The 144,179-nt window shown below is 48.7% G+C and overlaps 2 protein-coding genes and 1 long non-coding RNA gene across 5 annotated transcripts; 2 read left to right on the top strand and 1 right to left on the bottom strand.

The window, feature by feature from the left end:
- Positions 1–12,759: 12,759 nt before the first annotated feature.
- synm (synemin, intermediate filament protein) lies at positions 12,760–35,630 on the top strand. The gene is made up of 4 exons (XM_072492760.1): positions 12,760–13,714; positions 19,204–19,328; positions 25,681–25,748; positions 28,388–35,630. Exons 1-4 carry the CDS (start codon positions 12,929–12,931, stop codon positions 31,069–31,071), a joined length of 3,663 nt encoding a protein of 1,220 aa, XP_072348861.1. The 5' UTR covers positions 12,760–12,928; the 3' UTR covers positions 31,072–35,630.
- Positions 35,631–39,238: 3,608 nt separating this feature from the next.
- ttc23 (tetratricopeptide repeat domain 23) lies at positions 39,239–98,244 on the bottom strand. Of its 3 annotated transcripts, XM_072492761.1 has the most exons (11): positions 97,961–98,244; positions 95,880–96,051; positions 91,999–92,122; positions 89,453–89,609; positions 87,640–87,765; positions 72,059–72,236; positions 67,435–67,540; positions 65,301–65,428; positions 61,622–61,771; positions 45,703–45,785; positions 39,239–40,437 (listed from the first exon to the last, which is right to left on the bottom strand). In XM_072492761.1, exons 1-11 carry the CDS (start codon positions 98,047–98,049, stop codon positions 40,311–40,313), a joined length of 1,440 nt encoding a protein of 479 aa, XP_072348862.1. In that variant the 5' UTR covers positions 98,050–98,244; the 3' UTR covers positions 39,239–40,310. The 3 variants fall into 3 exon arrangements, with proteins under 3 accessions (XP_072348862.1, XP_072348863.1, XP_072348864.1); XM_072492762.1 differs by lacking the exon at positions 45,703–45,785; XM_072492763.1 differs by lacking the exon at positions 95,880–96,051 and having other exon boundaries at positions 97,961–98,242.
- A 130-nt stretch (positions 98,245–98,374) lies between these two features.
- On the top strand, positions 98,375–129,283 carry LOC140404274 (uncharacterized). The gene is made up of 3 exons (XR_011938478.1): positions 98,375–98,907; positions 125,608–125,769; positions 129,088–129,283. It is a non-coding gene; the product is annotated as an uncharacterized lncRNA (long non-coding RNA).
- The last annotated feature ends 14,896 nt before the right edge of the window (positions 129,284–144,179 follow it).

The following is a 144,179-nucleotide window of genomic DNA, read 5'->3' as shown; positions in this document are numbered from 1 at the left end:
CTGTTGTGAAGTGCTTTCTCTGCGATGTTAATTCCCCCATTCTTTATCGACCCATGGGCTACGTTGTCATCGTCTCGCCCTTGGAGAATAACGTGGGCTAAGGAATTAAAAGGACTGCAACGATACAGACCCTTTGGTGACCTGGGAATGTTTTACAGTCAATGAAACACTTTATTTTTGAGCGCGGTCGCTGTTGTCGTGTCGGAAATAGACGGGGCCAATTTGTACACAGCAAGATCTCACAAGTAGCAATTCAATAGTGACCACGTCATTCAGTGATGTTGGATCAAGGTTAAATGGCAGCCAGAACATGGCTCCTCTTCATCACGTTGGTGCTGCAGGATCTTTTATACCCACTCACCAGACCAGAGGAATCTCAGTTTAACACCGCATCCAAAAGAGGCCTCTAGCAACGCGGCAGTGTTACTGGGGCATCAGCCTGGGTGATGTACTCAGGCCTCTGTTGGATGGTCAAGACACTGACAGGGGTGCAGTGGAAGGATTCACAGGCGGATTCACAGCCTGGCAGGTCACAACATGAGTCTTCCCTCGATGTTACCATCTTCATATCAACCGATGGAGGACGATAGTAACGGGGTGAATGTGCTACAATCTCTGCCGAATAAGGACAGCTGTGCTTCTTTAGCTTATTATAAAACTGACACATCAAACAGTCATTCTGCATGAGTCAAACACCATCTGTAAAAACATCCAAATATAACCGGCACAAACGATGAACATATTCTCAGGCCAGGAGTCTGGCTTGTGTGATTTTGGCACAGCTCAAGATGCCCGCCTATTTCAATTCACTTTTTCCTTCTAATTCTTCTCCCATCCCCTCCCGGGGGTACTGACTCACGTTGGGATTATGGTGTTCCAGCTGTTTGCATCTCTCTGATATCTCATCTCAGCTTGATATTAAATATTGGGAGATTGCTGGAAGGGCCGGGGGGGGGGGGGGTTGTTTGCGTGGTAGCAGCGAATCACAGCTCTTGTTCTTACTCAATGGCAACCTCTCAGTTTCCAGGTGCTGGGGTCGCTGGTACTTGGTTAGGATCAGGACATTCGGTTGATTAGACTGAGGGGAGAGGGCAATTCTAACGTCCCATTCCACTGCCCTGCAGCAGATGGGCCATCCCGAGCATTTTTGGATCTGGTTTGTGATCAGCCAACACCGGTACAGGTGCCCTCATTGGCTTCAATCTCCCTCGAGTAATAATATGTGTGACATTATCATAAATGTAAGGAACTGTAAGGATTAATGAAATGTCTAAATTAACCACTAGAGGGAGCTAGATGTAGAACTATATAAGACATTGATGCTAAGCCTTGGGGGTGGGAGGCTGAGGAGAAAGCTAGAGGACAGACTGAAGGAAAGATAGTGTGAGTGAGAGCAAATCATAGATAATATAATAGTGTAGAGATTAGTAGTAGATGAGTGTAGATTATGGGCTGGATTCTCCAGTTGCTGATGCCGAAATCACGTTTGGCGAACGGCCGAAGAATCCAAGTTTTCGACCAAATCGGGGGTGCCGCCGCTTTCGCGATGCTCCGCCCCTCCAAAGTGGTGTACTCTAGGAGTACGCATGCCACGTATCGACGGGCCTCCGGCCATTGCCTGAGGCCTGCCCCCCCGGTGCTCCGTCCCCGCCCGGCCAAGTTCCCGACGGCGTGAGTCTCTCATGGTCTCACCCGTTGGGAACTCAGCGTGGCGGCTGTTGACTCAGGCCAGTGCCACCACAGCCGGGGGAGGGCCGATCTGCGGACAGGGGGGGGGGGGGACATTATTCGGGGCTGGGGGCACTGTGGGGGGGGGCAGTCCGGGGCGCGCGCGCCGGCCGAAGGGGGGGACTATTTCGTAGGCCAGGTCCGTGGGCTGCGTCTGCCATGAAGCACGGCACGGCTGCTGCAGGCCGCCGCAGTGCACGACCACGGGCCAGGCAATTCTCCGGGGCGTATGAGCACCTAGAGCCGGGTGCTCTACGCTGCCGCCGTGCTAGCCCCCAGCAAAACGGAGAATCAGTGGCCGTTTTGCACCAGTTTTCCTGGCGTTAAATGCCCCCATTCCCCTGCCGGCGTGGGGACATAGCCCCAGAATCAGAGAATCCAGCCCTATAAGTTTACTATCAACTGTTTGTTATATAGGAGCAAGTGTCGAATCCAATTAAGTAGTGTTCATAAATTTATAGCTTTGTTCAATTTAAAAGCTATTTGTGGTCTTTGTGATCACTACGCCAACCATCATAAAATTAGCAACACAAAGTACACTACAATACGTACAATGCTCTTCAGATCCCAGCCGGGCCTGAGGTTCCAAGTCTGCCCGACTTTTATAACAATGTCTATCACCCTGACGGTGGGCTCTCTGTCCCTCAGAGGGAGAGCTCGGACTCAACAAGGCTGACAGGGAGACTAATTGCTCCAACCCCATCGATCCCGTGCAGGTTATAACATTCCCCCCTCCCCCGAAGCCCGAAGACTCTTCTGGTGGCGGCGGAGTAGGAGGATGTCGAACCATACAACGTATAGCTGGGTTGTGAACGCCGCTGTCACACTGAACGCCGCGGTGGAGGTACAGATAGAGGCTGCTGGGCGCCATGTTCTCTGTCAGAGACGTCTTACGCCTGTCGGAATCTGTATCAACAACTTCTCTCATCTCTGTGTCCTCTCCCCCATCACTCCCGAATCTAGAGGAGTCGGAGTTGGCTGGTCAGTAATTGGCTTTGCCCGAGGTGCTCCGTGCCCCACTGCTTCCCTGTTCCTGATTCGACCAACGTGTTTCTTCAGGACGTTACCCTGTGTCCGAACCTGGTACGATACCGGCCCGGCCTGGCAAAGAACCGTTCCTGAGATCCACTGGGCGCTGTCTGCAAAGTCCCTAATGGCGGCCGTGTCACAGCCTGGTCCGCTTGCAACCCTCTGGGCAACGTCCTTGCTGACCTTGGCTGCGGCGTATCTTGCCTCCAATATCCGGGAACGCGAGACTGAGACGGGTCCGGAGTCGCCGGCCCCTCAGCAATTCTGCCGGTGCTACCCCGCTCGAGCATGTGGTGTGGTTCAGTAACAGAACGGGAACCTGGCCAGCCGAGTGTCCATTGATCCCGAAGTTTACTTTTTCAGCCTCTCTTAACCGCTTGCATGGCCTTTCTGCCAGTCCATTAGGAGCCGGGTGATACGGGGCTGGGCGGATGTGCCGTTCCTCATTTGCCCTCATAAATCCCGTGTATTCCTCGCTGGTAAAGCATTGTCGGTGACCGCCACCTCTGGGATATGGTGCATGCGGAATGAGAGCCATCATTTCTCAATGGTGGCCTTTGAGGTACTCAATGACATCCGGTGGACCTCTAGCCATTTCGAGTGGGCATCTCCTATAATCAAGAACCTAGATCCTAGGAAAGGACCGGCACCCAAGGTCGATTGGAACACACATTTTTCCCCTTTTAGGCGAACGCCCATCTCTGAGAAACAGCAGAGAACCTCGTCCAAATTGCTCAAATGTTCTTGTCCATAGAATCATAGAATTTACAGTGCGGAAGAAGGTCATTCGGCCCATCGAGTCTGCACTGGCCCTTGGAAAGAGCACCCTACTTAAGCCCACGCCTCCACCCCATAACCCAGTAACCCCACCCAACCTTTGTGGACACTAAGGGCAATTTATCGCGGCCAATCCACCTAACCTGCACATCTTTGGACTGCGGGAGGAAACCGGAGCACCCGGAGGAAACCCACGCAGACACGGGGATAACGTGCCGACTCCGCACAGACAGCGACCCAAGCCGGGGATCGAACCTGAGACCCGGGTCCCTGGGGCTGTGAGGCAGCAGTGCTAACCACTGTGCCACCGTGCCTCCCCATAATTGTTTGAAAAAAGGCCGGCACTTAAGACAGAGGTGAGGGGAGGTCCTTTTCCTCTTAGACGCAATGAGTCTCAGGAACTCTCTTCCTCAAAGGGCAGTGGAAACAGAGCATTTCAATATTTTTAAGCCAGAGCGAGATATATTCTATTGGGGGTAGGTGGGAATGTGTGTTTTTTTTAATATGTTAATGGAATATGGGTGTTGCTGGCTGAGTCAGCATTATCGCCCATTCCTCAGGTCATTTAAGAGTCAACCCTATTGCTGTGGACCTCATGTGAGTCACATGGGTTAGGAAGGTAGATTAGCTTCCCTGAAAGGCTACGTAAATCTGATGAGCTTTTCTGACAATCGACAATAGCTTCATGGTCATCATTAAATTCAAATTTCTGCCCTGTCGGGATTCGAACCCGGGTCCCCCAAGACTCTGGATTACTCGCCCTGTGACAATACCACTACGCCAACACCTCCCCCAAGGTTGAGGTTACAATCTGATCAGCCATGATCTTATTGAATGGCAGAGCGAGCTTGAGGGGCCCATTGGTCATTGATATATTCGGGTGATCAGTGGCAGGACTTTATTTCCCATCCCCCCCGGATCTGGGGAGGGTGTGGATAGTAAGACCAAACTCCCCTTTGCGCCTTCGGGTCTGCCCAGAAAGCTAAACACATCTCTCCGAGTCACGTGGTTTCACGTTAGGGGCTTCCCTCAATGACCTGCACATCATCATATTGCTCTCTGTGAGATCTTGCTGTGCACTAAATGGCTCCTGAGTTTCTTACATTACAACAGCGACTACACTTCGAAGGCACTTCCTTGTCCTTAAAGCACGTTGGGACATCCCGAGATTTGTGTAAAATGCGATGGAAAAGCACATTAATTCTCTCTCTCTTGGGTGCATGTTGGGAAATCCAGATCGAAAAGATATGGGCAGTTGTTGCTGTTGGCTGCCAATGTGCCTGGGCAGCTGGTGATTCAGGAGAAACACATTCCCCCCCGAGGATTGTGGTGTTCTTTGTGTTGCGAAATTCAGGATGGTTGGCATAGTGTTCACAAAGATGCAAAATAGCTTGAATTTGAACAAAGCTATAACTTTATTAACACTACTAATTTGGATTTGACACATACTCCTAAATAATACACAGTTGATTAATAACATATAAACTACACTCATCTACAACTAATCTCTATACTGTTATAAACTATGATCTGCTCTCACTCACACTATCTTTACTTCAGTCTGTCTCTAGCTAACTCCTGCACGACTCTTTCCCCCCCCAATGTTTAGCATCAATGCCTTGTATACTTGCAACTGTAGCTCCCTCTAGTGGCTATTCTAGACAATGAATTAACCCTTGCAGTTCTTACATTTAGGATAATATCACAAGGATGATTCATGATGGTTTTGAAGGTTCGGAAGCCTTCTCAGTTAGCATATAATGCTGATACCAAAGGCATTGGGTGGGGTGGGGGAGGGGGTGGATAGCGCTGCAAAGGGAACAGCATTAGCACGGGAAGGTAAGAGTGGGCTCACGGCTTAGGCAAGCAACCAGCGTAACAGGTGACATTAACCTGCTCATGTCGCCCAATGTCACCCAATACGTTAGCTACATTTGGCTTACTGGAAATCTGGATGAGGCCAATTCTGATGAATAAAAATAAATAAATAATCTTTATTATTGTCACAAGTAGGCTTAATTTAACACTGCAATGGAGATACTGGGAAAATCCCCTCGTCGCCACACTCCGGCGCCTGTTCGGGTAAATTCAGAATGTCCAATTCACCAAACAGCACATCTTTGGACTGTGGGAGGAAACCGGAGCACCCGGAGGAAACCCACGCAGACACGGGCAGAACGTGCAGACTCCGCACAGACAGTGACCCAGCGGGGAATCGAACCCAGGACCCTGGCGCTGTGAAGCCACAGTGCTAACCACTGTGCTACCGTGCCACCCCAACAATTAAGCAACAGATACCATGTGATCTCAGTACTCATATTTGCAGTGATTGCATGAGAACTTTTAACTTTCCTGGGTGAGGGTGAAGCGAGACAAAACGCAGAGCGCAAAAGAGTCTTTTTAATCATTGAGTGTTTTATTTCCTTGACTGCTGAATAATGGTAAATATTTGTTCAGTAAATGCATACACACTAAGGAAGTTTACCTGGATTGTGTGTGAGGCGTTTTCTATTAAAATTAGTGCCTTTGTTTAAACATGTATTGTGTAGCCACACCAGGGACCAGCCAGCAACCTTTATGGTACCACAGACATTGTGTTATTGTATTAATGTGTTGAAACTTAGACTGAAAACAACTTTATTTAAACATACTTTGGAGAATTGCGCTAAGGTCTGACACAGAACATGATATTAAAATAAATAGAAGTGATATAATAATGAACATGGAGTGGTGGAAATATTAGACTTTAATAATAATAATAATAATAATAATCTTTATTAGTGTCACAAGTAGGCTTACATTATCACTGCAATGAAGTTACTGTGAAAACCCCCTCGTCGCCACATTCCGGCGCCTGTTCGGGTACACAGAGGGAGAATTCAGAATGTCCAATTCACCTAACAAGCACGTCTTTCGGGACTTGTGGGAGGAAACCGGAGCACCCGGAGGAAACCCCCACAGACACGGGGAGAACGTGCAGACTCCGCACAGACAGTGACCCAAGCCGGGAATCAAACCTGGGACCCTGGCCTGTGAAGCAACTGTGTTTACCCACAATATCAATATTTTAAAAAAACTATATGAATGCTATCAGTCCAAAACACAAGTAATTCACCTGCCGAAACCTTTTCCTCACCCTCTCTTCACATTCCTGTTCTTTACCACAACAGACAATTCAAGAGTTGGACATGAGGGGGCAGTGTAAGACTGATTATGATCTGAGCACATGTGAGTGAGTCTCGGAACATTCGACTCAATTTGCACTGTTACAGTTTATTCACTGGAGGATTAGGAAAGTTAAATGACCAGTCGATATTACATTTGGACACAGCAATGAGTCCTCACAATTGCATTAGAATGCAATATATATATGGATAATAAAATGCAATTAGTTGTTGAAAGACTCCTATTGAAAAATCCATCATGAGATTGCATTTGGGACAATTAAGCAAAGTAATTTTTTAAAAAAAGAATTAAAGTATGCAGCCCTTGCGAAATGGACAGGCGAGAGGAAACCAAGAACATGTGGCGGGATTCTCCACTCCCGCGCCGAAGTGGCCGGGCCGCCGTGAACGGCGTCGAGGTTCACGATGGCACGAAACGGCCCCGGTCCCGACCGATTCAGGCCCTGACAATGGGCCAGGATCGGGGCAGCGTCATCTACACGCGCCAGGCCTTGTCGCCGCGTAAAGGCGGCGCCGCATAGATGACGCGGCCGGCGCCGCATAACGGGCGTCATCCGCGCATGCGTGGTTGCCGTCCTCTCTAAATCCGCCCCGCAAGAAGATGTCTGACGGACCTTGCGGGGCCGCGGAAGGAAGGAGGTCCTCCTTCAGAGAGGACGGCCCGACGATCGGTGGGCACCGATCGCGGGCCACCCCACATTCCAGGTGTGGACGGCGCCGGGGGGAACCCGCCGTTTTGGCCTGGCCGCTCGGCCCATCCGGGCCTCAGCATAGCGGGGGTGCCGGAGAATCGCCATTTCCGGTGTCTCCGGCGATTCTCCGGCCTGCGGCCCGCGGAACACGACCGGGCCGTTCCCGCCACTTGGGAGAATCGCGGGAGGGCGTTGGACCGGCATCCCCGGAAATTTTGGCGGCCCAGGCGATTCTCCCAACCGGCGTGGGAGTGGAGAATCACGCCCATGGGTCTCCAGGTGTAGGGACAGGAAAGTTATGTACTGCCTGCTGGTAAGATTTTAAATTACCCAGATACAAAAATGTCTCAAATTCACCCCCAAGGGTGGGAAGCTCTGGGATGTTGTTGAACTTCTGCATATTCTCCATCAACGCTGCGTTGTGATCGAATTGGCACCAGGGGTAGCAGTGAACCCGGAAATTCCCTTTCCCTGCCCCACACCCCGTCCCAACGTCGTCTCCGATGGGGAATGGAGGCAGACAGATCCAGCACTGAGAAACAAGGCTGTTTGGTAGGAATGCCTCAGGTAGGAATGCCTCAGGTAGGAATGCCTCAGGTAGGAATGCCTCAGGTAGGAATGCCTCAGGTAGGAATGCCTCAGGGCTGGTTCGCTGCTGGCTTTAAAAGTTTGGAAAGCAGCCCACAGTGTGGTTTTCCATTTGATTAATAGCACAATTGTATTATTGAACAAGGGATCTATTACTCCTCAAACGTTAAGCATCTATTTCATCTTGAGGCTCAAGCTTTGCTGCACAGCCGTTATGACCAAGTATCTTCCGGGGTGGGAATGATTAACTTCCCCGTGAACCTTGCGGAACACGAGCTCACCTGTTAAGGGTGTACATTTGGAGTGTATATAAAGCTGGCACAGGCATGGTAGCCCCGGTTAGGATCTACCGTGTCTGGTATATAATAGTGATTGTAAATAAACAAAGTTTCTTTGACCTACTCATTGTGGACTCCTTCATGGCCTTATAAAACTGGCGACGAGGGTCAAACTGGATAGCTGGATAAGCCACCTCTTGGTCCCTGTTGGCTAAGGGTTGGATTTCTCTCTTCATAATACCTCTTTTCGGACGGTTAGATGTCTTTGACACCTGGAAGACCGGAATCGGTATGTGGTGCGAATGCTTTTTCAGGGTCAACAATATCACGGAGAATGGCCGCCAGACGGCTACCTTGTTGACTGTCTGTGGGGCACATACGTTATTGCAAAGACTGATACAAAGCCTTACCTACACGTCGGAGCCGACATGCAAACCTTCGACCAACTAGTAACTCTAGTGGGGCAGCACTTTAACCCAACTCCATCCGTTATTGTACAGCGGTATCGTTTTACTACCGCGGAGTGTACCCCGGGTGAATCCGTCACCGAGTATTTCTCACGGTCGCGACAGATTGCAGAGTTTTGCGAATACGGCACTGCCCTGCAGGAAATGCTGCGAGACCGTTTAGTTAGCGGCGTTAACATTGCGAGGTGTGTGGTCGCTGGCCCAGGCCAGAGCACAGATCACAGACCACACAGAGATCCAGGTGCTCCCGTAGAGGTGGGCATCAGCCTAGAGCCCGTAGCTACCACTTGGAAGAACTTGATGAAGATGTTACGTGGTGGTCCCCATAAGGATTACGGTGAAGGTAAATGGGCATTTGCTGGACATGGAACTAGACATTGGTGTGGGAGTTTCCGTTGTGGGACGGAAGATGTTTGACCACATTAGACGGGGCGTACAGGACTTGGGCCTGACCGATACCAAGACTAGGTTGCCCACCTATACTGGTGAGCCATTGGACATTGCAGGTACCACCATGACTCTGGGGGTCTCTAGGTCACCAGTCAGCACGCCTCCCGCTGAATGTGGTCAGAGGGCAAGGCCCCAGCTTGTTGGGCCGTGATTGGTTGAGCCGTTTACAACTAAATTGGCAACGCATCCTCCAGATGGGGTCTGGGGCCTTATGGGAAGTGATGGGCAAATACTCCTGGCGGTCCAGGAGGGGGAGGAGTCGGTGGTGGAGCACGAGGAGCGGCTGACCTCGCTGGAGGCGGAGATGGGGAGGGTGATGAGTAGCCAGAAAAGGATCTCGAGAACCGCTCCAGGAGGCAAAATCTGCTGATCGTGGGGTTGCCCGAAAATATCGAAGGTGTGAGGCCGGCAAGTTTGTGGCGAGGGTGTTGGAGAAGCTGACGGGAGAGGGGGCATTAGGTCTGTCCCTCGAGGCCGCCCTCTACAAGAAAGGGGTGAATTTACGGGTTTTTATACCCCGCCCGATTGTGGGTGACGCAAGAATTTTATTTTGACTCGCCGGAGGAGGCGTTGGACTTTACGAGAGGCGGTGGACTGAGAGGAGTGCGAGGACACTGAACTTTGGAGAGGAGGGAGCGTCGATGGGTACGTCTTTTGTTTTTCTTTGTTTGTTGGCGGTTGGGAGGGTGGGGGGGGGGGGGGGAGGGGTGGATTGTGACCTTGAGCGGGGGCCACCATGCTAGTTGGGTGGGCTAGTTAACGGGAGTGAAGTGGGGGGTTGCAGGAGGAAGGTGCGGGGGCGAGCGGAATGGGTTGCTTCTTTGTTTGGATGTGTGTGGTTGGGGGGGGGGGGAATGGAGAGATGGCGGCAGACATCTGGGAGCGGGCCTGGAGGGGCGCGTGACGTGGGCTGGGCGGGGGGGCGGGGGGGGGGGGTGAAGCTGGCTTAAAAAGGAGAGGGGGGGGGCGATGAGCCCACCAACCAGGCTGGTTACGTGGAACGTGTGAGGGCTGAATGGGCCGGTTAAACGGTCGCGTGTTTTTGCGCAGTTGAGGAGTTTGAAGGCGGACGTTATGTTCTTGCAGAAGGCGCCCCTGAAGCTGGGGAATCAGAAGAGGCTGAGGAAGGGATGGGTGGAGCAGGTGTTCCACTCGGGGTTAGACATGAAGACGAGGAGGGGAGCGGTGTTGATTAATAAGAAAGTGACGTTTGAGGTGGGCAGCGTGTGGCCGATCCGGGGGGGGGGTAAATATGTGATGATCAGTGGGAAACTGGAGGGGATGCTGGTAGCCATGGTGAATGTTTATCCCCTGAATTGGGACAATATAGACTTTATGAGGCGGGTGTTAGAGAGGATCCTGCACCTGGACATGCAGAGGCTGATAATGGGGGCGGTTTTAATTGTGGTGATATACATCATTGTAAGTACACAAAGGGTTAATGTACATACACTACACCTAGCTGGACACTAGAGGGAGCACCAGAGACATGACACACAGACAGTCAACCAATAGGTCAGTAAGATAGGACACGACCAATGGGCAGTCACGATACACACAGAGGTGACACTACCACAGGAGGGCATTACACCAACCCATATAAAAGGACACAGCACACATGCTCAGTCTCTTTCCAGTGGAGACTCTCAGTGAGTACAGACACAGGGTTGATTGAACATCACACCCACCACGTGGATTGTAGCAGACTGGTTCGTCAGTCTGAGTAGCTATAGCAGGATTCACAATAGCGTCAAATCCAAGAAGGAGATTTGTTAATAGTTTAATAAATGTGTTAAAGCTATCTCCAAGTCTGAACCTTCCTTTGTCAGAGTGCACATCAAGGAAGCAGCTTGTGCTACGTCAAGAGCATAATAAAAGATTAATATGGTCCTAGATCCGAGATTGGACTAGTTGAATCCTAAGTCGTAAAGGGTGTCAGGTCAGCGGAGGCTAGGGAGTTGAGGGGGTTGATGGACCGCATGGGCGGGGGCAGACCCATGGAGGTTCGGCAGGACGAGGGCGAAGGAGTTCTCGTACTTCTCACATGTGCATTGGGTGTACTCCCAGATCGATTTTGTGGTGATGGGTAAGGCGCTTGGTGGTGGGGGTGGCTCAGCGATTGTGGTTTCCGACCACGTGCCAGCCTGGGTGGGATTTGCGGGTGGTGTAGGGGGGAGGCCCAATGGCCGCAGTGCAGGTTGGATGTGGGGCCCTTGGCGGTTGAGCGGGTGTGTGAGGGGGGTGAGGGCCACCGTTCGGGGCTATGTGAAGCTGAATGACCCAGGGGAGGTCACGGCTGCCACGTTGTGGGAGGCACTGAAGGCGGTAGTCAGGGGCGAATTTAATTTGCTTTGGGCCCATAGGGAGACGGTGGAGTGAGAGGAGAGGGCGAGGCTGGTCGATGGGATTCTGAGGATGGGTCAGAGGTACGGGGTGGCGCCAGAGGAGATCGTGTTAAAGGAGAGACAGTGGCTTCAGATGGAGTTTGGGTTAGTGTCCACGAGGAAGGCGACGGGGCAGTTGCGGAGGGCCAGAGGGGTAGTGTATGAATACAGGGAGAAGGCGAGTAGGATGCTAGCCCACCAGACAGCGGCGAGGGAGATTGGGAAGATATGGGGTGAGAGGGGTAAGGTGGTGGCGGACCCAGAGGGGATTAATGAGGTATTTCAGGCCTTCGACAGGAGGCTTTTTGAGTCGGAGCCCCTGCCTGGGGAGGAGGGGATGAGACGGTTCCTGGACGGGTTGAAGTTCCTCAGGGTGGAGGAGGAGAAGGTGCAGGGACTCGGGGCCCCGATTGGGCAGAGGGAGGTGATGGATGGTGTGGGTGCGATGCAGGCGGGGAAAGCCCCGGGGTCGGATGGGTTTCCACTAGAGCTTCATAAGGAGTTTGCTGCAGAGCTGGGGTCGCTGTTAGTGAGGACGTACAATGAGGCGAGGGGTAGGGGGGGGTGCTCCCTCCCTGTGGCCTTACAAAACTGGCCCATGGCAAGAAAATATTGAATGTCAAAGATTTCAATCTGGCAATCTCAGATACATGCTGAGATACATGCAGATACATTAGGGCAGCACGGTAGCACAGTGGTTAGCACAATTGCTTCACAGCTCCAGGGTCCCAGGTTCGATTCCGGCTTGGGTTACTGTCTGTGCGGAGTCTGCACATCCTCCCCGTGTGTGCGTGGGTTTCCTCCGGGTGCTCCGGTTTCCTCCCACAGTCCAAAGATGTGCAGGTTAGGTGGATTGGCCATGATAAATTGCCCTTAGTGTCCAAAATTGCCCTTAGTGTTGGGTGGGGTTACTGGGTTATGAGGATAGGGTGGAGGTGTTGACCTTGGGTAGGGTGCTCTTTCCAAGAGCCGGTGCAGACTCGATGGGCCGAATGGCCTCCTTCTGCACTGTAAATTCTATGATCATCTATGATGCTCTCGTTGAGCTGAATTGTTGCCATAATCATTTCTGGCCACCAGGGGACAGTTGAGACTGATGTTGAAGTTCGGAGTGAGTTGAAAGAGTTCCCAATGACTCAAAAAAGTTTGCACCTCCCCCTGTATAGCCGGTGCCACCTGTCAGTGCTGGAGGAGAGAAGGAGAGACACACACACAGATTCAGTCTCTCTCCTTACTGCAGGAGAACCACAAGATAAAGGAGCTTAAACCCCACACCAACCTCAACAGTGCATTCCGCTTGAGTGAGAGAACCAGCTTGGGGAGCAGGGGCAGGAATATAACCCCTGAATAATGCTGCCGTTCAAATCCACCATCCTGGAGGAGAAATCTCAGCTTCAAGAGCTGAACCATCGCCTGGAATCTTATTTATCCAGGGTCCGGCTACTGGAGCAAGAGAACCAGCGCCTGGCCACCGAGATTCAGCACCTGAGGAGTGAGGGGAGGACAGAAGAAAGGAATGTTTATGTGGATGAGATCAATAGAACGAGATGGGAACTGGAGGAACTGAGGTTCGAGAAATCAAAAGCCGAAATGCAGCGACGCAGCCTGTGGCAAGAGATTCAGGAGCTCCAGACGATTCGCAGCACTGGACAAGCAGCCCTTAAAAACATAGGGCAGCAGCTGGCTGACCATGAGACGGCCCTTCAGGAGACTGAAACCACCAACGCGTCTCTCGAGGGCTACATCTTCGAGCTGTGGGCAGAGTGTCAAACCTTGGGAGAGCAGCACGAAGGAGCAAAGAGGGGATTGAGGGAAAAGCTGAGGCGAGCCCCCCAGCTCCCTGTGGCCCGGGGCTATCACGCAGCAGGGGAGGCTATCGAACACCACGCCCTCGCCGTTTCAGCATTATGGGAGGAAAGCTTCGAGATCTACAAGAGCAAAATTGAGGAGCTTGAAACTGCTGTCGAGAAGGACAGAGAGAGAGGTGAAGAATTGACCGAGGAGCGAGTACTTGTGATCAAGGAGATAGAGGCACTGAAGAAGGAGCTTGAAGATCAATTTAATCTCCAGAACCAACTCGAAGAAGACTTTTTAACATTTCAACAGAAGCATGATATGGATATGGAGGAATACCAGGTGAGTCCATTTGGAAACTGTCCATTACACTGAACTCACATGTCAACGGATTTATTAAAGCTATAATCTCTCTGTTTCCAGGGAAAACTGCTTATTAAGTTTATAATACGGATATTGTAAAGCACTTACAAGCCAATTAAATATTTTTTGGGGGAAGTGCAAATACTCTTGTGATGTTCGAAACGGGTGCCGTCAATTTGCGCGCAGGAAGGTCCCAAGAACAGGAATGTGATAACGACCAGACAATCTGTTCTTAGTGAGATAGCAAAATACTGCGGACGCTGAAATCGGAAGCTGGAAAATCTCAGCAGGTCTGACAGCGCCTGTCGGGAGAGAAAACAGAGGACGGGATTGTCCGGCCACGCCCCCCCCCCCCCCCCCCCCCCCAGCGATCAGAGAATCCCGGTCGAGGTCAATGGCCTTCTCCAGTGTCCGCGCCTCGCCCGTGGCGATCTTGCGCCGGGCGGGGCGGAAAAACCCAGCCCAACGTTACGTGTCCGCGTGACCCCTTCTTCTGTTTTTAGTGATGCTGGTTCAGCATTCTGGCTGGGGCATTGGGGGAGAACCACATACTCTTTATCAGAAAAGTGTTGGTAAGGAAAGATGAGTCTGTGATTAAATACATTCGACTGTCACAAAATCCATTGAAACTTGGTAGATATTTTGGATTCTCAGCGTGCTGTATCCAAGCAATGACATAGTGAGTGCGGGTATTGATAATCCCCAAGGTCTCCCATCGAGATTACATAAAGGAGAGTTGAGGGACCTTCAGATCTTTAAAAACGGCTCCAATAGTAATATCAGAAACTGCTGTGTCTCACTTCTGAAGGGAGGGTTGAATGACCCACGGGTGAATGTTGTTAAAGGGCAATCCGTGGGCTGTGCTAAATTAATTGATCGGGTCCGTGCCAGAGATTGATGCAACTTTGGGCAAGAGAGAGGAGAGTTTCAGTTGGAATTCTCAGTCTCAAGTCCAAGACACTTTTTGACGGGTGGGTCGAGAACAGGGATTGTTGGCAGTCTACCCAACTGGTGGGGGGTGGGGTGGGGGATCTTAGCCTCAGCCCATGTTCGCCAATGCGGAGACGACTGGGTCGCGATCAGAAGTGGTAGCTGACCATTTTCCCCCCTTTCCATAACCCTGTAAAGGGTGCCGTGGACGATTGCGACGCGAGGTGATCTAACTCAGCACAAAATGGGAATAAAACTCCACCCCTCTTTCACCGTAGAACATCAGAGAAAAAAGAATTACACAGCAAAGGGGGGGGGGTAATCAGGCATGCACTGGCTCTTTGAAAGAGAAACCCAATTAGTCCCACACCACCCCCCTCCCCCCAACTACACCCATTGCCCTGAAACATTCCCTTTTCAAGTATTTATACAATTCCTTTTACTATTGAATCTGCTATTAAATCTGCTTCCGCCATCTTTTCAGACGGTAAGGTCCAGGCCATAACAAATAGCTGTGGGAAGATAATTCTCCTCATTGCCTTTCTGGTTCTTATGCCAATTATCTCAAACCTATGTTGACGGGGAGGCGGTGGAGTAATGGCATTGTCACTGGACTAGTAATCCAGAGCAATGCTCTGGGGTCCCGGTTCAAATCCCACCACTGCAGATAGTGAAATTTGAATTCAATAAATATCTGGAATTAAAAGTGGCCATGAAAATATCATCGTTAAAAACTCATCTGGTTCACGAGAAGGAAGTCTGCCGCCCTTGCCCGGTCTGGCCTATATGTGACTCCAGACCCACCGTGATGTAGTTGATTCCTAACTGCTCCCTCAAGGGATGGGTAATAAATGCTGGCCTACATAAATAAAACATTCCTCTGGTTACCAGCCCTCCAGGTGCCGGCACTCTTACCGAAACTCTTCCTGAATCCCTCTATTGTCTCTCTGGGAAGTGAAGGAATTTGTTCTGTAAACACTGAAGCAGATTCCACAGGCGTGAAATATGTTGCTTGTGTGACGTCTCACTGGGTCTCGAAGAGAACTGCTCATAGAGAGCTTCCCGAACTGGAAAACAATTTGGATCTGGACAGTTTTGTGGCCCCTCTCAGTAATCGTGCAGTTATTGTTATCTGGGAAAAACAGAGCAGTCATTCTCAGTGTGACAAAGTTTCGCAAACACCCAGGTTCAGAACGGGCAGGAATCAAACCTGCCTGTGCATATTTTTATTTAACAATTCCACTTTACACTTGGAGGTGATAGAGCAATAACACTTGTCAGCATCTGAATACTCAGGGGATATTTAGAGTAGCCCTGAGTGATGGAAGGGGTGAAATGTTATTTGGTTTAAAACTTTCTTTGTTGTGAATTCCCAGCAGGATCTGAAGTGTTGGCCTCTTGCCCGGCAGACCCAAGTTTAATGCCAGCCTGCCTGATACTGGCAGCTTGGACCTTGCCCCATAGCCAAGTGCGTTTCTATGGGGGCCCATCTAGGGAGTAGAAACTGGATGAGAAATATGTTTTTCATTTTCTCGTCTTCTCCCCAGAAGGGGCTCAATCCCGTTTGGGTACAGCTCCCTGAGCCTGGCAGCTGTCTTCCAGCTTGTTTACGTGGGGCAGTGCTCATAGACAGCGAGTGTTGGCAGGTCGGTGAGTGTGGCGGAGGTGTGGAGAGAGAAAACAAGAGGGGAAGGGATTCACAGCTGTCATAGACCTCACCAGACCCACGGGGACGACCTGATAAATTTCCCCATGGGGCTCGCAGGATACAAGCTCCCCCGCTATTGGGCTGAGGCCCATCAGCTGGGACTCATAGAATCACCTCATAAAAGCCGGCCCATATTGGGACCGTCATGATTGGTGGTCCCGGTTTGGGTCTTTGTGCCCTGTTTGCAGCCTTTTCTTTCGGCTGAAAATAAATTGCCCTTTGGATTTACCTTCTCGAGTCTCCTGAGCTTTTATAACACCCAATCCAATTCTGTCCCCACCTGAGATCCGTGCTTTCTACAGCTGCCTCCCATTCATGGAGATGAGGGCTAGGAACACGGGCACCGAGGACAACTGTAGATGCTGCTCCAGCTGGAATATCTCTGCAGAGACTGGGGATCGGACCTGGAACTGATCTGGTCCACCCCGCTCGGCGTTTCCCAAGGCTGTGTAGTTACTATCTGAGAGCATGTGGGAGACCCTCTGGCTGGGAAAGGGTAAATTGACGCAAAAAGACATCAGCTTCAAGCTCAGAGAAAGACATCCAGACATCCTGCATTTGAATCCAGCCCTGTTTGTTCGAATGACACCTCCCACGCTGACACTGAGATGCTCACTGTGTTTGAACACTATTTTTAAAACCTCTTTAACAATTGGATACAAATTCCAATGGCCCCTTCTGATAGTGAGATCCTTAATCTGCTCGGGAAGAAATAAGTGACATTGTCGGATTGCTCTGTCAGAATCTTTGGTGAACAAAGAACAAAGAACAAAGAACAAAGAAATGTACAGCACAGGAACAGGCCCTTCGGCCCTCCAAGCCCGTGCCGACCATACTGCCCGACTAAACTACAATCTTCTACACTTCCTGGGTCCGTATCCTTCTATTCCCATCCTATTCATATATTTGTCAAGATGCCCCTTAAATGTCCCTATCGTCCCTGCCTCCACTACCTCCTCCGGTAGTGAGTTCCAGGCACCCACTACCCTCTGCGTAAAAAAACTTGCCTCGTACATCTACTCTAAACTTTGCCCCTCTCACCTTAAACCTATGCCCCCTAGTAATTGACCCCTCTACCCTGGGGAAAAGCCTCTGACTATCCACTCTGTCTATGCCCCTCATAATTTTGTATACCTCTATCAGGTCGCCCCTCAACCTCCTTCGTTCCAGTGAGAACAAACCGAGTTTATTCAATCGCTCCTCATAGCTTATGCCCTCCATACCAGGCAACATTCTGGTAAATCTCTTCTGCACCCTCTCTAAAGCCTCCACATCCTTCTGGTAGTGTGGCGACCAGAATTGAACACTATACTCCAAGTGTGGCCTAACTAAGGTTCTATACAGCTGCAACATGACTTGCCAATTCTTATACTCAATGCCCCGGCCAATGAAGGCAAGCATGCCGTATGCCTTCTTGACTACCTTCTCCACCTGTGTTGCCCCTTTCAATGACCTGTGGACCTGTACTCCTAGATCTCTTTGACTTTCAATACTCTTGAGGGTTCTACCATTCACTGTATATTCCCTACCTGCATTAGCCCTTCCAAAATGCATTACCTCACATTTGTCCAGGTTAAACTCCATCTGCCATCTCTCCGCCCAAGTCTCCAGACAATCTAAATCCTGCTGTATCCTCAGACAGTCCTCATCGCTATCCGCAATTCCACCAACCTTTGTGTCGTCTGCAAACTTACTAATCAGACCAGTTACATTTTCCTCCAAATCATTTATATATACTACAAAGAGCAAAGGTCCCAGCACTGATCCCTGTGGAACACCACTGGTCACAGCCCTCCAATTAGAAAAGCATCCCTCCATTGCTACCCTCTGCCTTCTATGGCCTAGCCAGTTCTGTATCCACCTTGCCAGTTCACCCCTGATCCCGTGTGACTTCACCTTTTGTACTAGTCTACCATGAGGGACCTTGTCAAAGGCCTTACTGAAGTCCATATAGACAACATCTACTGCCCTACCTGCATCAATCATCTTAGTGACCTCCTCGAAAAACTCGATCAAGTTAGTGAGACACGACCTCCCCTTCACAAAACCGTGCTGCCTCTCACTAATACGTCCATTTGCTTCCAAATGGGAGTAGATCCTGTCTCGAAGAATTCTCTCCAGTAATTTCCCTACCACTGAAGTAAGGCTCACCGGCCTGTAGTTCCCGGGATTATCCCTGCCACCCTTCTTAAACAGAGGAACAACATTGGCTATTCTCCAGTCCTCCGGGACATCCCCTGAAGAGTTTACTAATGAAATCATTTGATAAATATGGTTGTTGAAAGCCAATTTAGTCTCTTCTTCACAGAACGAGCATGGCAGGTGGCAAGGCCTGTATGGAGTGCTGCCCCCAGGACTGGCACCAGGAGGCCATCTCCGGGCATTAAACTTTTCTTAGCTGCCTATGGAAACCCGGAAAATCCCAGTCACCCTCCTCCGCTTGGAGTATTGCTCCAGATGGGCCAAGAGACCAGGAAGGCTCATGGCCAGTGGCGGGGGAATCGAACCCATGGCATTGGCGTTATGAGCTCCGCGCTCTAACCATCTGAGTTAGAGGGTCGCTACGCCTTAAGCAGCCCTTAATGAGCCTAATTGGCTCGCTGCTGTTTGCGGCAGATAGCTCCACTCTCACCATTCCCCCACCTGCCTCTACCCCCGGGAAAATGTCTTGGCAGGACGACAGAGCTGGGGAAATGGCATGTTAGCCAGCACCTCCCCACCTCCTGCGAGACCCACAATACAAGCCCTTGGTGTTAGGTTAGATAATGAATGAAGAACTGCAGTTGTTACAGGTCCATCAGGCTAATTGTGTATTGGTTGTGGTGTATAGATGGCGATTGATTTACTGGAGGACGAAAAGCAACATCTCGTCTCAGCGATCACACTAAATCTCAGAGAGCAACAACAGCTGATGCAGGTGAAGATGGGGCTCAACCTTGAGCTTTCCACCTACAGGTAATGTTTTGATTCTACACTGTTGGACAGGAGGGTTGGATCCTGGTCAACAGGGGCGAGCATAACGTCAAAGCTGAACCACACAAAAGTCCCAAAAAATTGGAATTTGAGCAACGTGCATGATGGGCAAGGTCAAAAGCCAAGGAGGCAGGAAATTCCGCAGTTTGCTGGGAATAAATTAGAGTAGAAGATAATGAAACATTGAGGGAGGACAATAGTTCACAGATCGGGAACAAGGATGAACATTTCAAGCAGAGGACATAGAACATAGAACAGTACAGCACCGTACAGGCCCTTCGGCCCACAATGTTGTGCCAACCATTTATCCTAATCTAAGATCAACCTAACCTACACCCCTTCAATTTACTGCTGTCCATGTGCCTGTCTAAGAGTCGCTTAAATGTCCCGAATGACTCTGACTCCACCACCTCTGCTGGCAGTGCATTCCACACACCCACCACTCTCTGTGTAAAGAACCGACCTCTGACATTAGTGAACAGTTCGGAGGAATAGTAATTGCAGTATCAATGAAATAAGGACAAGCGAGATCGCAATGGACGCAAAGACGTTAGATACCAGGTAAATATCAGATTGTAAACATTTTCTTTTATTCCTATTCAGTTTAGCGGAAGGGTGGGGGGGGAGGTGCTGGAAGAGTTTCTTAAGAGGAGACAATTGTTTATTTGGGATTTATTGAGAGTTAATTCAGATACTTGTCAGACCAGGCCAGAATCAGGTGTATTCAATGTTCACTGGACCATTACAGAAATAAAGGAAATCGATGGATTTGAAGGGAAACGTTAAAAGCAAACTAAAGACTTAACATCACCTCGTTCCAGTCAGTGACATTCAAAACCAATAAAACACATAGATGTTCAAATATTTGGTCTTGCTACATTTTATATGCACAGAATCCTCAAGTGTAACATTGCCTTATTGGTGGATAGCACAATTGCTTCACAGTGCCAGGGTCCCAGGTTCGATTCCGGCTTGGGCCTCTGTCTGTGCGGAGTCTGCACATCCTCCCCGTGTGTGCGTGGGTTTCCTCCGGGTGCTCCGGTTTCCTCCCACAGTCCAAAGATGTGCAGGTTAGGTGGATTGGCCATGGTAAATTGCCCTTAGTGTCCAAAATTGCCCTTAGTGTTGGGTGGGGTTTACTGGGTTATGGGGATAGGGTGGAGGTGTTGACCTTGGGTAGGGCGCTCTTTCCAAGAGCCGGTGCAGACTCGATGGGCCGAATGGCCTCCTTCTGCACTGTTAATTCTATGGAAAAAAAAATTCTATGGTGGATGAATCTTAACCCAGACACAAAGATCATTCAGTCTCAGCAACCTAATTGGTAGGCAAAGTAATGGAAAGGGTACTGAAGGATAGGATTTCTGAGCATCTGGAAAGACACTGCTTGATTAGGGATAGTCAGCACGGATTTGTGAGGGGTAGGTCTTGCCTTACAAGTCTTATTGAATTCTTTGAGGAGGTGACCAAGCATGTGGATGGAGGTAAAGCAGTGGATGTAGTGTACATGGATTTTAGTAAGGCATTTGATAAAGTTCCCCATGGTAGGCTTCTGCACAAAGTAAGGAGGCATGGGATAGTGGGAAATTTGGCCAGTTGGATAACGAACTGGCTAACCGATAGAAGTCAGAGAGTGGTGGTGGATGGCAAATATTCAGCCTGGATCCCAGTTACCAGTGGTGTACCGCAGGGATCAGTTCTGGGTCCTCTGCTGTTTGTGATTTTCATTAATGACTTGGATGAGGGAGTTGAAGGGTGGGTCAGTAAATTTGCAGACGATACGAAGATTGGTGGAGTTGTGGATAGTAAGGAGGGCTGTTGTCAGCTGCAAAGAGACATAGATAGGATGCAGAGCTGGGCTGAGAAGTGGCAGATGGAGTTTAACCCTGAAAAGTGTGAGGTTGTCCATTTTGGAAGGACAAATATGAATGCGGAATACAGGGTTAACGGTAGAGTTCTTGGCATTGTGGAGGAGCAGAGAGACCTTGGGGTCTATGTTCATACATCTTTGAAAGTTGCCACTCAAGTGGATAGAGCTGTGAAGAAGGCCTATGGTGTGCTCGCGTTCATTAACAGAGGGATTGAATTTAAGAGCCGTGAGGTGATGATGCAGCTGTACAAAACTTTGGTAAGGCCACATTTGGAGTACTGTGTACAGTTCTGGTCGCCTCATTTTAGGAAGGATGTGGAAGCTCTGGAAAAGGTGCAAAGAAGATTTACCAGGATGTTGCCTGGAATGGAGAGTAGGTCTTACGAGGAAAGGTTGAGGGTGCTAGGCCTTTTCTCATTAGAGCGGAGAAGGATGAGGGGCGACTTGATAGAGGTTTATAAGATGATCAGGGGAATAGATAGAGTAGACAGTCAGAGACTTTTTCCCCAGGTGGAACACACCATTACAAGGGGACATAAATTTAAGGTGAAAGGTGGAAGATATAGGAGGGATATCAGAGGTAGGTTCTTTACCCAGAGAGTAGTGGGGGCATGGAATGCACTGCCTGTGGAAGTAGTTGAGTCGGAAACATTAGTGACCTTCAAGCAGCTGTTGGATAGGTACATGGATTACGGGAAAATGATATAGTGTAGATTTATTTGTTCTTAAGGGCAGCACGGTAGCATTGTGGATAGCACAATTGCTTCACAGATCCATGGTCCCAGGTTCGATTTCGGCTTGGGTCATTGTCTGTGCGGAGTCTGCACGTCCTCCCCGTGTCTGCGTGGGTTTCCTCCGGGTGCTCCGGTTTCCTCCCACAGTCCAAAGATGTGCGGGTTAGGTGAATTGGCCAATGATAAATTGCCCTTAATGTCCAAATTGCCCTTGGTGTTGGGTGGAGGTGTTGAGTTTGGGTAGGGTGCTCTTTCCAAGAGCTGGTGCAGACTCAGGGGGCCGAATGGCCTCCTTCTGCACTGTAGATTCAATGATAATCTATGATTAATCTAGGACAAAGGTTCGGCACAACATCGTGGGCCGAAGGGCCTGTTCTGTGCTGTATTTTCTATGTTCTATGAATGGCTACATGGAGTTATTCTGGGGCTCTGACGATCCATGGTGTGCATTCTCGAGGTCCCAGAAAGCCAACCCATGTGGGGACACCCCCCCCCCCCAATCCCCCACCCTGCATCAGAGGAATAGATGAAAAATTAATTTCAAAAAATTGGAGGAAGGGTGGAGACTGAAGTATATAGACATTTTCTTAAATATGAGTAATCCCTCAACGAAAATACCAAATACTAGAATAGCATTGTCGGCAATTGTCACATTAACAGATTGCTTGCTGTGGGAGGCTGACAAATCCGGCCTTTCCCCCTGGGTCTTGGGTTGACGTTCAGACTAGACTGTAGGAGTCGGATTTGAAATGTGCTTGAGAAGTTTCAGCCCTACTGGGCATGTATGAGTCCATAAAACAGACCAATCTCACTTAGAGATGTGATGGAGATTCATGGGCGGAATGGAAATTATCGTAGGCGCAGCAAGAGATTTATTTTATCACGTTGCTGGGGCAAATGGAGAGACAGCAAGCTTTACGCCTGGCCTAACCTGGTCCTGCCCTGGGAGCAATTGAGCTGACATTGGGTATGCAAGATAGAAATGTTTTTGATCTCTGGCGTTGGCGGTACACAGGAAAAAGGAAACAAAACTCTCAACTCCACCAGAATAAATCTTGAACCAACTTTATGTAGGGCAGCACAGTAGCACAGTGGTTAGCAGCACCAGGGACCCGGGTTTGATTCCCGGCTTGGGTCACTGTCTGTGCGGAGTCTGCACGTTCTCCCCGTGTCTGTGTGGGTTTCCTCCGGGTGCTCCGGTTTCCTCCCACATGTCCTGAAAGATGTGCTGTTAGGTGAATTGGACATTCTGAATTCTCCCTCTGTGTACCCGAACAGGCGCCGGAATGTGGCGACTAGGGGCTTTCCACAGTAACTTCATTGCAGTGTCAATGTAAGCCTACTTGTGACAATAATAAAGATTATTATGATTATTATTATTTTTAGCCATGGTACCCTTGACGTTGAGTAATTATTAATTGTCCTGGGCCTCCTGTTAAAGCCCACATCCCCCATGCCCCTTACTACTAATGAAGCCAACAAACAACGGATGAGATTTTCCACGCTCACCACCGTGTGTTTCATACCGGAGGAAATGGCCCTCCATTGGGCGGCAGTGGGTCTTCTGGTCTTCTGCACGCCCCCTTCCTCTCCCCACTGTCACCGGGAAACCCGTGTCGGGGGGGGGGGGGTCACCGTCGGCAGGACTGGATGATCCCGCTGATGAGAATGTCCAGAAAATCCCAGAGCGTCTGAAACACCAGCATCGACCGGATGGGCTGAATGGCCTGTTTCTGAGCTGCGAAATTGGATGTAAAGCTGAAGGGGAAACGGCCACAAAAACTAATCCAATATAAATGACAATGTCGAAATGTTGTTGTTCCCATTGCTACATTATCCTGCAAAATGCTGCATCAAGTGTTTTTCTTGGAGCTAGTTTCTGGTGATTTCATACTCGTCTCCGTCAAATGGATCAACTGGGGCAGTGAGCTGTGCCAGCTCTTAGCAAACTGTTCCACTCTGACTCGCTGCATTAAAAACACTCCAGCATTGTTTTAGAAAATGCAGTTTGTGATCTGCTCTTTCTCTTTGCTTCTCAACCACGTTTGACATTGCGTCTGCCTTCTGAGTATCGACCCGGCCACTTCTCACCAACCGGCTCACTCAAGCTTTCAAACACATACAAGTTTCAGGAATCTTTGGGTAATCTGATATTCATTAACTCAGCCCAAACTATTAGTACCTTGACTGCGGGCACAATGGTTAGCACTGTTGCTTCAGAGCTCCAGGGTCCCAGGTTCGATTCCTGGCTTGGGTCACTGTTTTGCACGTTCTCCCCGTGTCTGCGTGGGTTTCCTCCGGGTGCTCCGGTTTCCTCCCACAGTCCAAAGACGTGCAGATTAGGTGGATTGGCCATGATAAAAAAATTAGCCCCTTAGAGTCCAAAAGTTGTGCAGGTTAGGGGGGATTACGGGATAGGGCAGGGGAGTGGGCCTAGGTGGGGAGCTCTTCCAGAGGGTCGGTGCAGACTCGATGGGCTGAATGGCCTCCTTCTGCACTGTAGGGATTCTACAATTCTAAGACTTGGGTGGTGGTGAAAGATCTTTTTCTTCAAAAGGAATGCTGCAACATCAAAATATAGCATCGAAAATCCAACATTCTTACTGAAAGTTATGAATTTGTCTATTGTAACAGATAGGGTATGAAGTTTGATGATAGTTTAGTGGATCAGTGAACTGTACTGTGCGATACTGAGTCATTTGAAACAGGGGATCCCATGTTGCCTGGCGTTTGCTGAACTAGATGATCTTATTTGGAAAGAGTTGAAACAAAGACAAATATGCCTCCAGGCTCTGTACATTACTCGTTGGAAATATCCCACTTACTCTTCGGATGAGAGCATAATCCCCCTCCATATTCCTTCCTGAACAGGAGTTACTGAGCTTAACTCTTTCATCCCTCCTCCCATTCAGGCTGGGGTCAACTAATTCAGCACAGGCTCAAAATGAAACGGGGGCTGTTGTGTTCCGTTTTGTACGAGGAAGTTGTTAAAACCTCTTGTGCACTTTATCTGAGGTACATGTGTCCTTGACCTATCCCAATAATCACATTACACTCAGATACCTTACTATTCCCCTATCTGGCATAAATGTGCAAACAAATGCCATGGGAATGACCAGGGAATGGCTATTTCCTAAGTCTTTGCTTAGTTGAAAGAGGTGCAACAAGTGGACATATTCTTTCAGTCTGCAAAGGACAGGGTCGGTGTGTCAACATAGGGAGCTTCTACCATGTGTAAATGAGCCATGCCAATGATCTTAAATTGTTTTTCAGTGTAATTATCTTAAATTGTTTTTCAGTGTAATTCTTCGCACAATCAGGATTGTTTAACAAGTGCCCTATCGCGGAGTCACATCTAATCTATAGGGTGGCCCGGTGGCACAGTGGTTAGCACTGCTGCCTCACAGTGCCAGTGACCCGGGTTCAATTCCGACCTCGGGTGACGTTTGCACGTTCTCCCCGTGTTTCCTCCGGGTGCCCCGGTTTCCTCCCGCAGTCCAAAGATGTGCAGGTGAGGTGGATTGGCTGTGGCTAGTGTCCATAAAAGATGTGTGGGTTAGGTTGAGGGGTAATTTGGGATACGGCGGGGGAGTGGGCCGAGGTAGGTGCCCTTTCAGAGGCTCGGTGCAGACTTGATGAGTCGAATGGCCTCCTTCTGCACTCTTGGGATTCTATGATCCTCTGAAATAAGTAATACAGATTGCCTTCACTAAAAGATTCATTGTCTTTACAGGACCTTATTGGAAGGAGAACACACCAAATATCAGGAGATACAGCAGAACCTACGAAAACCCAAACAAGGTAAAATTATTTTCTAAAAAGGATTTATTTAGTTGGATTGTGCAGACTCTCTACTTGTTAGTTAAGCACGTGCAAATGTCTGAAAAGTATTCTTCAAAGTACTCCGATAGCTAGATTTGCGTCTGACCTACAATTCTCCCAAGTCCTATTTTCTGGACTGATTGGCAGGAAGACACTTGGCTGGGTTGGTAAAGTGTAGAATTTAAGTGGGGCCGGTCAACAGATCCCCATTTCGCACCCAGGTCTACGTTGAGTTGGTTGCAGTAGCAGGCGTTTGATTGGCCTCGACCACTCTGGGCTAGTTTGGGGAGCAGTTCTAATGAAGGTCAGTTCTCTCTGCACAGATGCCGACTGATTTGTTGAACTAGTCCTATATTTTCTATTTCTATTGGAGAAAGGTTCACTGTTACTGTCTATTATTGGAGAATGTGCATTGGCTGAGACCTTTGTGATGCTGGCACTCATTGTGTCATCTCACAACAGAAGTATGATCTTCTTTATTCGTTCATGGGATGTGGGCATTGCTGGCTGGGCCAATATTTATTGTCCACCCTTGAGGACATTTAAGAGTCAACCCCATTGCTGTGGGTCTGGAGTCACATGTAGGCCAGACCAGGTAAGGATGACAGATTTCCTTCCCTAAAGGACACGGGTGGCACAGTGGGTAACACTGTTGCTTCAGAGCTCCAGGGTCCCAGATTTGATTCCCGGCTTGGGTCACTGTCTGTGCGGAGTCTGCACGTTCTCCCCGTGTCTGCGTGGGTTTCCTCCGGGTGCTCCGGTTTCCTCCCACAAGTCCCGAAAGACGTGCTTGTTAGGTGAATTGGACATTCTGAATTCTCCCTCTGTGTACCCAAACAGGCACCGGAATGTGGCGACTAGGGGATTTTCACAGTAACTTCATTGCAGTGTTAACGTAAATCTACTTGTGACAATAATGATTATTATTATTCGTGAACCAAACGACAATTGACAATGGTTTCATGGTTATTATTAAACTTCCAGATTTTTACTGAATTCAAATTCCACCATCTGCTCTGGTGGGATTCGATCTCAGATCCCCAAAGCATTTCCCTCGATCTCTGGATTACTACTCCAGCGACAATACCATTGAGGGCAGCAGGGTGGCGCAGTGGTTAGCATTGATGCGTCACGGCGCCAAGATCCCAGGTTCGATTCCGGCTCTGGGTCACTGTCTGTGTGGAGTTTGCACATTCTCCCCGTGTTTGCGTGGGTCTCACCCCCCATAACCCAAAGATGTGCAGGCTGGGTGGATTGGCCACGTTAAATTACCCCTTAATTGGAAAAAATGAATTGGGTACTCTAAATTTATTTTTTAAAATGTGACTACGCCACTGCATCCTCACCAGAGAGCTGACCATACCCCAACATGAGTTAGTGCCTTTCTAAGAAAAGGAGTTTTTAGAAAATGTCCATTTATTTTTATTGAAGCTGATTGATCCTCCCCATTTCCTGAGGATATTTTTACTGATCAAACTGGATTACTAGTCCAGTTACATTATCGTTCCAACAGAATGCAGAGTGGATTTGCCGGAATGCTATTTGGAGTCTGAGGGTTAAGTCACGAAGGCAGATTACACAAACTAGCGCTGGGATTTTCTGGCTCTGCCCAACACCAGGATCTTCCATTCCCGCTGAAGATCAATGGATTTTTGGCTGGCCTTCCACAATGTGGCAGGAAAATTCCGACCAAGGATTAGATTTCCTGGATTTCGGAAGGTTGAGGGGGTGATTTGATCAGTTTTCAAGCTATTAAGGGGAACAGATGGGGCAGGTGGAAAGAAACAATTTCTGCTGTTTGCAGAGTCTGGTGCTAAGGGATGAAAACCAGGGGCGTCATTCTCCGCCGGCGGGAGTCTCCGTTTTGCCGGCGCCGGGGGGGTTTCCCGACGGCGTGGGGCTGCCCCACAATGGGAAACCCCATTGACCGGCATAGTGTTACGGAGACTCCCGCTGGCCGGTCGGGGCAGAAATGTGGCGGGGCGGGTAGGAGAATTTCGCCCCAGATCTTTTAGAAGTGAAATTGGGGACCATTACCACACACAAATGATGGTAGAAGTTTGAAAGGGCGGCACGGTAGCACAGTGGTTAGCAATGTTGCTTTGCAGCTCCAAGGTCGCAAGTTTGATTCCCGGCTTGGGTCACTGTCTGTGTGGAGTCTGCACGTTCTCCCCGTGTCTGCGTGGGTTTCCTCCGGGTGCTCTGGTTTCCTCCCGCAGTCCAAAGACGTGCTTGTTAGGTGGGGTTACTGGGATAGGGTGGAGGTGTGGGCTTAAGTGGGGGTGCTCTTTCTAAGGGCCGGTGCAGACTCGATGGGCCGAATGGCCTCCTTCTGCACTGTAAATTCTATGATTCTATGATTGAAACTCTCCTGCAAATGGCAATTAATGCCAGATCAATTGTTAATTTTAAAACTGAGATTGCTAGATTGCCAGAGGTATTAAGGAATATGGGACAAAGGTGGGTATCTGGGGTTAGGTTACAGATCAGCCATTGAGGAATTAGTTAGAGAGGCTAAATGGCTGTTTTATTTCAGTGTTGAAATCAGTGATGCTTTTTTTTTTACAAGGTTGATCTATAAGCTGGCTCTTGTATTAAATTACTTGTTTTTTCAACAGGCATGGAAACAAGATCACATTCGTATAGAATTGCGGTCCAACCAGCTCTTGACACTCTAGAGGGAAGAAAATGGAAGATAACCAACATAAACGTTCCGTCAAGCTTCAGGAAAGTAATTACCAAAAAGGGAATAACACCAGAACCTGTGCAATCCAGAATACTCGCAAGAAAGACTATGAATGGTTCTTTGTCAGATGAAGATCTGCTTTATACCGAGGACACGGAGTCTTCTTCAGCAAGGTCAATAATGGCCCACCGAGGTAGTGCTCGAGTCATACCAGCACCATCTGCCCTAGACAGCAGAATGAAGGAAACTGCAGTTGAGGACCAAGTGTTCCCAGAAAGGATTGGCAGGAAGAGTAAAACGTTATTAGCCGGAGCAGAGCTTGTTTCGGAGGCGGCCATGCGTAAACCCAAAGTAGTAGTCAGGGAGTCAGACAATGAGGAGAAAAGGGATGTTTCATATCATGAAGAGAACAGCGTTAAGTCTCAGAGTTCAAATGACTCGGCACAGCCTTTTGGTGAGGTGCAAGATTATGATTTTAACAGGAGGTCCACTGGGGCAACCAACGAGGAAGAGTACAAGAGAGAGCCTTCAAAGGGTGTGACAACAGTCAAATATGCGTCAAACGTAGACCTCATTAATACGGGGATGCCCATCAGCCCTGACAGATACGTCCATACTACAGATCCTGAGGAAAGTGCAGAATTAACAAAATGTTTCAATTCAGACAACATCAGAGAAAAGGCCAAAGAGGAACTAGCAATGGGAACTGTGGAAGGGATATGGACAAAAACAAATGCAGGGGAGTCAAACGGTCATCAAGGAACTGTTGTCTCCAAAGAGATCTTGACGAATAATATTAGAATTGAAGGCACCATTGAAACAGTCACGGACACCACTGATTTGGAAAAAATTAAGGTTTTGCCAGAACCCGCAATCACTTATCAAATCGAGGAGAAAGAAATTCTGGATGATGGAACAACCAAAAGAGAAATTGTCATTCAGTCACGAAGAGAAGAGACCGTTGACGTGGCGGATAGGTCCACTCTGGAAGATATGTTGAACATGGATGGCAAAGCTCCAGAGCTTCAACTGAAAGGGGCTTTGGAACATTTAACAGGGTCAGGGTCAGAGGATGTCATAGGCGGACTTCTCAGCCTCGGCATTCAAGGAAGGAAAGCTCCAGGGAAGGTATCAGTAGGCGTTGAGATGGACGAGCAATTTGGTGAAATTGGTGATCTCTCCGCGCCAGAAGACACAGTTCCATTGTCTTTGGGAACGCAGGAGAGTGATTACGAAGGAAAAGATGACAGAGACGAAGAAGTCTTAAACGTCACGATGACTGCTGCGGAGTTTAGAAAAACGATGCTCTCAAATACAGAACCGTTTCTTCAGAAATTCGCAGATAGCTCACTTGGCTTTCCATCTCCAAACGAAAAGGCACATGAAATGGCCAGGGAGGAAGCAGAATTGTTTGGAGCAAATGAAACCAAAATGAGGTTACATCGCTTTCGAGGTGACGGAGACGCAGAAAATGTTCAACAGACCAAAGTCACTCTTTTAGATTCCTTGTCGAAAGAACTCTCCGCCCCGTGCTTAATAGAAGAATCGATTAAAGTCCCTCAAGATGTTCAAGCGTCCATCGTAGAACTACTGAATGAGGAAGCTGAGGATCCTCAACTTAAACTGAAAGGAGCTTTGCAGCAGCTGAAAGGGGTGGTGCCAGAAAGTCTGAGGGATGAGCTTTCAATACTCACTAGAGATGCCCCAGAGGGATCAGACAATGTATCAGTCAACATTAAAAACTTCCAACGGTCTTCTCGGAGTGGCGTTGTCACTATAGAGGCAGAGGTGAATGTGTCACAAAGCCTTGATCCAGAAGACTTTTATTCAATGGAAGAATACATTGGAGGCGAGGAGAACGAAGATGAAATAGGTTCAGGACTAAAATTTCTCAATACTCAGGGGAAAATACAGGAGTTATTGAGTGGAAGAGGTCTTAAAACTGCTGACACTTTGCACGACGGAGGTGGAGTCAATGTAAATGTCAGAGATGTTAATGAGCCACTGATGGCTTTCTCAGAAACCAGTGCAAGGGGTGTGGAAGACATTGGGTATACAGGTTGTTCCGATCTCGCAGGTGGCGTAGCTGTCCACGACATGATTGAGTCAAGCGAAGTGGAAGGTTACCCGTCTGATCAAAGCACTTGGTTCCAAAAGGCAGCAGGTAAGATGGAGGGAGAAGAGTTCTTTCACAGAACCTCGGACCCGGCTGATCCATCAGAAACCTTCCGCATGGATATCAACAGAATTATGACAGTACGCACCACTGGAAGTGACCGTGAGGAAGGTGTGACACTCGTAGCTCAGCATCAGGAAATTCCTGAAGGAACGGCTGGAAGGAGACCCGAGGGCAATAGGTATTGGTATGAAGAATGGGAATCTGGGATCAGAGGTGTCAGTGAGCTGGGGGTTCCTGATGCAGTCGAAGAGGAAAATCTGCAGGCTTCTGATCCAGAATTAATGCAATGCACTGCATCTCCAAATCTCCTGACAAAGACCAGAATCATTGTGCCTGAAGGTACCACACAAGTGGTCCACAGTGAAAAGAAAGTTGTCCTTACATACTTTGACGAGGATCAGTCAAACAACTTGCCTCAATCTGCTGATGGACAGTAAAGAGCTTTTGAAAGAATGGATTACATCTTTGAAGCAGAACCTAGTTAACATAGACACCAGCGGAGATTAACTGGCTCTGAGCATAGATTATGCTGTCACAGTGAAATAAGATGCTTTTCATGCTTTGACAATATGCTGCTTGAGAATTGTTTTATCTGGAGCATAACCACACGTGTGCGTGTGCTTTAAGAGAAACACACGTGTGACACTTCAGGCTACCCAAGGGCCTCATAACGTCACAGAAACCGCTTCCAAGTGAAAACTAATTATTTAAAAATAATCTTGCAGGCGTGATACAAAATAGTTTCTGTTGACTAACTTTTCGGAAGTAACATCTGGGGCAAAACAGCTTTTGCCACTAAAAGTGGTAGTAAAGGGCCACTAGCATTGAAGTGATTTATCTGAGGCGTCTGTGCACAATAGCAATTAAAAGATCTTACAATATTTTGCCGCTGATTTGATGTGTAATAGTCGCGCACAGGCAGCATTTGTGAAGTATATCCTTATCGCCAGTTAGTTAAACTGCTGTGCTGCACAGTTTAACAGCAGGCCTTGTGGCTTAATGGGTAGGTCCCTGCCTCTGAGCCCGCAGCTCCTGGTTTGAGTTCCACCTCAGGACCCGATGGCCAAAGTGTGGCCAAACTGATGTGAGTTATCAACCTGCTAAATAGTTCCGACACCCCGCGCCAGTGGCTGGCGGTAAGAGCGGGATGAGATTCCTGGTCTGCCAGGCTTGCTTAGGTGTGGCAGCCCTCAAGCTCTCAACCTCTGGCGGGACAGGCTAGATGCCTGTTCCAGGAAACAGATGAAACTTTGCCTTGTGCAGCACGAGAGGAAGCTACAACAATTTAACTTATACATAATTGAATTTAGGACTCCTTTAGGTTATCACTAAATAAGCTCTGCATCCCGGCCCCGGGTCACTGTGCGTGTGGAGTTTGCACATTCTCCCCGTGTCTGCGTGGGTTTCGCCCCCACAACCCAAAGATGTGCAGGGTAGGTGGATTGGCCCCGCTAAATTGCCCCTTAAATTGAAAAGAAAGAATTGGGTACTCTAAATTTATTTTTAAAAACATGGGGCGGGATTCTCCACTCCCGCGCCGAAGTGCCCACGCCGTCGTGAACACCGTCGAGGTTCACGACGGCGCGAAACGGCCCCTATCCTGACCGATTCAGGGCCCGATAATGGGCTAGGAGCGGGGCCGCGTCATCTACACACGGCAGGCCTTGTCGCCGCGTAAAGGCGGCGCCGCATAGATGACGCGGCCGGCGCCGCATAACGGGCGTCACCCGCGCATGCGCGGTTGCCGTCCTCTCCGAGTCCACCCCTCAAGAAGATGGCGGACGGATCTTGCGGGGCCGCGGAAGGAAGGAGGTCCTCCTTTAGAGAGGACAGCCCGACGATCGGTGGGCACTGATCGCGGGCCATCCCACATTGCAGGATCCCCCCCCCGCAGGCCGCCCCCCCCCCCCCCAGCGTTCCCGCGCTGTTCCCGATGGCAGCAACCAGGTGTGGATGGCGCCCGGGGGAACCCGCCGTTTTGGCCTGGCCGCTCGGCCCATCTGGGCCTGAGAATAGCGGGGGTGCCGGAGAATCGCCATTTTGGGTGTCTCCGGCGATTCTCCGGCCTGCGGAACTCGACGGGGCCGTCCCCGCCGCTTGGGAGAATCGCGGGAGGGCATCGGACCGGCGGCCCGGGAAATATTGGCAGCCCAGGCGATTCTCCCAACCGGCGCGGGAGTGGAGAATCTCACCCATTAACTTTGGAACGGACTTTTCCAGCCATTCCCAGAAGATCCCACCGACTGTGACCCCCCCCTCCCCCACTGTTGGTAACACCCCTCTCCCCCATCCTCGGCAAAACATGGGGGGGGGGGGATACCACCCTCCATTTCTCTCCACACATGGGGCGAAATTCTCCTACCCGCCCCGCCACATTTCTGCTCCTACCGGCCGGCGGGAGTCTCCGTAACACCGGCCGGTCAATGGGGTTTCCCATTGTGGGGCAGCCCCACGCCGTCGGGAAACCCCCGGGCGCCGGCAAAACGGAGGCTCCCGCCGGCGGAGAATGACGCCCATGCTCTCTAACCTGCGGAGTGCTTCCAGCATTTTGTTGTATTTATTTCAGATTTCCAGCACCTGCAGTATTTTAGCTGTTGTATTTTATCTCAGTATTAGAGTAATAAAATTATCCGGATGAAGCAGGAGATTAAACATGAATAATTTCAGGTAAATTAACTTTAAACATGCGCATTTGGCTAGTTTTACCTTTTTCCTGTCCTGTCTGGGTGGGATTTTCTGGCCCCCCGCCCCACCCCCCCCCGCGCACGTGACATGTTTATTGACAGTGGAGGGAGCTCGCCATTGGGGTCTTCCTGTCCTGTCAATGTCTACAATGCTGTGCATGGCTTGTCCATTCCACTGCTGGGGAACCCACTGCGTTGGGGGAGGTGCTGGAAGAGTGTGCCGTTGGAAGGCCTGGGAAATCCCACCCTGTGTTTTTTTTTCCAGAACTTTATTCCTAACAAACTGTGCTCAAATTCCTTCCCCGCACTTTTCACTCCACGTTCCCAGGTCCTATCATTTCATTTGGAGGTGAGCCTCTGATCAATGCTCAAGTATCAATTCAGCAAGTAGCAATGCTGGACCAGATAGAATGTGTGAGGCTCCAGGGGCCAGTTCACAGCTTGGGAAGTAGTGCAGAAGGAGGCCATTCGGCCCATCGAGTCTGCACCCGCTCTTGGAAAGAGCACCTGACCCAAGGTCAACACCTCCACCCTATCCCCATACCCCAGTAACCCCACCCAACACTAAGGGCAATTTATCATGGCCAATCCACCAAACCCGCACATCTTTGGACTGTGGGAGGAAACCGGAGCACCCGGAGGAAACCCACGCACACACGGGGAGGATGTGCAGACTCCGCACAGACAGTGACCCAAGCCGAGAATCGAACCTGGGACCCTGGAGCTGTGAAGCAATTGTGCTATCCACAATGCTACCGTGCTGCTTTGTACTCCTAAGATTCAAATTTTGATCACCTTGCTCCTGGAGACAAAATTCAGATCTGTTTACTACTAATGAGAAAATAAATTGGTTACAATATCTTTTAGTAACTTAAATATAAAACATTTCTTCCATCTTGGGAGGGTCCTACATGCTGCAAGCCTTATTTCCTGTGTTTGGAAGTTACGGAAGGTAATAATGGTCTTTACATTTTGAGCAATGGTCCCCCCTTAGATAACTCCCAAACAAGCGCAGTTGGAACAATTGAACAACACTGGTAAATTTAATTTGCTTTCAATTCAACTCCCTCAAACATTGGAGACCTGGATCAGCAGCACTTACACACGTCCCACCAAATATAGAGCTATTATTATAAGCAAACTGAATATGGACATCAATAAGAATCTCAACTACCCAATAATGGTCTGGTCTGTAACATGATTTAATCAGTAGCGTGTCACGGGAAGGTCAGAGCAGATGTGTCAAGAGTTTGGATTGAAAGTTTCTGTGATGTAGAATAAGGAATGGACGGCGGATGTATCACAAAATGATGTGAACCACATTTATAGTTGTAAAGAACAAACTTGCATTTATTTAGCACTTTGTATGACTTCAAGAAGTCCCAAAGCGCTGACATGTTTCTGAAGTGTAGCCATTGAAGGAAATGTGGCAGCCAATTTGCCTACAAAAATGTGGTAATGACCAAGCTTCTCTTTATGTGATATTGGTTGAGGGATAAATATTGGCCAGGTGTCTGGTGGGAACTCCCTTTGTTCCTCTTTCAAGGAGCACCATGTAACCATGTTGCCTCGGCACCTTTGACAATGCAGCACACCCTCGGTACTGTACTGGAAATGTCGGCCTAAATGTTGTGCTCAAGACCCTGAAGTGGTTCTTGAACTCACAACCTGCTGACTCAAAAGAAATGTGTGCAGGTCCTGGTGTAGATGCACCGCGTTACTGGGTGGCCTTCCGGTGCTTACCATCAATGTTCACGCCCGCAGAGCCTTGGAAGCAGTATGTAATGGCGACTGGCGCTGTGGAACCACACTCTCCTGCACAAGTCACAATCTTTACTGGGAGGGAGGAACTGAGCAAACAGGCCAAGAAACATCGACACAACTGGTGTCATTGCGAATGACACATTTATCCTTACCGTCTGCTAACTTCAGAATGGAAAATTTGTGATTTTGTTTACTCCAGACTAAAATCAAGCCAGAGTGTTGATTAGTGCTGGATATATTATAATGTGACGTTTGCTCCTGATGTTAAGGTTCATAGACTGCAGATAGGTGTGCATGTGTGTGTGGAGGGAGGTAAGAAATGTCGGCATGCTGATAGTTAAGGGCTAGTGCAGAGTGCAGACTGCTCAGAGTATCGGGGATGAAATACTCAGAGGAGATGGTTAATGTTGGGTTGCTGAGTGGCTAAGCTGGAGATGATCATTTTGATGTGCCACAGTTATTTTCTGCCTAACAACTTTGCAGCTGTTTTCCTGTATTCTTTTGTAAAATGTTTTAACATCGCAGTAAAACACGTTTTCTTTTTCAAATGCCAGGTTCCAGTTATTTTAATTTGAATTGCTGTATCACACTTTTATGCAGCGCGGAACTGCGACAACGTTCAATATTTTCAGTGACCCAGACTCCACACATCCCGGACTGGGGCGGTGAGCTGTTCCTTTCGCTGCGGGTCGATGGAATAGTTCTAGTCGTGTTTCCGCTGAACAAAAAAACTGGCCCTAATCTGTCACAAAATTGGCAATCTAACTCAGTGGCGTGTTGGGTTGACCAGTGTGGGAATTGGAAAGCTAGCAATCGATGCAGTAAAGGGTGCTTTGTGTAATTTAACTTAGAGCAAAAGTGGCTTCACGCCACATCTAACCGTGACTCAAGAGTGGCTGGTGCACTGAATCTCAATGGGGCTCTCCCAGTGTCCGTGTATAACTCTGGGGCGGGCTGCCGTGCTAGTGGACAGCGCGGCAGCACAGTGGCTAGCACTATGGATTCACAGCACCAAGGTCCCGGGTTCAATTCCTGGCTTTGGTCACTGTCTGTGCGGAGTCTGCACGTTCTCCCCGTGTCTGCGTGGGTTTCCTCCGGGGGCTCTGGTTTCCTCCCACAAGTCCTGAAAGACGTGCTGTTAGGTGAATTGGACATTCTGAATTCTCCCTCTGTGTACCCGAACAGGCGCCGGAATGTGGCGACTAGAGGATTTTCACAGTAACTTCATTGCAGTGTTAATGTAAGCCTACTTGTGACAATAAAAGATTATAGAAATGGGAATTCCTGTGCCCGCCTTGATGACAGCAAATGTTTAGTGTGAAACAAATGACCCATTAAAGTTCATTTGTAAAGGTAGAAATTTCCTCTAATCTGTATCACTACTTCACTGAAAGGTCGTTGCTGAATATTATGCTATTGGTAGATTGAAAAATTTAGATAATGGCTTCAAAATATTTCAAGGTACCAGCTGTTCCCTCTACTTCCTTGAAATTCTGCATAACAGCAGCACCACAGAATTTGTACAATGTAAATAGAATCATATAATCCGTACACTGCAGAAGGAGGACGGTTGGCCAAGTGAGTCTATGCTAACCCTCTGAAAGAGCACCTATCTAGGCCCACTCCCCTGTAACCCCACCTAACCGTTGGACACTAAGGGGCAATTTATCATGGCCAATCCACCTAATCTGCACATCTTTGGACTGTGGGAGGAAACCCACGCAGACACTGGGAGAATGTGCAGACTCCAGAGTCACCCAAGGTTGGAATTGAACCCGGGTCACTGACGCTGTAAGACAGCAGTGCTAACCACTGTGGAAAAGTCACATCAATCACTCAAGACTTGGAGTAGTTTCACTTACACAAGGCAAACAGGTGAGAGTTTCACAGAGCATTCAGGAAGCCCAAACTCCATTGCATAATCAGCTGTACATTCCCAGACAGTCATCACAGTCTTGGTGTAGCCATGAACAAAGAGATGAACTCAAGAGGTGAGACGAAAGTGAATGCCCTTGACAACAAGGCAGCATTTGACCGAGTGTGACATCAAGAAACTCCAGAAATATTGAAGTCAATGGGAATGGAGAGAAAAACTCTCCACTGATTGGAAGATGGTTGTGATTGTTGAGGTCAATCATCTCTTCCCTGGAGCAACACTGTAGGAGTTTCTCAGGGTAGTGTCCTCGGCCCAACCATCTTCAGCTGCTTCATCAATAACTTTCCAACATAAGGTCAGAAAAGGGATGTTCGCTGATGACTGCACAATGTTCAGCAACATTTGCAACTCCTGAGATTCAATCGGTGTCCATATGTAGCAAGATCTGGACAACATTCAGGCAGTCATCACAGTCTTGGCGTAGCCAAGCCATTCAGGCTTTGGTTGATAAGTGGCGAGGAAGACTCATGCCACACACGTGCCAGGCAATGACAATCTTCAACGAAAGTTAATCTAATGTTTGCCCACTATTAACGTCCTGGGGAATGCCGTTGACCAGAAACTGAACTGGATCCAACCATATAAATACAGTGTCTACAAGAGCAGGTCAGAGGCTGGGAATTCTGTGGAGAGTAACTCACCTCCTGACCTCCCCAAAGCCTGTCCACCATCTACAAGGCACGAGTCAGGAGTGTAATAGAACACTCTCCATTCACCTGGATGAGTGCAGCTCCAACAACATTCAAGAAGCTCGGCACCGTTCAGGTCAAAGCAGCTTGATTGGCACCTCCATCACCATCCACTCCCTCCACCACCAATGCACAGTGGCAGTGGTGTGTACCATCTACAAGGTGCACTACAGCAACTCATCAAGGGTTCCTTCAAAAGCGCCTTTGAAACATACAACCTTGACAACCTAGTAGGACAATGGCAGCAGAAGCATAGGGAACACCAACCACCACCTGCACATTCCCCTCCAAGTCACTTACCACCCTGACTTGGAAATACATCGCCATTCCTTACTGTTGCTGGGCCAAAGTCCTGAAACTCCATTCCTAACAGCACTGAGGATGTACCTACGCCACATGGACTGCAGCGGTTCAAGAAGGCGGCTCACCACCACCTTCTCAAGGAGCAATTAGGGATGGGCAATAAATGCTGGCCTAGCATTCATGTCCCCTGAATAAATAACAAAGTTGTAAGCTACAATAAGCAAATCCCAATCACGTTTAACATTTTATGAAATTACTTTTCATTAAGTGCACAGAAATTGCAAAAGAACAAAGGCCCCCCAAAATACTTAAATTGGAGAATTTATTTGATTGGCACTCGATCTGGGGCATGGGATGGATAGGGGGTGGTGAGGTGGAATAAGATCCAGATGCCCCTCCCACCCTTCCCCAAGCTCCCCAGTTCCTGCCCTTCTAGAATCCCAATTTACCTCGCTCCACAGACCACGGTGTCCTCAGCCAGGGGCCTACATGCATTCCCGCCCACGTCCGGTTGGCGATCAATTAACCAATCTGATTAGCGGGCACCTCTCGGGGCGGGAACTGCTCCGACCAAGGGACAGAAACTCCCCTCTTTGATCCTGAAGGCCACCCGGGCGTGGGTTATATCTGTGGGGCGACATTGTCTAACGTCAGCTGGTTCTGAGCCGACAGTATTCCCAGGGGCGGCGAGCAGTACCTGCTCCTGTAAAATTCAGCCCGGTGAATAGAAGATAAATCGCTTAGAAGTCCAGCAGGGAATTCAGAAAAAAAAAACCTCTTCACTCAGGAGACTGGTGAGAATTTGCTACCAGGGGGGAGTGGTTGAACCGAATAGAATGAATGCAATTAAGGGAGAGCTGGTTAAGCTTACGAGCGAGAAGGGATGAGGGTTTTGCAGTCGGTGTTAGCCGTGGTGGATTGGAAGGAAACTCGAGTGGGGAATAAACACTGGCACAGATCAGTGGGGTGGTGTATTCTCTGTACATTATTCAGCTACAAGCTGCAAACTGCATAACTTCATTCACTAAATTGTGTACATTATTTGGCACTGGAGTTAAATGACAAGTCGAAGTCCATAGTAAAACTATCTGTAACCAGTGCAGAGTTTGGCTTTCATTCCATCAACTCTCATTGATCATTCATGGCCGGTTACTAGCACTCTGGCCTTGTCTTCAATAACCATCTGAATTCCAACCTGGGACATCCGACACATCGAATCACCACAAAAGCGGCTTCATTCCCTTTAATGTGAATTTTTAGGTTTTATTTTGAGCTCACGCACATAATAAATTTCAGCAAATGTAAAAAAAAAAATATATGGCTGAATTTATTTTTAGCACCGTATCAGAAAATGTCCCACAGAAGAGTCAGCAGAGAAATGTTGATACTGAGCTAACACCAGGAGATAAGAGGCCAAGTGACTGACAGCTTGAAATGAAGTGAAATGAAAATCGCTTATTGTCACAAGTAGGTTTCAAATGAAGTTACTGTGAAAAGCCCCTAGTCGCCACATTCCGGCACCTGTTCGGGGAGGCTGGTACAGGAATTGAACCATGCTGCTGGCTTGCCTTGGTCTGCTTTCAAAGCCAGCGATTTAGCCCTGTGCTAAACCAGCCCCTTTTTGGTCAAAGAGGGATGTTTGAGGAAGTGCCTTAAAGGAGAGAGTGGTAGAGAGGAGGCAGTGACGTAGAAGTCTAATGATGACCACTGTCACTTGGGGCGCAGTGGTTAGCACTGCTGCCTACGGCGCCGAGGACCCGGGTTCGATCCCTGCCCCGGGTCATTGTCCGTGTGGAGGTTGCACATTCTCCCCGTGTCTGTGTGGGTTTCACCTCCACAACTCAAGGATGTGCAGGTTAGATGGATTGGCCACGCTAAATTATCCCTTAAATCGGAAAAAAAAATTGGGTCCTCTAAATTTATAAAAAAAGAAATAAAACCATTATCGATTGCCGGAAAAATCCACCTGGAAGGAAATCTGCCGCCCTTGCCCGGTCTGGCCGACATGTGACACCAGACCCACAGCAATGTGGTTGACTCTGAACTGCCCCCTGAAGGGCAATTAGGGATGGGCAATAAATCCTGGCACAGCCTGCGTAGCCCATGCCCCATGAACGAATTTTTAAAAAGGTGGAGAGCATTAGCGGGGGGGGGGGGGGGGGGGAAATTTCAGAGTTTGGGTCCCAGGTAGCGCAAGGCACCAATGGTCATAGAAATGGCATCCGAGTTCTTTTGAAGGGGGACAAGAGCAGGCAAAGGGTGCTGAGCTCCATCCTCCCATAACATTCTGTGTACACCGGTCAGTCATAGATGTTTGCTTTAGTCCCTCCCGATATGCTGTGGTTCGGTGTCACAGCACAAAATGCAGGTCTCTGTTTTAAATGATCTGCTCCAGTTTTCCCTTCCGTCGCAGCCACCTCAGGGGACCTGTTGAAAAATACAAACAGCAAATTGTTTTAAAAATTCCGTCCCAATGTAAGCCTGAAGGCATTCTTCCCAGTCCAACTTCCTCGTAGTCTATTCTGTGCACCCGCACTTTGAGCAGGAGTAATTGGGAAAGGGAACCCTGGCCGATTTCCTAGCCCGCAAGATCTATACACAACCGTAGAACTCCAAGTAATAATAATAATCGCTTATTGTCACAAGTGGGCTTGAATGAAGTTACTGTGAAAAGCCCCTAGTCGCCACATTCCGGCGCCTGTTCGGGGAGGCTGGTACGGGAATTGAACCCGCGCTGCTGGCATTGTTCTGCATTGCAAGCCAGCTGTTTGGCCCACTGTGCTAAACCAGCCCCAGTATGTGCCCCAGCTGGAAGCAGGTATCTCTGGGTGACAGAGTGGATTATCAATACAATAATACAATAACAATAATCGCTTATTGTCACAAGTAGGTTTCAATGAAGTTACTGTGAAAAGCCCCTAGTCGCCACATTCCGGCGCCTGTTCGGGGAGGCCGGTACGGGAATTGAACCCGCGCTGCTGGCCTTGTTCTGCATTACATGCCAGCTGTTTGGCCCGCTGTGCTAAACCAGCACCGATCAGGCAGTGCCTCTATCAGCAGAGCCACTGGGATGCTTAGTAACGCCTGCAATGTGAGTACTACGAGCAGCTGGTAATATTTTCCTCTCCATCATCTGGGGGGGGGGGGCGGTGCGCGTGGAGGGGAGGGGGGTGGCGTGGTGCCCAGAAAGCGAGGGAGGTGATTTCTGACAGGAAGCAAACTTTTTCCAAGGTCAACAGGAAATAACTCGGGGAACAATACTCGGCTCTGAATGTCTTGGAACCGTCCTGATAAAAAACCGTGGAATAAGAATGCCTTCTGCTGCCACTGCTTGTGGCTACCCCCACCAGGGGGGTCTGATGTCACGCTCTGTCTCCGGCGTCTGACTTTCTCCACCCTCACACATCCACTGCAATCACTCTGTGATGTTCGTCAGCCAATCACCCCTAGGTCCATCCCTCTTTGTGCTCTCCTCCGCTTTACCCTCTAGCAGAGATCACTGCAGCTTGTCTGCTTTGCTCAAATGGCCGAAATACGGGGTAGCACAGTGGGTTAGCACTGCTGCCTCGGGGCAGCACAGTGGCACAGTGGGTTAGCACTGTTGCCTCAAGGAGCCGAGGTCCCAGAGGTCCCGAGATTCCGGCTCTGGGTCACTGCCTGTGTGGAGTTTGCACATTCTCCCCGTGTCTGCGTGGGTTTCACCCCCACAACCCAAAGATGTGCAGGGTGGGTGGATTGGCCACGCTAAATTGCCCCTTAATTGGAAAAATATAATTGGGTACTCTAAATTTAACTAAAAAATGGACGAAATACGGACACTTTCTTTTCTGGATGTCACTTTTTAGAGTTAGAGAAATTTCAAGCCCCTCTTATGGTCTGTATTTCGAATTTAATCGCAGGTCTTAGCATCCACATTTCAAAGGCTTCAATTTTCTTCCACAGTTCTCTATCTGTTGTCCATTGACACATCCGAGGTCACAGTCAGGGCAATGTGGCCAGTCACCTGTGAAGAGTCTGGGAACTCACGCAGAATGGATCCCATGGTTGGTGATGGAAAACCAGAAGAACACCAGAGGTGTGTGAAAGCAGGAGCTTGGGCTGGCTCGCTGTGCGCTCAGGATGTCATAGATCAGCATAGAATTTACAGTGCAGAAGGAGGCCATTCGGCCCACCGAGTCTGCACCGGCTCTTGGAAAGAGCACCCTACCCAAGGTCAACACCTCCACCCTATCCCCATAACCCCACCCAACACTAAGGGCAATTTTGGACACTAAGGGCAATTTATCATGGCCAATCCACCAAACCTGCACATCTTTGGACTGTGGGAGGAAACCGGAGCACCCGGAGGAAACCCACGCACACACGGGGAGGATGTGCAGACTCCGCACAGACAGTGACCCACGCCGGAATCGAACCTGGGACCCTGGAGCTGTGAAGCAATTGTGCTATCCACAATGCTACCGTGCTGCCGTGATGTCCTATCCTGGTTCTGTGCTGAATCAAGGGGTCTCAGCCCAGCTAACATGGTGATAGGCTCGCATCTTAGTGGGCAGTGGGACAGAACAATCAGCCAGAGCTCTTGCTCCCAAGACGAGAGCACAGAAAATCCAGGCTGACCCTCCCATTGCAGTACTGGAGGGTGCTTTCCTTCAGTTCAGCTGTTAAATCAAGGCCCTGTCTGCTCTCTCAGACATTTTATTTCTTATTCATTCATGGGATGTGGGCTTCGCTGGCTGGGCCAGCATTTATTGCCCTTCCCCAATTGCCCGTCAGCCATTTCGGAGGGTATTTTAAGAGTCAACTTCTGTAGTCACCTAGAGGCCAGACCAGGTAAGGATGGTAGACTTCCTTCTCTGAAGGACATTAGTGAACCAGGTGAGTCTTTATGACCATTGACAATCATGGTGATCATTAGACTTTTCATATAATCATGGAATTTACAGTGCAGAAGGAGGCCATTCGGCCCGTCGAGTCTGCACCGGCCCTTGGAAAAAGCACCCGACTTAAGCCAACACCTCCACTCTATCCCCGTAACCCCACCTAAACGTTTTGGACACTAAGGGGCAATTTAGCATGGACAACCCACCTAACCTGCACACCTTTGGGCTGTGGGAGGAAACCGGAGCACCCGGAGGAAGCCCACGCAGACACGGGGAGAAAGTGCAAACTCCACACGGGGCCGGAATTGAACCCGGGTCCCTGGAGCTGTGAGGCAGCAGTGCTAACCACAGTTAGTTCTATATTTTTTGTTGAATTCCCAAATTTCGTCAACTGCCATGGTGGGATTCGAACCCGGGTCCCAGAGCCTTACCCTGAGTGTCTGGATTCTAGCGACAATCCCACTATTACAGGGAGGCAGTGGCAGAGATCCCACGGTGCTAATCTAAAGAAGAATGGGAATGATCTCCCTGGTGTCCAGAATCAACACTTATCCCACAGCCATCATGATTAAATTATCTAGTCATTGTCGCATTGTTGATTGTGGAATTTTGCTTTGTGCAAACTGGCCGGTGCGTTTCCTACATTCTGACAGTGACCACGCTTGGAGAGTACTGCATTAGCGGTAGGGCAGCTTGGGATATCTTGAGGTTGGGAAAAGGACGGTGTATTTCTTCTTTAAATGCCCTGGGAACTACTCGAAGTGCTTCACATCCAATTAATTATTTTTTACAAAGGTATTTGTTATTAATGTACGGGGGAATAGAGCTGCCAATGCACGCACACTGCAAGGTCTCAGAAACAGCACACAAGATAAAAATAATCGATGAATCAGGGTTTGATTCCTGTGACGTTGTCTGAGTGGAGGGGGGGGGGGGCAGGAAGCTTGGGAGAACTCCCCTGATCCTCCTCGAGCGTTGCCATGGGACATCTCACAGAGCAACGCTGGAACATCAGCTGAGGTCCTGGAGTGCAGCTTGAAAGGGTTGGCAATGTGACGAGCTACAATACTCTTCGATAATCGACCATCGACTGTTTACCTGGCATTCTCCAGGGAAAAATGATCTTAGACTTTTTTTTTTTAAACATATCTTTCCCCCTCCAGTTTCCTGCATTACTCTCATGAAGGGGCGATCCTTTAAAACAGAGATGAGGAGGAATTTCTTCAGCCAGAGGGTGGTGAATCTGTGGAACTCTTTGCCGCAGAAGGCTGTGGAGGCCAAATCACTGAGTGTCTTTAAGACAGAGATAGATAGGGTCTTGATCAATGAGGGGATCAGGGATTATGGGGAGAAGGCAGGAGAATGGGGATGAGAAAAATATCAGCCATGATTGAATGGCGGAGCAGACTCGATGGGCCGAGTGACCTCATTCTGCTCCTATGTCTTATGGACACTGACAAGTGTTGATTTTATGAAGTCACGGAGAATTCACACCGAGTTGTACCAAAGAAACTTAGATTTATTTACTTTAAAATTTTTTTTAGAGTACCCAATTCTTTTTTTCCAATTAAGAGGCAATTTAGCGTGGCCAACCCACCCAGCCTGCACATCTTTGGGTTGTGGGGGTGAGACCCACGCAGACACGGGGAGAATGTGCAAACTCCACACGGACAGTGACCTGGGACCGGGATCGAACCCGGGTCCTCAGCGCCGTGAGGCAGCAGTGCTAACCATTGCGCCACCGTGCCGCCCCATGTTAGGTTTATTTACACAGCTCCCGGAATTTCACAACCTGGTCTTAACAGGTGGGCCCTTATATACAATGTGGATTGAGCGACCCCTTCCCCTTAACAGGGAAGCTCGTACTCCGCAAGGGACACGGGGTAGACCATCATTCCCACCCCGTGCGGTTACTCTTCTGGGCGGCACGGTGGTTAGCACTGTTGCTTCACAGCGCCAGGGTCCCAGGTTCGATTCCCGGCTTGGGTCACTGTCTGTGAGGAGTCTGCATGTTCTCCCGTGTCTGCGTGGGTTTCCTCCGGGTGCTCCGGTTTCCTCCCACAAGTCGGGAAAGACGCGCTTGTTAGGTGAATTGGACATTCTGAATTCTCCCTCCGTGTACCCGAACAGGCGCCGGAGTGTGGCGACTAGGGGCTTTTCACAGTAACTTCATTGCAATGTTAATGTAAGCCTACTTGTGACACTGATAAAGATTATTATTATTATGACAGCTGAGATATGAGCTACACAGGCAGCAGGCTCTGCTCTGAGCACCTGGGCATCACAATTGGGTCCAATCCTGCTGACTTTATTGATCCCAAAATATATGGCGATCCCCACAGGAGGCAGTGGAAGGATCAGGAGCTGGAACTCTGCCTGATTCCTCTATTCCTGCACCCAGAGTTATCAGAGCCTGTCACTACAATGCCCCGTCAGCTGATCTCAGTTGCTGCAGGACAATCCTCCGCTCTTCAGGGTTCAGTTATAGACCAGCAGCAACCAAGCGACCAGTGAGCCATTATTAATAACAATAATCGCTGACTGTCACAAGTTGATTTCAATGAAGTTACTGTGAAAAGCCCCTCGTCGCCACATTCCGGCGCCTGTTCGGGGAGGTCGGTACGGGAATTGAACACTGCGCTGCTGGCCTTGTTCTGTATTACAAGCCAGCTGGTTAGCCCACTGTGCTAAATTAAAATTACTATTTCAACCAGTATTGGCCCTGTGGCCCTGCAGCAGTTCGCCAGAAAGTTCCCAATAGCTTTAGCCAGCTCCGGGTCATTGACCCGATGGTCAGTGAGGCGTCACTTACTTGGATAAGAGTTTGACTGTTTGCTGAGTGGCTCTTGTCTTTTTGTGCTGTGACCCATACAGAAAGGTCTGAATTCCTAGGCACTGCCAAACACAGAGATTAAAGTATTTAATTAGAATTCTGCATTCAGCAACTACCAGCCGGACTGGATCAGCACATTTCCCACTTGCAACTGGACAGCAAATGCAAATCTGAACAAAATTAGGTGGTGGACATGTTTGCTTTCCAGTTTTTTTACCACCTCCCCTGGAGGTGCTGCTGGGGAGGTCTTTCCAACAGCAGTCGCATTGATCTGGAACACAACAAAGCAGCTGGGCGTCCCTCCATGGCCTCACACCCACCCCCCCTCTCTCTCTCTCTCTCTGTAACCTCCTCTGATCTCTTGAGATCTCTGCTCTCCTCCAATTCCGGCCTCTTGCGCCTCCTCAACTTCCTTCAATCCACCACTGCCGGACGTGACTTCAGCCAAATTTGTGGGCCAGATTTTTAGGGTGGGGGTCCACAGAGATCAGGGCGCCATCTTTAACGGGCGCCCCCATGAGCACAGAATGTAAACAGCCCGCCCCCGGCCGAGGGCACCCTCCCCAATCTCCCCCCCAAACACTGCAGTCCCGGGGGCAATCTCCCCCCTCACAGTCATCATCCCTTCCCCACGCACAGACATAACCCCTGCCGTGGGGCTGCCCAGAACGCCCCCCCCCCCTCCGCCGGCACTGCCTGGGCATGTCCCTCTCCCCCTGGGGGGCTATACTTACCTTTGTGTCCTCAGGTGCTCCCCTCGACTGATTCACATTTTAAAATAGCTGATGTATCTCACATCGGCGAGGTATGAATATTCAGTGACAGGGGAACAGGTGATGGGCGCGCACTAATTATATGTAAATGTATTAACATTTATTATAATGAGGTCCTCGTCCTTTGTGGGCGGGAACCTTGTTAAGCCATCGGTGAGGGCGTGGAAAATCGGGAAACGCGATCTCACCGGCGAGAATCGCGTTTCCCGACACTCGTGGTATTTTGAGACCACGTCGCCATTCTTGCTGGTGGCTAATGTGGACCCAAAATCGCCGCATGTTCTTATTGTGCTTGAGAGAGAGGAGAGCAGAGTGCGGCCGCTAGAGGTCTCTCACGAGCTTCCTAGCAGCTTTCACGCCTCATGGGATCTCCCCAAAAGGGCCGAGACCAAATGGCACGAGCCTAAGTAGGGATTAAACCTAATTATGCGCACTTACCCAATATCTACCGGCCTCCTGGGATCTATCAACCTCCCCAGGGAGGCTGTAGCTGGGTGCTGTTCAGTACGGTCCACACAAACATAGACCAGGAGGAATGTCACTCGGGGGGGAGGGGGGGGGGGTCCCGGACCATCGGAGGCCCCTGGGCAGTCGGGGTCAGTGCTGGGTGGTTCCCTGACCTTCCCCCTGGATCACTGGCACCTTGGCACTGCCAAGCTGGCAGGAGCACTGCCCGGGTGCCAGCGCAAGGGTTCCCAGGTGGCAGTGCAAGAGTGCCCAGGTACAGGGGTGGCACTGCCAAGGATCAGAGCCTGAGGGGGGCCATGCCCATGAAAGGAGGGTGGATGGGGTTTGATGGGGGTGTGCAGGACAGGTAAACAGGGGCCTCTGGGAGGTTGGGGCGATGACGGGTGGGGGCCCTGGAAGGGAGGGGGTGCAGTCAGGGGGCTTGGCTGGGGCCTGAAGAGGGCCCCCATAGCGGGGTGTCCTCACTTGGGGGCGTGTGGGGTAGTGCCCATGTGTGTGGGGGGTGACATTGCCCATGGGTGGGGGGGGGTGAGCTCACTTTGACAACGGTGGGACTGGTGGGCCGCCTCCTGGCTGAAAAACAGCTGCGGGCTGGTCGGTAAGTCCCGCTCCAAGTGTCGTTTGATAGCGATGGGGAGTTCCCTGAAAATCCCGCCACAAGTGAACTTGGAATATTTTCCGTTAAATTCCGCCTCATCCCTTCACTCACGTCACTGTGAGGAATGATGTAGACATCGCTGGCTGCACATCGCTATTCCCAGGAGCTCGTGTGTGAAATTGCCTGCTGCCTTCCTGCGTTACAGCAGGCTACACCTCAAAGGCATTTCACTGGCCATGAAGGGTGCTATAGAAATGCAGATTGTTTTTTTCCATCAGACCATTTTAGAAATATGGTATTATTGTTGCAGAACGCAACTGTAATTAAACATTGCATCTCCCATCTTTAGACGGTACTCAGGTTACGGAGAGGTAACTATTACCCAGTCCACAGCTGCTGTCGAGGTGGATCACAGAACTTCAAATAGCTGAACAGCACATCAGATACCACAGTGTGTCTGCGCCCAGCTCATCTTCCATGGGACATACTTAGCAATCAGGGGGGTAAGCCTGGGACTTATTTCCTGACATGTGTAGAATCCTCCACCGATACACACAGCGCCAGCAACAACAGGCAACCTTTGCCACTTGTCAGCCGACCTTTGTTGCGACATTTCTTCACCAAAATGCAGCCGAAACGTGGGCCGGTGAACGTGGCTAGGCCAGGAAAAGAGGCCCCTGAGGGAGGTATCTCCTCCACCAAGCCCTGAGGCGCGAGCACGATGACCTGATCTCCTCCCATCAGTCTCAGAATTGATTCTGGGCGCCAAGAGGGCCTCGAGTGCCCCAACAATTGGCCCCTTTAGGGCCTCATTTGGGGATGAGGGCGGGCAGGTCCCGCTGGGCCCATGTAAAATTGCACTCAAGTCGGGGGGAGGGGGGCGATTCAGCAACCCCCCCACCCGCAAACCCACCAGCGTCACATTTTGCCCACGCAAAGAAAGCCCTCTGTAAAAAGGTAATGTTACAAAAGATTACGATGATGGTTCAAAAGTAATTTGAATGTTTTTTTTTTGAAAATGTACTTATTAGTTTTTTAACAAAACAAAACAATTTTTCCCCCTTACAAACAATGAATCCCCCCCCCCCTCCCCCCGTAACAAAATAACGCAAAATCGCTCTGAGCAAGATATATGCATGGTAAGATTAAATATTTACAGAGCTTTATACACTGGCTCTCGCCCGTTCGTGCCAGCTTCCCCCACCCTCCATGTTATCCCCCGCTCGTCCGTCCCCTCAAACAATCTCTCGTTCCCCCCTCCCCCCCCCCAGGGTTGCTGCTGCTGCTGACCGACCTTCCTCTAACGCTCCGCGAGATAGTCTAGGAACGGTTGCCACCGCCTGTAGAACCCCTGCACAGACCCTCTCAGGGCAAACTTAATCCTTTCCAACTTTATGAACCCAGCCATATAATTTGTCCAGGCCTCCACGCTAGGGGGCTTCGCCTCCTTCCACATTAGCAAGATCCTTCGCCAGGCTACCAGGGACGCAAAGGCCAGAATGCCGGCCTCTTTCGCCTCCTGCACTCCCGGCTCGTCCACTACTCCAAATATTGCTAGCCCCCAGCTTGGCTTGACCCGGACTTTCACCACCTGAGATATTACTCCCGCCACTCCTCTCCAGAACCCCTCCAGTGCCGGGCATGACCAAAACATATGGACATGGTTCGCCGGACTCCCTGAACACCTTCCACATCTGTCCTCTACCCCAAAGAACCTACTCAACCTCGCCCCCGTCAAGTGCGCTCTGTGAACCACCTTAAATTGTATCAGGCTGAGCCTGGCACACGAGGAGGAGGTATTAACCCTACCCAGGGCATCAGCCCACAGACCTTCCTCGATCTCCTCCCCCAGCTCCTCCTCCCATTTACCCTTCAACTCTTCTGCTAGCGCTTCCCCCTCTTCTTTCATCTCTTGGTGTATTGCCGTCGAGGTGTATTGTAGAGGAGCTTAACCCAGCTAATAAACCCTCCCCCAAACCTTGCCCTCCCCGACCCATACACCCGAGATCACCCTGTCTTGAATTTCCTGTGTCGGGAGCAGCGGGAATTCCCTGACCTGTCGCCTCACAAAAGCCCTCACCTGCATATATCTGAATGCATTTCCTGGGGGTAGCTCAAACTTCTCCTCCAGTGCCCCTAGGCTCGCAAATGTCCCGTCGATGAACAGGTCCCCCATTCTTCTAATCCCCGCCCGGTGCCAGCCCTGGAACCCCCCGTCCATCTTCTCCGGGACAAACTGGTGGTTATCCCTGATCGGGGACCACACCGAGGCTCCCACTGCACCCCTATGCCGTCTCCACTGGCCCCAGATCCTTAACGTTGCCGCCACCACCGTGGTGTACTTTGATGGCGAGAGCGGCAACGGGGCCGTCACCAGCACCCCCAAGCTCGTTCCTTTGCAGGATGCCATCTCCAACCTCTTCCATGCCGCCCCCTCCCCCTCCATACCCCACTTACGGATCATCGCCACGTTTGCTGCCCAGTAGTAGCTCCCTAGGTTTGGCAGCGCCAGCCCTCCTCGGTCCCTACTGCGCTCCTAGTACCCTCTCCTTACCCTCGGGGTTTTGTTCGCCCACACAAACCCCATAATACTCCTACCTACTCTCTTGAAAAAGCCTTTGGTGATCACGATGGGGAGGCACTGGAACACAAACAAAAACCTCAGAAGGACCACCAATTTAACCGACTGCACTCTACCCGCCAACGAGAGCGGCAACACGTCCCATCTTTTGAAGTCCACCTCCATTTGGTCCACCAACCTCGTCAGATTCAGTTTGTGTAGGGCCCCCCAGCTCCTGGCTATCTGGATCCCCAGGTACCGAAAGCTCCCCTCCGCCCTCCTCAGCGGTAGGTCCCCTATCCCTCTTGCTTGGTCCCCTGCCTGTAGTACAAAAAGCTCGCTCTTCCCTACATTGAGCTTATAGCCTGAGAACTCCCCAAACTCCCTCAAAGTCTGCATGACCTCCATTGGGTCCGCCACGTACAGCAGCAGGTCGTCCGCGTATAGCGACACCCGATGCTCTTCCCCCCGCGGACCAGCCCCCTCCATTTATTAGACTCCCTCAGTTATATGGCCAAGGGTTCGATCGCCAATGCAAACAGGGGGGACAAAGGGCACCCCTGCCTCGTTCCTCGGTACAGCCGAAAGTACTCCGACCTCCGCCGGTTCGTCACCACACTCGCCACTGGGGCGCTGTAGAGGAGCTTAACCCAGCTAATAAACCCTCCCCCAAACCCAAACCTACGCAACACCTCCCAGAGGTACTCCCACTCAACTCGGTCAAAGGCCTTTTCCGCGTCCATGGCTGCCACTATCTCCGCCTCTCCCTCCTCCGATGTCATCATTATCACGTTTAAGAGCCGCTGCACATTCGTATTTAATTGTCTGCCCTTTACAAATCCCGTCTGGTCCTCATGAATCACCCCCGGGACACAGTCCTCAATCCTCGTGGCCAGCACTTTTGCCAATAGCTTAGTGTCCACATTTAGGAGCGAAATCGGCCTGTATGATCCACATTGCAGTGGGTCCTTGTCTCGCTTCAGGATCAAGGAAATTGTCGCCTCCGACATTGTCGGGGGCAGGGTCCTCTCCTCTCTTGCCTCGTTAAAGGTCCTCACTAGTAACGGGGCCAACAGGTCCGCATACTTTCTATAAAGCTCCACCGGGAACCTGTCCGGCCCCGGGGCCTTCCCCACCTGCATGCTCCCCAAACCCTTCCTCAGCTCCTCCAACCCGATTGGTGCCCCCAAACCAGCCACCTCTTGGTCCTCCACCCTCGGGAACCGCAGTTGGTCCAGGGATCTTCCCATCCCCTCTTCTCCCCCTGGGGGCAGGGATCTGTACAGCTCTTCATAGAAGGCCTTAAATACCTTATTTATTTCCGTTGCACTCTGGACCATAGCTCCCCCACCATCTTTGACTCCCCCCTATTTCCCACTCTGCCGCCCTCTTACGGAGCTGGTGTGCCAGCATCCGACTGGCCTTTTCCCCGTACTCGTAGGTCGCCCCCTGCGCCTTCCTCCACTGTGTCTCTGCCTTCCCCGTGGTCAACAGGTCAAACTCCGTCTAGAGCCGTCGCCTTTCCCCAAGTAATCTTTCCTCCGGGGCCTCTGCATATCTCCTGTCCACTCGCAAAATCTCCCCCACTAACCTCTCCCTTTCCATGCCCTCTGTCTTCTCCCTATGAGCCCTGATGGAGATTAGCCCCCCCTGATCACCGCCTCCCATACCACCCCCACTCGTACCTCCCCGTTGTCGTTGGCCGCCAAGTATCTTTCAATACACCCCCTTGCCTTACCACACACCACCTCATCTGCCAACAGTCCCACATCCATTCGCCACAGCGGGCGTTGGTCCCTCTCCTCTCCAAGCCCCACTTCCACACAGTGCGGGGCATGGTCCGAAATGGCTATGGCCGAATACTCCGTCCCCTCCACCCTCGGGATGAGCGCCCTGCCCAGCACAAAGAAGTCTCTCCGGGAGTATGCCTTGTGCACATGGGAGAAGAAAGAAAATTCCCTGGCCCGCAGTCTTGCGAACCTCCATGGGTCCACTCCCCCCATCTGGTCCATAAACCCCCTGAGCACCCTGGCCGCCACCGGCCTCTTTCCCGTCCTTGATCTGGAGCGGTCTAGTGCTGGGTCCACCACTGTGTTGAAGTCCCCTCCCATTATCAGTCCTCCTACCTCCCTCACCTCCGTCCCGGCCACCTCTTCTGTGTCCCATTCCCTTTCGGCCAGTGCAGCAGCAACCCTGTTTTCCCCCCTCCCCCCCTTCCCTCCCCCCTGCTAGACCCCTGTCTAGCTTTTTTGCTCCCCCCATATCACTCCCGCAAGTCAGCTGACGCCTGCCGACCCCGGCTTCCCCCGCCATCCCTTTGACCCTCCCGTGTGGGAATCTCCCCATCAGTAGATGTTCCTACGCTCCCCCTTCCACCTTTCTTCCCGCGCGCGGGAGAAAAACCCCGCGCTTTCCAGAGCCTGCCCCCCCCCCGACGCAGCTTCTGTTGCAGCCTTGTCTCTCGTCCCCAGCCCATATAACCTTCCCTGCGCATGCTTACCTCCCTATATACAACCGCCATCATACTTCAACCCTCAAATACCCCCCACCCTCACAAACCCTCAATTAGAGTCCAACTTTTCAGTTAATATAAAGGTCCACGCCTCTTCGGGCGTTTCGAAGTCGTGGTGTTGGCCGTTATATGTGACCCACAGTCGCGCTGGCTGCAACATTCCAAATTTCACTCCTTTCCGATGCAGCACCGCTTTGGCCCGGTTGAAACCCGCTCTCCGCTTAGCGACCTCCGTGCTCCAGTCCGGATATATTCTAATCTCAGCATTGTCCCACTTGCTGCTCCGCTCCTGCTTGGCCCATTTCAGGACCCTCTCTCTATCTGTGAACCGGTGAAATCTCACCACCATCGCCCTTGGCGGCTCGTTTGCTTTGGGCTTCCTCGCCAGCACTCGGTGCGCCCCTTCCAGCTCCAGCAATCCCGGGGGGGCCTCCGCACCCATCAGCGCCCCGATCGTCATGCCCGCGTATGCCGCGGCATCGGCCCCCTCCACTCCTTCTGGGAGACCCAGGATCCTCAAATTCTTTCTCCTAGACCTGTTCTCCAGGTCTTCGAGTCTTCCCGCCCACATCTTGTGTAGCGCCTCATGCCGCTCCACTCTCACCGCCAGGCCAAAGAGCTCGTCCTCATTCTCACTCACTTTGTCCTGGATCTCCTGGGTCTTCACCACGTGGGCTTTCTGGGTTGCACCAAGTCCTTCAATTAATGTCAGCATTAATCTCCTTGCGCAGCTCCTCGAAGCAGCGCTTAATGAATTCTTGCATCTCTTCTTTGTCCCCGGCCGCCGCCATTTTGTTTATTTTACCCTTCTTCTCCCGCTGCTCCAGTGCTGTTTCGCTGCAGGTCCGGTCCATACAGGTTAGTGGGGGACCTCTCTCCTCTCTTCCCCATGGGTTGGCTGTGTAAAAAATCCCGTTGGGGCTCTTCTATCGAGCCCGAAAGTCCGTCTTCGCGGGAGCTGCTGATTCGTGCGGCTTAGCTCCGCATAGCCGCAACCGGAAGTCGTAATCTGAATGTTAATGCGTGCACATTAAGTGCAAACTGTTGAGGGACCAGGGAAAGCCCGTGATTGTCTGGACATCGGGCGAAGGAAGGACTGAATTTGGGCTATCACAGCTCACGCGGTTGAATGCGAGAGAATAGTCACTTGCATAAGTGACTTGCTACGACTGTGAAACAGGTTCACAACACAAGTCAGGACAGGAGGCAATTAAGGGGGAAATCTGGAGAGAATCTGTACCCCACCCCACTCTAAAAAGTGAGTGCATTTACTTACTATGGCCGGGGTGTTCTAGTCCCGTCAAAGACAGCCCCCATGGTGGGTTCCACAGGGGCGTGTCCAGCGAGCAATGCAAATGGCCACTGATTTCCGCAGGATTGGAAGACCCCTCGCTGCCCCCCAGCGGCGAGCTGGCTCCTCCGCGGAGGCGGGAAATCCCAGCCTCTCTCTTCGGAAAGGTCTGCATCCAATAAGTGACCACAAACTTGGCAAACGATTAAGACAGGACGGGGTCAAAGGGGAAGTGGTGCAAGTTCGTCTTTAATCAGAGGCTCTAATCAGAGCTCAAGGCGAAGCATAGCTGCTCTTCAATTACCGCTCTAATAATTAGAGACAAAATGTTTCTTGCTGGGAACTGACTTTGCAAGTCCGTCTCGTCAAACAAACCTGTTGGTGATTTACAAACTGACCACTTGAACAGTGCATTTATTTGACGTCTTATCCTCAGCATAGCTCAAAGACACTGAAGGACTCACTTTGAAAGTGTAATCATAGAACATAGAACGATACAGCGCAGTACAGGCCCTTCGGCCCACGATGTTGCACCGAAACAAAAGCCATCTAACCTACACTATGCCATTATCATCCATATGTTTATCCAATAAACTTTTAAATGCCCTCAATGTTGGCGAGTTCACTACTGTTGCAGGTAGTGCATTCCACGGCCTCACTACTCTTTGCGTAAAGAACCTACCTCTGACCTCTGTCCTATATCTATTACCCCTCAGTTTAAAGCTATGTCCCCTCGTGCCAGCCATTTCCATCCGCGGGAGAAGGCTCTCACTGTCCACCCTATCTAACCCCCTGATCATTTTGTATGCCTCTATTAAGTCTCCTCTTAACCTTCTTCTCTCCAACGAAAACAACCTCAAGTCCATCAGCCTTTCCTCACAAGATTTTCCCTCCATACCAGGCAACATCCTGGTAAATCTCCTCTGCACCCACTCCAAAGCCTCCACGTCCTTCCGATAATGCGGTGACCAGAACTGTACGCAATACTCCAAATGCGGCCGCACCAGAGTTTTGTACAGCTGCAACATGACCTCCCGACTCTGGAACTCAATCCCTCTACCAATAAAGGCCAACACTCCATAGGCCTTCTTCGCAACCCTATCAACCTGGGTGGCAACTTTCAGGGATATATGTACATGGACACCTAGATCCCTCTGCTCATCCACACTTCCAAGAACTTTACCATTAGCCAAATATTCCGCATTCCTGTTATTCCTTCCAAAGCGAATCACCTCACACTTCTCTACATTAAACTCCATTTGCCACCTCTCAGCCCAGCTCTTCAGCTTATCTATATCCCTCTGTAACCTGCTACATCCTTCCACACTGTCGACAACACCACCGACTTTCGTGTCGTCTGCAAATTTACTCACCCACCCCTCTGCGCCTTCCTCTAGGTCATTGATAAAAATGACAAACAGCAACGGCCCCAGAACAGATCCTTGTGGTACGCCACTTGTAACTGAACTCCATTCTGAACATTTCCCATCAACCACCACCTTCTGTCTTCTTTCAGCTAGCCAATTTCTGATCCACATCTCTAAATCTCCCTCAATCCCCAGCCTCCGTATTTTCTGCAATAGCCTACCGTGGGGAACCTTATCAAACGCTTTACTGAAATCCATATACACCACATCAACTGCTCTACCCTCGTCTACCTGTTCAGTCACCTTCTCAAAGAACTCGATAAGGTTTGTGAGGCATGACCTACCCTTCACAAAGCCATGCTGACTATCCCTGATCATATTATTCCTATCTAGATGATTATAAATCTTGTCTCTTATAATCCTCTCCAAGACTTTACCCACTACAGACGTGAGACTCACCGGTCTATAGTTGCCGGGGTTGTCTCTGCTCCCCTTTTTGAACAAAGGGACCACATTTGCTATCCTCCAGTCCTCTCGCACTATTCCTGTAGCCAATGATGACATAAAAATCAAAGCCAAAGGTCCAGCAATCTCTTCCCTGGCCTCCCAGAGAATCCTAGGATAAATCCCATCAGGCCCCGGGGACTTATCTATTTTCAGCCTGTCCAGAATTGCCAACACCTCTTCCCTACGTACCTCAATGCCATCTATTCGAATAGCCTGGGTCTCAGCATTCTCCTCCACAACATTATCTTTTTCCTGAGTGAATACTGACGAAAAATATTCATTTAGTATCACTCCTATCTCTTCAGACTCCACACACAACTTCCCATCCCTGTCCTTGACTGGTCCTACTCTTTCCCTAGTCATTCGCTTATTCCTGACATACCTATAGAAAGCTTTTGGGTTTTCCTTGATCCTACCTGCCAAATACTTCTCATGTCCCCTCCTTGCTCGTCTTAGCTCTCTCTTTAGATCCTTCCTCGCTACCTTGTAACTATCCATCGCCCCAACTGAAACTTCACACCTCATCTTCACATAGGCCTCCTTCTTCCTCTTAACAAGAGATTCCACTTCTTTGGTAAACCACGGTTCCCTCGCTCTACGCCTTCCTCCCTGCCTGACCGGTACATATATATCAAGAACACGCAGTAGCTGATCCTTGAACAAGCTCCACTTATCCAGTGTGCCCAACACTTGCAGCCTACTTCTCCACCTTATCCCCCCCAAGTCACGTCTAATGGCATCATAATTGCCCTTCCCCCAGCTATAACTCTTGCCCTGCGGTGTATACTTATCCCTTTCCATCATTAACGTAAACGTCACCGAATTGTGGTCACTGTCCCCAAAGTGCTCTCCTACCTCCAAATCCAACACCTGGCCTGGTTCATTACCCAAAACCAAATCCAACGTGTCCTCGCCTCTTGTTGGCCTGTCAACATATTGTGTCAGGAAACCCTCCTGCACACACTGTACAAAAAACGACCCATCTAATGTACTCGAACTATATCTTTTCCAGTCAATATTTGGAAAGTTAAAGTCTCCCATAACAACTACCCTGTTACTTTCGCTCTTATCCAGGATCATCCTCGCCATCCTTTCCTCTACATCCCTAGAACTATTTGGAGGCCTATAGAAAACTCCCAACAGGGTGACCTCTCCTTTCCTGTTTCTAACCTCAGCCCATACTACCTCGGAAGATGAGTCCCCATCTAGCATCCTCTCCGCCACCGTAATACTGCTCTTGACTAGCAGCGCCACACCTCCCCCTCTTTTGCCTCCTTCCCTGAGCTTACTAAAACACATAAACCCCAGAACCTGCAACATCCATTCCTGTCCCTGCTCTATCCATGTCTCCGAAATGGCCACAACATCGAAGTCCCAGGTACCAACCCATGCTGCCAGTTCCCCTACCTTATTTCGTATACTCCTGGCATTGAAGTAGACACACTTCAAACCTACCTGAACACTGGCCCCCTCCTGCGACGTCAAATCTGTGCTCCTGACCTTTATACTCTCATTCTCCCTTACCCTAAAACTACAATCCAGGTTCCCATGCCCCTGCTGCATTAGTTTAAACCCCCTCAAAGAGCACTAACAAATCTCCCCCCCAGGATATTTGTGCCCCTCAGGTTCAGATGTAGACCATCCTGTCTGTAGAGGTCCCACCTTCCCCAGAAAGAGCCCCAGTTATCCAGAAATCTGAATCCCTCCCGCCTGCACCATCCCTGTAGCCACGTGTTTAATTGCTCTCTCTCCCTATTCCTCATCTCACTATCACGTGGCACGGGCAACAACCCAGAGATAACAACTCTGTTTGTTCTAGTTCTGAGCTTCCATCCTAGCTCCCTGAAAGCCTGCCTGACATCCTTGTCCCCTTTCCTACCTATGTCGTTAGTGCCAATGTGGACCACGACTTGGGGCTGCTCCCCCTCCCCCTTAAGGACCCGGAAAACACGATCCGAGACATCACGTGCCCTTGCACCTGGGAGGCAACATACCAAACGTATGTTTGGTACCAAACAACCAAATCACTGTTCTTATGTAGGTGTGTGCCTACACAAGTTGCTCACAGCAAAGGTTCCACAGACAGAAACTGAGCTGAGGGAGGAATGTTAGCCAGGGCACACCCTTGGGTGAAGATATTCAACTTTTCACATCTCGGGACTGGCTCTGAGTCGAACATTCAAGGTGGCCATCTTCAGAGATAAAGCATTTTCTCAACACTGGGAATTTTAGCCCACATAAGTCTGACTCGGGGTGAAAGCGTTAACCAGCCTCACGGCCTTAGGGGCTGTTTAGCACAGGGCTAAATCGCTGGCTATGAATGCAGACCAAGGCAGGCCAGCAGCACGGTTCAATTCCCGCAACAGCCTCCCTGAACAGGTGCCGGAATGTGGCAACTAGGGGCTTTTCACAGTAACTTCATTGAAGCCTACTTGTGACAATAAGCCATTTTCATTTTTTCATTCCATTCATTTCATTTCACTATACGAGGGGCGCCTCCGCCATTTATGTCGTGGGGGTTAGCTATGCAGACACTTGAAAGACAAAGACCAGATTGTTGGTCATTTAGCATCGTTTGCATCCATTTTAAACTTCCCTGTGAAAAATGTTTTGTCTTTCAAAGAGAATTACGAGCATCTTCTAACGAGCTTCACTTTCAGCGAAGGAGCCAAAATGTGCAGCATACTCAAGCTGATGTGACATTAAACAAAGTCACTGACTGTGCAAGTACAAAGGCCCTTTTGTGTGCCGAAATATCAAGTTAAATGTTGGACAGATCATAACAAACAAATAATTATAATCAATTGTACAGGGACATTTATTGATTCCAATTTGTGTATTTATCGGTCAGATGCATTTGTGTGTCCTGGAAGTACAACAAAGCAAGATTAATTGCCACATTGTCTTCACAACAGGTCAATAAACAACCAATGTTCTAACTGGTTGGCTTGAATAATTAGAAGTACTGTATGATTACAGGGAGCTGTGTTTCAGCAGAGCCCATCACAAGATATACGGGAATCTCAGTCTTCCATTTGGTTCCAAATTGTTGTTTCTTTTTATTTGCTCTTGGAGTGTGAGCTTTGATGGCTCGACTAGCATTCATTGTGCAGGTGGCATCTCTCTCTGCTCCTTCGTCTTAGCCCGCCCCTCAGAGTTCAGGATGACATGCTTTAGCGCTAAAAATGAGTTCTCAGGTGACCTAGGGGCCCAGTGCGCCAGTCTACGTGACAGGTGGGGCAGACAGTGGTTGGAGGAGCAGGTGGGTGGGGTGCCCGAGTGGGTGTGGTCCCCGGGTGGGTGGGGTGCCCGGGTGGCCACGCTCTCCTTCTGCTATCGAATCTTGGCATCAGATTGCTCCCGGCGATGCAACTCCAGGTGTTCAGCTCCTTCCCAGATACTTTTCCTCCACTGTCTCTGCAGCCTGCAGGGGGCTGTTTAGCACAGGGCTAAATCGCTGGCTTTGAAAGCAGACCAAGGCAGGCCAGCAGCACGGTTCGTTTCCCGTAACAGCCTCCCCGAACAGGCGCCGGAATGTGGCGACTAGGGGCCTTTCACAGTAACTTCATTTGAAGCCTACTTGTGACAATAAGCGATTTTCATTTCATTTCAGTTCGGGCGGACTTGGGCCAGGGATTGCCAGGTGTCGGTGGGGATGTTGCACTTTTCCGAGGAGACTTTGAGGGTATTCTTGAAGGGCTTCCTCTGTTCTCCTGGGGTTTGCTTGCCGTGTCGAAGCTCCCAGTAAGAGAGCTTGTTTTGGAAGTCTCACGTCAGGCACGCAGACAATGTGACCCACCCATCGGAGCGGTCTGAGCCTGGTCAATGCTTCAATGCTGGGGATGTCGGCCTGAGCAAGAACTCGGATGTTGGTGCATCTATCCTGCTAATGGATTGACAGGATCTTGCGGAGGAAGGGCTGGTGGTACCTCTCCAGAGTTTGGAGGTGTCTGCTGTACACAGTTCACACCTCTCGAGCTGGAGCTGCCCTGTGTGCGACCACTCACTCCATGGCCGCCACCGGAAGTCCCATCGTTTACATCTCTGAGCCATAAATAGGAGGGCGGGTATCATTACTGCTCTGTAGTCCATGAGCTTAGTGCCGGATCTGAGGTCCTGGTCTTCAAACAGCCTCCTCAGACGACCAAAGGCTACACTGGTTCACTGCAGGCAATGTTGAACCTCTGTTATCGATGTCTGCCCTTGTTGACAGCAGGCTGCAGTCCGTGTGATGTGGGAACAATTACAGTGCTTTTTCCCGACAGTGCACAAGGCCATTCAGCCCATCGCGTCTGCATCGGCCTTCCGAAAGAGCACCCCACCCGGGCCCACGCCCCCTCCCCTAACAACGTAATCCCACCTAGCCTGGACGTCTTTGGACCGCGGGAGGAAACCGGAGCACCCGGAGGAAACCCACGCAGACACGGGGAGAAGGTGCAGACCCCGCACAGACAGTTGCCCAAGGCCGGAATCGAACCCTGGACCTGTGAGTCAGCAGTGCTAGCCACTGGGACACCGTGCCACCCAGCGGTCACACGTAGTCCAGAACAGATAAGGAAATTTACTCTCCTGAAGGACATTAAAAAAACCACACGGTCACTCCAGAAGTTTCACGATCATTATTAATAAAACTTGCATTTCATTCCACAGTTATTAATTAATTAAATTTTAAATTCATCCAGCACCTGTGATGCGATTTGAAAGTCGTGGGCTGGATTTTATGGGATGCCGTGTTCCCTTCCCCACCATCTAAAGAGCAGGTCAAGAGCCCACCCATGAGGAAGTTGGCTGCCCAGCAGCCATTTTATACTGGGATGGGTGTTCATTGGCTCAGGGAGGGACTCGGTGCATCATCTGGGAAGCTGTCAGCAAATCTGATTGGCCAACAGCTCCTCACATCCCAGTGCCAACTTAGCGTCTCTCTACCCACCCACATTGCTTCTATTCCCCAACGCCAACTTAGTGCCATCTCCTGCCAAAACATTCCCTTTGCCCTTATCCCCTCCATTCCATGCCAACTCACCTAGTATTCTTCGACAGTTCCTTGACAGCTTTTGCTCATCCCGGACAGCTTTGACAGCTGGACAGTTCCTTGACAGCCTGACCGTTCCAATGTGCTCGTGTGTAAAATGTGCAATAATCGTGTTCACTTTTAACAATCCTAAAGAGTGCCTTACCTCTCCCAAAGGTGTCCCGGGACCCCACTTAAAGAGTTACCTTCCCTTTCCAAGGAGGTGTGCTGCCTATCCAAATGCACCCTCCAAGTTTAGACCTCCTCTTACTTGTTTAAATCTGCACATTCCGGATTTCACATTCCTGTTCTTCCAAAATCCCACTTCAGGGGAGGTAGCTGGTGATTTAAATGGCCAACTGCCTCTGTGAATCGTGCGTGCGTGAGCCCTGGCCCGACTCCAGTCCCGTACAGACAAGGATGGGAAATGCCGGGTTGGGAGACAGGATTTAGAATTTTTCGCCACTTCTGCGATTTTTGCAATGACGGGGAGCCTCTCTGTTGTGGTGAAAACCCTGACCCCCCCCCCCCCCCCCCCCCCCCACTGCAGTGAATGCAGGTGCAATGACAGTGTTGCCCTGAGGCTGTGATGCTATAGTCAGGAAATCCAAAGGCATTTCACAACCGGTGAAATACTGCTTTTTAGAAGTGTGGTCAATGAGTTAGTGTCGGAAACGTGACAGCCAAGCTGTGCACAGCAAGATCCCAGCCGTACCAACCTGATGAATGGCAGTTTAATCCGGCTTTTAATTGACAGTTGAGAGCTTATTTTGACCAATCTACGATTTTGCACCTCACGGCCAGCGCTCACCTTCTTGAACATTTTGTAGGCTGCTTTCTGGTGCCCCTGTGCCAGCTCGATTCCCCCAAACAGGTGATACGTCTCCTCCACCTCCACGCCGAAATCTCCAAAGGTGGAAAGCTTGGCCGGCAGGGATTCTTGTAGGAGTTTTGAAGCAACCTGAGGCAAAGACGCAATGGCCAACGTTAACGTGGGCAGACACCAAAATAACCCAGCCCCACTGACATTTTAAGATTCTCACTTTGGTTTTCGAACCCCTCCTTGGCCTCACCCTCACTCTCCCTGTAACCTCCTCCAGCCCCGCAACTTTCGGGGATCTCGGCACTCCTCCAATCCTGGCTTCTTGTGCACCCCTGATGTCCTGCGCCCTTGTCGGCAGCCTTCAGGAAGGGGAGGCAGTGGTATTGTCACTGGACTAGTAATCCAGAGACCCGGGGTAATGCTCTGGGGACCCCACCACTCGAATCCCACCACTGCAGATGGTGGAATTTGAATTCAATAAAAATCTGGAATCACAACTCTAATGATGGCCATGAAACTATTGTCGATTGTTGTAAAAACCCATCTGGTTCACTAATGTCCTTTAGGGAAGGAAATCTGATGTCGTTACCCGGTCTGGCCTACATGTGACTCCAGACCCACAGCAATGTGATTGACTCATAAATGCCCTCAGGGATGGGCAACAAATGCTGGCACAGCGATGGCCACCTCCCATGGACAAATAAAAAGCTACCTGGGCCCTAAGCTCTGCAATTCCCTGCTTCAATCTATCTTCCTCACACTCTCTCTCCTCCCTTAAGGTACTCTTTGAAACCCGAGTTGGTCACTTGACTTAATTCTGGGGTTTTTTTTAGGTATATTTATTGAAGTTTTACGGTTTAGCAAACAGCGCAACAGAACCACAGGAATCATACAACGCCACAATAAAACAAAAAGGCTCAACATACACGGGTAGAGAGGGGAATGGGAGAACAGTATAACTAGCTCAATACAATCGTTAGACATAACTTGAGGCCTCTATAAGCTGCACCAGAGAACAAGGGAGGGACAGGATAAGGCCATGAGAATATGGGGTGTGATTCTCTGGTTCTATCTTCCTGTTGCTTGACAATGGGATTTCCCATTGTAACCACCCCACGCCACTGCGAAACCGACTAGCGGAGCTCTGCTGCCGGCGGGAAGATTGAATCTCAATGACCGGAGAACTCTGGCCATGGTAAAATGGTGCTCACCTTCCCACGTGACCACTGCTGGCAACTACCATGAGTGTTGAGGTTACATTTTTTGCACCATTTAGATTTGTCACGTGCACCGAGGTACAGTGAAAAGTATTGTTCTGCGTACAGTCCAGACAGATCATTCCGTGCATGAATAAATACAGGACATACGATAGACATACAATGTAAATCCATAGACATCGGGTGAAGTATACAAAGTGTAGCACTACTCAGTAGAGGAGATGTGTGAAGAGATTAGTTCAGTCCACAAGAGGGTCATTCAGGCGTCTGGGAACAGCGGGGACGAAGCTGTTTTTGAATCTGTGTCCTCAGACTTTTGTATCTCCTGTCCGGTGTTGGAAGAGAGAATAACCAGTGTGGGAGGGGTCTGTGATTATGCTGCCCGCTTTCCCCAGGCAGCGGGAGGTGTAGACAGAGTCAATGGATGGGAGGCGGAGGCGGGTTCGTGTGATGGACTGGGGCTACGTTCACGATGCTCTGTAGAATCCCGTCAAGAAAAATCGTCAAGACACCACCCAATAAGGAAAATCCAGGCGAAAGACGGGACGACTGGCTGAAGCGGAGGTGAACGCGGGACAACAACGGCAGCGAAACCCGTCCGGGAGAAGCAAGTGACAACATCAACACCAGATCCATTCGAGTATTGCCCCCTGTAATTGTTTCCCCGGCACCCAAATGTACATCTACCCCCATCCCCCACCCCAGTCCCCCCCCCCCCCCCACACACACACACACAAACAGATGCCTACTAATGTGTTGTAAATAATTTTGCCAATTGTACAGAGCTGCTGCTGTTCAGCTGGTGCATAATACCCAACCAGTTACTTTATTTTATATTTCTTTTTTTAAATTATTTTTTTGGGGTATGTTTCTGTGTGCCCTTCTCTTCTATATATGGATATATATATCTTATTCTGTGTACATAACAGTAAATATACTTTGTTCAAAAATCCAATAGAAAACATTTATTAAAAAAAAGACACCACCCAATAATTGGGGGTCCTGGGCGGGGGGGGGGGGGGGGGGGGGGCATTAAGGCCAACCTCATCTCATCCGAAAATCCAGGACCAGCCTCGTGAACCTTCTCCGGACAGCCTCCAATGACAGTCTCCCTTAACACAAGACCAGCTCTTCGGTTAAAAACCAAAACCAGTTCCCCGAATGCTGGCCGGTGTAATATACAGTACTACAGGCAGCTAACGGAAGGGAAGTTGCGTGGCGCCGTTAAGTTATGTTGTTGTGGCATGGAAGTGCCTCAGACATCCTTGCATGGGTGATTACGCAGAAGAAATAGATGGGTCAGCCGTCGAGAATTACTGGTCACTTGGCCCAACTGTGGTGGTGTTTATATCCCATCTGTCATGTGAGACTACCTTTAAGAAATGGGTGTTTATTACTGCAGTTATGTCAGAGAGTGGGTGGAGCTGGGCTGTCTGGCAGCTTTTTACTTTCGTTTTAGGCTTTTTGCTGCAGGTGGGTTTGGTTTCATTTTAGTTTTGGAGAAGCTGTAATCACAGCAGGATGTGTGTGAATCTCTGCAAGATTATGAATGTCCATTTGCTGATTTCAACGTGGTAACTGTCCTCAGTAGTGAAGTTAAACCTGATGTCTTTCTGTTAAAAGGTGTTTTTTCAGTCTTATGGATGTTAAAAGGAAAGTAAGAATTACTTAGTGTTGTATTCTTTGGGGGTTGTATTTGAATTGATGGTTGCTAAGATGTTCACTGTATGTTGTAAAAAGGTTAACTTGAGTTCATAGAATAAACATTGTTTTGCTTTAAAAAATACTTTTCCATTTCTGCTGTACCACACCTGTAGAGTGGGCCGCGGGCTCGCCATACCACAATCTATTAAAAGTTGTGGATCAGGTGAACTTCATGATACACATTGGGGTTCTCTAAACCCTGACCCATAACACATAAGAGCCTTCTCTTACTCTACCTTGAAGTAGATTGGTCTTGCCCTGCGGTACAAGCAGGTTTAACACACTGACCAACCTTTCCCTCTCCCCTGCTTTCCAGCAATCAAATATAGGAACTTAGGAGCAGGAGGCCATTCGGTCCCTCGAGCCTGCCCTGCCACCCAATAAGACCATGGCTGCTCCACTATAATTTAACAGTTAAGGGCGGCACGGTGGCGCAGTGGTTAGCACTGTTGCCTCACGGCGCTGAGGACCCGGGTTTGATCCCGGCTCTGGGTCACTGTCCGTGTGGAGTTTGCACATTCTCCCCGTGTCTGCGTGGGTTTCGCCCCCACAACCCAAAGATGTGCAGGTTTGGTGGACTGGCCACGCTAAATTGCCCCTTAATTGGGAAATGTTTTTAAAAAAATAATAATAATTTAATGGTTTAAATTCTTAAATAAAACGGCAACTAAGGTCTGTGTAGGGCTGTGGCAAAAGAGCAGGAAAATTGGGCCTAATTCAATCACTCTTTCAAAGAGCCATCTCACCGGATAATTCCTTGTCGTAATTAGAAATCGACAGTAATCGTCCAGGACCGAGAGAGTTGAAGCGTGTTCTTTTCCCATTTCTGTCTGGTAACATTGCAGACTCTGTTTGTAGTATTTATCTGCTGTGTCTAAAGAAACATGTGAACAACTTTCATAATCAGGAGAGATACCAAAGCTTATAATAAATGTCAAAGTATTGCCAAATATAAAGGCACTAAAAGTATTATTTCACTGCGGCGAACACGGTGGACTCAAATAAAAAGTTGCAATTACACAGAAGATTCAATGGGAACAGAGGAGTAGGAGTAGGCCATTCGGCCCATCGGCCTTATCCGCCATTCAAACAGATGGTGACTGACCATTTACCGCAATGCCACTTCCCCCACTATCCCTCGATGTCATTAGTATCTAGAAATCTGTTGATTTCTGTCTTGAACATGCTCAGCCCTCTGGGGTGGAGAATCCATACAATGGCACCCCACATGATAGTCGGAAGCTCTGGCACTGAGTGAGCAAGGAAAGGGAGGGCACAATTAAGATCTGAACCCCGAGAGTGGATTCCCTGAAGCGTCACTTTACAATTTCCCCTTCATTATCCAAGAGGTGAATGGTGAATGGTGCTCACTGTATTGTACACCGATGCACATTGCTCTTAAGGGAAACGTACAAGAGTCCTCCCTGTAGCAGCCTGGTAATGCTAGACAGCTCGTAGGATAGAGTGACACCTGTGCCGGTCGGAGCTTGGGATCAAAGGCTAAAAGTCAGAGACATCAATTTACATTCATATAGCATCTTTAACATAGCATTAATGTCCCAAAGCGCTTCACAGCTGCATAAGGTACCTGGAGTGAGCGGGTTGTCTTATGGACAAAGGTTGGGTGGACTGGGCTGGTTTCCACTGGAGTTTAGCAGAGTTAGGGGGTGACTTTATTGAAAGTGTATAAGATCCTCAATGGTACTGAGAAGGTGGATGTGGAAAGGATGTTTCCTCTTGTGGGCGAGTTCAGAATTAGGGAGCAGTGTTTTAAAATTAGGGGATCACTCTTTTAGGACAGAGGTGAGGAGGGTTTTTGTTTTTTTTGAGGGTTGTGTGACTTTGGAATGCTCTGCCTCAGAAGGCAGTGGAGGCGGGGTCACTGGATACTTTTAAGGCAGAGGTAGAGGCACTGTTGCTTCACAGTCCCAGGTTCGATTCCCGGCTTGGGTCACTGTCTGTGCGGAGTCTGCACATCCTCCCCGTGTGTGCGTGGGTTTCCTCCGGGTGCTCCGGTTTCCTCCCACAGTCCAAAGATGTGTAGGTTAGGTGGGGTTACTGGGTTACGGAGATGGGGTGGAGGTGTGGGCTTAAGCAAGGTGCTCTTTCCAAGGGCCGGTGTAGTCTCGATGGGCCGAATGGCCTCCTTCTGCACTGTAAATTCTATGATTCTTGTTAGGGAAGGGGATCAGAGGTTATCGGGAGGGGGTGAAGGTGGAACTCGTTACCGCAGAAGGCTGTGGAGGCCAAATCACTGAGTGTCTTTAAGACAGAGATAGATAGGTTCTTGATTAATAAGGGGATCAGGGATTATGGAGAGAAGGCAGGAGAATGGGGATGAGAAAATATCCACCATGATTGAATGGCGGAGCAGACTCGATGGGCCAAGTGGCCTAATTTTGCTCCTGTGCCTTTTGGTCTTATGGGAGGTAGATGGGAATGTGGAATTTGAAACATAAATAGATCAGGCATGATCTTATTGAATGACAAAGCAGGCTTGAGAAGCCGAATGGCCTACTCCACTCCCATTTCAAATGTTTGTCTAAAGAAAACTGACGCCAAGCCAGTTGGGACAGGTGACTTGAAGCTTGGACAAGGTGCTCGCTTTTAAAGAGTGTTTTTAAGGGGCAAAAAGGTGGAGAGGAGGAAAGGTTTAGGGAGGTATTTCCAGAACTTACAGCTCAGACAGTTAACGGGCACAGACAACAGTGGTGGGGGTGAAGGAACTGGGGGATTCATAAGACGTCAGGACTGTAGGAATGTTTTAAGAAGGGGAGTGAGTGGCCATACAGGGGGGTAATTAAAAATGCAAGCGGAGTGCAGTGTTTGGGGACTGCAATCTCTTCCAGGCTGGTGTAGAAATGTTTCTAAAAGACTCACAATGATGCTCATCTCTGCCAGTCGAAGTGTAGGCCTCAGCTAGAGCCAGAGTTATTTGCCCCTCCTCCTCTCCAGAGGCTGTACTTGTCAGCACGATGGAATGAGCCTGTAAAACGCCAAGAGATCCAAGTTTATATCACCAGGCTAGAGCTGCCAGTTTCTTTTTTTAAATATTTAGAGTACCCAATTCATTTTTTCCAATTAAGGGGCAATTTAGCGTGGCCAATCCACCTACCCTGCACATCTTTGGGTTGTGGGGGCGAAAACAACGCAAATATGGGGAGAATGTGCAAACTCCACACAGTGACCCAGATCCGGGATCGAACCCGGGACCTCGGCGCCGTGAGGCAGCAGTGCTATCCACTGTGCCACCCTGCTGCCAGTTTCTTAATGCAGCACTGCAGAGCCAGGAAATCGAAACAGACCACAATAGAACACGGGGGAAAATCCTACACCGTTATGTCCACACAAGCCTCTCAATGTTACACGCAAGTAACAGCAGAGACACTTCAGATAGCATTTGGTAAATGAAAATAAATGGTAGTCGATGAAATGAAATGAAAATCGCTTATTGTCACAAGCAGGCTTCAAATTATTGTGAAAAGTCCCTAGTCGCCACATTCCGGCGCCTGTTCGGGGTAGCTGGTCCGGGAATTGAACTCACGCTGCTGGCCTTGGTCTGCTTTAGAATGCAGCTGTTTAGCCCACTGTCCTAAACCAGCCCCATCATTGAGAAGCTTTGCCCTTGTTTCTTACAATGGAAAGGGGAGAAACCATGCAATAAATCAAGCTGGGCTGCCCACATAAGCACATTGGTTAGCTTTCACAAGGGTTCACAACAGGCGAGTCGGTTGAGCATTGATATACTGCAATTCCTGCCCACCTGACCAATTTTTCAACCCTCTCTCAAAGGTGCTAACTCGCTCACGAATACAGATTTACTGTAAATACTGGCAGCCGGTGCTCCGGAGCCTTGCCCTTTGCCCACATGCCAGTCCGGAGTGGGTTTCAGCAGGCTATTACACCACATGGAGCATCACAGCTGTGTCCAATCCCGCCTTTGCTCATCCCGAGAAGTATAAAAGTGAATTCTGCTCCGTGTGTCCGATGTGGATATGCCGACTGGAATTGGCAACTGAATCGGAATCTGGTGATAGGAGTCGGCGGCCGCTGGTGGCTTTATAATAAATCCTGTGAGATGTCACCTGGAGGCAGGAGGTAACCAAATAAGGAAGCCACAACACAGGTAGCACATTTATTATTACTATCAATGCAAAATCTGGACATTTGATGCAATTTTCCATTCCCCGCCCTTTTCTGAAGGCACTGTGTCTCGCTAGATACAATGTCATGGATCCTCCAAAAGGTTTTTCTTCCCTTGTGAGGGCATCACAGCTGTTGTGGGGAGGCAAATGATTAGAGTTTACCAACAGCCTATCAGGGCAATTAAGAATTATTCTTCTGGATTTTGAATTTATGTAGTGCAGTACGATATACTAAAGCAATAAATAAAGGACAAGTTTACTAAGATAAAAGTTGATGTGGCCTGTTCTTAAGATGCAATCTACAAATAGTCAGGATAAAAGGGTAGCCACATATCTTCCTAACTCGGCCTAAAGACCAGACACATCTATTGGGTCTGGCACCAAAGTAGGGAGGTGTGGGAGGAATCCACAGCAAGATGAAGGCTAGATAAAGGTAGATAACACTCATTCTGCCTGGGTACACATATGCAATTTGTTTAATGTAAAGTTTGTACCAGATAATGCACAAATGTAAATAATATTCTTGCCTACGTAAGCCGGGCACTGTATAAATGATAAACTTGATTTCATGTGTAGGGCAGTCAACTCCGGAGGCCTTTCGCTGCTGCTGGCCTTTTCCCAACGCATTGGTCAATAAACAGTTGTTCTGTGCCTGAGACTCCTCCGATTATTTTGTGGAAAAGAAAATCACAACACAGCCAAGCTAACGTGCGCGCATTCCAACCGCATATCGATGGAATAAAGACCCATGACGTATTTTTCTCGCCCTAGTCCATGGGAGACGGACCCTCCACAGCCTCTCGAGATTATCATAGATCATTATCATAGAATTTACTTGGAAAGTGCACCCTACCCAAGGTCAACACCGCCACCCTATCCCCAGAACCCAGTAACCCCACGGGCAATTTTGGACACTAAGGGCAATTTATCATGGCCAATCCACCTAACCCGCACATCTTTGGACTGTGGGAGGAAACCGGAGCACCCGGAGGAAACCCACGCACACACTGGGAGGATGTGCAGACTCCGCACAGACAGTGACCCAAGCCAGAATCGAACCTGGGACCCTGGAGCTGTGAAGCAATTGTGCTATCCACAAGGCTACCGTGCTGCCCCCAAACTGATCAACTGACCCTGCACAGGTCCAGGGGCGGGTCAGAGACTTTCGTAGTTCCAATGGCTCAGTTCCATTTAGCTGAATCACCAGCAGATGGAGATCGTTAATTACCACCCCGCCCCTCCTAAGTTCTGAAGTGGCAGGTCAAAGCCTGGATGATGCATTCCACCATGACGATTAAAGACAAGTGCATCCCCTCTTAGTGCTGCTGAAATTACTTAGGGCACCAATCTGACATCAAAGTTTCCAATCTCTTCATGCTTTTAGTCCAGAGCTCCCTATAATTGGATTCAAACAGATCTAGGAATGCATTCAGATGAAAGATGTTCCAAATATTCGGCTTTCAAATGGAAGTGAGTGGGTGGGGTTAATTGAATAGCTTGGAAATATTTATTGTAATCTACTGCAAATCAAGCATTCTGAAGTGAAATGGAAATAGATGACCAATCAATGTGCGTGGGCAAACTCCAGTCAACAGTCTGTAAGACAGATGGAACATTAACATTTCCACCACATTCCCTCGAGCAATTTGCTAATTCCAGAGATGATGTGCCAAATGTTAATTTCCTTGAGTTGGTTTTTATTTTGACCATATAAACCCAATACTAAGAGCCTGCAGTGCGTTGCCAATTTCTTTATTGAAGTGAGTGGCAAGTGGTCTTGGCTTGTCCATTTAAGGATGAGGACTGGGAATTAGTGACGACAATACTTTTTTAAAAAAAATCAGAAACTGATGCTGGCCTCTTCGTTTGTTTTTTACAAAAATCAGAAAGATCCCAACTGTGGGTTTCCTGTAGCATTGGTCACCACAGATTGATGTACAAATCAGAAGGTTGTGGTTAAAGGCGAAACGGTGGTTAGCACTGCTGCCTCACAGCGCCAGGGACCCGGGTTCGATTCCGGCTTGGGTCACTGTCTGTGCGGAGTTTGCACATCCTCCCCGTGTCTGCGTGGGTTTCCTCCGGGTGCTCCGGTTTCCTCCCACAGTCCAAAGATGTGCAGGTTAGGTGGATTGGCCACGGTAAATTGCCCCTTAGTGTCCATGTATGTGCAGGTGAGGTGGGGTTATGGGGATTGAGCGTGGGAGTGGGTCGAGCTGGTGTGCTCTTTCAGAGGGTCAGTGCAGACTCGATGGGCTGAATGGCCTGCTTCTACGCTGCAGAGATTCTACGATGATGAAGGCCCACTCCACGGACATGAGCACAAAAATATAGGCTGACACTTCACTGCAGTACTGAGAGAGTGCTGCAGTGTCAGAGGTGCCGTCATTCGATGAGACATTAAACTGAGGCCCCGGTTTACCTCTCAGGTGGATGTGAAAGATCCCAATCCACTATTCCGGAGGAGAGCAGGGGAGTTTTCCCAAGTGTCCTGGCCAACACTATTGCTTCGAACAACATCACAAAAGCAGATTAGCCACTTATGATAACTTTGCTGTTTGAAAGAGCTTTCTGTGTGCAAATTGGCTGCCGTTCTTTCTACACTACAACAGTGGCTACACTTCAAAAGTACTTGTTGGTTGCAAATCCCCCTCCAGTCATGTGAAGGAGATTTTGCCTTCATGTCTGTAAAGTGGGACATGAACCCATAGCCTTCTGCCTGTGGGATGAAAGTACAACCCTAACTCAGGGCAGCACGGTAGCATAGTGGTTAGCACTGGTGCCTCACAGCGCCAGGGTCCCGGGTTCGATTCCCGGCTTGGGTCACTGTCCGTGTGGAGTCTGCACGTTCTCCCCGTGACTGTGTGGGTTTCCTCCGGGTGCTCCGGTTTCCTCCCACAGTCCAAAGACGAGCAGGTTAGGTGGATTGGCCATGATAAATTGCCCTTAGTGTCCAAAAAGGTTGGTGGGGTTATTGGGTTACGGGGATAGGGTGGAGGCGTGGGCTTAAGTAGGGTGCAGGCCAGCAGCACGGTTCAATTCCCGTACCAGCCTCCCCGAACAGGCGCCGGAATGTGGCAACTAGGGGCTTTTTACAGTAACTTCATTTGAAGCCTACTTGTGACAATAAGCGGTTTTCATTTCATTTCATTTCATTCATCGGCCTCCTTCTGCACTGTAAATTCTATGATTCCCACTGAGACATAACTCATCTCAACATGATTGATTTTCACCCCGAGGCCACATGAGCTGGTAGGAGCCACAGGATAGCAATGAGCTGTGGCGATTTTCATTGACCTTTTTACCACTCTTGCCCAAGGATGCGGAGTCCAAATGCCCCATATTGTCACCTCAACTCTTACCTGCAAGAGGTGCTGTATGCTCACATCATGGGCACCTCTAGCTTGCTCTGCTGCTGCCAATTCCCGATAGACAGGGACAGACTCCATACTGTTTTCACCCTTATCGAGCTCGACCATACGGAGCGCTTTTTCGTAACATTTCACAGCCTCTTCTGTTCTGTTCTCCTTCATATACAACCTGGAGAATTACAGTAAAATCCATTAAGTTGCAAAGTCATTTCGGACCAATTCCAACTTGGTGCGGTTTTGAGTAATTTTGACTCTGTACGATCCAAATACAAATCGGTAGAGATGACTGCCAATTCGTTATTATCCATTGTTCACTATCGCACAAGCTTAAAATTATCCGTGTGACATCTTGGGCGAAATTCTCCGGTATCGGCGCGATGTCCGATGACCGGCGCCAAATACGGCGCAAATCAGTCGGGCATCGCGCCGCCCCAAAGGTGCGGAATCCTCCGCATCTTGGGGGGCCGAGCCCTAACCTTGAGGGGCTAGGCCCCCGCCGGACTGATTTCCGCCCCGCCAGATGGCGGAAGTGCCCCGCCAGCTGGCGCGGAAATGACATTGCCGGGCGGCGCATGCGCGGGAGCGTTAGCGGCCACTCACGGCATCCCCGCGCATGCGCTGTGGAGGGAGTCTCTTCCGTGTCCGCCATGGTAGAGACCGTGGCGAAGGCGGAAGGAAAAGAGTGCCCCCACAGCACAGGCCCGCCCGCGGATCGGTGAGCCCCGATCGTGGGCCAGGCCACCGTGGGGGCACCCCCCGGGGCCAGATCGCCCCGCGCCCCCCCCCCCCCCCCAGGACCCCGGAGCCCGCCCGCGCCGCCTTGTCCTGCCGGTAAGAGAGGTGGTTTAATCCACGCCGGCGGGACAGGCATTCTAGCAGCGGGACTTTGCCCATTCGGGCCGGAGAATCGCGCGGGGGGGGGGAGGCCGCCAACCGGCGCGATTCCCGTCCCCGCCGAATCTCCGGAGAATTCGGCAACCGGCGGGAGCGGGATTCACGCCAGCCCCCGGCGATTCTCCGACCCGGCGGGGGGTCGGAGAATCTCGCCCCTTGTTTTAAATTTAAATCTCCAATGATTTCACAGGAGACCGAATGGGGACATGGGGCATTAGCCAGTCCATCACATTGTAGCATACACAGCGTGAGTCCAAATGTATAGAAGTCCAACTCAGATGGAAAAATATTCTAGCTAAGCACATGCGATCTTACATTCTATGGCCTCACCACTCCATATTTCAGTAAATTTCTCCAGACACAAAGTCCCCTGAGATCTCTGCAACATAGATCAGGTAAACCGAATTCAATTGAACCAAGTTTATTCATATCAGCCAGAGAGACTGCAGGGTTGTTAAAGTTCCCCCGAGCTTTCCTGGGAGACGGAGCTGGAAAGGTTGGTGGGGGGGTGGGGCGGGGGGGAAATTCCAGCACCTGATTGCGGCCTAAACACAGAAACCGCAGGTGCGTCAACTTCAGGTTTGGAACAGCTCTGGGGGAGTACTCGATGCCTTCCACAGCTGAATTGCCTGGTTAGGCTCGCATGTGAGGAATGCCCACCTTGGCCGAAGGGGCTGCCAGCACCTACAGTACAAGAAACCCGACGAGAATCAGGGCCTTCACTGGCGGAAGGGGTGAAAAGGGAGTTACATTGTACAAACGATACACATCGTCTGCCTCCCTGTATCAACCCCAAACACACTCATGCAACCGGGGGGAATACTGATTAATAATACCCAGGGCAGAGGGCTTGACACTGGATTGGAAATGGTTTGACTGTTTCATTAGCACCAAGGGGATAGATAATCTTCACCCTCAGTCTGAGGAATAGCATACTAACAACAGGATGAAGATCTATTGGAATTTCTGCCTACACATCTCTAATCTGGGTCAGAATAGGAGGACAAACGAATCCCGACTTGATTTGCTAACAACTCTATCTCCTTTAAATCAGAAGCATTTGGAATCAAGTCTTTCTGTCCACTCCGCCGAGGCCCCCCAATAATTCTGTACACCTCAGTTAGGTCATCACCCAGCCTCCTCGGTTCGAGGGAATACAACCTCAGCCTCACTAATCTTTCCATATAGCTGCAATTTTCAAGCCTTGGCAAAATTCTTGTACATCTCCTCTGCACTGCCTCCAGAGCCATTGGGCGGGATTCTCCACTCCCGCGCCGAAGTGCCCACGCCGTCGTGAACGCCGTCGAGGTTCACGATGGCGCGAAACGGCCCCGATCCCGACCGATTCAGGCCCCGACAATGGGCTAGGATCGGGGCCGCGTCATCTACACGCGCCAGGCCTTGTCGCCGCGTAAAGGCGGCGCCGCATAGATGACGCGGCCGGCGCCGCATAACGGGCGTCACCCGCGCATGCGCGGGTTGCCGTCCTCTCTGAGTCCGCGCCGCAAGAAGAAGGCGGACGGATCTTGCGAGGCCACGGAAGGAAGGAGGTCCTCCTTCAGAGAGGACGGCCCGACGATCGGTGGGCACCGATCGCGGGCCATGCCATCCACAGGATCCCCCCTCCCCCCCCCAGCAGGCCGCCCCCCCAGCGTTCCCGCGCTGTTCCCGACGGCAGCGACCAGGTGTGGACGGCGCCGGGGGGAACCCGCCGTTTTGGGCTGGCCGCTCGGCCCATCCGGGCCTGAGAATAGCGGGGGTGCCGGGGAATCGCCATTTTGGGTGTCTCCGGCGATTCTCCGGCCCGCGGAACTCGACGGGGCCGTCCCCGCCGCTTGGGGGAATCGCGGGAGGGCATCGGACCGGCGTCCCGGGAAATTTTGGCGGCCCAGGCGATTCTCCCAACCGGCGCGGGAGTGGAGAATCTCGCCCATTATGTCCTTCCAGTAATGTGGTGACCAGGGGGCCAATTACTAGTGGGGGGGGGGGGGGCACAGATTTTAGGTTATTTGTGGAAGAATTAGAGGGGATATTAGGAAAAATGTTTTCATCCAGAAGGTGTTGGGTGCCTGGAACCCGCTGCCCGATTTGATGCTTGAGGCAGGAACCCTCAACTCATTTGAAGGGGACCTAGATCTGCAGCTGAAGTGCTGTGACCAGAAAGGTTACGGCCTGGGTGCTGGAGAGCGGGATTAGTATGGGTGGATCGTTTTCTTCCCATCGGCACAACATGATGGGCTGAATGGCCTATTTCTGTGCCGTAACCTTTCTGTAGTTCGATGACTAGATGCCTTCCCATTCAGTGGGTGAAATTTTATCCATTGACCAGTTCTGCTGCTGTGGAATTCACAAGGGTTAAAATGCATCAGGACTTGTCCCACCAAAAAGGTAATTAACGGTGTCCCAAACTCATGCAATCCCACTGCAGCAGCTCTCTCCCAGATCCAACAGCTGAGATTGTTTCATTCAATTGATCGAGAATATCCATACTATTCTGGAATAAACTCTCCGGGACATCTCTTCACTGCAGGTCACTGTGCCCTCTCATTACTGGGGAGAAATTATATGCAAAATTGTGATTCACTCATTGTTGATCTCCCGTGGTAATAGTCTGCTTTGGCGCGGTAAACTCTATGTAAAGCAGGATGAGAGGATGAGGGGTGTGAGATCAAGGCAGGCAGGAACAAAACATGCGATTGAAGAGTAAAGACACTACTATTCTGCAAAGGAGTTACAGAACAAATAGACTGCAAGACAGCTCAATCCCCTACTTAATAAAACTCATATTATGCGAATGATTGAAAGTTTAATGAACTCAACTTGGCAACATATCATCGATGGACTTTAATACAAAACGCAGAGTGCAGTAGACTTTTCATTCCTATTCTGCAAATTTGTAAACTGAAATGCTCATAATTGTGAATCCTTCTATTATTTTATACTTTATTTTTAGTGATTATCTATAACAATGTAATTGTCATCACAATTTGGTGCATGCGGTCGCAATGATTTTTCGAGAAACCAATTATTTCCCTCTCTCCATCTACCTACCTCTAATTCTATCTATTCTTCATTTTAAACCACCCACTCTCGCTCTTACCGTCTGAGGCAGCACAGTGGTTAGCACCGCGGCTTCACAGCGCCAGGGTCCCAGGTTCGATTCCAGGCCTGGGCCACTGTCTGTGGGGAGTCTGCACGTTCCCCCCCGTGTCTGCGTGGGTTTCCTCCGGGTGCTCCGGTTTCCTCCCAGTCCAAAGATGTGCAGGTTAGGTGGATTGGTCACACTACATTGCCCCCCAAATGTCCAAAAGTTAGGTGGGGTTGCTGGGTTACAGTGGAGGTGTGGGCTTAGGTAGGGTGGTCTTTCAGGGGCCATTGTACACTCGATGGCTGAATGGCCTCCTTCTGTACTGTAAATTCTATGAGGCAAAACTTTTGGAAAAAAACACCAAAATTCCACTCGCCGTGTTTATTTTTAATATTTGCACGTTAAATCCCTACACTGTCCTGTCAAACTTTTTCCCCCATTCTAAAGCAAATAAAGGAATGTCTGCTTCACCTGCCCTATCAGCTTCCCTCGATCCTGTTTGTTTCTAAATGCCTTCAGCCCAGGCAGAACGATGACACGTGTGAATCTCTCTGTTCTCTCCAGAGTTGCTGACAAACTGGCTGAACGCTTTCCGCATTTTCTGGCCGGTTTTAATTTCAGATTTACAACTCCCACACCTGTTCTTGCAACCGCGAATTTAGCCTCCCAGAAATACAGAGAAAACCTACTGCAGGCGGTGCAAGGGGAAAACAGGGAGAGAAGGAAAGACCAAACTGCTCACCCTGTTCTGGCAGCGAGGTCACGCTAGAAATAGAATTTGTTGTTTCTATTAGAAGTTGAATGAGGAAGGTTAGAGTCTCAGCTTGTAGCCCCCTTGCACAGAAATATTAAAATGGAATCTGGGATCATACACAGCCCAGACTATTGGGAAGTGTTATCTGTCAGTTGGCAATACAGGAGTCCAGTGCAACCTGAATTCAAGGCTGCTTCAAACTTAGTTCCAACGGACATAGCTTGAGTCTCCCTAACTTGGCATTAAGTTGGTGATCCATTCAGAGAGGCATACGTTTCTTCCTGTGCATAGTGTGAAAATGTTTCGCAGTGACTACACTTCATTGACTGGACTTTGGCTTATCCAGAGGTCGTGGAAGGCGCTATACAAATGGAAGTTCATTCATTCTACGATCTGCCCCTTGGCACCATCATCCGAAAACACGTCAGTTTCCACATACGTGCCCGGGACAAGAGCGGAAACTTTCCCCAATTATACCTTGGAAAGGTTGAACCCATTGTCTTCAGTTCTTGTCACAAACTCCGTTGCCCAGCCTCCGAATCCATCCCTCTCTCTCGGAGGCTGAGCCAGATTGTTCGTAACCTTGGTGTCATATCTGACCCGGAGGTAAGCTTCCAATCACATAACGGCACCATCACCAAAATCACACATTTCCCCCTTTGTGACATGACCTGACTCTGCCACTACTTCAGCTCATCGGCTGCTGAAACCCTCACCCATGCCTGGGCGGCACGGTGGCACAGTGGTTAGCACTGTTGCTTCACAGCGCCAGGGTCCTAGTTTGAAATCCCGGCTTGGGTCACTGTCTGTGCGGAGTCTGCACGTTCTCCCCGTGTCTGCGTGGGTTTCCTCCGGGTGCTCCGGTTTCCTCCCACAAGCCCCGAAGGACGTGCCGAGAGGTAATTTGGACATTCTGAATTCTCCCTCTGTGCACCGAACAGGCACCGGAGTGTGGCGACTAGGGCAATTTCACAGTAACGCAGTGTTAATGTAAGCCGACTTGTGACACTAATAAAGATTATTATTATTATTACCTCTCGACTTGGCAGTTCCAACACAATCCTGTCAGGCCCTCACATTCTACCCTCTGTAACCCTGAGGTCATCCAAAATTCTGCTGCCTTGGTCCAAGGTTGCACCAAGTCCTGTTCACCCATCACCCCTGTTCTCGTGACCTACACTGACCCCCGAGTAAGCAACGCATTGATTCTAAAATGCTTATCCTTGTGCTCAAAACATTCCACGGCCTTGCTCTTCCTTAGCTCTGTAATTTTCACCAGCCCTACAACACTCTGGGATCTTTTTTCTCCTCTAGTCACGTGAAATCCGACTCCAAATTACTTCCCGATTACCTGGGGTGAGTTGGAGAGTTGGGCGTGTTACCAGCTCTCGAGAAGTGGGTCGTTAATTTTTTGGGAAAAAATTAATTGTCTTTTCCAATCATGGGGCAATTTAGCATGGCCAATCCACCTGCCCTGCACACCTTTGAGTTGTGGGGGTGAAACCCACACAGACAGAGGGAGAATGTGCAAACTCCACATGGACAGTGACCCAGGGCCGGGATTGAACCCGGGACCTCGGCGCCGTGAGGCAGCAGTGCTAACCACTGCGCCACCCCTTAGGCAAACCTGTCGTGACTACCAGAATCCCCACCCCTCTTGTGACATAATGTTGACGGCCCCTGCTCCGTAATGGAATGCCAACCAACCCCTCCGCAATGTCCACCCCCACCCCCCCCACAAGTCCACACACGATCATGTCTCCCTCCCCCCTCTCCAGCTGTGGATTTCCACCACTGGCTTTCATTTCCTAACAGCTGGCCAACCTCACAATCAAGCCGGGTAAAAATATCAGGTTCCCTTCCCTAAAAATGGTCATTAAATGAGTCAGTTGGTCCTTTCCCAAGAAGCTGACAGCTTCATGTTCACTCAAAAGCTGCAATATAGAGACTAGGCCGCAGTACTGGGAGTACAAGAAACCACTTGTTCGGCAAGCGAGATATTTACAGTTTCTTTCCCTCCTCCGACCCTCGCCAACTTTCCCTTTCAAAAAAAGGGAATCGCCAGAGGGTGGAACAAGATGTTGGTTCAGGAGTGGCAGTTCCGTCCCGTGGGGAAGTGCAGTGCATTCGGCGCAAAAGAGCAGCGGAAAAACCTCTCGTTTTAAAGATCAGCACAAGTCGCTGGTTAACAAGGAGTTGGACACCGAATTGCCCCATCCTTTCTCAAAATATTTCTGATTTGCAATCCACTTTGAATCCACAGACCAGGGCCAAGTCAAATTAACCCTTTGCAGATCAGTTGGCTTGACACCACATGATTCATCACATTTGCAAACAAGACCTCAGCATTGGGGGGGGGGGGGGGTGACACAATTTGTACTCAGTGCCCCCGGGATGGAGGACAAGGAGGTAAATTAGCCAACAATCCTATTCCCACATTGCTACTGATGGGAGCTTACTGCGTGCTAATGGCTGCCACATTACAGCAGTGGCTACACCAAAAGGATTTATAGTGACAAATTAGATTGATTTAAAATACGGTATATACACTGCCTGGTAGATCGCTGCCAGGTTCCTCTCTGGTCGGTGCGTTACTAGTTGATTCTTTAAGTTTCCCCGTCCCGAGCGGGGGAGCTTGTGCTCCGTGAGGACCACGAGGATGGTAATCATCCCCACCCCGTGAGTCCTGTGCGGGTTATCAGAGGTTCCTTCTCTCTATTTAAAATGCAGAAAGTGATATGAAGAAGGTGATAATCAAAGTGCAACCAGTACCTGGAACTTAGCGGGGCTTCTATTGCAGGTGATTTATTTCAAGTGGCTTTCGTTTTGCTAACCTGGGGGGGGGGTGGGGGTGGGTATGTGTTAATTACTCCCCATGTCGTCACCAAGACCTCCCCCCCCCCCCCCCCCCCCACCCCCCCCCCCCCCCCCCCCCCCCCCCCCCGCCACCAACATCGTCACATCTTCGGACTCTCTTGCCTCTATCCCAGCTTGGGTCACTGTCTCTGCGGAGTCTGCACGTTCTCCCCGTGTCTGCGTGGGTTTCCTCCGGGTGCTCCGGTTTCCTCCCACGTGTCCTGAAAGACGTGCTTGTTAGACGAAATGGACATTCTGAATTCTCTCTGTGTACCCGAACAGGGGCCGGAATGTGGCGACTGGGGATTTTCACAGTAACTTCATTGCAGTGTTACTGTAATAAATAAATAATGTTTATTGTGACAAGTAGGCATACATTAACACTGCAATAAGCCTACTTGTGACACTAATAAAGATTATTATTATTACCCACAGTGCTACCCTGCCGCCCTCTCTTCAAACATCCTGTGCATCTTTACTGCTATTGTACTGCATGACCAACCCTGCCCTCCCTCATCGAAGATCTCATGCCTCAGCACCCCCTGTGAGTAGACCTGCATCCATTCATTGCCTTCTATAGGACTCTCTATCTACACAACCCTTTTCTCACTGTTCCTATCCCTCTGCTCTCTCCCACAATACTGTTATGGGCCAGGGTTTAGAGAACCCCAAAGTGTATCATGGAGTTCACCAGACCCACAACTTTTACTAGATTGTGGTATGGGGAGCACACGGCCCACTCTACAGGTGTGGCACAGCAGAAATGGAAAAGTATTTTTTAAAGCAAAACAATGTTTATTCTATGAACTCAAGTTAACCTTTTTAAAACATAGTGAACATCTTAGCAACCATCAATTCAAATACAACCCCCAAAGAATACAACACTAAGTAATCCTTTAAGCTTTTCTTTTAACATCCAGACGACTTAAAACACCTTTTACCAGAAGCACATCAGGTTAAATTCACTACTGTTATTAGTTTTAAATCACCAGGAACGATTTACAGTCTTTAGATTAGAGAGAGAGATTCATACGCCTTCTGGCTGTGACTGCAGCTATTCAGCTCTGAAAATGAAACTAAAACACACCCTGTAGCAAACAGCCTAAAACGAAAGTAAAAAGCTGAGACAGCCCAGCTCCACCCACTCTCTGACATCACTGCAGTAATAGACACTCATTTCTTAAAGGTACTCTCACTACAGATATTTATATACACACCCATTTATAAACATCCATTTCTTAAAGGTGCTCTCACATGACAATACTCCCACTCTTGATTCTCCCACATCCAACCACCGCCACTCCAGTGTCCTCCCACCACAAGATCACCCACCCGCCATACCCCAGAATTTTCCAACCGTCACTTCCATACTCCCCATGCAGCTCTCCAAGAAGCCCCCTAGCAGCAATACGCCCCAAGATCTCGCCACTTCCCTCATTTACCGTCACTCTCCCCGCTGGGTTTCCCTCCAACCACAGCACAAAACCACGATGCTTCCCCTCCTGCCCGGTGAGTCCATTCTGGTGGGGAGAGAAGGACAAAAACATTGACTGGGATTTTCAGGACCCTCCGCGCGCAGGGGGGTGGAAAGAGAGCAGCCAACAGTCAGTTGAATCCCAGGCGCCAGATGGTCCCATCCCATTGGATCCGGTCGCCCTGTTTTAACCGGAGGACAGCAAGGTCCCACCTGAGGAAACGTGGGCAATGGCACACAGGAGCAGCTGAAAGATCCAAGTGACACACTAATGCACACTCTCCTTCAAAAGGTCACGCAGCATGGAACAGGTTAAGAAACAAAATGACTTCAGCTTTCACAGCGTGACAACCTTATTAAACAGACCTCCAAACAACTTCGCTATCACTTATGTTCAGTCTTATCTATTTTTCTTTGTTTCTTTGGCAGGCCCCATTTCCACTAACACATCCGAAAGGAATTTGCCACACGTCACTTCTTCAAGAAGAGGCGGAACTTGCTAAACAAACGCTAACATTCTCACATCACTGTGCACAACTGGCACTCGACCTAACACACACAGCAGGCTGACTCTCGAAAGATAGACGGCTGCAATTCATTTTCATTTTGGGTAAAAACGGAGAGCATCGGTTAGACTGGATCAATGCAATCTCCGCCCTTTGGTCAGCTGGCAGACCTGAGAGGGAAGCAGTAGCAATGGGCAGTCAGAGAGAGGGAAGGAATGTTAGTAAGTCAATGGAAATGTGTAAAAACAGAGGGTGCGAAGCAAGCTGTCGATTCATGAGCACCCAAAGTCAAAATATCTCCCCAATGTGAAAGAAAGGAAGACTTGCATTTATGTAGCACAAAAGTTCATAATAGGAGCAGAATTAGGCCATTCGGCCCATCGAGTCTGCTCCGCCATTCGATCATGGCTGATCTCATCCCGGCCTTAACTCCACCGTCCTGCCCGTTCTCCATAACCCTTCAACCCATTACCAATTAAAAGTCTGTCTAACTCCTCCTTGAATTTACTCGCTGTCCCAGCATCCACCGCACTATGGGGTAGCGAATTCCACAGATTCACAACCCTTAAGGCTGGCACGGTGGCGCAGTGGGTTAGCACTGCTGCCTCACGGCGCCGAGGACCCGGGTTCGATCGCGTCCCCGGGTCACTGTCCGTGTGGAGTTTGCACATTCTCCCTGTGTCTGCGTGGGCCTCACCCCCAGAACCCAAAAGGATGTGCAGGGTGGGTGAATTGGCCACGCCTCTTAATTGGAAAAACAGAATTGGGTACTCTAAATTTCTATTTTAAAAAAATTAAAACATTTACAACCCTTCGGGAGGAGTAGTTTCTCCTCATCTCCGTTTTAAATTTGCTACGTCTTATCCTAAGGCTACGATCTCTCGTTCTAGAATGCCCCAGTAGAGGACGCATCCGCTCCACGTCTACTTTATCCAGACCGTTTATCATCTTGTAAACCTCAATTTGATCTCCCCTCAAATTTGATCTCCCCTCATTCTTCTAAACTCTACAAAGAGGCCTAAACTGTTCAATCTCCCCTCATATTACAAACCCCTCATCTCTGGAATCAACCATCCACATATTCCACAACCTCAGAACATCCCAAAAAGATTTTGTAGCCAGTTGTGTGTAATTTGCGAAGGACTCCGAGATGGCTCAATGGAGAGGAGCCAAACAAATGGCAGTATTCGTTAAGGCGAACATCCTCATCGGTATTGCATTGGTGCAGAACTCGGTGAGCTAACTGGTGAAATTCTTCATTCCCTGACTCCTGAACAGAAACACTGTGCAGTGACGTTACATCTGTGGGTGCAAGTATCTATTTAAGTCGGGCTCCAAAATAAAGAAAATTAACGACGCACTAAGTATGTGTCACTTGATCTCACACAACAGTTAATTCCTGAGCTCTCTCTATGCCTCACACTTGGTGTATGGGGTTGGAGCATAAGGCGAAACTTCAGCCACCATTCGAGATCGAAAGCATTCGAACTATTGTTGATGAAACATTAGGGGGGGGGGGGGGGGGGATACTCACCGCCTTCTACCACCAGTGCTCCAACATGACACTTTCTAGTAAATGTGATTTCCACATGTATCAATGTTTGCGGTCCTTGTTGCTAGGAAACCAAACATGACATTCGTTGCCTTGTCTTACATAGTTAGAGGGCCAGCAAGCAGGAGTTAGACACAGCTCCCTCTGGCTGCTTGCGGAGAGAAAAGAAACATTTCTGCATGGTTTGAAATCTGTAGGTTTAAACAATATAGAAAACTGGAGCACTATTTGGAGACTGACCTCAACAACAGAACAAAGGGCCATAGATACATTCAAACTGACAAAAGGCACATTCATTTATATCAGGACAATTTTATTGACGTAAAGAATGGTCACCAACTGGAATAACTTCTGGTGGATCAGTGAAGACGTTTTTGGGGGATAAATTTAGATTACGCAATTCTTTTCCAATGAAGGGGCAATTTAGCGTGGCCAATCCACCTGCCCTACACATTTTTTTGGGTTGTGGGGGTGAGACCCACTCAGACACGGGGAGAATGTGCAAACTCCACACGGACAGTGACCCGGGGCCGGGATCGAACCCGGGTCCTCGGCGCCGTGAGGCAGCAGCGCTAACCGCTGTGCCACCCCTGGTCAGTGAAGACTTTGAGCAGTCAGTCAGAGGATATGCTGAATGGGAATGCTGTGGCATTTAGTGGACAATGCACTATTTTCAAACCTGTTCCATTCTAATGATTGAATGAGAGAAGCTGTGTCCTTGGGCGCGATGTAATGGAAAGGTTTCTCAGCGACATTTGTGGCGGGGTTTTCTGGGAGTTTCTCTCCGTCTCTGTCAGCAAGTTCTCCACCGCTATCTAACCACATTTAGTCACTTTTTTAGGCCCTGGGGAGTTCCTCTCCGGGATAGCCCACACTTAGGATTATTTTCACCACTAGGGAGCTGAACCCACTGCCCAGACCGGCTCCTCATGGATTGGGTCACCATTTCGAAAGGGTGCCCTGATCTCTAAGTGGGCTTGAGGGGCCCCCCACATCCCCACCCACGGGCAACGTCAACCCCCCCACATACACAGGCATTACCCCACACCCCAAAGTGATGGCATCCGCTATGGGGTTGCTGGGGCCCTCCCCATTTTCAGGCTTACCCACGCCCCCTTTCGCCTTCCGGAGGCCCCTTCATATCCACCTTGCACCCCCCCCCCCCCCGGCCTTCATACCCTCCCTCTCTACCCTCTTTTCATGGGACTGGCTCCCCTCAGGCCCTGACCCTTGGCTGTGCCAACCTGCCAGTGCCTTGGTAGTGCCAGGGTGGCACTGCCAATGCGGTCACCTGGCAATGCCAAGGTGCCCACAAATTCAGGGTGCCATCCTGTGCTGTCCCTGACCACCCAGGGGTCTCCGATGACTTGGAAGACCCCCCCCCCCGGTGCCATTTGTGTGAAGCAGTACTGAACGGCACCGGAATGGGGTCTCCCTGGAAGGCTGGTAGATGCCAGGAGCCGGATAGATCCGGGGTCAGCACACCTCAGCGGGTTTAAATCTAATTAGGCGTGCGTGGCTTGGCCCTGCCCGGTGGACGGGATCCTGATTGTGACGGCTCGCGAGACCCGGGTAGATCTCACGAGGTGTGCTGGCTGTCAGGAAGCCTCTCCCACCTCCTACTGGCCACGTTCTAGTTCGGGCACAATGTGGATAGTAGACCATGCCCTTGTGCTTTTGGAACATGTGACAGCATTTTGGAGGTTGAGTTCCAGAAGTTTTCTCTTTTTCTGTGAGAACTACAAGTCAACGGTCTTGATTATATCACTCGTGCTTTTACCTACAAGTTATTACACATGATTTGTTGATACTTTTGCTTCATGTCCTGTTGAGCTAATTTATTGACGGTTTTATGTATACCCATGTGGGACCATGCCTGAAAGGCCAATCTTCACAGGCAGGCATCGACAACAAGTATTGGCAGAGACATTCAACTACAGGAGTCATCAAGGATGTACTGAATCCTGTGCCAGCCATGCACTCCCCAACAAGTCATTGAATAATTACTGTGGGGTAGGAAGTATCAGGTCAGGAACCTGCTGGCTTTCTTGGCTCAGTTACACAGTAACCGTGACCAAGAGGGCAGTTGGAAAAGGCTTCCGTTAACCTTAATTTCTTTTATTGGTAGCAGCAGAGGGGAAAATCCGCAATCATAGAGCACAGAATGAGGCGATTCGGCCCATCCTGCTTGTGGTGGAATAGAACAGTCCAATTAGCCCCATTCCCCTCACCCAATCGTCACTGCTCTGCAAATGTTCCCGTTACAAGCTATAAAAATTCATTTACGAGATGTGGGCATCATTGGCTCGGCCACCATTTATTGTCCATCCCGAATTGCTCCTGGAGAAGGTGGTGGTGAGCCATCTTCCTGAACCGCTGCAGTCCATGTGATGTAGGTACACCCATAGTGCTGTTAGGGAGGGTTCCAGGATTTCAACCAAGCGACAGTGAAGGAACGGCCGATATAATTCCAAGTCAGGATGGTGAGTGGCTCGGAGGGGAACTTCCAGGTGGTGGGGTTCCCATGTATCTGCTGCCCTTGTCGTTGATAAGGTACGGTAAAGTCGCCACAGGCCCAGATGACCATTGACAGCTCTCCCCTTTGAGGGGTGGGGGGGGGCTGAAGAGCTGACTGGTGGTGATTTAACCTGAGGATCACCGCACCTCAGGCGAGGGGCAAGATTGAGAAGTCGGGGCCTGCATGAATAACCCAGCCGGTACGGGATGGTAGCTGTCGTGGGTTTGGAAGGTGCTGTTGAAGGAGCCTCGGTGAGTTCCTGCGGCGAATCTTGTCGATGGTACACACAGCTGCCACCATGCGTCAGCGGTGGAGGGTGCGAATGCTTGCGAATGGCATGCCAATCAAACGGGGCTGCTTTGTCCTGGATGGTGTCGAGCTTCTTGAGTGTTGTTGGAGCTGCACTCATCCAGGCAAGTGGAGAGTTTTCCATTACACTCCTGACTTGTGCCTTGTAGATGGTGGACAGGCTTTGGGGGAGTCAGGAGGTGAATTACTCACTGTAGGATTCCCAGCCTCTGACCTGCTCTGGTCGCCACAGTATTTCTATGGCTGGGTCCAGTTCAGTTTCTGGTCAATGGTAACCCCCAGGATGTTGATAAATATCCAATTCTCTTGTGAAAATTACCATTTGATTTGCTCCTACTGCCTTTTCAGACAGTACATTCCAGATCACTCCGTAAATAGAAATCTCCTCATCTGCCCTCTGATTCTTTAACCAGTTATTTTAAACCTGGTTCTTCTGGTTACGCTCCTGGTAGTGGAAAGTCTTTCCCACTCAATTCCATCCAAACCCTTCATCAGTTTGAACATTTTTATTAATCTCACCTTGATCTGCTCCAGAAAAAATGTTTTAAAATGAGGTTATATCAAAATATACAACATCGAACCTCTTGGTGAGCAACTTTAAAAATAACTTTTATTTTTGTAACATTTACGAAGAGCCTCCCATGTGTAGAAGGCAGGACTAAAATTAAAGCAAAGTTGTTGGCATGAAGATAGCTTCAGAGTAATCAATTTGGGCCCCATGTGTATACCAATGTCTATGTCTTATATCTATGGTGATATCTGTTACCATATCCAATGTCCTAACGCCTACTCCGAAGGTCACTTACTGTTTGGTTCTTCTCGAATCCAACAAAGCAAAGTTGCTGAATCAGGAACTAGTTTGTTAATTTTGTGCAGGCTGCAGGGCAAGATTTTAAAAAAGTATTTTAAAAATAAGTCATTCTCCCCCAAAATTTCGCTCTGCCACTTGTGTGAGCGCTGACTTCAGCTGGTTCGCTGTCCCAAGAGTGGCAACAGCCCAAGCACCTGGGAGGGGACCATGGCCGGAAACAGGCTATTTGACTTTGGAGGGAATCGCAGCCGAGACTTGACCCGCGTGTAATCAGCCAATCTAGGCTGGGGCTGAGGCTCTTTTGTAAACCCTATCACAGACTTGGGGTTCCTCCTCCAATCTAAACAGCTGCAAGCTTTTCAGCAGGTTTGGCAGCGGGTTAAGTTAAGTGGTGAGTTCAAAGCCCATCGTGGGCAGTTTGATAAATGCATTTTTAGAAAAGGATGTCCTGTGGTCATTAAAGGCACTGTATAAATTCAAGTCTTTCTTCTATATCCTAAAGGTTATTTGGCAATCTCCTCAAGTATTATTTGAAATGCTATTGCATACAAGGCTACAGACCAGGAGCTGGGAAATGGGATTAGAATAGATAGGTGCTTGATGGCCAGCACTGGCAGGATGGGCCGGAGGGCCCCTGTCTCTGCTGTGAAACTCTTCAACTCACACATGTCTTTACTCCGACTTGCGCATCCCAATCCTGTCGGAATGTGGCTGGCTTATGAAATGGCGATTCGAATGCACTTGACTTTACAAAAATATCCTCGTTAAGACACATTAGGAAAAAGGGAGCTTCCAAATCTCAGCGTTTACCTTCCCAATGACAAACTAATTTCATTGCCGGCTCGTCGGATCACCTCCTGCGGGGCGGCCTCGGCCTGCCGAAGTTCAGCTGCAACTTTCTCCGACTTGAGCAGGTTTTGCTCTGCCTCTTTCAGGGTGAGCAAAGTTAAGGGAAAGCAGTCTGTGTGTGGAGGCACATCTATGCCTGAGAACATAGGAAACGGGAGCAAGAGTAGGCCACCCAGGCCCACTGAACCTGCACCGCCACTCAGCAAGACTGTGGCTGGTCATCCCAAACAACACCATTTTCTCGCCCTACTTCTCAAGATCCTGAAGTGTCCAAAACCTTGGACAAATCCATGCGTCCAAAATACAGTTGGCTTGAGCCTCGCACAAGGACATGAGTGCATCATCTAGTCAATAGCGTTGTCAGGGGTGAAGTTACTCCGATGAAGCTTTAAGGGTTGTGCTCCCATCTGCCAATGGCTAATATTACTGTTGTGCCCAGGGCTAGGATTTGAAGATGGGCCCCTTCAGTTGAAGGTCCAAACATCTGGCTGGTGAGGGACTCGCCATTCGAATGCACTCATTGCAGGAGCAAGAAGGAGCCACCCTTCTTGCCGGCATCAGACCCATCCCCCCCCACAATCGCCTGGGCCAGCTCCCCCCTCCACTGAGATACACCCCGCTAAGGGGTTTCCAAATGACCCCGCTTCATGCTCCACCCCTTGGCAGTGTCAACCTGCAAATGCCAGGGGGCGTTGTCATGCCCCCAAACACCTGGGAGTGCTAATGTCCTCAGAGCCCCCTCCCCCACCCCCTCAAAGGCGTGGTCAGCACATCTGGCCTGCAGTGGCGGAGACCAGCAGCGATTCTGGCTTCCCGCTGCGCCACCGTGGGAGTCGGAACAATCTGGACTCAAAACAGTCCCAGAATATCGAAATGCCGATGCGTCAGCTGGAGCCGGCCAGAAGCATCACCCACCATTAGGCTCCCGGCCCCATTCAGGGGCTCTCCCGCTATGCTCCCACCATAGCGGCATTTGCGCCAGGTGAATCACCCCGTTGAGCCCAATCTCTGGACTCATATCACTGGGGCATGGAGACCAATTCTATTTGTTTTGATGTAACTGACCAACAGTCAACACTGGCCAAAACGAAAGGCATCAATTTCAAATCTAGAACCCTCATTATCCATAAAGCGGAATTGGCTAAGCTTTTGCAGACTGAAGCTTATCATAGAGGTTTACAGCATAGAAACAGGCCCTTCGGCCCAACTTTGTCCATGCCGCCCAGTTTATACCACTAAGCTAGCCCCAGTTGCCCACATTTGGCCCAAATCCCTCTCTACCCATCTTACCCATATAGCGGTCTAAATGCTTTTTAAAAAGACAAAATTGGACCCGCCTCTACTACTTGCCTCTGGCAACTCATTCTAGACACTCGCCATCCTGTGTGATTAACCCTCTGGATCCTTTTGTATCTCTCCCTCACCTTAAACCTATGCCCTCTAGTTTTAGACTCCCCTGGGAGATGATGTTGACTATTTACATTATCTATATCCCTCATTATTTTATAGACCTCTAGAAGGTCACCCTAAGCCTCCTATGCTCCAGGGAAAAAAAGTCCCAGTCAATCCAACCTCTCTTTATAACTCAAACCTTCAAGTCCCAGTAGCATCCTAGTAAACCTATTCTTTCTAGTTTAATAATATGCTTTCCATAATAGGCTGACCAGGACTGTACGTAGTATTCCAAGTTTGCCCTTACTAATGTCTTGAGCTTCTTTTATCAAATGCTGGTCGTATATCTCTGCAAATTACAATCAGTACTGAAAAAGGATATTTCAGAAGTCCCATCAGTGCTTTTCCCAGTGTGAGGAACATGGTTATCAAACATCCAAGGATATTCTTCCTCTCCTCCTCGGAAACTGGATGCTGAGTATTGGCGTACATGATCTCTTTGGCCTTTTCGCAGTGTTGCTTCGCTTGCAGGGTCCGTCCTGTGGGAGCAGTGAGAGAATTATTGTGCAACCTTTGCTCACTATTGCAGTTTATTACCAGGCACGATACTCTTACTGCTTTCTGGTTGATCCATGAGAATTAAAGAAGCCAATTTTCCATTCACCCACCTTCCCCTTCCCAATTTCCATAGAATTATAGAATTCCTGGGGTGCAGAAGGAGGCCATTCGGCCCATCGAGTCTGCACCGACCCTCTGCCAGAGCACTCCAGCCGTGCCCACTTTCCCATCCTATCTCAACAACCCCTTAACCCAACCTGCACACCCCTGGACATTAAGGGGCAATTTATCACGGCCAATCCACCTAACCTGCACACCTGTGGACTGTGGGAGGCAACCAGAGCACCCGGAGGAAACCCACGCACACACGGGGAGAAAGTCACCCGAGGCCGGAATTGAACCCAAGTCCCTGGAGCTGTGAGGCAGCAGTGCTAACCACTGTGCAGCCCCATCTTCCTTCCTCCTCCCTCACTGGGACATGTCAGCAGCAAGTCAGGTGGCTTTTGCAAGTTTTCATTCTTGCTGCGTATGTGCAGTGAGACAGTGAGTGCCCCGCAGGCCATTCGACCGTGGCGAGCATCGCAACAGGCCGCACACACATTTTCTGGGGAAGGCGCGAGGTCGCTTCAGCCGCTTCCTTCAGCGGACTTACCCCGCGCCAATGCTGTCGCCCAGCCAGGTCAGCTGGCAACGCACGGGCCTGGGACTGAGCTGGAAACCTCGTACACTGTTCAGTTACACACTCGGCTAACAAACCCAGGTAAGACGGATTCCTCAAACTGCCAGCGTGACGGCATAAAGGAGGATCAGCGATGCGCAATGTGGACTTGTGCACACAAAAGGGGCTGAAGACCCCAGCGTTTATTTTTCAATCCTATTTAAAGGACCTTTGCACCCCCCCCCCCCCCCCCCCCAACAAAGAACCGTTTTCCATGTGTAAGTTGCCAACGTGGAATGCTTCGATAGATAACAGCTGCCAGGCTGGGCTGGAGAAGGTCCAGTGAGATGCCACCAACAGTTTGTCTTGCAATTCTTCGCCCCCTGCTGTCCATCAGAAAACCTGCAGGAGGCCACATCAGAGGTCTCCGAAATATTATGGGCACCACGCTTTATAGTTAGACGTCGGGCTGCTTGTCGTTAGGATAAGGAAGCAACGATTTATTTCTGCAAAATAATACAGGGACAAGGGAAGAAGCTAGGCGGGATTTTCCGCTGACCCCACCCCCGTGGCGGGCTTTTGCGGCTGGGGAGGACGCCCCCCCCCCCCCCCAGAGGCCGGCAGCGGGACTGGAAGATCCCCCCAGCGGGAATGACTGGAAAATCCTGGCCACCACGTTTATTAGAAGTGGTTTCTGGGCGGCACGGGCAACGCAGTGGTCCCGGGTTCGATCCCAGCCCCGGGTCACTGTCCGTGTGGAGTTTGCACATTCGCCCCTTGTCTGCGTGGGTCTCACCCCCACAACTCAAAGATGTGCTGGTTAGGTGGATTGGCCACGCTAAATTGCCCCTTATTGGAAAAAAAAATAATTGGGTACTCTAAATTAAAAAAAAAAAGAAGTGGTTTAATTTCCCCACACAGAACATTTAACATTGAGTTGTGTTGGGGTTTCATTACCCAGTCGCTCACCTACACCTGTGAATCCTATGTGACCTTTCAATGTTTTAGTGGACATTTCAACCTTGGGAACACTACTCAGCCTTCTCTTATTCTCATAGACAACATAAACACACACACAAAAGTAGGGATAACTTTGATTGCCAGTCACTCACCTTTACATGCAATGATGAATCTTAGTGAGTGAGCTGGTAATAGAACATAGAACATACAGTGCAGAAGGAGGCCATTAGGCCTATCGAGTCTGCATCGACCTCATAAGCCCTCTCTTCCACCCTATCCCCGTAACCCAATAAACCCTCCTAACGTTTTTGGACACTAAGGGCAATTTATCGCGGCCAATCCACCTAACCTGCACATCTTTGGACGTGGGAGGAAAACAAGGCCGGGATTGACCTCGGCTCCCTGGCTCGGTGAGGCAGTAATGCTAACCACTGTGTCACCATACCGGCCACCTTGCTCCACTCTGAAGTATAATCTGTGCACTCCGGTGGTAAATTGCCAATAAACACTAACGTGACTTTCACGGGTCAGAAGAATTGAAGGCAGCATTACGGGCTGGGGGGGGGAAGCAATGGGTCACTGAAAGAAAGATTTGCATTTATACAATGTCTTTTACAACACTTCAAAAGTACTACTCTTGGGCGTGCTGCGGTTGTGAAAGCACAATGCAAGGCAAGATCTTCTTCTGTTTCTAGATATACAGCTACCGAGTTGAAGAGGATTTTCCGAGAAGTCCCTAGTCCTTCACCTACCTTTGATTTCCAGGTAGCCTTCCGCCAGGTTGACATGTGCCTGTGCCATCTTCCAGTGCAGGTCCCCAAAGCTGATCCTCGCCAGCGCCACACAGCGCATCAGTTCCTGCAGTGCTGGAGCACCCTACAGCAAAGGAAATATCACAAACTCAGTCCATGAGCAGATGGAAAATGCCCCCAAAAATGACACAAGTCCGCTAAACGTTTCATAGAATTTACAGTGCAGAAGGCCACCCCGCCCATCGAGTCTGCACCGGCTCTTGGAAAGAGCACCCTACCCAAGGTCAACACCTCCACCCTATTCCCAAACCAGCAACCCCACCCAACACTAAGGGCAATTTTGGACACTAAGGGCAATTTATCATGGCCAATCCAACTAACCTGCACATCTTTGGACTGTGGGAGGAAACCGGAGCACCCGGAGGAAACCCACGCACACACGGGGAGGACGTGCAGACTCCGCACAGACAGTGACCCAAGCCGGGAATCGAACCTGGGACCCTGGAGCTGTGAAGCAATTGTGCTATCCACAATGCTACCCTGCTGCCCCGTTTCAGACGAGAGGACGTGACTGCAGAGGACGTGACTGCAGCATTGCGAGTGCAGGCGGACAGATAAAAACAACTGGTTTATTGGGAAAACCATCATGGCGACAGATGGTAAAAAGTGATGAAGATATAAATAAAACAAGTCATCACAATTCATGATGTGGAGATGCCGGTGTTGGACTGGGGTGGGCACAGTAAGAAGTCTTACAACACTAGTGAGTCACCCGAGGAAGGAGCAGTGCTCCGAAAGCTAGTGATTCCAAACAAACCTGTTGGACTTTAACCTGGTGTTGGAAGACATCTTACTGTTATCATAATTCATAACATAGTTATAGACAATCATTAAAATAAAACTGAAGTATAAAAAGACTGCACAATTATCAACACTCAAGTGCACAAATAATTACAAGTGGCGGTCTTTTTAATGTTTTAGAGTACCCAATTCATTTTTTCCAATAAAAAGGGGCAATTTAGCGTGGCCAGTCTACCTACCCTGCACATCTTTTTGGGTTGTGGGGGCGAAACCCACGCAAGCACGGGGAGAATGTGCAAAGTCCACATGGACAGTGATCCAGAGCCAGGATCGAACCTGGGACCTCGGCACCGTGAGACAGCAGTACTAACCACTGTGCCACCGTGCTGCCCAAAGTGTAGTCACTGTTGCAGGTGATCTTGTGGTGCAGTGCGTCATGTCCGTTCAACAAAGAACAATGCAGCACAGGAACAGGCCCTTCGGCCCTCCAACCCTGTACCGGCCATGATACCACCCTTGGCCAAAACCCTCAGCACTTCCTAGTGCCGTACGACCATGGGTTCAAGCCTGGGCTCAAATCCCTTTTCAGGACTTGATAGCCATGAAGGTGTGTTTATAACATTGCCAGACAGGTCGATTATCAGCCTGTAAATCCTCCCAATACGCCCGACGGCAGGCAATAAGAGTGGGGGTTTCACGCTAGCCATAGTGCAAAAGGCAACAGCAAACCACGGTGGTACTTTGTTCAGTACAACCGTGGACCAATCCAGTGGAAGTTCATAGTCACCAATTCCCCTCCGAGGGCCTGGTGCCTGGAGGAGGAGTCATGTTGCAATGTAGGGAACGTATTATAATAATAACACACAATAACGTGGGTTCAGCAGGGCCGCACGGTGGTGCAGTTAGCACTGCTGCCTCACGGTGTCGAGGACCCGGGTTCGATCCCGGCCTGGGTCACTGCCCGTGTGGAGTTTGCACATTCTCCCCGTGTCTGTGTGGGTCTCGCCCCCACAACCCAAAGATGTGCAGGGCAGGTGGATTGGCCACGCTAAATTGCCCCTTAATTGGGAAAATAAAATTGGGTACTGTAAACTTTAGAAAAACGTGAGCTCAGAAACCGCTCACAGGCAACAGTGATGATGGCCAGATAGAGTGAGGTTTGAGGGATACATATCGGCAGGACACTGAGGGAGAACTCCCCAGCGCTCCCCACAACCCATTCTGTGCAACAGTGGGATCTTTTACATCCCCCTCAGAGAGCAGAGGAGGCTTCAGTTTGAAACCTTGTCTGAAAGACTTGCAGATAGCGCAGCACCAGAGTGCAGTGTGAGCTTGGATACTGTGCTTAAGTCTCCAGACTGGCGGACTCAAACCCCACAATCTCTCACTGATGAGATTGCTACCCATTGAGCACACAGCTGTAACTCAGGGTGGTGGGAATGATCATTGTTTGTTGGTCTCTTAATTTTACACACATTATTTTCCCTTTGGCGAATAGTGGGGACGTTTTGGCAAGATAAACCCATTGATTATCAACCCACTCGACTGTGTCACCACAGTCCTTCCCGTGGTCTGGGGTGGGGCTTGAACCTAGAGCACCTCACATATTCATCAGTGTGCAGTAAGTTGATTGAACTCCTTGCCTCCGAAAGGCAGGCATGGATTAACCACAACTGTTACAACGCAGGCCATTGGATCCATTGTGGTCTCCCCGAATGAGCAATCCACCGTCTCCCCGAATGAACAATTCACCGAGAGCAATCGACAAACCTTCCTCCTGCAACCCTGCAGATTCTTCCTCTTTGGGCGACAATTTAATTCCCTTTTGAATGCCTCGCTTGGCTGTGCCTCCACTGTCCTATCAGGCAGCGCCTTCCAGCTCCCAATCACTGACTGTGCGATAAACGTTTGCTCGAGTCAACATTCCTTCTTGTGCCAGTCATCCTAAATCTGTGCCCTCTCGTTCGTGATCCTTTCCTCAGTGGGCACAGGCCTTCCCGACCCATTCTGTCGAGGTACCTCAGCATTTCAACACCTAAATTACCCTCCCAACTGTTACGGCACTCCCTCAGCACATCCTTTGATTCATTGTTCCCTCATGTGTCCATCCAGTTTCACCTTAAATCCATCAGTAATATTTTCCTCAACTACTCCCCGTGGTAGCGACTGCCACATTCCCGCCACTCTCGGAGTATGGACGTTTCTCCTGAAATCCTTATTGGATTTATTAGGGACTTACTTATACTTATGGACTCCAGTGTTGATCTGCCTAACCCCCCCCCCCCCCCCGCCGCCAGACACAAAACACAACAATCCCACCAAGTGGAAACATCTTCTCTATGGCTATCCTATCAAACACCTTCATAATTTTTTATTTTTAAAAAATTGTTCAATGGATGTGGGTATCGGAGGCTGTGCCAGCTCATTGCCCATTCCTTGAAGGAACACTTAAGAGTCAACCACACATTAGTCCGGGTTCGATCCCGGCCCCGGGTCACTATCCATGTGGAGTTTCCACATTCTCCCCGTGTCTGCGTGGGTTTCACGTGGATTGGCCACGTGGAATTTCCCCTTAATTGGAGAAAAAAAACCCATAATTTGGTACTCGAAATTTATATTTTTTTAAAACACACATTGGTGTGGGTCTGGAGTCACATGTAGGCCAGGCCAGGTAAGGAGGGCAGATTTTGTTCCCTAAAAGGACATGAGTGAACCAAATGGGTTTATACAACAATCGACAATGCTTTCATGGACTTTTTAAATTGCAGATTTTTATTTAATTCAAATTTCACCACCTGCCCTGGTGGGATTTGAACCCGGGTCCCCTAATCATTACTCTGAGTCTCTGGTTTACTAGTCCAGTGATAATACCACTATGCCACCCCCTCCCTGTCATTACCTCCATTCTTAGATTGCCCCTCAACCTTCTCTTTTCTAGAGAAAAAGAGTCCCTGCCTTTCCTGATAGCTTTTACCCAGTTTGGGTATCAGCGTTGTAAATCCCCTTTTTGCACCTTCTCCACTGCCTTTTTGCAACATGGCGATGGTACCCGGTGATATTTCAGCTCATCTTAACTCTACCTCTCGGCTGGCAGTGTGTGCCCTTGCCCGCTGTTCCGCTTGTGCCAGCTTCTCCTCTGGCAGAGCCATGATTGCTGCTTCCTTCGTGTCATTTCTGTGTTTCTGCCTGTTCCGCGCACTTCCCGTCAGCGACCCAGCTCCCCCTGAACTCCTGCCAGTGGTGTCACCAAATCTGGATGGGAGGAATGAAAATCCTAATCACGATGCGGCAAATTTACACCTGCAGGGCCCTGATGCTCAGGTGGAATCACGGCTGAAATCACTGCCCAGGTCAGCATTGCTTTTACTTTCTCAGGAGGAAGGAAAAGGCTGGCATTTATATACGGTGTCTTTCACATCCTCAGGAGCACTTCACAGCTGAGGAGGTGCTCTGAAATGGGGTCACTGCTGTAATGCGGGGAACACAGATATCAGCTGGCACAAAGCAGTGCGACGAATATTGAACAGGACACCGGGGAGAACCCTCCTGCTCTTCTTCAAATAATACCACGGGATTGTTTTCACCCACCCAAGTGGGCTGACAGGAGGCCTCAATTTAACATCTCTATCTGCAAGACAGCCCCTCCGCCAGTGCTGCACTCCCTCAGCACTGCCACTGGAGAGTCGGCCAAGGGTATGGAAGATAAAGCAAACTACGACAAGATGCTTATTTTTTGAGAAATCTAGGAGGGCCCCCTCCTCATTCCATCGTGCCATGGGATCTCGAACACTGGCAGAACACCGCAGTCGAAGTCCTCCTCTGACAATGTCATTTTCCCTCAACACTGCTCTGAGGCCTGAATCTGGATAATCCACTGAGACAGCCTATTGTGGAAGCTGGTCACACAGCCTTCCATCACAGGAGTCATTGTACAGTTGCTGATTCTCCAATAATTTAGAAAACTAGCACCAACCCTAGCTCACTAAGATATTGCATTTACAAATTATTTTTAAAGTATCACTTTTGCATGTGTAATCAAAAATGTAATTGACAGGGGCGGCACGGTGATGCAGTGGTCAGCACTGCTGCGTCACGGCGCCGAGGACCTGGGTCCGATCCCGGCCCCGTGTCGCTGTCCGTGTGGAGTTTACACATTCTCTCCCTGTCTGCGTGGGTCTCAACCTCACAACCCAAAGATGTGCAGGTTAGGTGGATTGGCCACGCTAAATTGCCCCTTAATTGAAAAAAGATTTAACTGACAGATTGGAGTGACAGTGGCTTGGTGGTAGCACACTTGTTTCTGAATCAAATGGCTGCAATTATTTGAGCGGGCGACGATCCAGACGTTACGCCGCTTCACTCGGCTTACACTTGCAGTGTGGTACGAAGGCAGCGCTGCACTGCCTTGAGGTGCCATTTTGCAGAAATGACATTAGAATAGAACAGAATAATAGAATAATTTTTATTAGTGTCACACGTAGGCTTACATTAACTCTGCAATGAAGCTACTGCGAAAATCCCCTAGTTGCCACATTCCGGCGCCTGTTCGGGTACACAGAGGGAGAATTCAGAATGTCCAATTCACCTAACAAGCACGTCTTTCGGGTCTTGTGGGAGGAAACCGGAGCACCCGGAGGAAACTCACGCAGACACGGGGAGAACGTGCAGACTCCGCACAGGCAGTGACCCAAGCCAGGAATCAAACCTGGGACCCTAGCGCTGTGAGGCAACAGTGCTAACCACTGTGTTACCGTGACGCCCAGGTAAACAGTGGCCCCATCTGCCCTCTCAAGTGGACGTAAAATATCCCAAGTCACTACTTCAAGAGGATTCTAGGGAATTGTCCTGGCCAGTTTTTAATCACTCAATCAATGTCAGTGAAACAGACAATCTGGTCATTACCACATTATAAACTTAGGTAAATGCAAAGTGCCGACATTCTATTTAATGCCAAAATGTTAAAGTGGAAACACTGGGAACAAGCGGCTGTGAGAGAAAAACTCAGCATCTGTGCTGAAGCTTTTTTGCTTAACAAATATTCTGCAAACTACCAAAGAAGCAAAACATCAAATAAAAGTAATGTTAAGAAGGAAATGAACTTTGGCTTTAAATAGGCAAACAGTCACAAACAAGATTTTTTTTTAAATTGGCACAAACTCACTGTGTCTCCTCTCCTGCTGAGAATATTCTGGAAGATGCTTCACTGTCTAAATCCTCCTCCAGGTTCTGGCTCAACACTGCCCTGTGCATGATTTAAACAGAAACCACCAATCACTCACTCCTTAAATTACTATAAAAGTGTTGTCTATGCAGAATGTACATTACTGGCTTCATAGCAAACGTTTGGCTGAGCTGAGGGCAAATTATGTTTGCAGAAAAGAACATTAACACCCCAACAGCAGCAACTCCCTGGCAGGCTCCACTTTGCACATAGCAACGCACTAGGCCCTGATTGCCAGGCAACCTGTTGTCAATCAGCCCAGCGCCGACCAATCACAACACAAGGAGGGCGGGGGGGGGAGCCCACATGACGGGCCAATCGCTGCAGGGAGAGGGCGGAGTTTACCTGGCCCAGGTAAGCTCAGGTGGCTATCAAGGCCTTGAGGGGAACCCATCGTTTTTTTTAATACTTGCTAAATATTGGAAAGAGGGGCATTGCACTTCAAAACACGTATGCGAATGAGGCATCACAGAATACCGACAGTGTGGAAGGAGGCCGTTCGGCCCATCGAGTCTGTACCGGCCCTCTGGAAGAGCAACCCACCCAAGCCCACTTCCCATAACCCCTTCACCTGACGCGCACATCCTCGGGCATAACTAAAGGGCAGTTTTAGCGCGGCCAATCCCCCTAACCTGCAAATCTTCGGCCTGTGGGAGGAAACCGGAGCACCCGGAGGAAACCCACGCAGACGTGGGGAGGATGTGCAGACTCCGGACGGATACAGAGGGCTAGATTCTCCGTCGGTGGGATCCTCCGTTTTGCCGGCAGCAAAATTTCCCAACGGCGTGGGGGTACCCACAATGGGAAATCCCACTGGCCGGCTGCCGGGAAGGAGAATCCCACTGGCCGCACCCAGAGGATCCCGCCCATAGACTTTCGCTGGCCTGGTAAGAACCACAGTTTTGTTTAAAAACTTCCCATTTCCCCCGAAGACATCGGGTTTTGTTATTTTTTGTGGGCGTGTCGGGCAAGGCCAGCATTTGTTGCCCATCCCTAACTACCCTTTCAGCTGACTCAACCACATTACTGTGAGTTTAGAGTCACATGTAGGCCAGACCGGGTGAGGGTGGCAGATTTCCTCAGTGAACCAGATGGGTTCTTACAGCAATCAATGCTAGTTTCATGGTCACCATTACTGAGGCTAGCTTTCGGTTCCAGAATTGACATCAACTGCCATGGTGGGATTTGATGCCATGGCCTCCCACGGGGATTAGCCTGGGCCTCTGGATTACTAGTCCAGTGATATTACTTCTACGCCACCATCTCCTCATGATTGGGGAGTTTTGTCAACATATCTCCTGAGCTAATTTATTAATTGATGGTCTTTTATGTCGGAGTCGTGGCAGTGAACTTTGGCAGGCTGTTCAACTGTGGAAGCCATCACATCCGAACCTGTTCTCATTTAGACTCACAGTCCAATAAATTTTAAAATTCATTAATAGTACATAAACGACTGAGAATTTAAACTAAGTCAACCCGATAATACATGGTCAATGGACTTTAATACAAAATGCAGAGAGCAATAGACTTTCATTTCAAATGTGTAAATTGAGGAGAACTGTATTTTTCAACATATTATAATTATTTGTACCCCGAAATGACTGTCTGTTTACTATTTTATGCTTTATTTTATTTTAATCATTGCTTATAACCGTGCTATGAATTATGATCACTTATTTCACTTGTATCGTCAGCACATTTAGCATCTGCTGCCATGATGATATTTCAATAAAATCAATTCGAAACACTATAAGGGCGGAAGTCAGGGGATGGAACTGTTGCTGATTTTCTGTTGCCCGGAGAATTTTTAACATTCACTGCTCTGCCTCAGACTCGATCAGTGTTTTTCAAACTTTGTTTTCTGGGACCCACTTCTGCCCACCAGTCGATCTTCGGGACCCAGGCCGGCCCGACCTTTGGGACCCACGGTGACCGGCCTTTGCGACATACGCCATGTTCACCTACCTTTAATGCGAAAGCGGAGCTTGCTTGGTCCTCACGATCTCACCCCAATCAGGTTCAAAGGGGGAGATGGCGATGCGTATATCAGGTGCAGACTTCAGCCAGTTCTTTTGTGTTGTCTTCAACTTGATGAAAATGGAAAATCCAACCTCGCATGTGTAGGTCGTCATGAAGGGCAATAGCAACAAAATGCTTGTTTTACTCAGCACTGGATAATCCTAGAGATGCTGCACCAGAATGCTTAGAGTCGCATAGGCTTTTGGCACCTTTTTAATGTGTATCACAGGTCAGCTACAGAAACAGAGTATTTTAATTTGGAGTCAGCTCTCAGTTAACAACTGACTCTGGGGTCACAACCTCGAAAGGAATTTTTCTCCCACCACTTCTCTTTCAAAATCTGAAACTTCTCCTCTGATTTGCCGTTACTTCCCTGCATATAACACTCATGGGCTTTGCATCCTTATTTGGATTGGCACAATTGACAAAACCATACCTCAAGAAATCACCTTTGTACTGCTTTGTTCCTGAGTTAAATGTTTTTCTTTGTAGGTTGTTAACCAGAGGCCCTGGAGCTCTGTACAGAGCTAACACTAGCACTGCTCTGTGCTGCTCTGGACTCTCCTGATCAGCTCTCACCAGCAGATCCTGTTGTGGTTAAACTGCCTAGTCGAGTCTCTGTTGGTCTCTTACTTTTAAGAAAACTATTTATCTTCACCGTTCACTCTCCTTGCTTGCCAGCAGCTGGAAAATGGAACCAAGACTGCTCCATAATTTGGTGCCAAAAGCACATACCTGGAGGTGCTTGACATCAAGTGTGCGTGCAGGGTGCCTGACCTGCTCTCTGCTGCCGCTTCTGGCCGGAGGACTCCACACAGCCTAATTTATTTCCATTTAAAAGGCGGCAGCGGCCACCATTCTCAATGTAAAAGCTGGCTGTAGCTGTTGTGCACTTCTCCACCGCGGGAACGGCGCACCCTATCGCTCCACGACCCTCCCGACACCTGAGTCGCGACCCACGCTTTGAAAAACCCTGGACTAGATAACTCACCACAGGATCAAGGATCAAACCTGTAACACGTCTATTCTGTAACTCTGTACTTCTACATTGGGCAGTTCACTAACCACCTGAACTTTCGAAGGAGATCTCTCGGTAAGTTTAAAAGCTAACATAATTAGAGGATAAGTAGAAATTCGAGGTTTCACTAACCCTCGGGACTACACGGGCGGCGCAGTAGCGCAGTGGTTAGCACTGATGCTTCACAGCGCCAGGGTCCCAGGTTCGATTCCGGGCTTGGGTCACTGTCTGTGCGGACTCTGCACATTCTCCTCGTGGGTTTCGTCCGGGTGCTCCGGTTTCCTCCCACAAGTCCCGAAAGACGTGCTTGTTGGGTTAATTGGGCATTCTGAATTCTCCCTCGCCTGACAGAGCAGTTTTAAGTTTTGAACCTGTTGTTTTTTTGAATGTATTTGGGAATAAATAGAGAAGGAAGAGAATCCTGACTCCCTCTGCCTGTCTAGCCTTACAATCCATGTGTGGTTATCAACCTGCAGCCAGAATGGCCTCACCTGAGTGTAACATGTCTGCATTTGGCATCCTACAAAACTGAGACAAGAAGAATTGATTCAGCTCCATTTTCTCCGTATTTTGCTGCTTAATCAAATCGGCCATGATCTTATTGAATGGCGGGGCAGGCTCGAGGGGCTGAGTGGCCCACTCCTGCTCCTAATTCGTATGTCCGTATGTTCATATATCCATGCCAAAGCTCAGTTGGTGAGAACCTCCAGACATTTACTGGGACCAATGGCCCATCTTCATATGAGGGAGCTACAGGTCGATGTGTTGAAACCCTGCAAAATGTCAAGCCTATCCTCCAAAACCCTATCTGTTTGTCATGTGTGTGCGCTGCGTGCTGGGGTATTTTAAAAACGAATAGATGGTTACGCTTCCAGAGTATGATTGTGTGTTAACCAGTTCTTGCAACATAGGGCAGCACGGTGGCACAGTGGTTAGCACTGCTGTCTCACGACACCGAGGACCCGGGTTTGATCCCAGCCCCGGGTCACTGTCCGTGTGGAGTTTGCACGTTCTCCCCGTGTCTGCGTGGGTTTCACCCCCACAACCCAGAAGGATGTGCAGGGTAGGGGGATTGGCCATGCTAAATTGCCCCTTGATTCAAAAAATAAAACAGTTCTAGCAACCTTTCGTAAAAAATGCGTTTTGTTTAATTTTATTTTTTAAATTTTATTTTTAAAAATAAATTTAGAGTACCCAATTATTTTTTTTCCAATTAAGGGGCAATTTAGCGCGGCCAATCCACCTACCCTGTACATCTTTGGTTTTGGGGGCGAGACCTACGCAAACACAGGGAGAATGTGCAAACTCCACACGGACAGTGACCCGGGGCTGAAATTGAAACTCGGGTCCTCAGTGCTGTAGGCAGCAGTGCTAACCACTGTGAAACCGTGCTGCCCTCCATTTTGTGTTATAATAGATCAATCGTTCTGTGTTTCTCAAAAGAAGCCTTGTTCAAGTCTCTTTTATTCTGCATCTAACAGCAGCGCAGGTAAATAATTCACAGTTTTGTTGAGTCAACTTTTAAGCTAATGGTGCGACCTATGGGGTAGTGGTGGAGGGGGGCGGGGGGGGGAGAAAAACTGCCTACCTCTCCCATCCCAGTCATAACAGTAGTCACTGTTGCAATGTAGGAAACTCGACAACCAATTTGCACACAGATAATGACCAGACTGTTTGTTATCTTGACGTAGAATTTACAGTGCAGAAGGAGGCCATTCGGCCCATCGAGTCTGCACAGGCTCTTGGAAAGAGGTCAACACCGCCACCCTATCCCCGCAACCCAGCAACCCCACCCAACACTAAGGGCAATTTTGGACACTAAGGGCAATTTATCATGGCCAATCCACCTAACCTGCACATCTTTGGACTGTGGGAGGAAACCGGAGCACCCGGAGGAAACCCACGCACACACGGGGAGGATGTGCAGACTCCGCACAGACAGTGACCCAAGCCGGAATCGAACCTGGGACCCTGGAGCAGTGAAGCAATTGTGCTATCCACAAGGCTACCGTGCTGCCCTAAATTGATGGAAATATATTGGTCAGTTCAAGAGGAGAGCTAACCCGTTCTTTGTTCTTTTATTCTTAGGGCAGCATGGTAGCACAAGTGGAGTCTGCACGTTCTCCCCGTGTCTGCGTGGGTTTCCTCCGGGTGCTCCGGTTTCCTTCCACAGTCCAAAGAGGTGCAGGTTCGCAAGGCGGCATGGTCGCACAAGTGGCTAGCACTGTGGCTTCACAGCGCCAGGGTCCCAGGTTCGATTCCCCGCTGGGTCACTGTCTGTGTGGAGTCTGCACGTTCTCCCCGTGTCTGCGTGGGTTTCCTCCGGGTGCTCCGGTTTCCTCCCAAAGTCCAAAGACGAGCAGGTTAGGTGGATTGGCCTTGATTAATTGCCCTTAGTGACGAAAAAGGTTAGGAGGAGTTATTGGGTTACGGGGATAGGGTGGAAGTGTGGGCTTAAGTGGGTCGGTGCACACTCGATGGGCCGAATGGCCTCCTTCTGCACTGTATGTGCAGGGGCTGGTTTAGCACAGGGCTAAATAGCTGGCTTTTAAAGCAGACCCAGGCAGGCCAGCAGCGTGGGTTCAATTCCCGTACCAGCCTGCCCGAACAAGCGCCGGAATGTGGCGACTAGCGGCTTTTCACAGTAAGTTCGTTTGAAGCCTACTTGTGACATAAGCGATTTTCATTTCAAGTTCTATGTTCTATGTTCTTTCATGGACTGTGGGCACGCTGGCAAGGTCAGCATTCGTTGCCCATCCCTAATTGCCCTGGAACTGAGTGGCTGACAAGTTAAGAAACGATAGAGGCTGGTTAAGAGACACCCGATTGTTGTGGATCCGGAGTCACATGTAGGCCAGACAGGGTAAGGACGGCAGATTTCCTTCCCTAAAGAGACATTAGTGAACCAGGTGGATTTTTATGACAATCGATGGTAGTTTCATGATCATCATTGCTGAGACTAGATTTAAATTCCAGATTTATTTAATTGAATTTAAATTCCAGCAGCTGCTATGGTGGGATTTGAACCCGTTTCCACAGAGCGTTTGCCTGGCCTCTGGGTTATTAGCCCAGTGACATTACTACTATGCTCCCATCCCTGAAATAGTTTCACATCAGCCGGAGAGGGTAAAACTGGGGCCTCAACTTCACATCTCATCCCAAAGCACGGAATTATTTTTCCCTCCAGGCATATTTTAAAGTCCGACACTTGTGTGCGGATTTCTAATATATTAGATAAATTTACAAACAGAATACAGTGTGGCTTGGGAGGGTTTAAAAATCGATTGTTCCCAAATCACTCCACCCCTGTGGGTCCCTCGCCTCATTTCTGGGTCCGTTGTTGGCTGAATGGATGGAGATTAATCACTGGGATTAGCCAATAATTTATCGTTATCATTTCTAATTGCATCACGTCACTATCAGGATGTGAGAAGATGAACGAGATGGACCCTGTTTTGTTTATTGTCTGGCAATTGTCATATTCTTGTGAGAAGCCAATAGGAAAGAGTGTGGCGTGTTGCATTTCATGTGCAGTGTGCAGCTTTGATCACTTGGGGGTAGCATTGTTACACAAATGAAAGAGTGAGTGAGGCACCCTTTCTGAGATTTCTAAATACTGCGCATATAATAGAAACTTTATTTGAAGATTAATCTCCACGCAAATGTGAACGTTGCAAATGCTGTAACAATGGGCGCGTGCTCCCGTTGCAATTAAGAGAAAGTGATACTAATTGGGTTTTGTCACATCGGAGACTCAGCGAATTAGCAACAAACATGTACTTTCCCGCTGCTGGTTAATGGGATTTCCCATTGAAGCTCCCCCCCCCACACGCCGTCGGGAATCCCAGGGGCCGGGGTTCACTGCAGGCGGGAAAAGAGAATCCCAACGGCCTGAGAATTCCGGCCCTGGTCTTTCTTGGCCGGTCGTTGGTATCCTCCCATTGATGAGAGACGATGTGGGCCGCAATCTGCCCAGGTGGCGGGGCTGGGCGTCTTCATTTGGCGCACCTTTGCTGACGGCTGCGGAGGCCAATCTTTGAGAGGCAGGGGGCTGGATCCTCCGAGCCTCCCCGGCGAAATCGCGTTCGGCGCAGGGGCGGAGAATGGCCGTTTCCCCGGAAATCGGGACTGGCGCTGCTGAAGCGGTTCTCCAGTCGAGTTCCCAACGGTGTGGTTCTAACCACGTATCGGAACCTCGGGTGGCTGCTGCGGACTCAGTCCACGGCCGCCCTGGTGGGGGGGGGGGGGGGGGAATCGATCACCGGGGGGGGGCTCATGGATGGCCAGGGGAGCGATCGGGTGGCAGGGATCCGCGGGCGCGTGTGATCTCGGGGCGGCCACTGCAGGCCGCCACTGTGCGCATGCGCGGACTCCCGACCGGAAGTGCAGGGACCCGTATCCGCAGCCAGAGCTACTGGAGCACTCCGGGGTCCTGCTAGCCCCCTGCAGGTGGGAGAATCACTCAGGACTTTCTTAAGGAAAGTCCAGAGTGAAACACCCGCGTTTTAACGCTGGCGTAGGGACATAGCCCCATTTTTGGAAAATCCAGCCCAGGGTCCGTCATTTGTGTCACTGTGACGACCACCGTGAATTTACTTCCCCGCCGCAACATCGCACGCATCGAAAGGAATCCACAGCTGGGTGGATGGGAGTAAAATGCAAACTTAATGTACTTGATCGCTCGAAACGTTGAAGTACAAATTAAAGAGGGACTTGCGTTGATATGGCGCCTCTTACAACCACCAGATGCCGCAAAATGCTCTACAGCCAATGAAGTACTTCTTTGTGCGGTAGTCAGCGTCGCAATGTTGCAAACGCAGCTGCTAAGTTACGCTCAGCAAAAACCCACAAACAGCAACCTGAGAACGACCCAGATAATCTGTTTTTCTCACACTTTTGAAAATATTCCTTCATTGGCCATGAACATCTCTGGCTAGGCCAGCATTATTCACCTATCTGTGACTTCCCTTGAGGAGGTGGTGGTGAGCAGTCCACGCTGTGTAGGTAATGTGACATTATAGAAATGTTCAGTATACAAAGAGTTAATGTCATGTTACAATTGACCACTAGATGGAGCTCGATGCAGTACTACATAAAGCACTGACTCTCGGGCTTCTGGGAGAGAGAGAGTAGACTGGAGTAGAGTGCATAGGAAAGATCCAGAGAGGTTAGAGTAGAGTTAGAGTGTAGAGACTAGTGTTAGTAGAGTGTAGATTACTGTAATTATTGTTTACTATAGGAGTGAGTGGTCGAGCTTAATTTAAGTAGGGCAAATAAAAGTTAGCTTTGTTAATGAACTTAGCTTCTGTGGTCTTTCAGAACACTACGACATTCATCCTGAGAACAGAATCACAAAGAACACCACAGGTAACACCCACAGTGCCGATAGGATGTTGTTTGAGGTTTAAATATTGACCAGGACACCGGGGAGAGCTCCACTGCTGTGCTTCAACATAGTGCCAGGGGGTCTTTTACATTCACCCCAGAGGACAGACAGGGCCTCCGTTTAATGGACCATCCAAAAGACAGCACCTCCGACAGTGCAGCACTCTCTCAGTACCTGCACTTCTCTTTGCAGGGGCAGGCCAGTCGATTTCGGCGGCGTGAGAGCAGCTGGTTAGTCAGTTTCAGCGGGAGCATTGCGGAAGGAGGGTGCTGGGAGGTAAGTCAACCTTTAAAAGCACTTCTCTTTGCAGGGGCAGGCCAGTCGATTTCGGCGGCGTGAGAGCAGCTGATGAGTGGTGAGTCAGTTTCAGCAGGAGCTGAGACTTTTTCTCTTTTCTTTAAATTAGTTTTTTAGGCGGGATCAGGAAGTCGACCCGCGGACGTCTGGGAAGACCCTCACCAATAAATTCAGGTGGAGAGGAAGCCCGAGACACTACACGTGTAGTGTCTCCCACCCGCCCTCCTCCTCTAACCTAATAATAAAACCCATTGGTCTGAGGTAAGTACCATATTTTATTATAATATTATTATTTTTTAGCCAGATCTTGGTAGAAAGTTAGAGGAATGGCAGGGAAGGGAGTGCAATGTTCCTCCTGCAGGATGTTTGAGGTGAGGGATGCAGTTAGTGTCCCTGCTGATTTTACCTGCAGGAAGTGCTGCCATCTCCAGCTCCTCCAAGACCGAGTTAGGGAACTGGAGCTGGAGTTGGAAGAACTTCGGATCATTCGGGAGGCAGAAGGGGTCATAGATAGCAGCTTCAGGGAATTAGTTACACCAAAGATTGGAGATAGGTGGGTAACTGTAAGAGGGACTGGGAAAAAACAGTCAGTGCAGGGATCCCCTGCGGTCGTTCCCCTGAGAAACAAGTATACCGCTTTGGATACTTGTGGGGGGGACGACTTACCAGGGGTAAGCCATGGGGTACGGGCCTCTGGCACGGAGTCTGTCCCTGTTGCTCAGAAGGGAAGGGGGGAGAGGAGCAGAGCATTAGTAATTGGGGACTCTATAGTCAGGGGCACAGATAGGAGATTTTGTGGGAGCGTGAGAGACTCACGTTTGGTATGTTGCCTCCCAGGTGCAAGGGTACGTGATGTCTCGGATCGTGTTTTCCGGGTCCTTAGGGGGAGGGGGAGCAGCCCCAAGTCGTGGTCCACATTGGCACCAACGACATAGGTAGGAAAGGGGACAAGGATGTCAGGCAGGCTTTCAGGGAGCTAGGATGGAAGCTCAGAACTAGAACAAACAGAGTTGTTATCTCTGGGTTGTTGCCCGTGCCACGTGATAGTGAGATGAGGAATAGGGAGAGAGAGCATTTAAACACGTGGCTACAGGGATGGTGCAGGCGGGAGGGTTTCAGATTTTTGGATAACTGGGGCTCTTTCTGGGGAAGGTGGGACCTCTACAGACAGGATGGTCTACATCTGAACCTGAGGGGCACAAATATCCTGGGGGGGAGATTTGTTAGTGCTCTTTGGGGGGGTTTAAACTAATGCAGCAGGGGCATGGGAACCTGGATTGTAGTTTTAGGGTAAGGGAGAATGAGAGTATAGAGGTCAGGAGCACAGATTTGACGTCGCAGGAGGGGGCCAGCGTTCAGGTAGGTGGTTTGAAGTGTGTCTACTTCAATGCCAGGAGTATACGAAACAAGGTAGGGGAACTGGCAGCGTGGGTTGGTACCTGGGACTTCGATGTTGTGGCCATTTCGGAGACATGGATAGAGCAGGGACAGGAATGGATGTTGCAGGTTCCGGGGTTTAGGTGTTTTAGTAAGCTCAGAGAAGGAGGCAAAAGAGGGGGAGGTGTGGCGCTGCTAGTCAAGAGCAGTATTACGGTGGCGGAGAGGATGCTAGATGGGGACTCTTCTTCCGAGGTAGTATTGGCTGAAGTTAGAAACAGGAAAGGAGAGGTCACCCTGTTGGGAGTTTTTTATAGGCCTCCTAATAGTTCTAGGGATGTAGAGGAAAGGATGGCGAAGATGATTCTGGATATGAGCGAAAGTAACAGGGTAGTTATTATGGGAGACTTTAACTTTCCAAATATTGACTGGAAAAGATATAGTTCGAGTACAATAGATGGGTCGTTTTTTGTACAGTGTGTGCAGGAGGGTTTCCTGAAACAATATGTTGACAGGCCAACAAGAGGCGAGGCCACGTTGGATTTGGTTTTGGGTAATGAACCAGGCCAGGTGTTGGATTTGGAGGTGGGAGAGCACTTTGGGGACAGTGACCACAATTCGGTGACGTTTACGTTAATGATGGAAAGGGATAAGTATACACCGCAGGGCAAGAGTTATAGCTGGGGGAAGGGCAATTATGATGCCATTAGACGTGACTTGGGGGGGATAAGGTGGAGAAGTAGGCTGCAAGTGTTGGGCACACTGGATAAGTGGGGCTTGTTCAAGGATCAGCTACTGCGTGTTCTTGATAAGTATGTACCGGTCAGACAGGGAGGAAGGCGTCGAGCGAGGGAACCGTGGTTTACCAGGGAAGTGGAATCTCTTGTTAAGAGGAAGAAGGAGGCCTATGTGAAGATGAAGTGTGAAGTTTCGGTTGGGGCGATGGATAGTTACAAGGTAGCGAGGAAGGATCTAAAGAGAGAGCTAAGACGAGCAAGGAGGGGACATGAGAAGTATTTGGCAGGAAGGATCAAGGAAAACCCAAAAGCTTTCTATAGGTATGTCAGGAATAAGCGAATGACTAGGGAAAGAGTAGGACCAGTCAAGGACAGGGATGGGAAATTGTGTGTGGAGTCTGAAGAGATAGGCGAGATACTAAATGAATATTTTTCGTCAGTATTCACTCAGGAAAAAGATAATGTTGTGGAGGAGAATGCTGAGCCCCAGGCTAATAGAATAGATGGCATTGAGGTACGTAGGGAAGAGGTGTTGGCAATTCTGGACAGGCTGAAAATAGATAAGTCCCCGGGACCTGATGGGATTTATCCTAGGATTCTATGGGAGGCCAGGGAAGAGATTGCTGGACCTTTGGCTTTGATTTTTATGTCATCATTGGCTACAGGAATAGTGCCAGAGGACTGGAGGACAGCAAATGTGGTCCCTTTGTTCAAAAAGGGGAGCAGAGACAACCCCGGCAACTATAGACCGGTGAGCCTCACGTCTGTAGTGGGTAAAGTCTTGGAGGGGATTATAAGGGACAAGATTTATAATCATCTAGATAGGAATGATATGATCAGGGATAGTCAGCATGGCTTTGTGAAGGGTAGGTCATGCCTCACAAACCTTATTGAGTTCTTTGAGAAGGTGACTGAACAGGTAGACGAGGGTAGAGCAGTTGATGTGGTGTATATGGATTTCAGCAAAGCGTTTGATAAGGTTCCCCACGGTAGGCTATTGCAAAAAATACGGAGGCTGGGGATTGAGGGTGATTTAGAGATGTGGATCAGAAATTGGCTAGCTGAAAGAAGACAGAGGGTGGTGGTTGATGGGAAATGTTCAGAATGGAGTACAGTCACAAGTGGAGTACCACAAGGATCTGTTCTGGGGCCGTTGCTGTTTGTCATTTTTATCAATGACCTAGAGGAAGGCACAGAAGGGTGGGTGAGTAAATTTGCAGATGATACTAAAGTCGGTGGTGTTGTCGATAGTGTGGAAGGATGTAGCAGGTTACAGAGGGATATAGATAAGCTGCAGAGCTGGGCTGAGAGGTGGCAAATGGAGTTTAATGTAGAGAAGTGTGAGGTGATTCACTTTGGAAGGAATAACAGGAATGCGGAATATTTGGCTAATGGTAAAGTTCTTGAAAGTGTGGCTGAGCAGAGGGATCTAGGTGTCCATGTACATAGATCCCTGAAAGTTGCCACCCAGGTTGATAGGGTTGTGAAGAAGGCCTATGGAGTGTTGGCCTTTATTGGTAGAGGGATTGAGTTCCGGAGTCAGGAGGTCATGTTGCAGCTGTACAGAACTCTGGTCCGGCCGCATTTGGAGTATTGCGTACAGTTCTGGTCACCGCATTATAGGAAGGACGTGGAGGCTTTGGAGCGGATGCAGAGGAGATTTACCAGGATGTTGCCTGGTATGGAGGGAAAATCTTATGAGGAAAGGCTGACGGACTTGAGGTTGTTTTCGTTGGAGAGAAGAAGGTTAAGAGGAGACTTAATAGAGGCATACAAAATGATCAGGGGGTTGGATAGGGTGGACAGTGAGAGCCTTCTCCCGCGGATGGATATGGCTGGCACGAGGGGACATAACTTTAAACTGAGGGGTAATAGATATAGGACAGAGGTCAGAGGTAGGTTCTTTACGCAAAGAGTAGTGAGGCCGTGGAATGCCCTACCTGCTACAGTAGTGAACTCGCCAACATTGAGGGCATTTAAAAGTTTATTGGATAAACATATGGATGATAATGGCATAGTGTAGGTTAGATGGCTTTTGTTTCGGTGCAACATTGTGGGCCGAAGGGCCTGTACTGCGCTGTATTGTTCTATGTTCTATGTTCTATGCACTGCCATGTCCATTCTGATTTTGTGCGCTGAGCTTTTGGTATCTGGGCTGAAATCTATCCCAGATAGCGTGCATGGAGAGCTCCTTTGTCTGACTCTTTTACCACATACGGAGTGAGTTCCGTTAGTCTCAGCCTGGTTTTTAGTGGGTTAGCTGTGGGGACAGACGTATCGGACTGACCAATGCAGCGGACGGGATTGGAAACATGGAATCCGACCTCCAGGGGAACATTCAACCAAAGTTGGACACCCTAGTGGGAACTGCAGGGAAGACCCTCCGTGCTGATGTATAAGACATGGCTTTAGCTCCAGCTTTGGGTCGGACTTTCATCCCCGGGGATGGGGAATGGGTGTCGGGAAATTTCCCAGCTCAGCCAGCCCACCTCGGGAGAAAACGGCAGCAAACGCTGGACCTTTGTTCTGGGGGGGATGCCGGTGTTAGCTTGAATCGAGCCCATCGCCCCTGGAACAGTTTGGGTTGCCAAGTGCCCAAGCTGGCTGATTATGAGGCCCACCTCAGTGCTCTGGGATTTCGTCCCAAGTACAAACCAACATTACAGTATACAGCCCTCACCCCTCCCACACCCACACAAGCCCATACCCCATGCATGCCAGTTCATGCCACCCACCCAAACCCCATGTCCCCTCATACCTTCCAGGCTTAGCTATACCTCTCGATCCACCGCAATGGAATCTCATGCTCTCCATGCCAACCTGTGGCAATCCCTTGCTCATTTGCCCAGTATATATCTGTGCAGAACCACTGAATCGTCTAGTAACAACAGCATGTGTGAAAAAAGCTTAAAAACACAGTAATTCATTCATACCGGGCAGCACGGTAGCATGGTGGTTAGCATAATTGCTTCACAGCTCCAGGGTCCCAGGTTCGATTCCCGGCTTGGGTCACTGTCTGTGCGGAGTCTGCACATTCTCCCCGTGTGTGCGTGGGTTTCCTCCGGGTGCTCCGGTTTCCTCCCACAGTCCAAAGATGTGCAAAGGTGGATTGGCCATGATAAATTGCCCTTAGTGTCTAAAATTGCCCTTAGTGTTGTGTGCGGTTACTGGGTTATGGGGATAGGGTGGAGGTGTTGGCTTGGGTAGGGTGCTCTTTCAAAGAGCCGGTGCAGACCCGATGGGCCGAATGGCCTCCTTTTGCCCTGCAAATTCTATGATAATGATAAAAAAAATGCTTTTGCAAAATCCCTAAACAGGTGCCTCTCATCCAGTCCATTTAAAGTAACAATAGCAGAAACTGCAAACACTTGAATCCTCTTTATCTTGTATAAGTAAATGTTTTGCAATTGGCAGCTTGGGTGGCTTGCGTGCAGCCCAGAATAATGCCAACAGAGCATTTGATTCCCGTCCTGTCTGAGGTGAAATGAAAATGAAATGAAAATCGCTCATTGTCACGAGTAGGCTTCAATGAAGTTACTGTGAAAAGCCCCTAAACGCCACATTCCGGCGCCTGTTCGGGGAGGCTGGTACGGGAATCGGAACGCGCTGCTGGCCTGCCTTGGTCTGCTTTAAAAGCCAGCGATTTAGCCCAGTGTGCTAAACCAGCCCCATGACCAACCCCAGTGGCCTTGGGGCCTGCCTCCTCACCCTGAAGCTGATTGTGGAAGGCATTGGCAAACCATCATTGACAAAAGCTGCCAAGAACAAAAACATCTCAGGATGAAGCGGCGGCAGAGATTCAGCCAAGGACCTGCCTTCAGGCTCAACACGAATGGAGCATTGTTATTATCTTCTACACCTCCTGTTGCGTTGGGAAAGTGGGCAGCATACTCTAAAGACCCCTCTCACCCAGCTTCTTCCATCGGGCAGGAGATACAGAAGTCTGAGAACACGCACGAACAGACTCAAAAACAGCTTCTTCCCCACTGTCACCAGACTCCTAAACGACCCTCTTATGGACTGACCTGATTAATACTACAGTCCTGGATGCTTCACCTGATGCCGGTGTCTATGTATTTACATTGTGGACCTTGTGTTGCCCGATTACGTATTTTTATTTTATATTATTTTCTTTTTAAAAAATATATTTTATTAAAGTTTTCAAACAGAATTTTTCCATTTTACAAATCAACATAAAAACAGTACAGTAACTGATAAATAACATTATTTAAATAATATGGTGAACTAACAAAGTAACAAAAAATAGTGCTCCCCACCCCCCCCCCCCCCCCCCCCCCCCCACCTCCCCTCCCCTGGGCTGCTGCTGCTGTCGATCTATTTTCCCTTAACGTTCCGCGAGATAGTCGAGGAACGGTTGCCACCGCCTGGAGAACCCCTGAACCGATCCTCTCAGCGCAAACTTCATCCGTTCAAGTTTTATGAACCCTGCCATATCGTTTATCCAGGCCTCCACGCCGGGGGGTTTCGCTTCCTTCCACATGAGTAAGATCCTTCGCCGGGCTACCAGGGACGCAAAGGCCAGAATATCGTCCTCTTTCGCCTCCTGCACTCCCGGCTCTTCCGCTACCCCAAATATAGCTAACCCCAGCCTGGCTTGACCCGGACCTTCACCACCTTTGAAATCACTCTTGCCACTCCCCTCCAGTACTCATCCAGTGCCGGACACGACCAGAACATATGTGTGTGGTTCGCCGGGCTTCCCAAGCACCTCCTGCACTTGTCCTCCGTTCCGAAGAACCTGCTCAGCCTCGCTCCCGTCATGTGTGCTCTGTGTAGAACCTTAAATTGTATCAGGCTAAGCCTGGCACACGAGGACGAGGAATTTACTTAGGGCATCAGCCCACAGCCCCTCCTCAATCTCCTCCCCCAGCTCTTCTTCCCATTTTCCCTTCAGCTCCTCTACCAGCGCCTCACCCTCTCATCTCCTGATATATTTTGGACACTTTGCCCTCCCTGACCCATATCCCCGAAATCACTCTATCCTGGATCCCCTGTGTCGGGAGCAGCGGAAATTCCCTCACCTGTTGCCTCGTAAACGCCCTCACTTGCATATATCTAAAGATATTCCCCGGGGGCAACTCATACTTTTCCTCCAGCGCTCCCAGGCTCGCAAACGTCCCGTCTATAAACAAATCTCTCAGTTTCCTAATTCCTGCTCGTTGCCAAGTCTGGAACCCTCCGTCCATCCTTCCTGGGACAAACCTATGGTTATTCCTGATCGGGGACCACACCGAGGCACCCGTCACCCCCCTGCGTCGCCTCCACTGCCCCCAGATCCTTAAGGTTGCCACCACCACTGGGTTTGTGGTATACCTTTTCGGGGAGAGCGGCAGCGGCGCCGTCACCAGCGCCTTTAGGCTCGTTCCTTTACAGGACGCCATCTCCAGCCTCTTCCACGTCGCCCCCTCTCCCTCCCTCATCCACTTACAAACCATCGCCACATTGGCGGCCCAGTAATAATCGTCCAGATTCGGCAACGCCAGTCCCCCTCTGTCCCTGCTGCGCTGCAGGAACCCCCTCCTTACCCTCGGGGTCTTCCCTGCTCACACAAAGCTCATAATGCTCCTGTCTATTTTCTTGAAAAAGGCCTTTGTGATCAGAATGGGGAGACATTGAAACACAAAAAGAAACCTTGGGAGGACCATCACCTCGACCGCCTGCACTCTGCCCGCCAATGAGAGCGGCAGCATATCCCACCTCTTGAAATCCTCCTCCATCTGCTCCACCAGCCGCGTCAGATTAAGTCTGTGTAGAGTTCCCCAGCTCCTGGCTACCTGGATCCCCAAATATCGGAAGCTCCTTTCCACTCCCCTTAACGGCAGGGCTTCTATCCCTCTTCCCTGGTCCCCAGGGTGTATTACAAAAAGCTCGCTCTTCCCCATATTTAGCTTGTATCCCGAAAAATCGCCAAACTCCCTCAATATCTGCATAACTTCTGTCATCCCCTCTACAGGGTCCGCAACATATAGCAGTAAGTCATCTGCGTAGAGTGACACTCGGTGTTCCTCTCCCCCTCTAACCACCCCCTCCATTTCTTAGAGTCTCTCAACGCTATGGCCAGTGGTTCAATTGCCAACGCGAACAGTAATGGGGACAGGGGGCACCCCTGCCTTGTTCCCCTGTGTAGCCGAAAATACTCCGATCTTTGCCGGTTTGTGACTACACTTGCCACTGGGGCCCCATATAGGAGTCTGACCCATCTGACAAACCCCTCCCTGAACCCAAACCTCCTCAACACCTCCCATAAATACTCCCACTCTACCCTATCGAATGCCTTCTCCGCATCCATCGCTACCACTATCTCTGCCTCCCCCTCCGTTGGGGGCATCATTATCACCCCCAGCAGCCGTCGAACGTTGACATTCAGTTGTCTCCCCTTTACAAACCCTGTCTGGTCTTCATGCACCACCCCCGGGACACAATCCTCGATGCCAGCACTTTTGCCAGCAGCTTGGCGTCTACATTTAGGAGTGAGATAGGCCTGTATGACCCGCATTGAAGCGGATCTTTATCCTGCTTCAGGATTAGTGATATCGTCGCCTCCGACATTGTCGGGGGTAGAGTCCCCCCTTCTCTGGCCTCGTTAAAGGTTCTCGCCAGCAGCGGGGCCAACAGGTCCACATATTTCCTGTAGAATTCCACCGGGAACCCGTCTGGTCCCGGGGCCTTCCATGCTTGCATGTTCTCCAGTCCTTTAGTCACCTCGTCCACCTCAATTGGCCCCCCCAGGCCTGCCACCTCCTGCTCCTCCACCCTCGGGAACCTTAGTTGGTCCAGAAAATGTTGCATTCCTTCTTTTCCCTCCGGAGGTTGGGACTTATATAGCCTCTCATAGAAGGTCTTAAACACCTCATTTACCTTCCCTGCTCTCTGCTCCGTAGTTCCCGTTTCATCCCTAACTCCTCCAATCTCTCTCGCCGCTGTCCTCTTGCGAAGTTGGTGGGCCAGCAGCCAGCTCGCCTTTTCCCCATACTCATATCTCATCCCCTGTGCCTTCCTCCACTGTGCCTCTGCCTTTCCTGTGGTCAGCAGGTCAAACTCCGTCTGAAGTCTTCGCCTCTCTCTATATAGTCCTTCGTCCGGGGCCTCCGCATATCTTTTATCCACCCTCAAAATCTCCCCCACTAATCTCTCCCTTTCTTTGCCCTCTTGTTTCTCTTTGTGAGCTCTAATGGAGATCAACTCTCCCTAACAACCGCCTTCAGCACTTCCCATACTACCCCCACCTGGACCTCGCCATCGTCATTGACCTCCAGATATCTCTCAATACATCCCCGCACCCTTCCACAGACCCCCTCATCCTCCAATAGTCCCACATCCAGTCGCCAGAGTGGGCGCTGCTCCCTCTCCTCTCCTAATTCCAGATCCACCCAGTGCGGGGCATGGTCTGAAACGGCTATGGCCGAGTACTCCGTTCCTGCCACCTTCGAGATCAGTGCCCTACTCAGAACAAAGAAATCTATTCGGGAGTATACCTTGTGGACATGGGAGAAAAAGGAGAACTCTTTGGCCAACGGCCTAGCAAATCTCCACGGATCCACTCCCCCCATTTGTTCCATAAACCCCCTAAGCACCTTGGCCGCTGCCGGCCTTCTTCCGGTCCTGGATCTAGACCGGTCTAGCCCTGGATCCAGCACAGTATTGAAGTCCCCCCCCATTACCAGGCTTCCCACCTCCAGGTCTGGGATACGTCCCAGCATCCGTTTCATAAATCCCGCGTCATCCCAGTTCGGGGCATATACATTTACCAGCACGACCTCCTTTCCCTGCAATCTACCACTCACCATCACATATCTACCCCCGTTGTCCACCACTATATTCTTAGCCTCGAACGACACCCGTTTCCCCACCAGTATCGCCACCCCCCTATTTTCTGCATCCAACCCTGAGTGGAACACCTGTCCCACCCATCCTTTCCTTAACCAACCTGATCCGCCACCTTCAGATGCGTCTCCTGAAGCATGACTACATCCGCCTTCAGTCTTTTGAAGTGCGCGAACACCCGGGCCCTCTTAATCGGCCCATTCAGGCCTCTCACATTCCACGTGATCAGCCGCCCCCCTATCCCCGCCGACTAGCCATCCCCTATTCTGGGCCAGCTCCCTGTCCGGGTCCCGTGCACCCACCCATCCCCCAGGCGGCGCCTTCCCGTCCCGACCACCTCTTCTCTTGCCAGCTCTCCCTTGCACTCAGCAGCAGCAACCCAGTTGATCCCCCCCCTCCCCCCGCTAGATCCCCATCTAGCATGGTTACTCCCCCCATGATGCTTCCGAAAGTCAACTAACTCTAACTGACCCCGGCTTCCCCCGTTCTCTCTTTGACTCCCCTGTGGGGCTCTCTTCCTTCCTGTGCCTATCTTCCCGCCATCATCTCTATAGCGCGGAAAAAACTCCTTTCCTATCGGCCCCGCCCCCATGCGCAGCTCCCTCATTCCCCATCCCCCCTCTCAGTCCCTTTTTCCACCGGCGCCCACATTTCTCCGTGTCCCCCCATCTAGAGGAGAGAGATTCCCCATCTATCGTTTCAATATTATAAACCTCCCATTCCCCAATTTACACTTCTGTACCACAACCTCGTTGTTTCCCCCCCAACATCAGTCTCTCAGTTCTAGTCCAGTTTCTCTTCTTGGATGAAGGTCCATGCCTCATCCGCCGTTTCGAAGTAATAGTGCTTGCCCTGGTGCGTGACCCACAATCGCGCCGGCTGCAGCATCCCAAATTTTATTTTCTTCCTGTGGAGCACCGTCTTGGCCCGATTGAAGCTCGCCCTCCTTCTCGCCACCTCCGCACTCCAGTCCTGATACACTCGTATCACCGCATTCTCCCACCTACTACTCCGCCAGCTCAAAACAGCCTTTCTGTCCGTGAAGCGGTGAAATCTCACCATGATCGCCCTTGGTCTTCTCACAAGGACCCGGTGAGCTCCTTCCACCTCCAGGGGGCCCGTTGGGGCCTCAGCTCCCATTAGTGTGTGGAGCATCGCGCTCACATAAGCCCCAACGTCAGCTCCCTCTGTTCCTTCGGGGAGACCTAGAATCCGTAGGTTCTTCCTCCTCGAGCTGTTCTCCAGGGCTTCCAGCCTTTTGATACACCTCTTATGTAGCGCCTCATGCGTCTCCATTTTTACCACCAGGCCCTGTATCTCATCCTCATTTTCGGCTGCCTTTGCCTTCACTCCACGGAGCTCTATCGCCTGGACCTTTTGTGTTTCCTTCAGTCCATCGATTGCCAATAACATCGGCGCCAGCACCTCCTTCTTTAGTTCCTCCACACACCGTCGGAGGAATTCCTGCTGGTCCGGCCCCTGTCCGTCCGCCGTCATCTTGCTTCTTCCTTCTGGGTTTGGTCTGAAAAAATTTCCGTTGGGGCTCCCGAAAAGAGCCCAAAAGTCCGTTAGAACGGGAGGTGCCGAAACGTGCGGCTTAGCAGCGCATCGCCGCAACCGGAACATTTTATATTATTTTCAAGTACTAAATGATCAGTGTCAGCTGCCCACAGAAGAATACTTTTCACTGTACCTCGGTACATGTGACAATAAACAAACAAAATTATCAGTTTCCCCTTTGGGATTTTGAGAGGAGTTAAGATACACCAGCATCTGCTGACCAGTCTCACTGGGAATCACTCAATGGCAGTGTCCTTTACAATGTTCTACATCTGAAATATGTCCTTGAGTAATAGCAACCGAGAAACATACAATATTTGATCAGGTTGTGACCATCCAAGTTCAGAACCAACACAATTGAAGCAGGTTACAGACAACGGCATTGTAAATGTGGATTGTGATTCTGATGTATAAATATCCTTTTCAAATGTGTTTATAATCGCATTGAAGTATCAAGCAGAGGAGGTTTGCAAGAGCTTTTAATATGCTGCTACAATGCTGCCATGGCAACAGTTTCAGCACTGGGTTCATAACCGTGACAGTTTGATAAAAAGCAAGTCTTGCTCCATAAATTCTGCCACTTCCAACGATGTTTTGGTTCCTCGTTTTTATTTTGTTGTGTTCACCATTATGAGGAATGAAGGTGTTGCATACCAGAAGACATAAGAGCAGAATTAGGCCATTCAGCCCATCGGGTCTGCTCTGCCATTCGATCATGGCTGATATGTTTCTCATCCCCCATTCTCCTGCCTTCTCCCCATAACCCTTGATCCCCTTATTAATCAAGAACCTATCTATCTCTGTTAAAGACCCTCAGTGATTTGGCCTCCACAGCCTTCTGCGGCAAAGAGTTCCACAGGTTCACCACCCTCTGGCTGAAGAAATTCCTCCTCGTCTCAGTTTTAAAGATCGTCCCTTAGTCTGAGATGGTGACCTCTGCTTCTAGTCTCTCCTACTAGTGGAAACATCCTCTCCACGTCCACTCTATCCAGGCCTCGCAGTATCTTGTACATTTCAATAAAATCCCCCCTCATCCTTTGTTAGAAATCTTTAATTTGAAGGGATCTTAACTTGCCAAACTACGCCAAGTTGGGGGAAGCAAAGTCCTGGCGCAATACAATAAGTTGAATGATTTATAATATTTTGGGACTACGCCAAGTTTTGGATTCCTAGTATTATTCGACTGTGTAAAGTTGAAGGAATTTATATTATTTCTACTTTTTGGTTACCAGTAGCACTTTGCGAATACTGGGACTCAGCAGAAATTTACGTTAAAACTTCTCAGGTGCCAGTAAGAATTGTTTTATTTGTAGTTGCTTGATTACACTTTGTAAGTCATTTAAAAGGCAATTCGTAGACAATTCGAAGCTTTCAGAGAATTACAGACATTATCTTTCTTTGCTTAGGCAGACAGCTCGAAAGTAACTTTTAAAAGGTCAAAGTCTGGCAATGAAACATGAAGAGAGAGAGAGAGAGCTAAACTTCAGCTAAACTCAAAGTCAAAAGTACACTACATCACTGACACAGACTAACAAACTAACAGAAAGACAACACAAAGACAAAACTGACTAAACTAACAGAAACACTACAAAACAACACTAACAGAATACAACACACACAACACAAAGACACTAAAATGGCGGGCGGAAACTTTTCAGTTATACACTTTCATGTCTGTCTTAAGTCATCTAATCACACGCCGATATAATCCTAATTGGTTTGGGTTAGACTCAAACACATTTGATTTGATGGCAAGCCGTCCATCTTCAATGTGCAACATTAGCTTTTAATTGTTTCATGTCTGCATGTTATGGAATGTGATATTCTGACCAACAAAAACTGGTCTTCTGCTGACTTAGCTGTTATCTGCATTGTGAACAATGGTGCCTTCATGTTGCTGTGGTATTCAGTCCTTGTCCTTGACAATTAGCACAAGCAGTGTCAAATTGTCTTGCAACTGTGCTGTTTTAATGTCACACTGACTTTGAAAATATGCATTTGCCAGAACAACGGACCTCAGTAAAAGTGAATTATGCTGTATAAATGGGTATTTAAAACTGGGGCTTAATATTTATGCTTAAACAGCTACCTTTTACCTATGCTAGTTGTATTCGAAATACCTGGCTTCTACAGTTGGCCCTTTGATAAATCGAAAAATTAATTGAGATATATCACCATAAGATAAAAGACATCATTAATGCGATAGGATAGGTAAAAGCGCAAAGAATAACTCATTCATATTGTCACTACAGTTTTAAACAATAGAATGGACACTTAACATTGCAACAGGCATTTCAAAATAATTATTGTAATTAATAAATTAATCAAATTTGATCACATTGGTATGTTATGTAAATGATGAATACAGCTACACAGGAGAATAGGATTATTCTTATTCTGGACATTCCAGTGTGTCCAAACCACCCGCAAATTTTATCCCAGAGAGAGGGAAATTGGGGTGGATCAAGTTTTTTGATTTCTTTTTGGATATGTAATGCCAAATCTTTAACTTCTTTAGAGTTATCGGGAATGAAAGTGCAACACTCTGCACCAATCAGGGCGCAGGTGCCACCTTTTTCAGCTAGCACATAGTCAAGTGTCATTCAATTTTGTAATACTACGGTTAACATTTTACAGATCTTAACATTGATATACTGATTGAAAATTGATATCATTTTAAAAAATATATATATTTCATTCAAGATTTTTGGCCAAACATAACAGTACGTAGTGTTTCTTTTACACAACAATAAAGCAATATAAATAACAGTGGCCAGTTTTAATATCATGGTTACATAATTCAGCAATAAACAATTAATAATAACTTCATGTATACAAATAAAATGATTATACAATAAAAGTTGAACATATGATCTAGTGATAAATGGTAAAATGATTATCAAAATTAACATCCTCTGGATTATACACAAAAGCTTGTTGAAGGTGTTAATTTTCTTACAGAGACAAAAAGAGGCGTATAGCTTGGAATGATGCCATCCGCATCTTTAAACTTTTTTTTTGTCACTCAAATGGACTGGGAGTAAAAGTTGGATTGCTGCCAAATTCCCGTTATCAATGTCTTTGAACGATCTGTTCTTTTGGCTTTTAATCAAAGTTGTTGGTTTTTTTATTTAAAAAACCAACTTCCACATTGTTTGAAGTTTTAATTTCCAGACTAATTTTAAACATTTATTTTAAAATATCAAATACAATAACTTATTAAATATTTAACTGAACCAATCTTGTGCTGTATCTTGATTTTCTGTAGATGAATTTGTTGATTCTGTTAAAGGAAACACAGCTAACAAGATATGTTAATTTCTTTAAATTAATAAAGCAACGTTCAGAATAATGACATTTTTCTTAAGTTGACAGTTCTTGGCAACTTTTTAGCGATACATTGAGGTTTCTTTAGTTGCTTTGATGGCAGCCATTCTGTTCTGAGTAAGTTCCCTTTTTCCTTTGGAAATTTCCTGTCCCAAGTAAACATCTTCTTTCTGGCCAATTTGTGCTTTGTGAAAGCTAGCTTTGTGACTGTTAGTACTGAGGTGGTTCAAGACCACCTGTAAGTCTTTGTCATGATCATCTTTATTGATGGAGGTTATCAGAACATCATCTTCATATTGGATAATGGTGGAAGGCCGAACAGGCAGTTGCCTGAGATGATTCTGTAAAGCCATGTGGTAAACAGTTGGGCTATTATGATACTGTTGTTGATTAACTGTAAAAGCAAACCATGTTGCTTTTGTAGTTGCTTAGCCAGTGGTGCTGACCAGAAGCCATACTGGGTGTGTCTTGTTGGTACGTGTTACATGGTTGACCACGAGGTGGAAATGTATTGTAGTGAACATTGTCTACTTCATTATCATCTCTCGAATCCATCCGTTGCTTTTGATAGCATTTTGCCATCCAGTGTCCTACTCTACCACAGAAAAGACATTGTGGTATTTTCTTACATGATTTTAATGGAGCAAGGGTACATGTTTGCTCTGGCACTGGTGGTGAAATTGTAGTTACTGCTGATATTCCTGCAGGTGCTGCAACAGCCGCCGCTGGAGCAGCAGGTAACATGGGCTGGATTTGAGCAATAGGCTGCATTTGAGCAGCTGCAGTGTTAAAAGTTGCCTGATTGTGCAAACCACGATCTATCTGAATGCATCGGTCAACTATGTCTCGGTATGTGCCAGCTGTGGCCCAAGCTGGTAAAACCAAATTCAAGGCAGTAGAAACTTCAGGTTTAACACCGGCTATAAAAGCCGTTTTTAATGGACTTAAAGTGCTTGCATCCCATGTGTCATTTTCCTGGTCGAGTGTCATCCCTGAATATTCCATCCAAGTATGTAAAAATCTTTCCTCAAAATCCTGAACATCTTCATTATTTTTTTGAATGCAAGATGTGATCTTAGACCAATTTGTCCACGGGGGGCGAAATTTTAATAGCCAATTCTTGACTGCTAGCCAACCAGCTTCTAAATTTTGCAAATCATCTCCAAGGGCAACTTCTACTTCATTTCTAAGGGTTGAAATTACACGAGTACCTAGCATGATAGTCAGAATTTGTACTCCATCAAATGGGTGTAGACTGTAAATGGATTGTAATCTGCGAATTCCATCCCATGTGGTCATACCACCCTTTTTAGGGTGTGGAAGATCTTTGGACCATTCATCAATTTTTGAAGGATCAATTTGTTCATGAACATAAATGGTCAAATATGTTTCTAGTGATAGTTTCACCATCTTCTTCTATTTTTTTGCTTCCAACTCTAACCCGTTTGCGTTTTAAAGGGGCTAGTCGAATTACTTTAGTATTTTGTATTGTAGGAAAACTATCTTCGTCTGATTCATCTGACAAAGGAACTAATTTATTTTTAACAATTGATCTCGGCTGTGCAATTGCCGATTGTGCCACTAGGTGGGGTGCTTGGGCTGCTTTCTGAGTTTGTTCAATTTTCTGCACAGAAAGCCTGTTTGTCAAAGAATTGCAGTGTTCAGTTACGTTGTTTATATCCCTTTCTAAAACACATCTTTCTTTCATTAACTTGCAATTTTCAAGTTCAATTTGCTCAGTTTTTAATTGCAATTGTCGGTATTTTGACTCCACTTCAAAAACTTGATTTTGGAATTCTGTTATTTGAAAAGATAACTGCTGGGGTTCAGAGGTTTTGTTTTGCAAATCTGTCTCAAGTTTGGATTTTGCATCTCGCAATTCTGTTTTAATTTCATCATAATGCTCAAGTTTGGATTTTGCAACTTGCAAATCTGTTTTAATTTCATCATAATGCTCAAGTTTGGATTTTGCACCTTGCAAATTTTCAAGAACTGCACTTAGTTGGTCTTTAGTGGACTGAAGCGGATGATCACTTTTATTTTTAATAATGATCTCTTGCTGACTGTGTATCTGTCCCGTAATTACCAGGGATCATTTTACACGTTCTGCACCATGTAATCGTGTGCATTTTCCCCATGCTCTCTTGATATTATTGAAGGACCACTGTCCTCTGGGGATATCATACTTTGATTCAAATTTTTTTGAGGTTTCACATAGGTCAAATTGTCTACGAGTGAAAGATCTACAATCCCCCAACATACCTTCAACAGAAACATCTGGTATTCCAGCACCCCCCCTTGGATGTAGTGGGGAGTAATTTTCTGTCTGCTAAAGGCTCTGAATCTACACTTTGATTTGGATCAGCCATAAATTTTCTTGATCGCTGACTGCTGTGACTATTTTTTCAGTCCCGTTTTATTTTAGTTACTGCAGTGACTAATCTTCCAGTCACGTCTACGTTAGTCTGACCGACTGGCACTTGATTTATTTAACACAGTCTATAAAAAATGTTCTTTTCAAGGGTCGAAGTACTGATTGATGTGGCTTTAAGACTTTAAATGGGTGAAAAAGATATTTCTTACCCTAGTCTAGACGTGGGTTCCGGCTGTCTTCTGGGCCTCCTCCGATTATCTCCGAAGTTTCCCGAAGGTTCCGGACCTCCTCCGATTATCTTCGAAGCTTTCCGTCGTCACCTGGGCCTCCGAAGGTCGTCCTCAGTACTTCCCCCAGCTGACTGGCTCGCCAATTGTTAGAATCTTTAATTTGAAGGGATCTTAACTTGCCGAACTACGCCAAGTTGGGGGAAGCAAAGTCCTGGCGCAATACGATAAGTTGAATGATTTATAATATTTTGGGACTACGCCAAGTTTTGGATTCCTAGTATTATTCGACGGTGTAAAGTTGAAGGAATTTATATTATTTCTACTTTTCGGTTAGCAGTAGCACTTTGCGAATACTGGGACTCAGCAGAAATTTACGTTAAAACTTCTCAGGTGCCAGTAAGAATTGTTTTATTTGTAGTTCCTTGATTACACTTTGTAAGTCATTTAAGAGGCAATTCATAGACAATTCAAAGCTTTCAGAGAATTACAGATATTATCTTTTTACTTAGGCAGACAGCTCGAAAGTAACTTTTAAAAGGTCAAAGTCAGGCAATGAAACATGAAGAGAGAGAGAGAGAGAGACCTAATCTTCAGCTAAACTCAAACTCAAAGTCAAAAGTACACTAACAGACTGACACAGACTAACAAACTAACAGAAAGACAACACAAAGACAAAACTGACTAAACTAACAGAAACACTACAAAACAACACTAACAGAACACAACACACACAACACAACACAAAGACACTAAAATGGCGGGCGGAAACTTTTCAGTTATACACTTTCATGTCTGTCTTAAGTCATCTAATCACACCCCGATATAATCCTAATTGGTTTGGGTTAGACTCAAACACATTTGATTTGATGGCAAGCCGTCCATCTTCAATGTGCAACATTAGCTTTTAATTGTTTCATGTCTGCATGTTATGGAATGTGATATTCTGACCAACAAAAACTGGTCTTCTGCTGACTTAGCTGTTATCTGCATTGTGAACAATGGTGCCTTCATGTTGCTGTGGTATTCAGTCCTTGTCCTTGACAATTAGCACAAGCAGTGTCAAATTGTCTTGCAACTGTGCTGTTTTAATGTCACACTGACTTTGAAAATATGCAATTGCCAGAACAACGGACCTCAGTAAAAGTGAATTATGCTGTATAAATGGGTATTTAAAACTGGGGCTTAATATTTATGCTTAAACAGCTATCTTTTACCTATACTAGTTGCATTCGAAATACCTGGCTTCTACATCCTTCTAAACGGCAACTAGTATCCGTTCTCCCCACCTTTTCCCCAAAGCTTTGCAATTTGTTCCTCTTCAGGTTACAATCCAATTCTCTTGCATCTACTGAATGAATTCATTCTGCTTGTGTACTCTTTCCCCATTTTCCTGCGAATGTTTTTTCTCTTTCTACAGCGCTGAGGTCCCAGGTTCGATCCCGGCTCTGGGTCACTGTCCGTGTGGAGTTTGGACATTCTCCCCGTGTCTGCATGGATCTCACCCCCACAACCCAAAGATGTGCAGGTTGGGTGGACTGGCCACGCTAAATTGCCTCTTAATTGGAAAGAAATGAATCGGGTACTCTAAATTTATTTTAAACATTTTTATTCTCTTTTTAGCTTGTATCCTGTTCCTGTATGAAGGCTATGTTTGAATCTGTTTCCATCAGGCAATACTTTTCGAATCCGAATCAATATTTTGCTGATCATCTCCAGGGTTGTGTCCCCTGGTTTTCTCCAGGAAAATGCAGAGTGATTCGCGCCCGCTTTCTCGCAGGCGTGGAAACATAGCCCCATTTTCACAGAGTTCCGCCCGCTCTTCCCAGCAGACAGATGAATAATGAGACATATGAATTTTGATGGCCGTACGCCCCATCAGCTGGTGGATTGGATTAACAGTCCCTCCGGCTGTTCGTAACACGTAAAGCACCGACTTTTCAACCAGCCTTTGATTGCGGAACTCAGAACATTTTTCAAAAACCTTTCCCAATTAAGGGGCAATTGAGCGTGGTCAACCCACCCACCCTGCACATCTTTGGGTTGTGGGGGTGAAACCCACGCAGACACGGGGAGAATGTGCAAACTCCACACGGACAGTGACCCGGGGCCGGGATCGAACCCGTGAGGCAGCCGTGCTAACCACTGCGCCACCGTGCCGTCCAGAACTCAGGACATAGTGTCCAACATTAGATGTGGCTCCGTGGTTGGACAACACTTATTAACCAATCTTGACTGTGCTAAGAATTAGACTGAAAACCGATTTAAGATGGTCAGGCGAGCTTGCAGTCTGTGGCTCACTTACACATGCTCAAAGCTACAATATATTCACACATAGGGCCCTGCCCTTTGAAGACAGGAAAAACATGTTCATTCAAGTGGCCACTTGGTCTCTGGCCCATCCTCAGGCGGTTGAGGGTTATCCAGATTTTTTGCGGAAGGTTGGAACTTGGGGCCTTCACCACTCGTGTCAGTTTCCAGGTTGATGATTGCAATTAACCAGGAGGAGAGCCACCGAGAGGTGGGGCGATCATCAGTTTGCCGGGTGTGGAGTCTGCTCCTGTGGAGACAGTGGGATTTCAGATGAATGGGTGGGATTTTGTTTTGAGGTCTTATGTCAATGGGAGTGCTTTGCCAGCCGTCAACCGGTGGCATTCTTTGAGGAGCATCAGGACCCTCAATGGGCGTTAGCGCAAGAAGCCAATGGAGCTATGTTGTTGTCCACATCCCAGAAATTATTCTGGAAATCTACCATGTTTGGGCGGCAACCCCTGAGCCAGGTTGAGCATAAAATTACAAATTGCTTTTGTGGAGGCCTAAACTCATAAAGCCATAAGGCATAGGAGCAGAAGTAGGCCATTCGGCCCATCGGGTCTGCTCCGCTATTCATAGTATAGAATCAGAGAATCTACAGTGCAGAAGGAGGCCATTCAGCCCATTGGGTCTGCTCTGCCATTTAATGAGTTCACGACTGTTCTGATGTGATAATCCTCAACTCCACTTTTCCCAACTTTCCCTTAAAAATCTGTCTATCTCTAATATATGGAGAAACACCCCTGGAGAATTTCTCAGTGAACCTTTTTAATTATAAATGTTTTTTTATTGGATTTTTGAACAAGTATATTTACCGTTATGTACACAGGATAAAATATATGTGTATATATATATAGAGAAGAGCACACATAAAAAAATAAAATAAAATAACTGGTATTACGCACTAGCTCAACAACAGCAACTCTGTACAATTGACAATATTATTTTTAACACTTAAATAGGCATCTGTTTGTGTGCGGGTGGGGGGAGGGGGTAGATGTACATTTGGGTGCCGGGGAAACAATTACAGGGGGCAATACGCGAATGGATCTGGTGTTGATGTTGTCACTTGCTTCTCCCGGATGGATTTCGCTGTCGTTTTTGTACCGCGTTCACCTCCGCTCCAGCCGGTCGTCCCGTCTTTCCCCCATATTTTCCTTGCACTCTGTTCCTGTAGATGCCAAGTTTGTTGACATTTCCCGTGCCCTCCTTCCGGCTATCATTCCCTTGCCTCCTCCATCTTTTTGTTCCCCTCTATTGTTCCCTGTCTCCTCCCTCTTTCCCCCCCCCCCCCTTCTGTCCCCTTCCCCCTCTCCTGTGGTTAACTCAACATAAATCTGAGATGATTGGATTGGATTGGATTTGTTTATTGTCACGTGTACTGAGGTACAGTGAAAAGTATTTTTCTGCGAGCAGCTCAACAGATCATTAAGTACATGAAAAGAAAAGGAAATAAAAGAAAATACATAATAGGGCAACGCAAGGTACACATTGTAACTAGATAAACACCGGCATTGGGTGAAGCATACAGGAGTGTAGTATTAATCAGGTCAGTCCATAAGAGGGTTGTTTAGGAGTCTGGTAACAGTGGGGAAGAAGCTGTTTTTGAATCAGTTTGTGCGTGTTCTCAGACTTTTGCATCTCCTGTGCGATGGAAGAAGTTGGAAGAGTGAGTAAGCCGTGTGGGAAGAGTCTTTGATTATGTTGCCCGCTTTCCCCAGGCAGCGGGAGGTGTAGATGGAGTCAATGGATGGGAGGCAGGTTTGTGTGATGGACTGGGAATGAGCCAATAACTATTTAGATCCATTAGGCCGAATAAATGAACAAGTCAGACTACGCACAGCTCTATAATGCCTGGTCCATATGTCCCCTATAATTATACAACCACAGGTTTCAAATTGTTTTGGGGTCTTGTGGTGCAGTGGGTAGAGCCCCTACCTCACAACCAGCCTCTTGTCTCACTTCAGGGCTTGGGGGGTATGGAAGGTGCGTTTTGTAACACAGCCAAGCAGGTTGATTATTAACTTGTAAATCCTTCCTTCCGATATGCCTCTGGCAGGTAGCAGGAACGGTGGAGTGTCCTGGTCAGCCATCCGTGACAGAGTGTCGCCCCTCAACTTAGGGAGGACTAGCCATGGAACCAAACAGAAGCGTATGATTTGCTTGCCTCATGCATTGCTAGTGGGAGAGAAATGAAGGCGGCACCCCAAATTAATTCAGGAGGACTGACAAATGTCCTGGGATGATTTCGAGGAAGAAGGCGTTTCAATAAACACTTCAGTTGTCAAATGGTTAGCATCAAATCCACGGGCCAGTCTTTGGGTTGGGCAGCACAGAACATGAAGGTTTTTAATGAGGAAGCATAGGCACTCATTCCTGCGCAGATTTGAGGAATAATTGAACTTTGCGATGACGGTAATGACATTTCTGGGAGTTAATTGGCTTGAGTGTAGTATTTTGTTGATGCTCCATTAACACACTCTTGAGTTGTCCAGAAATTCAACCATTAATAACGTGAACGGAAGTATATGGTACACTAATGATTCCTGGGCTGAAAATGTCTTCGCTTTCTCTGCCGTTCCCACAGGCGATTCCACCGCTGAATAATTGATCTACTGAATGATCTACTGAATAATTGAGAGCTGAATCAACGCCCTTTGCTGCTTCTTGCATGTCACAGTGTGTGAAAAAGCCAAGAATGTTTTCTTCATCCTCTTTCACTCTTCTTTAGCTTTATGATCGAGCTCGTTAAAGTGGCGAGACTGCTGACTCCTTCATAACGTTTGAATAAATCAGATTTGTTTTTTGCTGCCTGGGATTCTAGTGTTTTTTTATATTCTAGTGGTTTTAAAAAAAATGTTAATGTTGACACAGTCCCAGAGGACCATAGGCTGCTCTCCCATTTGAGAGAGAAGGAGAGGGAGAGAGAGCTGACTGGTGGCGGTTTAACCCGAGGATCACCACACCTCAGGCGAGGGGCAAGGTTGAGAAGGCAGGGTCTTCATGGACTGGTACAGGAATTGAACTCTTGTTGCTAACATCACTCCGCATCATGAACGAGCCGACTGAGGCCCCCCTTTAGATGGGATGGGGGTGGCTTGAGAAATGCTCTGGAGGCTTCCAGTAGTAACAAAGGGGTATAATAACAAAAGGCAAAGGCTGGTAATTATGCAGGCACTGATCAAAATAGGATGGGCCTTGTCTCTTCGGCTCCCGGGCCCACACTGCCCGGGTCCTTGCTCCATTTAGCATCTTTAATCCAGCTTAGTTTGCTGCGAAAGACACTCTCGTAACTTCTCAGGATGGAAGGGTGGGTTCGTAAGTTTGCCGATGACACGAAGGTTGGTGGAGTTGTAGATAGTGTTGAGGGTTGTTGCAGGTTACAACAGGACATTGACAGGATGCAGAGCTGGGCTGAGAAGTGGCAGATGGAGTTCAACCTTGAAAATGTGAAGTGATTCATTTTGGAAGGTCGAATTTGAATGCTGAATACAGGGTTAAAGGCAGGATTCTTGGAAGTGTGGAGGAACAGAGGGATCTTGGGGTACACGTACATAGATCCCTCAAAGTTGCCACCCAGGTTGATGGGGTTGTTAAGAAGGCGTATGGTGCGTTGGCTTTCATTAACAGGGGGATTGAGTTTAAGAGCCGCGAGGTTTTGCTTCAGCTTTATAAAACTCTAGTTATACCACACTTGGAATATTGTGTCCAGTTCTGGTCGCCTCATTATAGGAAGGATGTGGATGCTTTGGAGAGGGTACAGAGGAGATTTACCAGGATGCTGCCTGGACTGGAGGGCATGTCTTATGAAGAAAGGTTGAGGGAGCTAGGGCTTTTCTCACTGGAGCGAAGAAGGCAGAGAGGTGACTTGATAGAGGTGTACAAGGTGATGAGAGGCATGGATAGAGTGGATAGCCAGAGACTTTTCCCTAGGGTGGAAATGGCTGTCACGAGGGAACACAATTTTAAGGTGATTGGAGGAAGGTATAGGGCAGATGTCAGAGGTAGGTTCTTTGCACAGAGAGTGGTGGGTGTTTGGAATGCACATTTAAGTGACCCTTAGACAGGCACATGGACAGCAGTAAATTGAAGGGGTGTAGGTTAGGTTGATCTTAGATTAGGATAAATGGTCGGCACAACATCGTGGGCTGAAGGGCCTGTACGGTGCTGTACTGTTCTATGTTCTATGTTCTATGTTCTATGATGTCTTGAAGAACTTGAAGGAAGTTTAAAACATTTCCAGCCAATTGAGTTTGATTTGCTTTAACCAGTCCCCTCCCATGGGGCAGGGTCTGTGCCCTTCCACAGCAACCAGCGGTAGATGGGCCTCTTGCTATTTATAAGCCACTGGTGTGGTGGAGGTCCCGCGGATTTTCAAGGATTTCCCCCGTGTAAGTGGAAAGCTTGGCTGTGGTTTGAGCTCTGTCACGGATAGGGGGCAGACATCAATCTGCCCCCCCCCACCCACCACGGTCAGCCAGGCCCTGGTGTCAACTCCTGTTTTCAAAGGTTTGTCGTTTATCTTTAGGATAGTTTCAACTGGGGCCGTCTTGTTCAACTGGACTACGTTCAAACAGTTCATTGCGTGCGCCTCGTCAGAGCTCTTCTGTACTATGTTCAGAGGCATCGTGGATTGTGGATGTTGTTTTTTGGCATTGGCATTTTTTGGCATCCTCTTTTCTGCCTTGCACTGCAAAGTGCTTGAACATGACCGCTACGATTACAACGGAAACACACAAACTCTCGATAATGGCAGCTCTCTTGGGGATGTTCAGTGATAGCAGTCCACCCCTGTCTAAGGCTTGTTCTTTTCCCAATTCTTTGACTCCGGTCCAGTCCCGAAGACCGTGTCTGGTTCTCTGCTGAGCCTGTTGATCCTGGCGCGCATCTTGTGGCCTTACCACCCCAAACTTGATTGACGTACCCTTCAGCCACACATTGGAACTCAATGGCGCCTTTTTCGACGCACTCATTTCTTGATCGCTTTTTCCAACGTGATGGTAGTTTCAGCCAGGAGTTTCTTTTGGATGTTGAAGTTATGGATTCCACAAACCAATTGGTCACGCAACATGTCACTAATTGCATTCCCGAACCTGCAGTGCTTAGAGAGCTGACGAAGCCTGGCTATGAAAGCTGAGATGGACTCTACAGGGTCCCTAACCCAGAGTTACATTTATAACGTTGGAGGATAGTCAAGGGCCTCGGGTTAAAGTGTTTCTTGACCAACTTGACAATCTGATCAAAGGTCTTTGAGTTGGGTGCCTCTGGGAACGTGAGGTTCCCAATTAGATTCTAAGTTTGGGGCCCACAAAGTGTTTGACGTATCACCTTCTGCTTGTCTTCCCCCGTAACTCCTTCTCAGTGAAGAGATAGTGGAGCTGTCCGATGTACTGGCTCCAATCTTCAGACCCTTGGTCAAATGGGTCAAGTTTACTGATAAGAGGCATTTTCACTCACGTTTTGACAGTTCCTGACTCTTGTTGATCCTTCTGTCTTTGTCCAATTGCTCCTTTCTTCCCCCCTTGAATCACAAAGTACTGCGGGCTGCGATCGAACCTTTCACCTCATCGCCAATGTGGTGTCTCAAGAAACACTCTTGAGGCTTCCTGTATTAACAGTGGGGTTTATTAATGAAAGGCAAAGGCTGGTAATTATACAGGACACAATAGGATGGGGCTGGTCTCTTCGGCTCCTGGGTTCACACTGCCTGGCTCCCTGCTCCATTGATTATCTCATTCCCTTTCAAAAGCCTCAATTCAATTTGCCTCCACCACACTCACACATTCCACATCCTAACCATTCTCTGCATAAGAAACGTTTTTCCTCATTTGGTCCTGTTGGATTGAATGGTCTGTTTCTGTACTACCTGCTAATGCATGGATGCATGTCCACTTTGGTTTGCTTACTGCTAGTTCAGACAATTTTATTTTAAAAAAAAATGTTTTAGAGTATCCAATTCATTTTTTCCAATTAAGGGACAATTTAGCGTGGCCAATCCACCTACCCTGCACATCTTTGGGTTGTGGGGGCGAAACCCACGCAAACACGGGGGGGAATGTGCAAACTCCACACCGACACTGACCCAGAGCCAGGATCGAACCTGGGACTTTGGTGCCGTGGGGCAACAGTGCTAGCCACTGTGCCACCGTGCTGCCCCAGCCAATTTAATTTTAATGGGTCTGTTTTCCTGTTCCTAGCTTTGAGCTCATCCCAACTTTCCAACGGGAGTAATCCCTCACCTTTCCCAATCACATTAAATCCACTCCCGTTGGTTCTTCCAACAAAGCGGGCAGTTTCTCCCTATAGTCATGTGAGAGTACCAGGGTTTAGAGAACCCCAAAGTGTATCATGGAGTTCACCTGACCCACAACCTTTACTAGATTGTGGTATGGGGAGCACACGGCCCACTCTACAGGTGTGGCACAGCAGAAATGGAAAAGTATTTTTTAAAGCAAAACAATGTTTATTCTATGAACTCAAGTTAACCTTTTAAAAACATACAGTGAACATCTTAGCAACCATCATTCAGATACAACCCCCAAAGAATACAACACTAAGTAATCCTTTAAGCTTTCCTTTTAACATCCATAAGACTGTAAATTGAAAGGATAATTAAGAATTCCTCACACTGCGGCGGACTCTCGATGAGCTCATCGCCTCGAGAGAGGTGAATGGACCCCACATTGCGCCGCCAATAAAAAGTAGGAACTTGCATTCACATAGCGCCTTTCACAACCTCATTACCCCAAAATGCTTTACGGCCAGTTAAATCTTTTTTGAAGGCCTGTAGTGAAGGAATTGCGGCAGCCAATCAACAGGATCCAGCAAGCAGCATCAGGTGATGATGAGAAGGTGAATCCATTTGACCAATTTTGAATGAGGTGTAAATATTGGTCAAGGACACTGGGGAGAAATTCCTCCTGGTTGCCTTTGGAATAGCGCCACGTATCCTTCGTGTCTACCCGAGAGGATAGACAGGGGCACAGGAACAGGAGGAGACCATTCAGCCAATCGAACCTGCTCCGCCATTAAATACGATCATGGCTGATTGGAAGCATCAATGTCTTTTATACCCAATAGCCCCATAACTCTTTACGCTATTGCTTTTCTTTTGGACAGCACAGTGGTTAGCACAGTTGCTTCACATCTCCCGGGTCCCAGGTTCGATTCCCGGCTTGGGTCACTGTCTGTGTGGAGTCTGCACGTTCTCACCGTGTCTGCGTGGGTTTCCTCCGGGTGCTCCGGTTTCCTCCCACAGTCCAAAGATGTGCAGGTTAGGTGGATTGGCCATTCTAAATTGCCCTTAGTGTCCAAAAAAGGTTAGGTGGGGTTACTGGGTTACGGGGATAAGGTGGAGGCATGGGGTTTAAGTAGGGTGCTCTTTCCAAGGGCCGGTGCAGACTCGATGGGCTGAATGGCCTCCTTCTGAACTGTAAATTCTATGAAAAAATTAAGAACAAAACCAGAAGCACTTCAGGTTAAAGTCACTACTGAGAGCAGTTATTAGTTTTAAATCACCAAAGGATCGATTTACAGTTTTTAGATTACAGAGAGAGAGACTACTACCCCTTCTGGCTGTGACTGCAGCTATCCAGCTCTGAAAACAAAACTAAAATACACACTGCAGCAAACAGCCTAAAACGAAAGTAAAAAGTTGACAGAAAACCCAACTCCACCCACTCTCTGACATCACTGCAGTAGTAAACACCCATTCCTTAAAGGTACTCTCACTACAGATATTTATATACACCCCCATTTATAAACACCCATTTCTTAAAGGTACTCTCACATGACACAATCCACTCTGTCCCGACCCCTCATGACTTTGAACACCTCGACCAAATCTCCTCTCAGCCTTCTCCTCTCCAAGGAGTACTGCCCCGCCTTCACCAACCTATCCACCTAACTGAGGTTCCTCATCTCGGGATCCGTTAGGCCTCCTGTGCCAGCTGTGAGAGGTGCCACGCACAAAAGACTGAGGCCCAACAGCCAGTCGGCGCTGAGTAGGCGGAGTTCAGTTGGCGAATAATCGCATATCTGACCACCCTGGCGGGAAGTGGGAATCTGGATCGGGAGCGGTTCACACCCAACCCAGGGACGCACATGGGAAGTTTTGTGAGGGCCACGAAGAATCCAGCACGAGTTGAAGGATAGAAATAAATAACATTTATTTACAATAACATATATATATATTCACAACAGCAGCAGAAACTCCCTTGCTGCTCACTCCTCTCTAGCTGGTTCCAAACTGGCCAGCTTTATTTATGCAGGGTCTCTGCCAATGATTTCTCCGCCCCCCTCATTGCGGAAGCTCATTCTCCCAAAGATTTGTGGGATTGCCATTAGTTCCCAGCCAGTGGTAAGCAGGCAGGTTATAACAGGAAGGACATGAGCATGTGGGAAGTAGGTCGTAGACTGAAAGTGGAGGAAAGGAAAAAGCAAGGAGCATGGCCTCCTCCTGAATCTCTACTGTTTTGTGTGGAATGCAGAGTTTGAACCTTTTGAGTGATGCAATGCAAAGTTTACTCCTGGGAGCTGTGAAAATTGACAGTTAATGTCTTTTTTGAAATTAAATCTGTGAAAGCTTTTCGGTTGAGAAAATCAATAAAGAGCTTCAAAGACCGTGTTCATAAATCAGAATCGCCTGATTGATCCCGGCAAATGCAGATCCATTGGAATCTGTCAGGAGTAGTTCTCAGCCTGAAACTGAAGAGGTTGAAGATTTAAACTGATAGCTCTAATCAGAACAATATGAGGTTCACGGTAACCATTAACATCTTTGATGGCCCACTCCACAGCCTTTGTGACAGGTACAAGTGATTGGATTTTGTTTTAGAAAGGGATGGATTTACACAATCCAGTGTTTCTGAAAAAAGAGACATCCTGTTGAAGCTTTTTGCCTTGCACTCATCAGAACAGATACAAGAATGCCAAATTTCAAAAGGAGCAACAATTTATACTGTATGAGAAAGTGATGCCGAATTGACTTGCCGACCAATCAGCAACCTTTTCTCATGCACTATAATTGTTGGTATATTTTGAACAAAAATTACGGAGGTGAAAGAGAGCCGTGGAGACTCGTATAGGCCCCTGTGCGTGTTCATGGTGACATACCTGCTAGAGGCAGGATCCAACTCAAGCTGCAAGTAGGCCTGGCTCATATCGAGCTTCGTGAACGGATACCCCCACCCGTCCACAAGGTTCGTGTAGAGATCCTCAATGTGGGGCATGGAGTAGCGGTCCGATCGTACAGCTGTGTTCACAGTTAACTTATAGTTCCTGCACAAACACACCGATTTATCCGGCCTCATGACCAGTACCACCGGTGCTGCCCAATCCGCAAACCAGACGGGCTTAATGATCCCCAAGGATTCTAAGCGAACCAAACTCAGTCTCCACCTTTTCCAGCAAGGCGACGGGAACTGGGCATGCCGGGAAATAGCGAGGCGGCGCTTCCGGGTCGACCTGTGTGGGGGCCAGGGCCCCTTTTATCTTCCCCAATCCGGATTGGAGCACTTTGGGGTGTTTCCCTAACACCTCTCCCAAACCGCTGGAACTTCTCTGAAGAACGTGCTGCCACTGCAACTGTCGGTGACGCAGCCCAACAGGCTGGGCCCGTGGCCTTTTACCACGATGAGTGGGAGGCCACCGACTGGCGCCCATTAACCACAGTAGTGTCTGCGATATCCAACGGATCTCCCGTGTAGGTAACCAGCCTGGCCTGGATAGTTGTCAAATCCAGGGTCTGAACTCCCATTTTAATGCGGTCAAACATCCAGAGACCGTTGCGCCGGTGTCCAACTCCATATCGAGCAGGTGTCCATTCACTTGGATTGCAACCTGAATGGGGCCACTCGGGGGTTGCCACGCATTGTAACTGCTGCTGTCACCCTCCCCTCTGGCTCATCTAAATGTTATGCAATTTGGAAGGAGGAATTTAGGCATAGACTATTTTCTAAATGGGGAATGCTTCGGAAATCAGAAGCACAAAGGGACTTGGGAGTCCGTGTTCACGATTCTCTTCAGGTTAACGTGCAGGTTCAGTCGGCAGTTAGGAAGGCAAATGCAATGTTTGCCTGCATGTCGAGGGGGCTAGAATACAAGACCAGAGATGTACTTCTGAGGCTGTATAAAGCTCTGGTCAGACCCCATTTGGAGTATTTTGGGCCCCGTATCTAAGGAAGGATGTGCTGGCCTTGGAAAGGGTCCAGAGGAGGTTCACAAGAATGATCCCTGGAATGAAGAACTTGTCATATGAGGAACGATTGAGGACTCTGGGTCTGTACTCGTTGGAGCTTAGAAGGATGAGGGGGGATCTTATTGAAACTTACAGGATACTGCGAGGCCTGGATAGAGTGGACGTGGAGAGGATGTTTCCACTTGTAGGAAAAGCTAGAACCAGAGGACACCATCTCAGACTAAAGGGACGATCCTTTAAAGCAGAGATGAGGAGGAATTTCTTCAGCCAGAGGGTGGTGAATCTGTGGAACTCTTTGCTGCAGAAGGTAATGGAGGCTAAATCATTGACTGTCTTTAAGACAGAGATAGATAGGTTCTTGATTAATAAGGGGTTCAGAGGTTATGGGGGGAAGGCAGTAGAATGGGGATGAGAAAAATATCAGCCATGATTGAATGGCGGAGCAGACTCGATGGGCCGAGTGGCCTAATTCTGCTCCTACGTCTTATGGCCTTATAAGGTAAGGGCCCTGGGCTGGTGGTAATCTCTACCTGGGCGTCTGGACCTCTGGTTCACCCGCGGGTTGCGCTACACCAGGATCAGTGACCACAAGCCCCACAATGACCTGGCTCCCCCTCCATGGACTCCGAGGAAGATTCCCGACGGGAATACTTGTCCTTCAGCCACTGGGTCGGGCCTTTACGATGTTTGGTCCAGGGCAAGGCTGCGGGACGGAGGAGGGCCCAGGATGGGAGGGAGCGTCCTAAAACGTTCACCTCCGATACCTGCATCTCCTGCACTCCCCGCGTTTTGGGAGGGGGGGGGCTCATAATCTGCAAACTCCATGGGGATAAAGGTGACATGTGGCACAGTGGTTAGCACTGCAGCCTAGGGCACTAAGGTGCCAGGTTCGGTCCCGGCTCTGGGTCACTGTCCGTGTGGAGTTTGCACATTCTCCCCGTGTCTGCGTGGGTTTCACCCCCACAACCCAAAGATGTGCAGGTTGGGTGGATTGGCCACGCTAAATTGCCCCTTAATTGGAAAAAAAAATAATTGGGTACTCTAAATTTATAAAAAAACAATGTTAAAAAAAAACTTCACAGGGATAGTGGGTCATCCCTACCACAGAAAGCCCGTGTGGATTATAACCTTTAGCGCAGCCAATTTAACTTTAATACTGTCTGTTTTCCTGTTCCTAGTCTTGGAGTCATCACAGTTTGTTAACAGGAGGAATCTTTCAGTATGTTCGCTGTCCATTTAAATCATGACAGAGTTTGCCTTTCATGACTCCAATCAATTCTAAACGCACTAAGGGCCAATTTACCAACAAATGAATCCATTCGAGCAAGTTTACCATGATATATGACCTAAAGCTGCAGGAATCTAATTCAGGCCGTTAAGGACCGAATGTTCAATATATTAACTATCATCTCTGCGCCACCTTAATCTTGTCAGAAACCCGGCAACTGAGCACATAAAGTTCAGTCAGAATATCGAAAAACACAACCAAGAACTCCTAATGAGGAGCAGAAAATGTTTACAGTTTAATCTCAGTTTGTTATCTTAAACTGACTCCGTGCTTCATATTATAGATTACGAAAATGTTGGTCTGTACACGTTGAAGAAGCCAGAACTCTTTTCTCTCGGCAGCCAGAGAATGGTGAGGGGTGATCAGTTAAAGGTCTTTAAGACTATTAAAGGATTTGATAGGTTAGACATGGAGAAGATCCTTCCAGTCTCCATTAGCCAGTTTGGCTCAATCGCACCATATTAGGCTTTGGATCTGAATTTGTTTTATTCTTTTATTCGATGTGGGATCACTGGCAAGGCCAGAAATTATTGCCCATCCCTAATTGCCCTTGAACCGAGTGTCTCGCTCGGCCATTTTGGAGTACAGTTAAGAGTGACCCACATCACTGTGGGTCTGGAGTCACAAGTAGGCCAGACCGGGTAAGGACGGCAGATTTCCTTCCCTAAAGGACATTAGTGAACCAGATGGGTTTTTAAACAACAATCAATAGTTTCATGGTCACCCTTACTGAGACTAGCTTTCAATTCCATATTGATGTACAAGGAGCAACCCTACTTAAATATTTAATGGTTCAACTTGAAAATAAATAAGTTTCAATGAGGGCAACATGTGGTCCTCCTGCTGCTGCAGGCACCCATGGGCTAGGGAAGGGAATAAATTAGCCAGTGTTCTCACTGCTGGTCGAACTCATGGGAGCGTGAATGATGGGTGCTGAGAAAGGCTTGGCTCAAATGTCTTGCAACCAACCCTTTCCATGGTTGCGCATTGCGCATCTAGACCCGTGTATGATGAACGAGGTGCTGAAGAGCATGCTCAAAACTAGCCCAGGCTCCCAGTCAGCGTGGTCGCCTTCTTTCCCAAATGATTCTATGAGGATCATCAGAGCATAAGGCAGGAAACAGGAGATAGAAAATCAGAAGCCCCTACCCCATCTCTTTCCACAGCAGAAATCCCCCTTCACCTAAAGATACACAGCTCCTGGTAAGCTGTGGAATCCACAAAAGATTCACAATAAATAGGGGAAAGGGAGAGTGAACAGAAAATAATAATTATTAAAGCCAAATAACTATTTCAAATTTTCCCTTTCAATTGCAGCTGGGAACGCATCCTTGAGTTTAACATCTGCAGGGAATTGTTGAGAAGAATAGAGATCCCCAAAGATCTTATTACTGCCAAAACAAGCTATCATCAAAGCCTGACCTGTTGCTTTAACTGCTGAACATTGATGCTGCTGTTTCTCATATCCCTGCACTCCACCTTGACAATGCTAAAGCTAAGACTGTGGCAATTAGCTTTATTAAGCATTCCGTGTCAAATTAACAAGTCAGGGATAAAGAAAGAAAAGAAGTCACTGGGATAAAAGAAACAGACCTTGGCTGTACAAATCCCACTGCATGAATTAGCAGACGTACCGATCTGCAAGTTAACTGATTATAATTGCTGGCCTTTTCAAGTTTTGTTCTGTACAGCTGACGTTGAATGGGAATTGAAGTGAAATTGTGGAAATTATTGTTTGATTCCCACCTTTCATTTTCTACAGTTACTGTGTCACTGGAAGCATTATTTTTGAAGGCAATAAACATAGTTCTCCAAATCACATTGTCACTTTAAGGCTGAATTCCTCGCTCAAGCCAAAGAACTGATTGCTATCAACTGTTAAGTGCGATTTAAGATTTTGTTGTAATGGCCCTGCATTGTTTGGGGGGGGGGGGGGATAGATGTTTCATACGCAGTAATAAAAACCCCTTTCAGGGGGTTTAACAGAGATGTTCAGGATCTTATGGCATCTCTGTTCCACATTCCGCATCTAGTCGCTGGATGCTGTTCAACACAGTCGGGTCGATGATGCTTGGAATTAAGCTGAACATTGGAAATGTGTTATTGCCTTCCCCCCGTGCTAGGGGGCTGACTCTCTCTCGCTCTGTCGCTTTCTCACACTGATGAATAATAATAATAATAATAATAGCTTATTGTCACAAGTAAGCTTCAATGAAGTTACTGTGAAAAGCCCCTAGTCGCCACATTCCGGCGCCTGTTCGGGGAGGCCGGTACGGGAATTGAACCCATGCTGCTGGCCTTGTTCCGCATTACAGGCCAGCTGTTTAGCCCACTGTGCTAAACCAGCCCACCAGTAATATCAACACACGGCTCATAAACACCTATATATTACCATCCCACCGCATTAGGGTGACTGAAACACTGAATTTCTTGAAGTTATTTATTTTCTAGCTATAAATCACACTGAATCACTTTCCCATTACCAAAATCACCAGTAACTTCACAACTTTCACCAGTTTTTATGGTGCTCATTTTGGATCATCTGTAGCTAATGGTAGACATAAAAAAATAAATATTCTAAATTCTGTTTCTGGTAAACATACTGCTCATTTTAAGTGTCAGTTTTCTCGCTCAACCCTTTTTTGCTTTGTCCTCAGGCTGTTAATTTTCAAACAAAGGTGCAGCCAATATATTTCTGCCTTCTGGGAGAAAATGACTCAGGTCAGGTGAATCCAATTCAATTTATAGAGGAAGCATTGGCAGGATGAAAAATTTGGAGTTTGGATGGAATTGGTCAAATGGAAATGGACACAATAGTAAAATATTGGATTGTCTGTTAATGCAAATTTTCCAAATAATTGTCAAATTATTTTGTTGAGAAAAACAATCACAATTGAAAGAGGGCCCACTGTGTAGCTAACATGGAAGGTGTATGTAATAGTGAGTTAAACCAGGCAGCTGGTTTGTGATGCAGGGTGAGGTCAGCAGAGTGGCTTCAATTCCAATACCGGCTGAGGGTCTTCATGAAGCCCCGCCTTCTGAACCTCGCCTGAGGTGTGGTGACCCTCGGGTTAAATCACCACCAGTCAGCTCTCTCCCTCAAAGGGGAAACATCTGGGACTATGGCGACTTTACCATTATGTAACAGTTCGTTCAGGGTGTCCAAGTTGTGCAACATTTACTTTTATGCACATTTTAGAGTCATCATAGAGTCATCATAGAATTTGCAGTGCAGAAGGAGACCATTCGGGCCATCGAGTCTGCACCGGCTCTTGGAAAGAGCACCCTACCCAAGGTCCACACCTCCACCCTATCCTGGGTGCTACAGCAATGAAGAGGCTTCTTAATCCTTTCCACCACAGAACTGACCAAGAATTTCTCCTACTCTTACCTTCTGCTACTGATTTATGTTTGAAGCATTTACAGGTTGATACTCAAACTGTTTGGCCTCTTGGAACAGACCTTCCTAGTCCATCAAGTCCTGGGGTGAGATTCAAACTCAGAGCTTTTGGGTTTAAAGACAGGGACACTACCTACTGCGCCACACGAGCTCCACAACATGGAAGGAGTTACCACTAAATGTTGTCAAAAGATTCAATCAAAAGTTTTCTCGCTTAGTAGGGAACAGATTACTTGACTTCGGGGTATCGGGAAACATGCTCTTTTTAAGCATCCAATGCACAGAACATAGTTGTGGGATGAATTGAATGAGTGAAATGACGTTTTCCCATGAGCATTCTATCTCTGGAAACATAATAATCTTTATTTTTATAATCTTTATTATTGTCACAAGTAGGCTTACATTAACACTGCAATGAAGTTACTGTGAAAAGCCCCTAGTGGCCACATTCCGGCGCCTGATCGGGTACACAGAGGGAGAATTCAGAATGTCCAATTCACCTAACAAGCTCGTCTTTCGGAACTTGTGGGAGGAAACCGGGGCACCCGGAGAAAACCCACGCAAACACGTATTTCAAGTCGAACTCAAAGATTATAATCAAAAGGAATGTTGACACCATCATTGTGGGAAACACAGCACAGCTGGGGTCTCACTTGGGGGGGGGAGTTAAGGGTGGTTGGGCTGAAGAATGACACGATGGTGCAACTCTTTTGTTAAGACGGTTGAGGTGGAGTTGGTGTTGTAGGAGTTGCCCTCTCACATCCAACTGACCTGGTTTTGCTTGGTACTGACACTGGATGGATATCGGTGGCACGGTAACACAGTGGTTAGCGCTATTGCTTCACAGCGCCAGAGTACGGGTTTGATTCCCGCTTGGGTCACTGTCTGTGCGGAGTCTGCACATTCTCTCCCTCCTAAAAGCTGAAATGTCAGAAATCTGGCCATGCTTGCTGTTGCCCTTGGGTGAAAAACCTGTTAGTTTATCCTGTACTGAACAAAAAAAACATAATTGTAGGAAACATATAGGGAAGTACAATGGGTAAAAAACACACTCTTCTTTCTATTCATTCCAGAGTGGAATGCTGGATACCATACAGCAACAAAAATGTATTTATCTAGCACCTTAAATAAGTGAAACATAAGACCATAAGAGACCATAGGCCAATCGAGTCTGCTCCGCCATTTAGTCTGGCTGATATGTTTTATCATTCCCAATTTCCTGCCTTCGCCCCATAACCCCTGGTCTGCTTATGGAAAACATGGCAAAGCACTTCACAGGAGCATAGTCAGGTGAACATTAACACTGAGTCAAAGAAGGGGACATAGAATCATGGAATCCCTACAGTGCAGAAAGAAGCTAATCAGCCCATCATGTCTGCACCAACTCTCTGAAAGAGAACATAAGAACTAGGAGCAGGAGTCGGCCACCTGGCCCCTCGAGCCTGCTCCGCCATTCAATAAGATCATGGCTGATCTTTTTGTGGACTCAGCTCCACTTACCCGCCCGCTCACCAGAACCCTTAATTCCTTTACTGTTCAAAAATGTATCTATCTTTGCCTTAAAAACATCCACTCTACTTAGGCCCATTCCCCATCACAGTAACCCCACCAACCTTTAAACACTAAGGGGCAATTTATCATGGCCAATCCACCTAACCTGCACATCTTTGGACTGTAGGAGGAAACCGGAGCACCCGGAGGAAACCCACGCACACACGGGGAGAGCGTACAAACTCCACGCAGACAGTGACCCGAGGCTGGAATCGAACCCGGATCCCTAGTGCTGTGAGGCAGCCATGCTAACCACTGTGCCACCGTGGCACCCTGAGCAATTGCCCCAAAACCTGGTCAATTGGGCAAATTTATACTGATGCCTTAAATGCAGTGTTGGGGCAGGGGGAGGGGGATTAGAGAGGTGAAGATCTTAGGATCGAGACAGTTAAAGCATAACTGCCAATGATGGGTTGAGGAAGTCAGGAATATAAAAGAGATCAGAGTTACAGAGATAACGCGGAGGGTTAAAGAGACAAGTCCCTTCTTCCTGAGATGTCCCGAATGAGAGGAGGGCGGAAAGAAACACAAGAGGAGAGAATAAAGAAGAAAAGATCAAAGGATGACTTGGAAGTAACGGTCTGATAAATGAATGACGAGACAGATTATGATAAAATAAAATAATAATAACAATCCTTATTCGTGTCACAAGTAGGCTTACATTAACACTGCAATGAAGTTACTGTGAAAAGCCCCTGTTGCCACATTCCGCAGCCTGTTCAGGTACACAGAGGGAGAATTCAGAATGTCCAATTCACCTAACAAGCACGTCTTTGGGGACTTGTGGGAGGAAACCGGAGCACCCGGAGGAAACCCACGCAGACACGGGGAGAACGTGCAGACTCCGCACAGACTGTGACCCAAGCCGGGAATCGCACCTGGGACCCTGGCGCTGTGACACAACAGTGCTAACCACTGTGCTGCCATACCACTTCCATGCAGTTTTAAATTCTTTCTGTCAACTGAGAGATTTTTGTGGAAATGCTTCGATTGACCTCGCCCTTTCCGCAGTAACAATCCAACACTGTTATTCCCTTCAGTAATCAGAAGCTAAACTCAGTCCACCAGTCCATCAGAAGGTGAGCAAACACTATGACTGAAGTCCCTCCCTGAATACCCTTCAACTGCAAAAAGGTGTCAGAGAAACAGGGACAGAGCCCCCATTTTCACAAGGCTCAGAGTCCCATTCAAATTAAACTGACTTTTAAAATAAAGCAAAGCTGATTTCTCAACAAAAGAAGC

Source organism: Scyliorhinus torazame, chromosome 30 (genome assembly GCF_047496885.1).
Source record: "Scyliorhinus torazame isolate Kashiwa2021f chromosome 30, sScyTor2.1, whole genome shotgun sequence".
Taxonomy (NCBI): Eukaryota; Metazoa; Chordata; class Chondrichthyes; order Carcharhiniformes; family Scyliorhinidae; genus Scyliorhinus; species Scyliorhinus torazame.
Note: the sequence above shows the minus strand (reverse complement) of the source record. Positions and strands in the feature narration are given on the sequence as shown.

Coding starts and splice junctions, on each gene's coding strand:
- synm (XM_072492760.1), top strand. CDS start 12,929: ATGCTGCCGTTCAAATCCACCATCCTGGAGGAGAAATCTCAGCTTCAA. Junction 13,715..19,203: donor TGGATATGGAGGAATACCAG/GTGAGTCCATTT, acceptor TGTGGTGTATAG/ATGGCGATTGATTTACTGGA. Junction 25,749..28,387: donor CCTACGAAAACCCAAACAAG/GTAAAATTATTT, acceptor TTTTTTCAACAG/GCATGGAAACAAGATCACAT.
- ttc23 (XM_072492761.1), bottom strand. CDS start 98,049: ATGCACAGGGCAGTGTTGAGCCAGAACCTGGAGGAGGATTTAGACAGT. Junction 96,052..97,960: donor TCAGCAGGAGAGGAGACACA/GTGAGTTTGTGC, acceptor CCTCCCATCCAG/ATTTGGTGACACCACTGGCA. Junction 61,772..65,300: donor TTACGACAAGGAATTATCCG/GTGAGATGGCTC, acceptor TCTTTGCCTCAG/GTTGCTTCAAAACTCCTACA.